This window comes from Podarcis bocagei, assembly GCF_964188305.1.
Source record: "Podarcis bocagei genome assembly, chromosome: 4".
In the NCBI taxonomy this organism is placed as follows: domain Eukaryota; kingdom Metazoa; phylum Chordata; class Lepidosauria; order Squamata; family Lacertidae; genus Podarcis; species Podarcis bocagei.
The window spans coordinates 57,288,743-57,400,925 of NC_138128.1; the positions used below are offsets into that span (position 1 = coordinate 57,288,743).

The 112,183-nt window shown below is 41.4% G+C and overlaps 2 protein-coding genes across 2 annotated transcripts; both read left to right on the forward strand.

The window, feature by feature from the left end:
* Positions 1–19,788: 19,788 nt before the first annotated feature.
* LOC308586144 (scavenger receptor cysteine-rich domain-containing protein DMBT1-like) lies at positions 19,789–44,064 on the forward strand (the record flags this gene model as incomplete). Its single annotated transcript, XM_081192421.1, has 15 exons — positions 19,789–19,795; positions 20,843–20,993; positions 21,360–21,562; positions 22,467–22,778; positions 27,643–27,793; positions 28,116–28,309; positions 29,727–30,035; positions 30,972–30,989; positions 32,880–32,912; positions 35,626–35,785; positions 36,729–36,949; positions 38,098–38,270; positions 39,113–39,501; positions 41,686–41,963; positions 43,132–44,064. The coding sequence occupies 15 exons, from the start codon at positions 19,789–19,791 to the stop codon at positions 43,287–43,289; spliced, it is 2,757 nt and encodes a 918-aa protein (XP_081048547.1). The 3' UTR covers positions 43,290–44,064.
* A 5,481-nt stretch (positions 44,065–49,545) lies between these two features.
* Positions 49,546–80,061, forward strand: LOC308586145 (scavenger receptor cysteine-rich domain-containing protein DMBT1-like; the record flags this gene model as incomplete). The annotated part of the gene is made up of 15 exons (XM_081192422.1): positions 49,546–49,678; positions 56,987–57,016; positions 57,861–58,008; positions 59,999–60,183; positions 61,273–61,308; positions 69,295–69,324; positions 72,830–72,856; positions 73,776–73,802; positions 74,186–74,342; positions 75,491–75,681; positions 77,075–77,128; positions 77,242–77,286; positions 78,872–78,913; positions 79,220–79,289; positions 79,977–80,061. The coding sequence occupies exons 1-15, from the start codon at positions 49,633–49,635 to the stop codon at positions 80,059–80,061; spliced, it is 1,173 nt and encodes a 390-aa protein (XP_081048548.1). The 5' UTR covers positions 49,546–49,632.
* Between the last annotated feature and the right edge of the window lie 32,122 nt (positions 80,062–112,183).

A 112,183-nucleotide genomic window follows, 5' to 3' on the forward strand; every position in this document is an offset into this window, starting at 1 on the left:
AGCTAGACATGGCGTCTTGAGAGCAATTGAGCATGAGTTCGTCTTTGTAGGATAGGGTGGTCTGCCACTCCAGCACCAGCCCTGTAGGGTAGTCTAGTAGCCTTGGGGAACTCATCCTTATCCTTTTTCTCTACAGCCACCACCCATTTACATATCACCTAGGGCCATGGGCACAGAATTCCAACTGCCTTACAGTGGTCTCCTGTATGTAGGGGAACAGCCAGCTGAATCCCAGGTTTCCTGCTAGGCCATTTCTGCCCCTTTCGCTCTCCTAGGCACCTTAAGAATTAGTACAATTTGGCTACAATTCAGGTAGCCAAAGCCACATGGGAGGTTAATCAGCCCTTAAATGTAAAAAGGAAGGGGAGTGGAGAAGTAGCAAGTGTGCAGCTCACAACTGAAACAAAACAACATACCATACTGACATTGCAGAACTTAGTCCCAATGGTCACCTCCCGTGCTGGAAGCTTCAGCCATCATTTGCAGGTTGAGGGTTCAAGAGGGACAAGGATGTATGACCGCAGTCCATCTTAAAGGGTTTCTTACCTATGTTGGTTCTGACTAACAGCTGGTGCTTTCCAGCCAGTCATAAGCCATGTCATATTTGGCAGGCAGAGTTTCAACATTGAGGGGCTCAGGGAGTTGGTAGACACCTCCTGGGCACAGATAACTTTTGGGAGCAGGGGGTGAGGGTTATCACTGGTAGGAATTGCCAACAGGATTTCTTGATCATCTTTCTAGAAGGGATTTTTTAAAGGAACTTTGTGTGTTTAAGGAGGGATCTGCCTTATTCTCTAAGCATAATAGAGGGCCCAGAGACCAGGCTTTGACAGATCCACGACTAACTGCTTTCATTTGTTTCCATTTGACTTAGTTATATGACTAACTTTAGCTGGAGTGAGGCACATGTTAGAATTAAGAAGAGGCCTTCTATTTCATTTTTTTAAACAAACATGGATCATACAGGAATGCCTTCAACCAAGTACAGAAGAGCAACCCATCAAACAACAGTGCTATACTCTACTTTAAGCAGACAAGGGTTGTTGCTAGGGAGCCTTTTCTGGTGTGCTGGATTATATAACGAATGTGTTTCTCAATTATTCTTGTGGAGGCATGCTTTGCCAGAACTGAAAATCTATGCTGTTTTTTCTTTTAAAGAAAAGATATGTGAATAAGTGCTGGCAGGAAACTAGTATTCTGTTCATGGATCTTTCCAATGCGATTACTTCCATGTGTTTGCCTCAAAAACTATTCATGTGGAATAAGAAGTTGACTAAACTGTAGACTAAGCAGTGTAGCCGCACACAATGATACTTACTGCCAAAATAAAAATGTATGTCTGATCAGTCTCTATGGAACTCCTGTTGATAATACAGTGGTACCTCGGGTTAAGTACTTAATTAATTCCAGAGGTCTGTTCTTAACCTGAAACTGTTCTTAACCTGAAGCACCACTTTAAGCTAATGGGGCCTCCCGCTGCCGCCGCGCCGCCGGAGCCCGATTTCTGTTCTTATCCTGAAGCAAAGTTCTTAACCTGAAGCACTATTTCTGGGTTAGCGGAGTCTGTAACCTGAAGCGTATGTAACCTGAAGCGTATGTAACCCGAGGTACCACTGTAATGACAGATATGATTCTAATTTAATATGCCTAGCTATTCCTAAACAAGTAGTAACCAGAATTGTTTGTGGAAGAAATTGGATGGGAGCAGAGTATGTGCTCCCAATTGGCTACTGAAACTTCATGAAGCCTTGCTTATGGTTAGATTACATATAACATTGCATAAGAAAAAGCTTGATCCATTTAAAAAGAATGTTTCCATTTTGAGAGTGGTTAAAAGGAAATTGTAAAATATTTAGGAACTGAGTTTTTGACTCATATTCATCTATATACCTTGGATCTTAAACGCCTTGGCTCCCAAACAAATCGGCTCCCGAATGATCGAAACCTGGAAGTGAGTGTTACGGTTTTTGAACGTTCTTTTGGAAGCCAAACATCCAACAAGGCTCCTGCAACTTCCAATTGGCTGCAGGAGCTTCCTACAGCCAGTCAGAAGCCGCTCTTTGGTTTTCGAATGTTCTGGAAGTCCAACGGAATGGATTCCGTTTGACTTCCAAGGTACGACTGTATTTCTATAGATTTTATGGAAGATTGATGCTCGTAAACTGCCCACTCTGGAAAGCTTAGTTAAGTGTGTTTTACTGCATGAGGCAAACTCCATTGAAGGAATGGTCTCCTGCAAGCAGTGCAGTGGTGATTTTCACAATGTAAAAGAAACTATATACCTGAGCATATAACAGCAGCATGCTTTTACTTCCCATTTATAGCAGGCTGATACTCATAAAGGCAAGATTTTTTTTAAAAAAAATCACAATCAGAGCAATCCACTTTATTCATCCCTTCCCTACAGCAAAATAGCAATTGCTCAAGGCAATCCTGCTCAAGGCAGCAAAAACCTCACCATAAGGAAGTTGTTGGCACACAACTTGAGCTTTATTATGTTGCACCACCCACTGCAAAACAACAGTCATCCAGCTTGCGAAATAAGTGACTTTAACACGGGCAGCATACTGCTTTAGACCACCCAGCAACTGCAAAAGCAACATTTTTGAGTGGGTGAGTTAAAATTGCCTGGTCATCAGCACAGCAGATTTTTATAATTACATCTTCAACATTCATGCTCACTAAATATATGCACAATTTATAAACATAGTTGCAGAAAGCATGGTGCCCCAAAAATTCTTTATGCTCTCAAATCCAAGCTTGAAAAGCTGAGTAAGCAAGGTGTGTGCATGTGTGTAAAAGTGCAGCGAGATGGAATCCCAAGCAGAGCAAATACCACCTCCTAAGCCCTACTGGCTTGTTCCAGCCAGGGTAGAAGGTGGGCAGCCTTGTCAGAAGACCTGGCTCCAGTTTTCTATTTTTCTTCCAGTTGCTGTCAAAACCACGATACCATGGCAATAACTAGTAACCTTTTTTTTGCCTTTTGGGGGGACAGTGTTGGGGCAAAGGGAGCTTTAGATCCCAGGATCACCTGCAGTCTGCCCTTACACGCCTCCTTTCAAGTCCTACTGCCAGTGGCACACCACTAGCCATGCCCATGAAGTTTTCTGCAGGTGTACACGAAGCTCCTTCATGTGCATAAGTGCCAACCAGCTGGCAGTGGAGTAGCACTTATGCTGCATTATAAGGCCTCTCAGTTGGCCTTTGTCTAGTTTAGGGTTGCCATCCATCCGGACATATCTGGAATATGGCAACCGTATGGCAGCCGATGTTGGAATTGGCAAAAAAACCAAAACTGGACTGTCACTTTGTGGAAAATGGCATCCCTACCTTAGCTCAAATTTGAATTTGCACATTTTACAAAATTGGATTGCTTTTTAATGAATTCAACGACATTGCCACAAATAGATAAATCTACATTATTTGCATCTTTGCAATCTGTATGTCATGAATTCTAAGCTCAGTGGAAAATGCATTGGCTTTAATCAGCTTAGGCATTTCAAAATCTAATCAAGACCAGCTTTCTGTTAACATAAACTACAGTTCTCAGGATTTTTTGGGGGTGTGGGGAGGCTGTGAGCTTTAAATATATGGTGTGCATTTTAGCTGTATTCTTACAATACAGAAAAAGTGCAGTGATTCTTCCCTGATCTTGAACTGCTCCAGTAATATTTGAACTGCTACAATCACAAGGAATGGGTAGGCCACATGGGACGCTCTTCCCTGCAGTCCAGGAACTTCCCTTCCCACATGTTTGTAGTTACCAGAATGTATTACCAGAAAGGAATGGGAACAAGCTACCGGGTCAAGGGAAGGGGCGACATCAACCATGCCGCTAGGAACTGGCTCTTGGGCAATGTGTAATAGAAAACATGTGAACCAGCTGCAGAATATTCAGATTTAATTACTTCTTCTCTTTTGCTTTTTCCTTTCCAGTGCACTGTACTTACACACCCAGAACGATGAACAAAGGAAAATGAATCTGAACCAGTGCAATGACTGCATGGTGTCATATACCACCTGATGGTAGTAAAGTTCTCTGAACCACTAGGCAAGATAATACAGAAGATTCCACCAGTTGTTCAAATTACGCTGGGTGGGATAGCTTAATCACCTGTACAATTCTGCCAAGTGATAAGGAGAAGTTCACCCAATACCACGTGAATGCCTAGATTGCTGCCAAGTGAGAAAAGGAGCAGGGAAGGGATTCCCAAGTACAAATTCAGAATATGTTGAGTTCAGAGGACTTGGTAGACCACTCTCCATACCTACCAATGTTGTTCTTTCTTTCTTTCTTTCTTTTTTTCTTTCTTTCTTTCTTTCTTTCTTTCTTTCTTTCTTTCTTTCTTTCTTTCTTTCTTTCTTTCTTTCTTGGAGCTCAAGATGGCGTACATACTTCTCCTCAACATTTTATCCTAACAACAACAGCCCTGTGAGGTAGGTTAGGCTGAGAGTGAGTGACAGGCTCGAGGTCACTCAGTTAGCTTCATGGTTGGGTTGGAATTTGATCCCTGGTCTCCCAGGTCCTGGTCCGGCCCTCTAACCACCACACCACACTGGCTGTCAAGGAAGACATTTGCCTTCCTCCACAGACACTTTCCTAGCAGATACGTTCTCAGCTTCCCTTCAGTAAATAAGGGTGAAAGATGAAATTCATAAAGTTGTGATATGTTTTAAACATAAACGTGTGTGATATGATGTGATACATTTAAACTATGCTTGTTCATGTCCTTCCTTTCCCCAAGATGGGCACAAAATAAACTGCCAAGTGGAGAAGATGCATAGTAGAGAAACACTCTAAAGGAATTTATTTCAAACTAATGGAATGAAGTTCCCAGCATCTGCCCATAAACTAAGTAAAATAAGTTTACAATTAGACCTAACTGCTGTTGCAGCTGTGGTTGATGAAGCTGTATCATTTAAGTTATAGTATAATTTTAAAAATAAACCAACAGGATTATAATGATGAGGTGCACATCTTTGCACTGAATACAATTTTGCACAGTTATTTCGTTGTATGTCCTTCAAAAACAAAAATCTTGTCTACAACGGACAGGAATCAATATTACTAGCTAAAAATATAGTTCCACAAGGGGGAGCTAAATCTTCGCATGTAAAACATTGGTATTCAACTAGGAAGCACAGGAAATTATGATTTCTCTCAGTTTCTTCTTTTTCTCTAATCTTAAATTCAGCCCTTCACATTTCCACATCAGTTTCCATGCTCTGCATTGCTACCTTGCATCTTGGTCACATAACTCCCTGTTCTAAGCTTCTGGCTCACATTGCTTCTAACTACAGTACTCACATTGCTCCCACCTTTTACTTCTCTCAGCTCTGTCTTTATCTTTGAACTAACTCAGAGCTGAGGGAGGAGCTACAACTGTTTGGCATCCCACACTGAGTCCCTTTGATGCTTTGTCCTCTTAATGGCCCATCACCTCATGCAGAAAGCTTGGACTAGCTTAATTAATTTTCAGCACTTGGTGATTCCAGTGGGTTTAAAAGTGTCTCTCACCCAGGTTAATACACACAGGTCTGGCTTAATACACATTGGCATAATACACCTGGGTCTGTCACCCAGTCTTAACACTCCAAGCATTCAATTCCAACACCTATCTGATCCAGGAATTTAGGGTGTCTAGCACCTACAAACTCATAACAATACATTTAATAACTCACAATTTGTTGCTCTTTCAGAGTACCTAAATCCAGCTGCCTGAGGAAACTGCCTTGCAAAAATCTAATGGCACAACCAGCCCTGCTGAGCCCAGACCATTATGAGGATAAGGGGAAGAGTTTCTAGGGGGAAAGTGAAGGATAGTGGGATGGTTAAGTGTTTCTTTTCTTCGTGTCCCTTCTCTGATGCAAATAAACATTTCCTGAGGGTACTTTTCAGGGGAGAAGGAGGTGTCAGGGCCTTGTTACCTGTAGCTGTAATACCACACACGATATTTCTTCCTTTTCCCAATGTAATCTGTTTTGTCTGGATTCCCTTCTCAAATGTTTCAGTGACTCCCAGACCCTTGGCTTTTATATGGAAAGTTGCACTGTGCTATAACATGAGTCTAAATGTGAAGAAGTGTTTTGCAATTCCACGGTCAGTGGTACTGGTTTAAACACCATGAGGAAATAACCTTCACCCAGGGTGATTTCCCAGTCTTATCTCTTTATCTCTCAGTGGTTTTTTCTTACAATGTGTGATCATGTATAATACATATACGTCACATTGGTTTGTTCACACAAATAGTTTCCATAGAACAGTCATTGGCATAGCAGAAACACTCTGTGTGGTAAAAATGCCAGGGATATTATAAAAATTTGGCCTATACATACATTTTGTGTGTGCCCATTGCAGGCAGGTTCCATGTGTCCTTTGCCTGGACTGGTTTGGTTAGATTTTATGTCTAGATTTGATATTTATTTAAAAGCATTTTTTAAAGGTGATTTAAAAAATAAATAAATCTCTAAGCGATGTACAAAAACACAATTTAAAAACAACAAGACCATACAATTAGAAACAGAGCTAAAATACAAAAACCACTAACATGATTATAAGAATAGGAATTGAAAAATGACAGAGCCCAATATTATGGGAAGCCGGGGCAAAAAGAGAAGGATGACATTTTACCTCAGCCTCTGAAATCTGAGAATTCTAATTTTAGTTAACAGTCAGTCTGAAGGACATAGCTAAAAGGAAGAGGCCACAGTTTATTTTGTACCATGAAAACCACAAGAAGAGGTAGCTAGACAGTGCATTCAACTTCCCAAATTCCTTAAAAACTTAAACCAAGACTGTCCAAATTTTGAGGAAAAATTTAGAATGTGCCTCCCTCCAAAAGAAAAGAAAAGAAAAGAGCATAAGGAAAAATGAAATAACAGCACCATGGAATGCTGACTGACTACTGTGGATAAAGAAAACCAGGTACAAAAGGGAACGCAACTGAGTATCTTGAAAGAAGTCATGGCTGAGCATCCCAGGTTGGGTTGAGGGGCTGCTCCAAAGTGCCACATCAAACCTTGGATTAAGGGAGCCCTACCGAATATCTGAAATCCTGAAGACCATTGCTAATCATTCTTAGTTACTTTATGCAATACATTTTGAAAACACGACAGCGCTTTAGTGGATAATTGCTAGTATCGACTTGCATATTTTTGGAAACATATTGGAAAATGTGTTACCTATAATAGAGGAAATGTTATATAAGGTTTGGCAATGGCTGTTACTGAGTAACTTTATCTTTATGAACATTTATGGGAAGTGACAGACCACCCAGAAGTCTATCTGCTTTTCCCCATACATTGGAAAGTTACTAGTTTTAGGCTTATCTAATCTGTCCTACTGTGAATCTCTTTTGAGTTTCAGAAAGGAAACATAAGAAATGTAATTGATAAGATCATAAATAATCCTTCAAATTGCCACACTCATGCGAACAAATGCCCCCCCCCCCTTCATCAAACTGTTAGGGAGGTGGTAAATTATTTATTTATATTTTATACAAATATTGATATACCACTAGGTCATTAAAAAAAATCAAAGCAGTTTACAGCAATAAAAAGGCTGTACAATAAAAGCCATAGACAAGTTTAAATCATGCAATAGTTAATCACTGTGGAAGGAGGAATTCTCAATTGCCTGCATAGGCCTGGCAGAATGGAAACGTTTTCAGCAGTCATTTAAAACCAGGCACAGGAGATGCCCACAGAATGTACATATATATATATATATATATATGCTTTCGTAGATTTTCACGGGTACAGGAATGCAGGTTTTGGTGTCTTCGGGTATCTTCCCGTGTAAGAGTTGGGGTGTCTAGGCGACGTTTCGACGAGGTCTCACTCGTCATCTTCAGGCTGGTGCTTTCGGCTTCTTGTTACTGGAACAGAGCAGGATCTCAGTGTTTGAGTTCCTATAAATACTGTGGAGGGGGTGTGGTGTATAGCCTCCAACGTTCTGGGCAGAGAGGAAGTTCCCAGGTTATTGTGCCTTTTCTTCTTTTGTTCATTAATTACTTGCGGGATATCTTGAGTGATTTCTTGAGTGATATTCTGAGTACCACTTAGGAGGGTCATTAGGTGTGGATTAGTTGCTAAAGCTTTCTGCTTTCGTAGATTTTCACGGGTACAGGAATGCAGGTTTTGGTGTCTTCGGGTATCTTCCCGTGTAAGAGTTGGGGTGTCTAGGCGACGTTTCGACGAGGTCTCACTCGTCATCTTCAGGCTGGTGCTTTCGGCTTCTTGTTACTGGAACAGAGCAGGATCTCAGTGTTTGAGTTCCTATAAATACTGTTGAGGGGGTGTGGTGTATAGCCTCCAACGTTCTGGGCAGAGAGGAAGTTAGCTTTAGCAACTAATCCACACCTAATGACCCTCCTAAGTGGTACTCAGAATATCACTCAAGAAATCACTCAAGATATCCCTCAAGTAATTAATGAACAAAAGAAGAAAAGGCACAATAACCTGGGAACTTCCTCTCTGCCCAGAACGTTGGAGGCTATACACCACACCCCCTCAACAGTATTTATAGGAACTCAAACACTGAGATCCTGCTCTGTTCCAGTAACAAGAAGCCGAAAGCACCAGCCTGAAGATGACGAGTGAGACCTCGTCGAAACGTCGCCTAGACACCCCAACTCTTACACGGGAAGATACCCGAAGACACCAAAACCTGCATATATATATATATATATATATATATATATATATATATATATGTATGTATATGTATATATATATATACATCACTGTGCTTTACAGCAATGAAAACATAAAACCATACAATAAAAACAATTAAAAAGTTGAAACTGACATCAGTGAACCATTGTCGAAGGATGTATTATTAGTTGCTTGCACAGGTCTGTCAGAAGAGAAAAGTTTTCACCAGGCATTTAAAAGTTGGCACAGAGAAGGCACCTGCCAAATTTCTGTTGGCAGAATACTCCATGGGACCAGGCCAATGACAGCAAAGGCTTGGTGTCTTATAATTGTCCAATGAGCCTCACCAACTTGGGGGATGATGAACGACGTTCCTGCAGATGAACTCAATGATCAAGCTAGGATAATAAGGATTTAAGCAATTCCTGTGGCACCCTGGACCTAAGTTCTTCAGAGCTTTGTAAATTAATAAGAACTTTGAACCTGGCTCAGTAGTAGGTGGACAGCTAGAGCAACTGTATTAACAGTGGTGCCACATGTTCTCAACCAGAAGCTCCCAATCATCTGGCCACCGCATTCTGCACCAGCTAGAACTTCCAACCAGATCAAAGTGAAGCCCTACATAGGGCATATTACAGTAATCCAGCTTCGAGGTTGCCAGTGCATGGATCACAGTGGTCAGGCTATCCTTGTCTAGCAGCACATGTAGTTGATGAACCAGAAAGGCTGGTAGAAGGCACTCCTAGCCATGGAGCACAATTGGACCTCTAGTAACAAAGATGTATCCAGGAGTACCTGACAAACTATGTACTAACTCCTTCAGGTGGAACTTGCCAATTTCCCTAACATGGGAACCATCCACCCAAAGAGTCTCCGTCTTCCCTAGATTCAAGCACGGTTTATTGGCTCTTTGTCCAGTCCACCACTGCATCCAAACTTTCACAGCTTCTTCTGATTCAGATATTATGGAGAAGTAGAGTTGTGTCTCATCAACATACTGGTGAGGTCTTGCTCCAAAACTCCTAAAGACCACTCCAAACAGCTTCGCTCCAGCTGGTTGATTGGGTTGATGCAGCAGAGCTTGGAGCAAAGGAAGGAAAGTCTAAAGAGGACCCCGCTTCGTAAAATTGTATTTATAAAATGATCAGGCTTTACTGTTCAGTGTTCAGGGCCGGCCCTACCATTAGACAGAGTGAGGCTGCCATCTGAGGCAGCAGATGCTGAGGAGCAGAGGGTCAAAGCTTTGATGCCTTGGCATGCTCTGCACCTCCTAAAGTAGCTTACTACCCTCAGGTGTGGTGGAGGTTCTGTCCCATTACCACGGTTGAAGTAGTATTTATCTGCCCATCTAGACAGTTTTTGTAAAGGAACGGGAAAAGAAGAGGCACCATCTTGTTTTTTGCCTGAGGTATCAGAACATTTTGGACCAGCCCTGTAAGTACTGAAAGGAAAAGATGGATGTGCAAAGGGTAGCTACGTGTAGGGAAACAAGAAGTTAGTGATAACAGTAATATGTGGAGTTATATTTTATACATAGTGTCACAAGCAGTATTGGAAGGAGTCAAACATTAAGCCTCCTGCAAACTGAACCTTTGCATAGTGACAATTGTACAGTAACAACCCCATATGTCATCGCGACTGCAATTCTGTATCATTGTAGCCACTGCAGAGAATTACCCAGAGATTCATGTTCATTGTACCACTTGAACTTGATCACAGCTGTGGCATTTCATCACAAGTATGGGTGCAACTATTGCCACCAATTTAGTGTTGCAAATGATTGACAAGATGAGAAGTTACGGCAGGAAGATTTTATAGGGCAGAATGAACCCCCCCCCAAAGTATATGTGATGCTAGTAACTTTTTTCTTCCCCACTGAGCTTCACAGACTTCCACAACCAAGTATGGAATGTAGAGTTGTAACCTAGTACCATTTTCCCTGGGAAAGGTAATACTTAGGACCTGACTGGTCAGCAAAATCAGAAAGTTTGGAAGACATTTTTATGTTGGTTTAGCTGATTAGGTTAGATTGTCCCCACTTTTTCTATAGTAGGTATAGAGAACCTGTGGCCTCCAGATATTGTTGAACTCCAGTTCCTTTCAGCCCTAGTCAGCATCACAAATGGTAAGGGATGATGGGAATTGTAGTCCAGCAACATCTGTAGGGCCATGTTCTCCATCTCTATTCTGTAGCATGTGGCTTGCCTTACTTTATTCAAAGGGATAAATTTCTCTACAGCCCATTAGTTTTTTGCCAAATTTTTGAGAGGTCCAGTTTTGTGTACATCTGGAAATGTTCACACACATTTGTGACTCAACAATGGGGTTGCATTCCTTCTTTCCCTGACAGCTGCCGATCAAGAAGGTTCTCATGGTCAGTGGTGTCAAAAACTACTGAAAGATGCAGGATCGTCAGTTTCCCTCTTTCTCCTAGCACAGATCATCTGTCAGAGCGGTCTTTGTGCCAAAACCAGACTAGAATACAGATTGAAATGGGTGATCGGTCTCATGCAAAAGCACCTGGAGTTGTGCAGCCACCAACTGCTCAGGTACCTTCCCTAAGAAAGATGATAGATGATAAGAAAGACCAGGTGATAATTCTTATAATCCTAGTGCCCCAAGCCCTAGCTGCAGACGATCATAGACCTGTTACACTGGAGCATATTAACTGTAACACAACTCAATGACTGAGCGGTCATAAGATTAATGGATTCATTGTGATAAAGTATTGAATATCTGTTTAATTTGTATATATCTTGAGGATTGTTTCTAGTATGTGGCTTTGTATTACCTGTTTCACTGCTTTGTATTAACCTTGCATGTATTTCATTGGTTGGGAGATTGACGGTGATGGCTAGTCTCCCTCATGGGTAGCAAGTGTCACCTACCGAAAATAAATTTAAAGTTGTGTTTGTAAAGGAAAGGAAGTGAAGGAGGCAAGAAAGGACATATCATGCACACACCGCCATACAAAAGTAACAGATGCGGAATAGCAAGCATTTCTGCACTTGCTGCTCCCTAGCAGACAATGCAGTCCTGTCACCAGGACCAATGGCTTCCTACAGAAGTTTTCTCTCACTTTCTCTCCTTGCTCTCTCCCACACATTCACACCCAAGAACAGGGACCTCCAGCCACTGTTGCAACTATCAGTCATCTGCTGCAACTCCTTCTCATCGCAAGGGTCTGGGATTGTCAAACCTGCCCAAGACTACAACTAATTTGGTTGTTCTGTGCCATTCTACTAGAGACTGGACATGGGGAGGGGGAAAGGTGTTGTTTGTAAAACTGCACAACACTGTTGACAACCTTTAGATGTATTTTAAGATTTTCTTATTTTACTGTGTTTCTTTGATAAACAGAAAACGCAGTATCTGGTTTACCTGTTCTGAATAGCACTGGCATTTTTATAAGTCATTCAAATGACACATCTTCTAGTTCCTGCAAGAATTATGTGAATAGATATATCAACTCACTAGTTTAGGCAGTTCAGGGCAGAACCTTGGAGTGCACACAGCTTGTCGGCATTTGCTGCCCCACTCTGTCTCATTGTATGTAGGCTTGGTGTCCAAAAAAGAGATCTCTGTTTCCTCTAGTTCTCTGCCAAGCTTTCAAATACTCTTACGTTTCTCTGCAAAGTTCCACTTTTAGTCTGTCAATCAAGTTCTTGCCACTGGCAACCTAAGAACTCTCTGTTCTCCTGAGCAATCAAGAACAACCTTTGACAAAGGTGCAAGCTGCTACATTTTACCCAAGCCTGATTTCCTCCTTCATTTGTGACCTTTACTTTACTTCCTCTTCATAAATTCTCACAGAGAGATTATGAGCATTTCACCCTAGATTTTTTTTTTAATGAGAACATAACATAGGAAGAGTCTGCTGGAACCAGCCAATGGCCCACCTTGTCCAGCTTCCTGTTCTTACTTTTATTATTTATTAACATATTAGTCGCTTGTCACCCAAAGGTATCCAAGGGACTTACAGTAAAGAAAAATATAAAATACATAATGCCATAAGGTAAAAAAGGGGGGATAATACATTACTATTTAATACAATACAGTAGTACCTGGGGTTAAGTACTTAATTCGTTCCGGAGGTCCATTCTTAATCTGAAACTGTTCTTAACCTGAAGCACCACTTTAGTTAATGGGGCCTCCTGCTGCCACCGTGCCGCTGGTGCACGATTTCTGTTCTCATCCTGAAGCAAAGTTCTTAACCCAAGGTACTATTTCTGGGTTAGTGGAGTCTGTAACCTGAAGCGTATGTAACCTGAAGCGTATGTAACCCAAGGTACCACTGTATAACATTTATGGAAAAACAGAAGAACATAGCAGCTGTATCAAATGGTAGCAAACAACATTAACAATACTCAAATAATAAACAAAGCCATACTTTGACCCACTAATTAGCGAATAAACAAAACCTCAACCTCCTCCTAGCCCAAAACCCATTCACATCAAAGCAACAAATTTTCCCCTTTAACCTCCCCACCCAGATGTCTGGTGTCAAGGCCAGCTGTTGCAAATCAGTGGTGGGTTGGTCCAGTGTCCTCTAGGGGTGGTCCAGCACCTTTCCTCTCCCTTTAGGGGAAACAGACATGTCCCAGCTTGGGTTGGGCCTTGCCTTGTCTAAACCCATCTTCTGGTTGCCCCATAGGTTCCTGGGTGCTTAGGTTGCCCCATACCAGGATCCAACACTGGTCAAATTCAAAGTACATTAGGTACTTCCCAGAAGACCATTCCAACAGCAATGCCTGATTGGAATGATGATCCAATTCTTACCCATTGCCTTGCTACTTCTTACCTGTTGTATAAAACTGTGGCCTAATTTCACTGAGCACTAGTGTGTATCATTCCTGCTGCACCCATGGGCCATAAATCTATGTTGAATACCCCTCCACTCATTGCTAAAAAATCATGGTAATGCTTTGCCCTTTGCACTCCTTTACTCTGGTGTGCAAATGAAGAGCTTTGCCCCACCTCAGCAAATGGTTTCCAGTCAAAGAAAATTATCCTCTTATCCATGAAGTCATTTCCTTGCCTCATATACACAAATAAGGGCTTCCATGTGTCAATGGTGTCTTCTTCTGCAGCCAACATTATCAACCAAATGCTTCACCTTTGGGTAGATAAGGAAATGTTAAAAGTATGATATGGAATGAACAAATAAAACGCGTCATAAGATTTATGGCAGAGACAGAAAAGTACATATACACAACAGTGCTGTTTACCACAACCATTTGAGTTGGGGAGCTTTTTGTACCTGGACAGAAGTCTTGACGAGATGGATTCCACAGTGATGGTTGCTTGGGTGATGCTATTCAGTACATTGGCTTTGCCAGGTGTCTCAGGTAATTGCTGGGCTTAATCCCAGAGTACATTAGATGTAGCAAGTTTGTTTACCTAAGTTCCACTTACAGATTTTGGCAACAATTTGGGAACGTAGTTGCAAAGTTACGAAGCATGATTATAGCAGAATGATTTTGTATTTGATGCCTCTTCAGTTATCCAGAAATGATCACGGTTAGAAATGAACTGATGGTCAGAGAGGCCATTGATCTGACTCCATGAATCAGTTTTTATGAAAGAGCCAGGATAGGTTTTGAACTTTAGATGAAAGTAAAGCATGAATTATTTGTATACCTTAAAAAAGAGAGAGCAAATGCCAGAACTCAACAAAATTTTCACTTGAGCTCATGGGAAACTAACTGTGTCAATATAAAAAAATTCCTTCCAGTAGCACCTTAAAGACCAACTAAGTTAGTTCTTGGTATACCAAGAACTAACTTAGTTGGTCTTTAAGGTGCTACTGGAAGGAATTTTTTTATTTTGACTATGGCAGACCAACACAGCTACCTATCTGTAACTGTGTCAATATAGCACTTCTTTAAAAATCAGTAATAAGGTACATCTTAAATTAGTCCACCGCAATATTTTAGGATTGCATTCTAAGTAATCTTTAGATACTTCACATACTGATTATTTTCATTGTTCCAAAATGTCTCTTGTATGGGCAGGTGTGGGGAACTGTGCTGGATGGGTAGGGAAGTGGGCACAGCCCCAGGCTGCTTCTCCTGAACAACCTGGCTGTACACTGTTATTGAAGGGTAGCTGCATGTGCCATGTGGCCTGTTCTGATGCCTGCATCTAGCGTGCTGCATTCAAAATTGGTGGAGGACATTGTCCCATAGCCAGCATTGAAATAAGATTGAACTGCCAGTCTAGTCAGCTACTGTGCATGGAACAGTGGAGCCAGCATCTTGATGCCTAAGGAAGGAAAATGTCTTGGTCTGATCCTGGCTCTCTTCCATCCACCCCTCCTTCGCAGATGCTCCAGATGTCCTTTTTACTGAGCAGTTATGATTTGTGCTCATGAGCTTATTGAGTAGGGCCATGCAACGGGTTACTATGTTGTTAGGAGACATACATAGCACCAACCAAGTTATCCCAGTGTGCTTGGGGGCATAGGTTAATGGTGTGGACTGGAAGACTCAGGAGTCGCCCCTCTAAGGAGATGTCACAGTTATACACATATACCTGCAATGTTGTTTTCCAATTCCTTCTACTACAGGTTACACAGTCATTCCTGATACCACACCAGAAACTACCGGTAAGAACTCACTTTGTTTTGCTTTTTCCAAGTATCATGGGATTTAAAATATTATGTGTTTCAAGTCTAGAAAACAGGTCGTATCCAATGATAATCCTGCTTAGAGTAGACCCATTGAAATAGGCCTACAGTGGTCATGTCCATTAATTGTAATGTGTTTTACTCTGAGTAGGACTAACATTGGAAACTTGACTGCCAAAATGGTGGACTTTAAGTTCTGTGAGAACACAGTAAAGAGAAAACACACACTCAGCTAGGATTTGAAAGATATTCTGCACTTAGCTTCATTGTTCTGCATTGGGACCCTTTGGGAGGAACAGCAGGGTATAAATTTAAAATAAATAAATTATTATGAAGACAGAAGCCATACAGCCAGAAGCAGCTTGAAGGACAGGGTGGATTTGCTACACGAACTTCTCTGCTGGTGGGGCACTCCTGCCAATGTGTTTTCACTGAACTGACTTCCCTACAACCTTGGACCTTCCACGGTACCTCCTAGTAAGCAGTGACCCACCTGCTGGGATGCTAGTCTAGCAGCTCCATCTCACCAGGTGAGTGGTTTCGGCATACACCTGGATATTAAAATGCTCCATTCTTTGTACAGAACCCAGTCTAGTGAAAGGAGAGGTTGATTTCGAGTGAAAAACTGTGATTGGGGAATGCTTTAAGCATGCCTTTCATCCCCCAAACCTTTTACACTCAGTTTTCATTTTTGAAAATGATGTTGATTACTAGTTCCCAGATATTTACAGGGAACTTAAAAAACCACACGTTCATATGACCCTGAAACCCAACATAAACTTTGGACTGTATCCTATATCTTCATGACTGAAGGACTGACCCCTGGGACATCCACAATGATTTTCTCCAATCAATATTGTCATGTTTGAGGAACAGTCCTAAATGTGTGATTGCCCCAGATGAAAATAACAAATAAGAAATCTCACAATTAGCTTTGTGCCACTGCAAATCGTACACTCACACAATTAGGAGAGCATTCTCTATGAGATTACATTGAATCATGCTTGGCCTATTGCTTTTCTTCATTTTGGTGCAGGATATTATCAAAGGCATGTATCCGCCCTAGAAATAGCTAAAATAGGTGTGTGGGGGGGGGGGAATAAGGGACTAGGGTGTAAGTAAGCTTTTGGCCACCATTTGACCTTTTGAGTTCTGGAAAAAAAGATTTGGATGGAGTGTTTCCTATCTCCCAGCTTCACAGAAATGTGCATAAACAAAGGAGATTCTTGATTTCATTAGATTAATTCCAGATGATTTTATAAAGTCCGTTTCACATGATTTTTTCTTCTGAATGCCCATGGTAAGAGCTGATGTCGATCACATCTGAAAACCTGTTAGTTTTCATGCCTTTTTCCTGGGAGAGGGAAACTGCCACCAATTGATGCATGCAAGTACATTCCTAAGAAATGTTCTTCATACAAAATGGACACTCTAACTTAAAGATGGAATATGTGAGCAGCCTCTGAAAGAGAAGGAAGAAACAGGAACATGTGAATTTCTCTTTAAAAAGGAGTAATATTTTGATTCCTGAAAAGTTCATCTGAAAATGATAATGGAAAACTATCTAGGGGTGACATTTCCATTTCAAACAGTAACATGAGGAACAGCCCTTAGTGCGGACAGAACAGGAGGCTAATAATATTTAATACCACCCAGAATGTCTGGGAAGAAGAAGAAGAAGAAGGAGGAGGAGGAGGAGGAGGAGGAGGAGGAGGAGGAGGAGGAGGTGTATGAAAAAGTTTCCATTGCCCTTCTTGGGTTCCATGAGCACTGTATGGTCCATGGGGTCATGAAGAGTCGGACATGACTAAACAACTAAACAACAACCCTCATAAAAGGATCTTCATAACTCTAGTTTAATAATTCAAATAAAAAATCAACCTTATTTAATTCCCTGTGGGTATTGCATAAAAGAAGATGTTTTTCTGTATAGGCTGCTAAATGCCAATATATTTGTTTTTTTCCAGCATGGGCAGATGGTGAGTCTACTGTTCATATTTTTTGCAATATGGTGTTCATGTTTGTCCTAGATTTCCAATTAGATGTATTCTGTTAGCTCAGTGGTAAGAAACATGCCTTTAGGGCAATCTTCTGGGGTTACATGCTAGTGGGGGTTTGGGCCAGAGGCAAAAGTGGGGAGACAAGCAATATAAATTTTATCTTTGTACAGTAGGCTTTTTTTTTTACACAAACTAGAGGCAAGGTATTACGACTTATATTCGCAAAAGTTCTAGTCAGATTTTTTCAATTTGTCATTTAAAATTGGTAACCAAAATGGGAACTACTCCATATCTCCTAGGGTTATATATTTTAAAACCACAGCTAATATCTATGGTAGAAAACAAAAACAAAACAAAATTAGCACAATTTTAGTAGTGTATAATTAAAATTATTTCTTTCTTTCCCAAACAAACAGTTAATTAAAATATGGCTTAAAATACAGCTTAAAATGCAGCCTCATTTTAGTAGCAGCCCATAAATCAAGACCACAAAGGAAGGAAACATAAGATATTCATCCGAGCCAGCTATCCATGCTGGTCCTACATGGGCCAGCAAAAAAGCCAAGGGAAAATTTATATACCAAATCCCATATAAGGGGTCAGAGTGAGTCTAGGCCGAAGGCCAGGTGGAACAGCTCCTTCTTTCAGGCCCTGCAGAAAGATGTCAAATCTGGCAGGGCCCTAGTCTCTTGTGACAGAGCGTTCCACCAAGTCGGGGCCAGTGCTGAAAAGGCCCTGGCCCTAGTTGAAAACCAGTCTAACCTCGTTGAGGCTCGGGACCTCCAAAGTGTTGTTATTTATGGACCTTAAGGTCCTCCACGGGGCATACCAAGAGAGGCGGTCCCATAGGTACGAAGCCAACATTGTTACTGAGTTCTGGAAAGAACCACAGTTACCTTTGATTCCACTGTTTATATAATATGCCAGTACGAAAAGTCAAGCAACTTTTGCTCTGCTATCTCTGTCACTGTCTTCTATCTAATACTTTATGTTTGTTCTGCAACTGTATCCTCTCCTGTACCACCATCCAAACAACCATTAACAGAACAAAGTAACTCAAGTTTTTCAGCGCATATTATTTATGGGCATGATAAGGTTTGGAAATCTTATCAGTACTTCTGCATTTAGTTGGCATTCCTTGTTTACAGTGTTCAAAAAGTGTCCAGCGTAGGAAGATTAAATGGACAGTTGATGTGAAAACACATTTCCTTTCCAAGATCATTGGGGCCATTACTATTTATCATGACTTTAGATTTTATTGACCTTATGTTGCCCCTCTCCCTTTTACATGGTTTGGAAACTGATAAATAAATATTTGAGAGCATAAAAGACATTGGGGAAAATCAAATCCACAATACAGGCGTAGCTTCTTTGAGAACTATGAAGGGCTCTGATCCCTTTAAAGCAGCTTTGGTTATATTTTTGCCTTGTTAATACTGAAATTATATGAAATAACTTAGTGGTTACACTGTAGCTGTACAGAACTATTTAAAAACAAACATGCCTAAAATGCTTACAGTAATACTGTTTTGAAGAAAGCTGAGTTCCGGGGTTATGAAAAATGTACACATGCACCATGGTTGGGGATATTGTACACCAGTGAGGTGTCTAGAGTCTCTTTCCATGATCCTAGTAGAGTATTAGCTAAACAGCCTTTCCTCCATCAACATCTCCCAAATGGGATAAGTAGTAGGCACTGCATAGAAAAAGGGGCCCTGTTGGGCACAAAACCCCAAATGCAGGGTCTGTTGTGGTATTTCTCCAAACTAACTCCTTCATTCCTGGTCTATGCAGCTGAGTCCACATGATGCTGAGAAGGGGAACATCATGAACTGGGCCTTTTTGAAAGTCTCATGATATGTGTTTTACATGTGTATGATAGAATACTTCATGATATACTGGTACTCTATGATGTGGAGTATGGGGCGTGTTTTAGCTTAGCTTCTTTTTTGCCCCTTTATGGCTGTTCAGTCATCATTTCCTTTCACTGTCTGCAGAGATCCCTGGAGCATATCAGCTACTAGGCTTCTGCTGGCTGCACCACAGTTATGTGTATAAAATGCTATGTATACTGCCTTTTGCTCCTTAGAAGAAAGGCAGGATATAACTGAGAGTGAGATCCTAAGTGGGGTACATATATGCGCAGAGTAGCAGACCAATCTACACTTATGAGCTCTCACATGCTGGCCAGGAGAAGAGGTTTCCGTTTTCCTTCCCCGTGTAGATATTTGATGTTCATCTCCTTGTCCAGTTCTAATAGTGATGAAATTAGTTGTGTCAGGTCCAGGCTTGTGTGAAGGCAGCCCCTGGCCTCTGAAATGAAAGAGGGGGCCTGAATTCCAATACATCCAAGACCACCTCCAGCCTACCTCTGTACTACTGCAGCTGAAAGAACCACAGGTGGCATCTCTACCTGTTCCTTTGCTGGCAGAGTTCTTCTCAACTAATGGGAAGCATCTCCACCCCATCCTAACTCTCTCCAGTCAGTGGATCAGGGGGTTGGGAATGGCCTGTGAGTAGGTAAAACAAACAAACAAAGGTACTGTGCTATATTTGTATTTATCAGGCTGTGTACTGTTGTAGGTAGAATGGCAAAGGGGACTTTTGCCATGTTGAGGGTAGGCAAAGGGGCACGTCACATTCTACTTCCTCCTATGCTTGATTGGGTGGCAGTGGTGTTGCCCTGGAGGCTAGAGAAATGTATGTTGGTGTTATACTATATTAATTGTAGTAGTACCATTATTTTGGTTGGATGGGTTGTAGAAATCTTTATTATGCTAACATTTCATTGATGTTAGTGGTTGCTGGCATCAGTGGTCCCACCAGATTGGTCTAGCAGTCCTCTCACTTTGAACAGATCTTCAGTAGGGCTTATTGTGGCAATCCTCAAATCTATAACAGAGTTGACCCACTGGTGTGGGTAGAACTTTTCATGAGTAAGCTATCTGAAGGCTGGGAGTTCATTTATATCTTTTGAAATAAATGTGATAAAAAGCAATATCTTAGTTGTTCTGGCTCAATTAGCTTATTTATTTGTAAGAGAACTTAGCTTCTGTTCCTTCAATGTGACTTTTAAAAGTCATTGAAATGTATCTAATAACTCATTCTGAGAGTAGACCCCAGTAGTTGTTGACGGGTTAGCCTTGTTCACTTGACCCCTTGTCACTATGGCTTACCAGGAGTGGTGAGATGGCAGTGGGATGGATGTGGTGCAAGCACAATGGCAGAGCTAATCCAGCACTACTGCCGTTGTGTTTGCTCTTCATCAACTTTGCCGTGGCCTCACTCCTTCCAGTAAACCACAGTGATGTGAATCAATGATTCCTGACAGGAAGTCAGGAAAGCCAGGCCACTCCACCCTGCTGACCACTATTGGTAGACCCACTGAAATCAATGGACTAAAGGTAGTTAAAACTAAATTCATTGATTTATATGACCCAGTTGTTCTGTTTTGAGTTCTATGTCTTAGTTGGACATAACCCAAACCCAGTGAGAAGCTTCTGTAACTATATGGCAGTCTGTTCAGAAATATGATTTCACTTTTTTGTTGCACTCTTAGTGGCCTCTGTTTGTGGTGGTCATCTCTATGAGCCATCTGGGAAAATCACTAGTCCAAATTATCCTGTTGTATACCCAAATAATGCGCACTGTGTTTGGGAAATCCATGCTGAAGGTTATTCCTACATAAATCTCATCTTTGAGTATCTTAAGTAAGTGGCAGTATTTTTAGGATTGTGTTGCCCTGTGTGATCTTTAAAAATGATTTTGTCTGCATGCCTGCCTTTCTGTTTGCTGTCAAATTGGCTTTGCATGTTAACAATAATCTATATGCTATTTCTGAGCTTGCCAAGTTGTGTGTGGACCCAATATTAAATCATTTACTTGTATTCTAAAGACTTGGCTCAGACCTTAAAAAAAGGCTCACTCCATAAGTGTGAATACATAACAAATAGAGTGCCAAAATTTGCTGACCTGGGTCTACAAGTCCCAATTTCGTGTGGATTTTAACATTTTGTGTTTTATAGTTACAAGCGAAATATCACCCTACTCAGTGGTTTCTAACTTTATATCCACAGACTGGAGCCACGTAATCACTGCTCTTATGATTATGTTGAAATCTATGATGGGCCAGCGTATGTAGCTCCTTTGCTAGGAAGAATTTGCATTTGGGAGCACCAATCATATATTTCTAAGTCAAATACATTGTCTGTTGTGTTTTCAAGTGACACTAGTTCTCAAAGCACTGGATTTTTGGCTATTTATTTTTCTATTCCACAAGGTAAGATCTCACCAAAGAGAACATAATTCAGGACCATGCTGCTTTACTTTAGTGCAATTTTTCAAGTCCATACCTGCAACTGAATTAAATAGGCTATGCTTGCATTGTTGTATCCCAAATTGTAATTCAGGGCCATCCTAAAAAATATTGATGTGTGCATGGGAACTCCATTATTTAATTTTCTCTCTCCCATGGTTAAACAGGGAAGAAGCAATTTAAACTACTCAATGGTTTATCTATTTGGCAGTTGACTCTTCTGCAGAGAAAGGTAGAAACAAACTTGTGGCAAGATACACAGTTCTCTCTCATGTGTTCTGTGTATATAAATTACTTGAGTCTCAGTCCAGATTTTGTACAACATTTATTAGTGGCTGCTTCTGTTTTTGTTTGTTCATTTTAGTACTTTATCTGAAGAACTCTCAATTGACCAAAAATTTAATCCCCCCCCCCATTTTGAACTTAGCCACTAATTTTCACTTGCATATGCTGTCTTCTTCCAGAGTTACCAGAGATCAAGTTTGTTACAAATGTTGTACAATATATATTGAAAATCTTGTTACTATGCTTTTTCTTGTATAGAAATAAACTGTTGTACACCCACATGTTATTGAATATATTATGTATAAAACTCTGGAAGAGACAAGTTCTCTCATGTGGCTACATATATTTATTTATAGGCACATGGTACTATACATTAAAAGCACATGTTTTGCCCCAAAGAATCCTGGGAGTTCTGTAAGGAGTAAACTACATTCTCAGGATTCTCTGAGAGAAACCACATGCTTTAAATGTAAGGTATGAACACAGCCATAGAGAGGTATCTATAGGTATGTAAACTGGCTGCTGTTTAAGAAACAGGAAACAGGCTGCTCTTTACCAAGTTGTTTCCTGTTGTCTTTCGAAGACGTGTCCTTAAGACTGGTGAATGGATCATACAGCTGTGAGGGACGCATTGAACTCTATTACAAAGGAGAATGGGGAACAGTTTGTGGTGATTACTGGGACATAGCCGATGCCCAGGTTGTGTGCTGGCAGCTTGGATGTGGAGAAGCCATTTCAGCCCCAAGAAAAGCCTATTTTGGCCAAGGCTCGGGACCTATTCTCCTTGATGATGTGAACTGTAGAGGAAATGAGTCTAACCTGTGGGACTGCCGTAGCCTAGGGTGGCATGTTCATAACTGTGGCCACAGTGAAGATGCAAGTGTCACCTGTGCAGGTATTTTCTGATCTTGTTTCTTGCATGTAGCACAAAAGCAGGATAGTTGAATCATGCATGGCATGCCTCCTCTTCCCTCCTGAAATGCAACAAGCTTAAGTCCTATTTGAATCAATTGCCTCTGTTGCTGAAGTGCAGAACTGCTTGCTTTGGAATTTATCCTGTTCATAATGCTGGTTCGAATTAATTGTACATAATTTTTCCAAATTTGGAATCCATCAGCGTGCCCCCAGCCTTTCTTTCAAGTCCATAATATCCAGCCACATAATCTTGCACTTAGAGAATATCATATGTTGCTAAAGCCCTGTACAACAGCACAGATATAGCACACATGAAATCCCAGATTCAAGCAATGGATGTGGATCCCAGTAGATACAGGAATCGCATCACATGGCCTCATATCACACAGCGCATTGGCCTAACCAATCAGAGGATGTGGAGCATGAACCTATAATTTCATTTAGGAAAGTGTTTGGCTCTCACATATGTCGACATTCATGTAATTTTGCCCAATCCCTTCATCCCACCAAGGCTTGCTATACGTCAGGAAAATTCCTGACATATCCTGGTTTGGGGGTTTAAAAATGGCGTCTGGGGGGAATTTTGCCGAATTGGAAAAATGTTTCTGTTCCCAAAAGAAGCTCAATAATTTTGGTGGTTTCCTAAAAAAAAAAAAAAAAAGTTCAACAATTTTAGGGTCTTCAACAACTTGGGGGGGGGGAGTGTGTGTCAGGAATTTTAGTTTTTGAAATATGGCAACCCTATCCCACATAACTTCTGGCTGCATGCTCATTTGTTTGTCGGCACGTTCTGGTTATTTCTGTATAAGACATTCCACTGTTCATTCCTGCACTTCCAATGCTTGATTTATTATCATACTAGCAGTAATGAGGAGAAGTAGGACAGTTGTGAGCTGTTGAGGCCACCTTATTGTCCTCTCCAGTTCTCTGATGGCAAGGCTCAAGCCATGCGGGGTGGAAAATCCCAGCTTCTCTGCCAATGTGTATGACTCTTGAAGCAGCTGAGGTGAGTAACAGAGAGGTGAGGGTTTCTGCTAACTATCACAACTGGAGTAACAGCTTTGTGTATAGCCTCCAAAGTGGTGGGAATTCTGACAGCTTTATAAAGACAGGGGCTGCCAAGCTTCCATCTTGTACAAGATCTCATAACAGACACAACTCTCCCTCTTGTTGCATCTGAAAGGTGAGCACTGTTGTAGTTCAGTCTGTCATGCCCTCTTGCAAGCTGCAGATGCATGGGGAAGGGAATTTTGGGCAACCCCACAGAGGAAGAGCTGGATTCTCACTGGCCACCGCTGGTCTAGAAGCAAGTCTTACTTGTCATCCACCTTGCAGTGGGAGTTGGCATATCTTAGCCTGTGCATTTGCTGGATTATTGCTTTGTTGTCTTTGAAGAGATAGAGGGGACAGTAATCCGTAATGGACACCCTCTGTGAAAGATCATTTCTGTGCCAAATGCTGAGTAGTTACAATTGAAAGCAAGAGACAGTTGCAAGCTTAATGCTCTTTCAATCATCGTGTCTGAACCCCCCCCCCCAATTAATGGTTCCTCTAATGTCTTTGTTGCAGTACTATAGATAATGTTGATGATAGTTAATGCAATCAGGAAGACAATACTTACCAATATACACACCTCTTATTGAGCCATGACTAGGGGGGACTAGCCAGGTTTTTTGCCTTTCAGCCTCCGGAGGGCTGTCATTGAGGCTGTGTGTGCGCGCGCACGCATGTGTGTGTGTAAATGCACATGGGGTGCGTGTGCCAAACTGGGTCTTTGATCTGGATGAAATAAAGCCTAGTTTCACTCCTGCTCCTTATGTGGAAAAGAACTGGAAACAGTTATTATATGACTTGTTTCTTGCCCAGACTGAGCTATCATTACCGGGGGGGGGGGGGGAGACCTGAGTGTTTGGTGAGTGGGAATGGAGTATCTAGGGATTAGCCACTAAGCTGGGTATGTTTTCTATTGCCTTTACATGGGTAGAGTGGTTTAGTCATGCTCGCCACATGACCCGGAAAGCTGTCTGAAAAGCGAGATGAGTGCCACAACTCCATAGTTGCCTTTGACTGGACGTTACCGTCTAGGGGTCCTTTACATTTACCTTTTTTACTCAGTTGGTGCTGTGGTCTAAACCACTGAACCTCTTGGGCTTGCCAATCAGAAGGTTGGTGGTTCGAATCCCCGCGATGAAGTGAGCTCCCGTTGCTCAGTCCCAGCTCCTCCCAACCTAGCAGTTCAAAAGCACACCAGTGCAAGTAGATAAATAGGTACCGCTGTGGCAGGAAGGTAAACAGTGCGCTCTGGTTTCTGTCATGGCGTTCCGTTGTGCCAGAAGCGGCTTAGTCATGATGGCCACATGACCCAGAAGGCTGTCTGTGGACAAACACCGGCTCCCTCGGCCTGAAAGTGGAGATGAGCACCACTACCCCAAAGTCGCCTTTGACTGGACTTAACCGTCCAGGGTTCCTTTGCCTTTTACCTACCTTTTTTTACTGTCTGCACAGTGTTCATTTTGGTGTGTCTTTGTTCAAAGTGCCCTTTCACCAGAGTGATCCAATCACCAAAATTCCCCCAGTGTGCTTTTAAATTATCCAGGCAGGCAATGTAGTCCAAACACTGTTTTCAGTAATGGTAGGGAGGAGTATGAAGCATTGCCATAGCCAGCAGCAGAAGTTATGCGACTGCAGAAGTCTGCAAAACACAACCTTTCTGACTGTTTTGCTATATTGTATATATCATTCTCCCGAACTCTATCCCCCCCCAATCTGTTTTTCTCTGATATTTGCCTTCCCCGACCAGTTTCTCTGTCCTCAACAACTCCCTCCCTCTTTCTCTCTCTGCTGAATATTATTAAATGTACATATTAGTATTAGAAAAAGATATCTTTAACTTATATGTTGTGTTTGCAAATGGATATCATAAACTTTATACTCCAGCAGAAGGTAATTTGCAGTAAGTGCAAATTATGCTCTTTCTGTCTCTTTCTAAATGTTACCTCAGTAGTTCTCAAACTTTTTTCTCTACACCACAACTTTCAGAATAAAAATTTGCTCGGGCCACACCATTTTTTTTATTAATAAGAAATACATTGGAAAACAAAAAGAAACAACTATTGCTAGGAGAACAAAGCAACTTTATAATATGATCTTCAGAAATCCAGAGAGTCTAGTCTCCTCACCAATACATAGAAACCTTTCTCTTTCCTGAGCTTTCATATTTGTTTGAGTTGAAAATCACTGTTTACAGCACTATGTCATGGAGAGCTGTCAGTGCAGTTCTCCAGCATGCTGAATGGTGATCCTGGATCACAATTAGGATGGTTGTCCGTATCACTTGATGCTCTTGCTCTCATTTTGAAAAGATACTGTATTTTTCCATGTATAAGGCACCCCCATGTATAAGGTTCCACAACAGAAAAAGTAATAGCCAGTAATTAATTTTTCATTTTCATTTAAAACATAAATAAATCTGCTACAATTCCAAATACTGTAAACCAGAGATTTATTCACCAGCTCCATCTAAAAAAGGGGTCCATATTGTTGTTTCAGAGATTCAGATGTTGCATCTATCATTCAAACATATGCAACCATGAACTCTTAAATCCGAGATGGGGAACTTTTGATATTCCAGATGTTATTGGATTGTGACTCCCAACACTCCTGGCCATTTGCATGCTGGCTGGGGCTGATGGGACCTGTAGTGCAGCAACATCTGGAGCTCTGCATGCTCTGGCTTGGAGTGCCCTCTTGAGGTTGCTAAGTCAGTTTAGCAAAAAAATATGGAAAGGCATTACAGTGGTACCTCAGTTTAAGAACAGTCCTGTTTATGAACGATTTGGTTTACGAACTCCACAAAACCAAAAATAGTGTCCCGGTTTGCGAACTTTACCAGAAGCCGAACAGTGGAAGGGCACCAGCGTTGGGAGGCCTTATTAGGGAAAGCGCTCCTCGGTTTAAGAACGGTTTCGGTTTAAGAACAGACTTCCAGAACAGATTAAGTTCATAAACCTAGGTACCACTGTATTGGGCTCTGTCAATCAGTTATGTCTTTTCTCCTCAAGCCTTTCAAAAGCCCAAGTCTCAACACAATAATTCCCCCCGCCCCTAAATCTGTTGTTTTACACATCTGAGATGCATCGGGCTATGAGTTCATTTTTTAAAAAAAAATAGGCTGATGGATGGACAAAGGTGATTTCTTAGAAATATGAACACCTTCTGATATCTCAATCAGTTCTAATATTTGTCATGTGTGTGTGTGCGCGTGCTCATATATGTCTCTGTGTGGTTCTTTTACCTTATTACAAAGTGGCTTTTAGCAGGAGGGAAGTCTTTCTGCTACTTAAAGTAGTGACTTGGGTTCTCTGAACATTCTGATTGCATTGCTTTGGACAGAACAGCATCATTCCTAGGAGAATTCTTGGGGGGAAAGATCACTGTTTCTATGGTCAGTCTGTGGAGACAGCAATCTTTTTGCCCAAATAATGTCCCTGAGAGTGCCACTACATTGTGACATCGTATCATTCTCAAGGGATGTTCTATCACAGAAAGGCCACATACGATCCCTTTAAATAATCCTGGGAACTGTAGTTTGTTAAGTTTGCTAGGAATTATAGCTCTGAGGGAGAGAAATGATAGTTCATATGATTCTTGGGGGATGCTTTAAATGTGCTTTAAAAGAGTGGTGTGTATACAGCTGCAGAGGTAACAAGGTTTCCATGCCTCTGTAAAAGAGAGAAACCGATATCCTTTACAAATGGGTTCAAGGCAGGCAGGGGCAGTTTGATTATTATGTGTGTAGCATAGATACCTTCACACATTTGATTACATTGTCTTTTATTTCACAGGAAATTATAGTTGTGGTTCTTACCTTCCATATGGATCAGGATCATTCAGTAGTCCCTTTTATCCAGCACTTTATCCGAACAATGCAAACTGTAGATGGACAATAAATACTTGGAATGGCTCACGTATAAACCTCAGAATTGCAAGTATTGAGTAAGTACGAGGAGAACTAAATAGTGCTATAAAACTGCAGCTCATTTAAATGTGGACTTTCCTGTGCTCACTTCATCATATTTGTTTACTATTATAATTGGGAAGCATGACGATGAACATATCTGTTGAGTATTCATGTGCCCTACTTTACAGAGGTTAGCCCTGTATTCAAGGAGCTGTCAGAGGAGAGTCCTCAGTCTGAAGACACTGAATTGATCTTGTATGACTCGGTGGCATACTGAATCTCTGCCATAGTTAGTTGATATACTAAGTTTATATGTTGAGCTGTATGTTCATGCGGGTTTCTTGTTTTTTTTTCCAGGGCAGAATGCCCCTTTGATTATATTGAGATCTTTGATGGATATATCTACTCACGTTCCCTAGGAAGATTTTGTAATGGTTCCCAACGAACATTTTTTTCTACATCCAATGTTCTCACAGTGGTGTTTCGCAGTGACAGTAGTGTAACAAATCGTGGTTTTATTGCTAGCTACTCTTCTGTTTATGCGGCATACGGTGAGTGACTAAGTGTGTGTGTGTGTTTGTGTGTGTGTATTAAATTGAACTCAAGTTGAATGACTGAATGGAGTAATAGTTTGTCATTGTGTACATTCATCAGGCCCCATGCATAATGTACACAAAATCCTTCCAAGAAGAGGGGATTGTGCACATTTCCTGATCAATATACATAATCCCCAACAAGACTTTGAGAATGTGCAAATCTTGGCTAAATTTTGTACATTCTCTGGTCATCTACATATCTCAATGGTAGTTTGCACTTTATTTGAGCTACATGCACATTTTTCAGTCAGTATGCATTGTCCCATTTCCCCCCTCTGTCTCTTGTTCAGAAGCATGTAATCTGCTCTCTTTGGGCTGCTTCTGACCCACTACCTAATCTTCTATGCCCACAACATACCCCCTCCCCACTGCTCAGCTAAACACCCGGCTGAAGAGGGGGCTTCAGATAAAGATGATTTATTACTACTCTTTATTAAATATATATCCCACCCTTCTTCCAAAGGAGCTCTTTCCCCCCTGAAGCCTAGCCTCCTTTTAACCAGCTGATTAGCACATGGGAAAATGCATGTAGTGAAAAATTCTACATCTTTGCTCACCCCAGAGGCGTAGCAAGGGTTGCCATTGCCCTGGGCACAGTTTTTCCCAGGGTGCATTTTGCTCCTCATACCACCCTGCCAGTCCCATGCTGCTTTGCCATTGTGGGGCTGGCAGGACATCAGGAGGATGCAACAGGCATGTGCCCTTCCAATCAGACCAATTAGGCTGATTGGAAGGGTGCATGCCTGCCCTGGTGTGTCCTCCTCACATCACCCTCCATGCTCTGCTCCCTGTTGGTGCATCCAGATACTGCTGCCTCATCCTCTCACAATTCTGATGGAAATTCTCCCCCCTCTGGTGCCACTATTAAGCTGAAGAAAAGCCTTAGTAGCAGAACTTCTACCGTTATTTAAAACCGCTACTTTCCCTCTACCTCTCCGTGTGTGTCTCTTCTTGCTTCCATACCACACCACTGCTGTTGTGCAACCCTTTGCTTTTGCTCCCCTATCCCATTCTGACATTGTGAAAACCCAGGATTGTGATACAATACTACAAATTCTCCAATGGGGGCTGAATGGTGACGGTCTTACATTTTTGTCTACTATATATTTTGGAAAGTAGTTTGTCTGTCCATTTGTCTGTTCTCTATCTGTTGGGATGTCTCTTGATTTCCCCTCTGGGTTTTCAGCATTCGGGAGCCAAAACGTTCCAAAATGGAGCCGTTTGTGAACTGAGGTTTGACTGTATTGGGGAATTTTATAAATCTCAGACTTTAGCAGGCTCTTGCTGAGACTTGAATTCTGCAGTATCTGTTACCAAAAATGACTGTGAATGCTCATGAATGGTCCACATACTTTTGGTGTCCCCATCCCAGATCTCCGACTGGTGAATGGACGTCATGCCTGCGAGGGCCGTGTCGAAATTGGTTCTTACAATGGAACATGGGGAACTGTTTGCGATGATTCGTGGAACCTGGTGGACGCAGGTGTGGTGTGTAGACAACTTGGATGTGGACAGGCTGTGTCAGCCACAATAGCGGCATATTTCGGTCAAGGCTCTGGACCCATTCTTCTGGATGATGTTTATTGTAATGGAAATGAGCGCCACCTTTGGGAATGCTCTAACAGAGGCTGGGGGTCCCACAACTGTCGTCACAATGAGGATGCTGGTGTCATCTGTTCAGGTGACTTCTGATTTTGTCATACATATTGTTTTATATTAGCATGCTTTAATCAGTTTGAGCATCTAGGTTAGGCAGTATATTCACTTTAAAAATTTTTTTGGATTCTCCAATAATTCAGTCCTCCCTAACTATAACTAATAGTAACATTGATTATTCAGGAGCAAACCAAACTGTTGATCTGCCAAGGTGGAATCAATAAAAACAATAAAGTATTGGGCTTCTACAGCAGGAAAAATAGCTACAAACTATGATCTGCAATCTCTAATGAAACACTATTCTGACTTTTGATGTAATTCTGTTCTACTATTTCCAATGAATTACTGAGTCTTTAGAAGAGAATATAACTCTCATTTACCACTTCCAAGGAACTGGAAGTATATGTCAGGAGCCCAGGGTGCTGTCTTGATAACACAGCATGCAAGTTGTAATTAGCTTGAAGTTTTATTGCAAAACAATTAGCTGAGCGTCCTAGTCGTACAATTCAGTTGACTCTTCTGGGGAATGCTTCCGGCTTCTGCAGAACCTATGACCCTTACGTTTCTGGTTTTGTTTTCTGTCCAATACCTTTCCCATTCATCTACTCCTGGGGCTCATGGGGTTAATTACCTCCTCTTCCGGTGAGGAAGTGCTCCACCTTCTGCCATCCCTAGCTGAACGGAGAATTGCATGCCACATCTCTAGCCTAATCCAAGAATTGTAGGCACGTAACTCAATTTTGTTTTTTGGTTTGTTTTTAAAAGGTGAATTCTTGTTGAGCTGTTGGCAGGCAGAGGAGAAGTAACTTGATTTAGCTCTCTTCTTTTCCTTTACCCAATGACCAATGATCAGAAAGATATTTAATAAAAATTTGTTCCAATGAATCACAAATAATTATACTGATCAAACCATTAACACATTTGGGAAACATTCTAAGGTCTCTACCTTTTTATTTTTCAGGTGGTCACCTTACAACAGGTAAATGATTCATTTAATAAAAAATTCCTTATGGCTTTTTTATAGTAGTGAATAACTGCAGCAATATTACAAGATTAAGGGAAAAGGTAGCAGTGTTGTTGATGTTTAGTTGTTTAGTCGTGTCCGACTCTTCGTGACCCCATGGACCAGAGCACGCCAGGCACTCCTGTCTTCCACTGCCTCCCACAGTTTGGTCAGACTCATGCTCGTAGCTTCGAGAACAGTGCCCAACCATCTCATCCTCTGTCATCCCCTCCTCCTTGTGCCCTCAGTTGTTCCCAACATCAGGGTCTTTTCCAGGGAGTCTTCTCTTCTCATGGGGTGGCCAAAGTATTGGAGCCTCAGCTTCACAATCTGTCCTTCCAGTGAGCACTCAGGGCTGATTTCCTGCTAGTGTATTAAAATATTTAAAAATCTTTAGTCGACTGAAGAGGTGTCCTCAATTCACCTGGCAGAAAATCAAACAAGTACAAACAAAACTTTCAGAGGAGGGCATAGGCAGAGGGGAATTGCTCTCCTTAGCTTCTGTGTCTGACCACCATGGCTACTCCTTGATGGGAAGTGGGATTTGGTGGTCAGGGGGTGGGGCTTGTTGATTTCAAAGGTGGCCCCTACCTCCCCACCCTTATCTGAGCACTGAGATCCAGCATAGGAAAGGCATTTTCCTTTCTTTTAAAATAATAATTCTGAGGCAGAGTCTGTTGTGATGTGTAGCCATTATGTATAAAAAAGCAGCTCTTTTTCCCCCCTACAAAAACTACTGTTTATTCATCATTTGAATGTATGCTGATGGAATGAATTAATTCACAATGATTGAATTCACATATGTAGTATGATACAATGAGATGATATATTGGAGGGGGAGGCAGCATAAAGCCTATATGCCATATCTAGACAGCCAAAGGAAAAGCATTTTTCTTTTGTAGACAAAATACATCTACATCTGTTAAATTAGCAGGGGTGGAAAATGCTTCTTCTTCCTTTTCTCACATGAGCTGCTAATAATAATTAATTTACAATCTCGCTCTCATTGCACATAAAGATACAGGTAGATGCCAGAAAGTGTTTGACAGTTTTGATGAATGGTGTCATGAAGTGTATCAAATTCTGCATTTCCTTTCCATTTCCTAAACAATTCATTCCATTGTCCAACCTTAGACTGAGCATTGTACTGATTTCCTTATAGCGAATTTATATTTGCCTTTCTGGAACCTAGACCCATTAGTCTCCACATTATTAATGGCATTGGCAGTGGGGGAGAAAATATTTAGACATTTCTTAATAGAACAGGTCTTTCAATGGCAATGGGTTCTAATCCTTATGAATGAGGTACTTTAGGCAGATCCTGCCACTGCTTCCAATAATGGAAAGAATGACGTTGAAGGTAAACATTCTTCCTATTTGCAAAAGCTTGAAGAGGTTTATATCTGGTCACTTTAAACAAATACAGGAGATGGAGCAATAAATTCAGGCTTCTTCTTGTGTTTTGTAAACTGCATTTCAAATTAATTTTTAAAGCTGCAAAACGTACCCGCAAGATCAAGGAGTATTAACATGAGGATCATAAATGTAACTCAGCCTTGGCTATTTTTCTGGGACTTACTTTATGTATTTATTTATAGTTATAAAAGTATTCCTGTACTATCATTTCATAAGATATCAAGGTGGTGTTCACTGTTAAAACGTATTTTTCAAAAAATAACAAAAATGCAAATAATCATTAAACTTACAGATCAATGTAAAACCAAACAGCTGCAAAGGCCTGTTGGCACAAAACAAGAGATGCTTGAAAGTCAAAACCTTGAGTCAATTGTTTAAATTGTTCTCTCTCTCTCTCTCTCTCTCTCTCTCTCTCTCTCTCTCTCTCTCCTCTTCCCTCTTGATCTTCAGAGAGACCAACTCCTCCATGGTGGCCAAGGACAAGTAAGCTCTAGATTTCTTTACTTCATTTTTTTTTTACATTGCCTTTTTATGATCACTTTTACTTCAGCTTCATTAGTGGTATCTGCATTATCACATGGTCTAACACAGGCATCAGCAAACTCGGCCCTCCAGATGTTTTGGGACTACAACACCCATGATCCCTAGCTAACAGGACCAGTGGTCAGGGATTATGGGAGTTGTAGTTCCTAAACATCTGGAGGGCCAAGTTTGCCTATGCCTGGTATAACAAAAAAGGACTTGCAGAATACTCTCATGCTGTTCACTTTCAAAATGGATATATAAAGTCATGTGGTACAGTGGCTGTTGTTTATTGCTTTGAGGAGGAGTAAAAATGAATTAACTCAGCCTCTCTTTCAGGGTTTCTTAGCTAGGCTAACATAACAGTGAACTTGAAACATAAAATGAAACATATATAGGGAGAGATTAAAATCTAGTAGCCACAAATTTTAACACCTGATACAAGGTCATGTACAAAAGATCTCCCCATTTCCTTTGCACAGAGGCGGACATTTCTGCAATAATATTCCTTTGCGCATGTGGATGTCACCAGCAACAGACAGTGGGGTGGACAAGTACTGCTCAACTTACCACCAGCTGGTTGTGTTGGTGCTGCTTACTGGGATGTTAGAGGAGAAGGAATGAGGTAGTGGCAAGGTTGATGCAAATCCAATACAGTGTTACCTCAGGTTACATACGCTTCAGGTTACATACGCTTCAGGTTACAGACCCCGCTAACCCAGAAATATTACCTCGGGTTAAGAACTTTGCTTCAGGATGAGAACAGAAATCATGCTCCAGCGGCGCGGCAGCAGCGGGAGGCCCCATTAGCTAAAGTGGTGCTTCAGGTTAAGAACAGTTTCAGGTTAAGAACGGATCTCTGGAATGAATTAAGTACTTAACCTGAGGTACCACTGTACAGTTTTCGTGCCAGTGAGTTTGCAGTGTGTTGACCTTGCCTCTCCCCTTCCACCTTCTAGTAAGCAGTAGTGATACAAAGCCTCTCCTCCTCCCAGAGGGGAGGTGTTTTGAGGGGGAACCGTTCCTGCATCGGCAGGGGGGGGCGTGTTCGGCCCCCTGCGTTATCTCCTAGCTGCCGCGCTGCCTCTCAATAGGGTTGAGCCAGCCAATAGGGTTGGCCCAGAGGTGGGCGGAGTGTGGCCATCACCTACCCCGCCCCATTTTGGGTACTTTGTTAAAGGAATCTGGTGGTCGTGGAACCTGTCCGATGCCCTACTGGTGGCTAGGGCCATGGCACGACCCCCGGTGATATCAGGCGGAGCTTTCAGTTGTATTTGCATCAACAGGCTCCTCCCACTGGTGGTTAACCTCCAAATGACTCCTGGGTGGGGTCATATTTAGGTTGTTTGATCCAGTGCCTAAGCCAATACCGCTCACATGCTGTAATCAATAAAAGTTGTGGCCTTTTTCTTTTCTTTTTTTAAAATAATATTTATTACTTTTCCAACAATTTAAACACAACAACAACAACAACAACAACAACAACAAAAGACAATACAATACAAAGACACTACATAACACTAACACATTAAACTAACAAAACAAAACAAAACAAAAACAGTTTAAAACACATCAAACAATTTCAGTATCTTATCTTTCATTCACTTATTTCAGCGACCTCCTCACACCTCCCTTTTTGTATTCCACTTCTGTTAATTGTTTCCGCAATTCCTTTCCATTTTCCTCTGTTTTCTATCCTATAATTATCTTGACACATTCTAACCTTATTTTTCCTTTAATACTCTATTAATCTATTTATGCTTAGTTCCTTATAACATTTCTACTAAAGCCATATAACTTCATTCCAACCTTTTTCTAACATTCATTAATTTTACAGTATTTCTGTAAATAGTCTTTAAACTTTTTCCAATCTTCTTCCAGTTGTGGCCTTTTTCAGCCCACTAACCTAAAATACTTGTGTCTTGGTCTCTTATTCATTACTACGCGGGTTAGGGTCCTCGACCCACAAACAAGTGGAGGTCAAGTGAGTGGCACTAAGCCATCCTGCTGTCCATTACTGGGTGTATCCCTTTCACTGGACTGAGCATCCTAGTGGCCACGTGGCCATTCAGAGAATCCGCCCTTCTCTCTTTAAGATGGCACTGCTAGATAAGTCAAAGTATAGGATGTCTAAGTCTTCATCTTCAACACTAGGACTGAATACACAATAAAATGCTCTACTGAACCTAAACTCAGGTTTGTGCTTTGTTTCTCTCCAAACAAGCCATGAGCAGCAAGTAAGTTTTGTTCCTGGCTTACTACTCATGGTTTTGAAGGAGGTGGTCGGTGGGAAACCATGAGTCCAGGTTTGGACCCAATACTAAGGTAGATCATGGCTTAGCTCCTGCCAGGGCAGTTGCATCAGAAGCAGGGGAGGAGTGAAGTGGCCATGATCTTAGGAGTGTGCACAAGTGACTGCACATTCACCAGTAAACCATAGCTAAGCTTAACTATGGATTAAAATGATGCAGTAACCAAGCAACTACTTCAGAATATTAAGCAGGGTTGAAATAAAAGTCAACCCTGATTGCAACATGTGGCTTTCTCAGTAAGGAACATTGGGTTCTGGGTGTAACAAGAAATTAATCATAGCAAGTTTATAATATTTTCTAGAATTTAACTACTTATATCCCATATATCTGCAACAAAATTTGTTCTGTGTTTTATTTCTTAGCTCCCTCAACAGATTATTCTTGTGGTGGTTTCCTCGCACATTCATCTGGGTCATTTCAAAGTCCGTTTTTTCCATCCAGCTACCCAAATAATGCCGACTGTGTATGGGAAATCCAAGTAGGAAGCAATTCTCGTGTATCACTTACTTTCCAAACACTTCAGTAAGTAAAGCTCTAACATTGCCATGTCAAGGTCTCAAAATGAAACTTATTATTATTAATAGCAGCTTTCCTAGATACATTACATATAAATTCAAAAAGAGGGTGAGATTATAGCTGGGAGGCAAACAGTAGATGTCGTTAGGACTATCCAGTGAGTCCATGACTGAACACCAAACCTTAGATTCTAGGCAAAAGAGCCCACAATGCATTTGCCATTTAAAACACATGGCTTCATCCAAAGAATTCAAGAAACTGTAGTTTACCCCACACAAAGCTACAGTTTCCAGTACCCTTAACAAACTACAGTTCCCATGATCCTTTGGGGGAAGCCATGTGCCTTATATGTGTCATTTAAATGTACCGGTATATTGTGAATGTGATTGCTAGCATTTCTAGATCCTTCTATAGTCTAGAATCTATTATCACCCAAACCTGGTTGTCAGTTTCTTTGGTTCCCTATTAGAGTACTATAAGAGCTTTTATACCAATACTGCAGCATATCGTATTTTAGAAAACTGAGGACAAGCTTATTTGATGAAAAAGAAAGGGGGGCAAAGATGTAAGGGTTGAACCCTGCTTGTGATGTAGCATGCTTACAGCCCTACCTTGTAAATCCAGGTGTGTTGTAGGAAAGCTCTTGTTACTTAGTGGTAACATAATAGCACCCAAATGTACTCAGATGCACTCTTTTCTTCCTACTTAACATATTCAAGGGCGTTGCATTCCACGTCTGAACTGTGATGTGCCATGGCTTAACAAATAAAATCCTGTTTGGTTTTCTATTTCTTTTGTCTGATATCGTTTGTCTAGTATCTGAGCAACGTAACACACCAAAATAAGGTCTGTTATGTGATAGTAGCTTAAAGGAATTGCAAGTGTAGAGACTAATTCATCATGATCAGTAAACATTGCTGTAAAAATCACATTCTTGTTTGCTTTCTAGACTACAATCATGTAATACACAGAGCTGCCCCTGTGATTATATCGAAATCTATGATGGAACGCTCCATAACTCTCCTTTGCTTGGGAAGATTTGCTCTGGCTATTACCAAACCTTTACATCAACCTTCAACATGTTGACGGTTAGATTTCATAGTGATCACAGTATCACAAACAGAGGGTTTTTTGCAAACTATTACACCATCCCAGCAAATCATAATACAAGTAAGTGCAATTTTGCAATACATTTTTCTTTTACCAGATTGTTGTCATTCAATTTAGTTTAAAAATCACAAATTTTCTTGGTATTGTCTTGGTTTTTTCTGTTGTCACTAAAAACAACAACTCCATCTTTTTACGTTTGGAATCCATAACTTGCACTTGGCTTACCTAGGCACTGCTTAAGTCAGACTCTTCTTAGCTTCAGGAGCACCAGAGGCAGATTTAGGGGAGCATGACCAGCTCACCTGCATAGGGCACCAACTTGAGAGGTTGCCACAGGAGGTGGCATAACAATGACTTAGAATGGAAGGCAAGAAGCGGTGGTGGGGGTGGGCCCACCACCAGAGTCCACACTGGAAACACTCTTCAGGCCATTGTTATATAGCTTACAATGAACAACCACACACCAAATACTTCAACCCCCAGGCTACTTTGCTTGCTTAAAAAGAAAATGTATTGATTGCATTGGGAATTAGTTCAAAGTAAATATGTTTAGGGGACAGAGTGAGAGGGGGTGAGGTTGGCACAGTGCAAATGCACTGGCAGAGCCATTCCAGTGCTCCTTGAAGTTTAGGGAAGCTTTTAATATTTAACAGACTATTGTATTTCAATATTTTGTTGGAAGCCGCCCAGAGTGGCTGGGGAAACCCAGCCAGATGGGTGGGGTATAAATAATAAATTCTTATTATTATTACTCCTGTTGGTGCATTTGCATCATGCTGACCTCGCTGCCACTTCAATACCTCCCTAACTCCCAATAGGCAGCAGTGATGAGACTGGAGGTCAGGTGATCAGCAGAGCCCTATCGTGCTATCTGCTACTGCTGAGCAATACATTCTAAAATTTTTAGTTGTAACTGTTTTAACTGTTTTGTTACAGTCATAAGAATAAAGTGGGCACTAAAATATATATCTCTCAAACGCCAAAGGCCATGGAAAAGAGGTGTGTCTTCAGGATATGATAGAAACCACATAATAAAAGTGGCAAATAGGAAAAATGTAAGGACGTATAGGTCAGGGAACGTTGTGTTACTCTGTACAGTGCAATAAAGATGGATGGCATTGCCTTCATAAAAGCATAATAATGCATTGTCTTGTTTTGTTTTGTTTTGTTTTAGTGCACTAATACCACATCCTTTCTCTCCTTGCTAGCTCTTCTTTGTGGACCAGAATATATGCAAGCTATAATAAGTAGACGTTTCCTGACCTCTGCAGGCTATTCTCCATATGGTGTCCGCTTGATTGACCCATCCTGCCCACCTATTATCACACCGTATTATGTTATTTTCAACATACGGTACAATGGCTGTCAGACCAGAAGAGACGTATGGAGACATATTTGATTTCTATATGCCTTTCTTTCTTTCTTTCTTTCTTTCTTTCTTTCTTTCTTTCTTTCTTTCTTTCTTTCTTTTTTTACTTTTTCTTGTTTAGAAAAAGCATGGCTTCAGGAGTTCAACTGGGGCAATGCTAACAAACTGAAATATGTAGCCCAATTCATGTGTATACACAGAAACGGATTTAGGGGAGCATAACAGGTTTATTTGCACTGGGCTCCAAGCCAAGAAGGCTGTGCAGAGGGTGCTGCAACAATAATTTAGAACGGAAGGGGAGAGGTGGGGGGAGCACTGACTTTTGGCTGCTGAAATTTGAAAGCCCAGAGTCCACCATTTAGATCTTTGTACAACAAATAGTCACATAAGAAAATATTTTTAGTTTGATTTTTAGCATCATGGAAAGGAGCCAGATCACAAGATCCCTTGCTGCAAATGTAGTATGAGTATGGGATGTCCGGGCACCATCAGAAACCCCAATTTGTTCTGTGTTGGGGGTTGCATGGGTCAAGGTAAGGACAGCAATACAGCATATGAGTTAGCTGTATGTTCAGAGCAGTAAGACTTAGCAGACACACTTCAAGCTCTCACTGTGGGATAAGTAAGTTGGCATTTTGAAACAACTTAATTCTGAACAACAGTTGATACAAATAATATTTGTATAGAGAATTCAGTAGCATCCCCAGTGATACCATTGGCTTAGACAACTATTCCTACATCTTGAAAAGGCAACTTGGTGGTGGGGCTGCTTTGCGCAAAGGTAGCATTAAGACTGGCTGCAGCAAATTCAGAAATGTATGTTAACCGCTGCCTCCCCCCGATGTTTCAAACAGGCAGATGCTGATACTATTATTTATTCAAACCTGATCACGGCAGCTGCTTCAGGATACATAATTAAAAGGGACAAGGATCTTCACTTCCATGTCAGCTGCAAGATGCTGAAAAACACTTGGATAGAAACAATGTATGTCGCTGATGGTGTAGAAGAGATCAATGAAACTCGGTATGGACAATACGAAGTCAACATCACATTTTATACCTCCGACTCCTTCTTATATCCAGTCTACGACTCACCTTATGAAGTTGAGCTGAATCAGGAGTTATATCTGCAAGTTACTCTTCATAACTCTGACCCCAATCTGGTGCTATTTCTGGACACATGCAAAGCATCACCCAACTACAATGATTTTACAACTTTGACTTATGATATCATCAAGAGTGGGTAAGGATGTTCACCTTATACAGTATATTGTCTGTCTGATTAACTGTGTTAATCTTTATTGCTTTTCATTTCTAAACATATATGTGGTATAAATATTAGATCTCATTAGGCATGCCATTTTAACCATGTTGTCACTCCAGCCAGAGGCTGGAAACAGCCAAATTATCATTGGGACCATTCTAAAATTGACATCCATCCTAATTCATGATCCATTCTGCTGGGAAGAAGAGCAGTTAGGAGGCAGCAGAGGCATTCCTCTATGTCAGGCACCCCCAAACTTGGCCCTCCAGATGTTTTCGGACTACAATTCCCATCATCCCTGACCACTGGTCCTGTTAGCTAGGGATGATGGGAGTTGTAGTCCCAAAACTTCTGGAGGGATGAGTTTGGGGATGCCTGCTCTATGCAGAACTGCTGAGATCCACAGGCAGGGGAGCTATCCTAATGTGCTCACCAATGGCACATGGTATTGACAGCCTGTTGTGGGTGTTTTTCCTGCCAGTGGTAAAAAGTAAGTCCTCAAAACAGGACAGACTGGTGGCAGAAGGGGTGGAGCTGCTGGATCCTAATCTGGTCCAACAAGTGGAGAGGGGTCTGATCTGGGCCTCTCTGCTACACCAGCCTGCAGCTGGCACAGCAAAAATAAAGAATAATATCGCACCTCCCACTATCTTCCACTCTGCCCAGCTTGAGTGACAGGTCTTCCAATGCAGTGGTGGTTCCACATTTAATGCATTGCAGTAATCCAACCTAGAGGTTGCCAGAACAGAGAAAACAGTAGTTAGGTTGTCCCTGTCTACATAGGAGTGCAGCTGATGGAAAGTACTCTGTGCCACTGAGGCCACCTGAGCCTCAAGCAACAGCAAAGGATCCAGGAGTACCCCCAAGTTGTGTACCCATTCCTTCTGAGGGAGTGTGATGCTATGAAGAACAGGCAACATCCCATCCACCTAGTCTAGTGAACTGACCATGAACATCACCTCCATCTTATCTGTATTGAGCTTCAGTTTGTTGGTTCTCATACAGTCCATTACCAGGGCAAGGCAACAGTCCAGCACATCCACTGTCTCACCTGCAGATGTAAAGGAGAAGAAGAGATGTGTGTCATCAGCACATCGCTAACAACCTACTCCAAACCCACTCAGCAGTTTCATGTAGATGTTAAACAGCATAGGGGATAAAATTGAACTCTGAGGAACCCTGCTCCAGAGGGCTGAAGATCACTCCCCAAGCATCACCCTCTGGAAACGTCCATTCAAGTAGGACTGGAACCACAGCAAACCAGTGCCATCGACAGCAGCTCCAAAAGGATACTAAACTAGCATACTGATACAGTTTTATAGCAAATTATTGACTAACCGAAGCTTGCATTCTTCACAAATCCTCACTCAGGTTTGATTTGACACCGTCAAGCTTCTAAAACAGCTACATTTAAATTATATTACTATAATAATTTCCTCGAGATTAAAATGAGATGCTCAGAATACTCTAAAGCGTGTGACATTTTGTGCATTAGTTCAAAATAGTACCTCTGCATGAACCAAGATGTTCCTTTTAGTATATTTTGACTCAATATATATTCAGATACTTTGGCATGTGCTGCGTATGGTTACTTTCAGGAAAGTGAAACTTAGAGCTGGTCACCTGTTTTGAAGAGCTGTTATGCAACTGACATAATAAAGGTTACAATTACAGAAGTTTTTGCTTTCCTTGGGAAAGCAAAGCCTTGCCGATTAAAAGGATGGTAAAGAACAGAAAAGTGAGTTCACCATATATATTCAGTACAACCTTAACAGATCATTTACTTACGTATTTTCATAGGGTTGCCATATTTCACATTTTAAATATTTGAGCTTCTTCTCTGCTTAAGCTTACTAATGAAGAACAAGTTTTTTTTGGGGGGGGGAAGTTACCAGTTATGGTGAATGTTTCTGTCAACATGCTTTGCGCAGTTTTAATTCAGAGTGAGAAATCACTGTCACCTACTTCAAGTTAAGCATGACAGGCATGCCCTTGAAATCAAGCTTATTGATATTCATATTATGTTCAAGTGACACTTGTATGCTTTATTTCAGAACTGTTCAAAGTGCTACTTCTATTTCTTCATTGTTCCACATTAACTATATGATGCGAATTGAATACTAATTAGTGTAAACTAATTTTATTATTTTTCTATTTGTGCAGGTGTGTTAATGATCCTACATATCAGACCTATTATTCCCCAAACAAATATGTTGTTCGGTTTTCCTTCAAAGCCTTTAGTTTCATGTATAAACATCCATCGGTTTACCTGCAGTGCAAACTGGTGGTTTGCAGAGCCTATGACTATTCTTCCCGATGTTCTCAGGGATGTCTGAATCTGCTTAGATCTAAGAGAGATACAAGCTCCTACGAGGAAAAAATGGATGTTATCATTGGGCCAATTGAACTACAGAAGAATGGCATTAAGAATAGAAATTCTGGTAATTTTGCTTCCCATAGAGTTCTTTAATGTCTTTTAAATACAAATCAATGCCATCCTAGAGTAGGGATAAGGAGGAATGTATTTTAAATGGATTTATGCACAGAATTTGGCAGTTCCAACCTGATTTGAACACTGCATTAAGCACCCACTTATATCTAAATCACTTGTTGCTGTTTTTTTAAAGTCCAATTTATATGCATAATTATATTGAAAAACTCATATATATGAATTACCGTAATATATAGTATAATGCATTCAAAAGTATCAAGTTTTATGCTGTATTATATTTCTGCAATATCAATTCATATTAGTACATACCTATTTCATGCAGTTGTACACATAGTTGTGTGCATCTCTCAATGCACTAGTTACCTTAGGAGACGACCTAGAGTGCATATGCATATAACAATGCACATAATATTGTGCATTATGCTGCTTGTTGAGATTAAGGAGATGGGAATTAGAAAATTATATATATGGATAAGCATGTCACTGAGATTTTCAGAAAATCCCACCCCTCTTTTAGATCTGTTTCAGGTTGTTGAGGTTAAGGCAGAGCAATTAGTGTTTCCTGTGGCTTTGAGAAAGGGAGAGCTATAGGGGTGCAGGGTATAAGCTGGAATCATCATTATTACCATCATCCTGGCTAGCATTGTATCAAAGCCCTAAAAAATGCTTATAATGTATTTTAGCACTCTCCTCATCTAATAGTACTTCCTCACCTAAACTTGTTACATTACATATCTTCTTAATGTGGCCTCGTCCATCAGATGCAGCATTACCATAGCTGTGCCATTTGTACCCTGTGCCCTCCAGCGTATGATCTACCCTCCACAGTGGACTCATAGGGTTCAGCTCCCAACAGTCATCCATGCTTCTTCTTTGGCAATCACACATAGCCAAGCAAGATTGTCTTCCATGAACACAGTTTTAACACTGAGTCCATAAGTGCCTGTGGAAGCCAATTCGGGATCCACATGTCCTTCCACAGTAGAGGAGAGCAATAGTGTGGTCAGGAAAGTTACTGTGCAATTTTTTATTTTTTATTAAAAAATAGTGCTATGATGGAAGTCAATGGTCCATTGTCTTCTAGGCAACTAGAATGATGCAATTCCATGACAGTTCAAGCAGATAATGCATCACATCTTTTCTTTTTAATTTTGCAGAGGCAAAACAAGAGCTGCAAGGAAATGTGGACCCTCCTCATGATTTGCATGCACCATACATTGTTGCCGCAGTTGTCTTGGCAGTCGTTGTCATGACTGTCGCAGGATTCATTTTGAAAAATAAATTGAGAAGACCAATTCCATATGAGATAATGTGAGCGCTTAAAACCTTGGGACTCAGTCCAACACCAAGTCAAGCATGCTTAAACTCATTCATTTCCATGAGTTTAGGTGCAGCTATTTGTTGGTGGGATTGTGGCCTTGATGGTTGGCAAGAAGAATCTGTACTGAATGTGCATCACTTGAAAGATGCATCCTTATGAAGGGGGTCTCAATAGCCTTGTGATTTTATCTTGATTTTCGCTTTTACCTGAAAATACAGAAGCAGGAAAATGTATTGGACACAATCCAGCCATATTAAACTATTGAAAGACCGACTGGTTGCACAGGAGGGGGCTTAAAAATTATGCTTAATTCTTCTATTGGTCTTTTTACTTTTTTACTAGATTTTACACATTGTCATGAATGTATGTAGATGGATGGATTCAGATTAGACGAGGACCTGAAGTACAACACAAAATACAAATAAAAATTAATCCTACCAAGAGTCTCATGTTCAGAACTCAAGCTATTTTTATGAAATTTCTGCCAAGTTCCTTGAAGCAATATCCAATATTAGTAGTTCAGTGCTGCATTTAGTTAAGAATACCTTTTGTAAATGACATACCACATAAAGTTTTCATTCTGTCAATTTGTATAACTGTCTAAAATGACAATATTTGTTGGTAAACAAGGGCATTTCAACAGTTTCTGGTAAAGTGGATAAACCTTCTTAGGATTGTTTTCAATTTTGCCCCTCCACTCCTTGAGGGCTCTTTCATCCAGCCAAGGATTCCATGAATAGAAGGGCAGGATGGCAATTTTCTAACACACATACACTTTCTCATCCTGCCTGGACCACCTCTCATCCTGATCCCCTGATCCTCTGGAGTTTTGTAATATTTGAGTTTATTTACAAATGTGCAGGTTAAGCATAGATGGAAGCAAAGGGAAAACACCCCAACAGATAGAAAAAGTCCACTGCTCCCACACCAGGACTCTAAGGGAGAGAAACCGATATCCCAGAATGTTGCTAGATTACAGGGGTCAAACACAGCTCTCTGTTTCTGTGCCTTCTTTGTATGTTTCAAAGCTGCAGTTGATTGTACTTTCCACACACAGACACCTAGATGGCAAGATCCTTAGTGGCGGGAGCAGCAAGATATCTCCCCCCCATCCACTCACCACCTTTCTAACCACTCAGAAAACTTTATGAGAAATGGTTGAACAATTTGTTCCATGGGAAACACACCATTAGACTTTTGTCACTCCTACCAGATCCAAGGTTCTGGTCCAGTAATACCTCAAGAGAACCCACAGGATAGTCCTTTTTCACAGAACCCTGGCATGAAACTGGCCATTCCTCTGAAAAGTTTGACAGTATATTTGTAAACTGTGGACTTGTACTTTAGATTACGAAGATCATGTACTTTATAAAGAAATGTTAGAAAAATAGTTCTGCTTACTATATGTTTACCATTTGGGAAACAGAAGACATACCTGCCACATGTCAGACCTAGCTCCTGTCAAGGGGTGACGCAAAATGGAAGGAGAAGGAAGTACCACATAACTAAGCTTGCTGATTGCTGCTAATTGCTTCCCTGGTGATCTGACTGGTTTCCCAGTGGTTCTCTACTTTGACTAGAGGTTTGTTGTTTGTAAACAGACTGAATTCCTGACACCCACCAGGTTCCAAGTTTAGGATTTGCGGTGAGCTAAAGTCTTGTACATCCTTCTTCCTCAAAGGATTACACAGCTTAAAAGATGACCAGTGAAGAACTGACAAGGGGAAATGGGGGGGGGGGGAGAATAATGAACCATTGAAGTATTACGTACTTTAGCTTAAGCCTTTGTATGAGAGATCAAGGGCAGAAGAGGGAAGTCCTAAATATGGTTTGGGAAAGATGCTTATAAGGAAAGAACTAAAAGCTGGGAGTGAAACGGGGCAGCATGAAGCTACTACGGTAGGTAGGGAATTATTTGGTTGGTTTATTTATTATCACCGTGTGGGGATGCCATCGGACATTTCAGCCATAAGGATCAAAATGTCTTAGGCTCTCCCTGGAGAAATATCATTAAAAAATAGTACTTGAGGAATAAAGACCATCAAGGGGGTACTTTACCAAATCAACCAGTAGATTAGGAAACCTGGAGTGAGTGAGTAAACAAGATATCAATCAGGGGATAAAAGCATGATTAAGACAAGTCATTGGAGATCTGCTCAAGACAACACATTACAAAAGGTCACAATAAGAAGGAAAGGTTTTCTTTCTTTCTTTCTGTTGAATTTCCAGTTAAAATATGTATGCATGGATTGCTGCAAAAGTAGTATGAAAATGGTAGAATTTTATAATGACCAATGCTAAAAAAACCAAAAAGTGGTTTTTAAAAGTTCATCTGCATCCCATGAGTAGATTTGTGTGTGTACTAGTAAACCATATACCTAAACAACATGTGACTATCTGGATAAATGCAAGGCACAATTTTGGCCCTGTAGTTCTTAACCGAGCAGGAATGTATATAATCCTACTTCTGCAAATAGATTGCCTTCATCTAACCATGAAGCCATTTTGCCTGATTAAAGGATGGCTCATTTTATGTGCAGTCCCTTGCTATATCAGCCTCCTCCTTTTTACCACTCTACAGCAAACTCCTTAAAACATACTAACAGTGATGAAAACCAAACTGAATAACCCATGAATACCAACTTGTTCGGGGTAGTTAAAATAAAAAAGGGGATTGTGAGGCGCCCCAAAAGGATTTTCCCAAACTGGGTGAATCAGCAGTAAAATGGCAAATGCAACGCAATGTGAGCAAGTGTACTTTGATGCAAATTGAAGCCAAATGTATTAATTTCACATATGCGCTCATAGGGTATGAATTAATGGTGCCTGACCAGCTACAAGCTTGATGAAGGTGTTGGTGTGAGGCAGATTCCATGCTAGGAATCATTAGGGGAAAGGATCATTAGGAATATACAATTCTATGGTACAACCACACTTGGTGTACTGTATACAGTTCTGGTTGTCTTACCTCAAAAAGAATATTGTGGAGCTGTAAAAGGTTCAGAAAATGGCAACCAAAATGATTCAAGTGGGTGGAGCAATTCCTCTATGAGGAAATAACTTTTGGTGCTTTTTAGTGTCGAGAAGAGGTGAGAAAGCAGGAATATGATAGAGGTGTGTTTAGTTCTGCGTGGTGTGAATAAATTGGATAGGAAAATATTTTTCTCTGTCTCAGTATAGTAGAGCTTGGGGGTCATCAAACTGAACTGAATGTTGGATGACAAAAAGAACTTCACACAATGCATAGTTAACACAATGCATAGTTATGTGGTACGAGCAACAGCCATTTTGCCTGGGGGCTCCATTCTTGACCCCTGCACACATTGGCAGAACATGCACAAGCCTGCTCTGCCCTGTTATGTCCTGTTCTGCCCCTGTTCTGCCCCTGCCCTGCTCCCACCATGCCACCTTTTCTGGCCACTTCCAGGTTGCAGTGATGTGTGTGTGTGTGTGTGTGTGCGTGTGTGCGTGTGTGCGTGTGCAGCTGTGCACATGTTGAACACATGTGTTGAACATGTAAAATGGTTGTTGCCTGTATTTGCTCCCACAACAGGCATTAATGGCAAACAAAATGGGAAGGCCTTAAAAGAGGATCAAACCAATTTATGGAGCATAGTTGTCAACTTTTCCCTTTTCTTGTGAGGAATCCTATTCGGAATAAGGGAATTTCCATTAAAAAAAGGGAAATGTTGACAGGTATGTTATGGAGGACAAGGCTATCAACAGCTACCAGTCATGTTGGCTGTGTTCTATTTCCACTAGGAATTCAAGGTGGTAGTGGGGGAACTGCTGCACTTAAATTCGGCTTGTGGAGTTGGCCTTTGTGAGAACACAGTGCTGGATTAGACATTCCTTTGGCCTGATCCAGCAGGCTCTTTTAAGGCTCTCCCCCCCCCCCCGGAAGGCTGCTTTTAAAACTGTCACCATTCATGTGAATCAGGAATAAAATAGTTGTTAGTTCTTTGTCTGGCCCTCCCCCTCCCTAAACACTCAATAATGGAATTTTCTTGTAAACTCCCCATGTTTAGAAATGTCATGCTTCTTTGCAGAAATTGTTGTTAATAAATATCAGGTAGTTTGGTTTGAGGTTTGCTTGAGTAGTTTCCCATCTCCTTCATGCCACCTGAATTGGCAAAGCCTTGAAATGTCCTTGACCTGCTTGCAACCCCTATTTTTCTTTACCCACCATCCGATTTTCCATTCTTGGCTCTCTCTGCTACTTTATCTTTCACAACGCCTGTTTAAATATGTACTATTGTCTTTGTAGTGCTCAGTACTTGGCTCCAGATACATTATCTTCACACCTTACTTGTTCATTCATTTTGATTATTTTTCAGCATTCACCAGTCTTGACTTTCTACTTGCTTGATCAAATACCCAGAGAATATGTGCAAAAATTCAAAGGCATGGCCTTGAAAATAATTAATGTGGCACAAACAAATTTACAAAAAAACTATTTATATATATATATAAAGTCCCCATGAATGTTCTGGCTTTAAAAAGGAGGCAATCATAGGGAGAAACATCTTCTTGTTGAATTACCCTGCTACAGAGGTTCCCAAGCCCTGGTCCACAGAATAGCAGTGTTCTGCAAACTTTCCCCATGTTATCTGTGGCATGTCTTCAGATTTGTGGTTGAAGATGGGAGGAGGCATATCTACTGCATTAAGCATTTATATTTATTTTAATAGAGTTTTAATTGCTTTTTTATTTATTGTATTGTATTATCATTCAAATTCTATTGAGCGTGATATATAATAAATAAAACAAGCTATAAAAATGCAATTAACACTCATACAGAATCTAGCACAGCACAGTTGTGATAGGAATTTTATGGTCTTAGATATATAGTAATGTTCATAACTGCACATACATAGATCAGCACAGGAAAACCAACCTGGAACCATTTTGATTCCTAAACTGACCAAATCCTTTCTCTGCAAGGTTAAAAATGGAAAAGCCTCCCCATTGTCTCTTCCTTCACAAATCTTGTCTTAATCTGTGTTTGAATAAGGTGTGAGCCTGTGACCTGGCCCAGGAAATAAGTATTTTACCACTACAAAAGAATGGCCAGGCTCCCCAGAAATCCAATCAAGCAACTTGCCAGACAGGAGATAAACTGTGACAGGAGAAAAACAACATTTAAATTTCTGTGATGTAGGTGGGATGTATCTGAGGGGTGGTCTTAGGTTACACCCCTTCTGTGATGTATGCATAATGTTTCTGGGGGTGGTCTTGATCTAGAGAATGGGAATTTCAAAATTCTTTATAAGCCCTTGCACAGCAATTTTGGGGGTCCTCTTCCTCTCCTGCGTGTGAGGGGAGTACCCTGTTGCAACAGATCAATAAAGATCAAGCTTACTAGCTGCTTTGCTTCTCAATATTCTCCGGTTGGCCTCTGTTATTCTCTCCTACCAATAGGGAACCTATGTAAGGACTCTATATGGGCTCTTGGATACCCCATAAGGGAAAAGGGCCTATTTTTATTTACAACACAGTACGCATGCTACAATAGGGAGAAAAAGAACCGCAGTAGTTTTAAAATGGTCCGGCGGGGGGGGGGGCAGGTTGGAACCACTGCCACTGCACTAGTCAGCGGCAGGAAGAAATCTGAAAAATACGTAATGAGAAAACAAATGGTTCAAGTTATTTTATTCATTTATTAGATTTGTATCTCACTCTTCCTCCTAAAGGAGCTCAGGGCAGCAAACAACCAAGTAGCAGAACAACTAAAAATAGAATTATTAAAAAACAACCCAGAACTTCTAAAAGCAATTAGCATCATTTTGAAAGCAGCCACATTCTCTCACAGCTAATAACTGATATGAATGACTTCAAGAAACAGAAGCCCAAAGCTCAAGTTCAGCACCCAGAAGGAGCTGTGTGTTTCTCTAGATCCTGGCTGCCTATGGGCACAAATATTTCTTGTGCAACACTCTCCTTAAGAGAATCTTGCCTGCTGACATTCCCCCAAATGAAGTGACAAGTAGGTGCACTTGATGGTATCTAATTCACACTCATTTCCTTCTGGAAAATAGCCCTCCTTTTTAAAAAAGGAAGAAGGAGAATGACAAGCGCTGGGCTTCATACTGAGGACTGTTTACACAACAAGTATAAAAAATTAAAGATAAGGGAAGTGGCATTGATATGCACTCGTATTGTTGGCATGGTTTAACAAACATTGTTTGGCATCGCAAAAGTCCTTCTAGAGAACTTCCTTTTCCCAGGAGCTGACGAAAAAGGGCAGATCAAATTTCAGACCCACCACACTATATATATTCAGGTGTCTTCATCCTGAAGGTTACTACTCCTAATTCTCCTGGAATCTTAGCCCAAGATGGATCAAACTGTGATCTTTTTTTGGGTGCTACTCTCAGCATCAGGTAATGTGGTGTGTGTGTGTGTGTGTGAGAGAGAGAGAGAGAGAGAGAGAGAGAGAGAGATCTTTGCTTCACCTTCTTTTCTGTCTTGCATACATAAAGTCGAACAGCAATTTCAATAAATAAATGCTTAAATCAGAATTGAGAAATAAAGGACAAAGTCTGTAGCTCAGTGGTAGGGAAGGCTCCAAGTTCCAACCCTGGTATCGCCATATAGGGTTGGGAAAGTCTCTTGACTGAAACACTGGAGAGTTTCTGCCAGTCAGTGTAGACAATACTGATGTAGATGGACCAATGAATTTAAGTCCGTATAAGGCAGCTTCATATATTCCTATGAAGAAACGAATGTTGACTGTTTTCATATATGAACTGCTTGAACCTTTTAGAGCATAGTCATAGGTATCAACTTTGCTGTAGAAAATTGACTGTCATTTGCTTTGTTGCGAACTTGGTCTTCAGATTATGGTCTGTGCATCCATCTAGAGTTAGCCATCCTTATGCACACTTCAGGGAAGTAAGTGCCATTGACTTGTTTCTCAGGAAACAGGAACAGACCGCAAATCTTGTCGGGAGCAATGGGATAAGTTTGTCAAAACCAATTTATTCTACTGGTTTCAGTGCGGTGAACTTTGGCTGGATCAGTATGTTAGTGTTCGTTAGAAAATAAATTAAAAACCATTACTCTATTCATTTCACAACCTTGCCTTTGTTTGGGGGAAATTATTGAATGATTTATTACTTTGATTACATTTGGCATTCAATTCAGTGAAGTTAGATTTCAGAGAATAGTTTTGAGATGTAGACTAGGTAGATTGTCTAGGGAACTTTTTCTATCCCTCTCCACTGGAGGCTTGAAAGAAAAACAGTTTTCAAAAAGGTCATTAAGAAGCTAAATCAACATTTTTTTTGTTAGGAATCTTCCCAAACATATTGGGTGGTATTCAACAAAGTTTTACATATAGTAAACACACTAAGATTAATGAACATGACTAAGTTAGGTCCATTAATTTTAAAGAATCTGCTCTGGGCAGAGGTGCCAGCTTCTCCAGACTATTTAGGGGTCCTGTCATGACATCCCAACATCATGCACATGATATCATGCAACGTTCTGATGTCACGCGTGTGGCACTGCATGGCATTCTGATGTTGTGCGACTTTATGATGTCACGTGCATCCCCTCAATTGTCCAGAGAAGTTGGTTCATCCTTCTCTAAAATAAGATGGGGGAGAAAGCTAAAGTGCTTTGGCCCCAGACACTGGCACCTTTGGCTCTAGGTAAACACCACCTGGAGTCCAGAACCTCTGAGCATCAAATTTGTGCTCCTACTTATACTACCTATAGAACACTCAAGCTTGAAAGGCAGTTTTTACCTCAATGTAAAAATGGATTAGATGTATTTTAGAGCGTAGCAGCTTCTTCAGCATGTGCCCAGTTGAAGTTCATGTTTTTGATGTGGTATGGGATCTCCCCCCCCCATTGCCCCTAGAAGGTCGCAGCCATAGGTGCTAACTCCCTGGGGCCCTGGATGCCTCAGCACTCACAAAATTTCCCATGAAGGGGCTGGACAACCACAAAATTTGGTGCCCAAGCACCCATGGTCCTGGGGCACCCATGGTCCTGGGGCCAAGTTGGCACTCCTGGTCCCAGCAGATGTTGCCACAGGTTTCCTGCATGCACAGATTCAGGGTCTCCCTAATCATGGGCAATAGGATGGAAGATTCACTTCTAAAAACAAGTTTAGAAGGATTGTGGAAAGTAAGCCCCTCCCACAATCGATAGAACTGATCATTAATCACATACACTATTCCCAATCCTTAGGGGGGAAGCCTCATATCTTACAGAGCCAAAATGGCATTCCAAAAATGAAAAAGGAGGCTATCAATAGGTTTAGGGGAAACCCAAGATTTGCAATTGTATGGAATTTTTTTACAGAAGAAAAGTGGACCAAGAATTCCACACAGGGAATGGTGTCCTCAGGGGCCAATAAATATTGACTGTTGGGGGCAGGTAGAGAAAACCAAGGGACAGAGGGGAGCAATTTGATTCAGTTCACATTTAAAGGTGAACCTACCTACCACACACTTTCTGAAACAATACACAAACTAAAATACAGCCATCCTCCGAGATCTTATTCTGTGGATAAGTAATGCGTACACAAATGCATAGACTAGGATAAAGGGTGCCTAAACATGCATATGTAAGTGAAAATAACTGATGAAATGCATTATATTAGGGGAAACAGCTTTGCAAAAAAATGTGTAAAGGTAAAGGTAAAGGGACCCCTGAACATTAGGTCCAGTCGTGGCCGTCTCTGGGGTTGCGGCGCTCATCCCGCTTTATTGGCTGAGGAAGCCGGTGTACAGCTTCCAGGTCATGTGGCCAGCATGACTAAGCCGCTTCTGGCGAACCAGAGCAGCGCATGGAAACGCCGTTTACCTTCCCGCCGGAGCGGTACCTATTTATCTACTTGCACTTTGACATGCTTTCGAACTGCTAGGTTGGCAGGAGCAGGGACCGAGCAATGGGAGCTCACCCCGTCGCGGGGATTCGAACTGCCAACCTTCTGATCGGCAAGTCCTAGGCTCTGAGGTTTAACCCACAGCACCACCAGTGTACCAAGGGGCAAATATGCATTCCACATGTGTATATTAGGAGAAATTTGCACTAAAATGCTGGTAAATTTTATGAGGACTATAAAAATTACAAACTGGATTGGAAATGTGAAAAACTGAAAGGACTGGAAACATGAGGAATGGGGAGAAACCAAGATGCACATATTTGACCATTCCTAGGTAGGGAGAACTGAATTAGAGTAGGGAATCTTGAACTGAGGCTACTGCACACGCCAACATTTTTGTTGTAGGTCTCACTTATTTAAAACTCATTTTTAAGTAGTTGTTCCACTCCAGCTGGTTTGGACTATAAATTCCTTGGCTCAATAATGTTTTGTATAGTGACTAGCTGTGCTGAAATATATTTTGATGCGAGTTGCAACTATTGTTTTGTAGGCTCTCCTGGGCATCAGTCTTAAACAAGAACCACTGTGTGCCAGATCCTGCCACCCACACAAAGGGGAAAAGTTCGGAAGCCAGGAGGGAAGGTGTGGCTGGGGATGGGAAGAGAAGGTTGGCAAGGGTTGGTCAGTGCCAGAAATTTCCTCTCTCTCCCTGCCAGAAACAGCGTAGGCTGTTGCGTGACCATGACGTCTGTGGTGTGTGATGGTGTACTCAAACTGGTTTAGAGAGGAGGAATTCAATGACTTGGAAATGCTTCTCCTTTCCTACACATCACTCTTTCCTGTGTTTTCTTGTGCATTACCCATGTCATCACCCCCAGCATGGGTTGCATCCAATTTGAAAAACTTCCATTTTTAAAAATGAACCAACCACAACTTACACATTTTATTAATTAACTAATTGGAAATGCATCATTTTTTAATATTAAGTGTCCAAGGTACTATGCTGTGTAACATTTTTGCTTGAATTGTATTTTACTTGAATCTGCCTTAAATAACTCTAGTTACTGAGTGTTGCTGTTACATTCAGGTCCTGTTGCAGGCTTCCCACAGTCAGAACAGGATACTGGACTAGCAGCTACATCTAGTTTCTGACTTCTGTAGTTAAAGAGGTTGTCATAACTGTATTTGCATGGAAGCAAATATCTATGTCAATGCAAAGAAATCCCCCCCATTTGCCCAAATATTTCCTATTATGGAGAATATCCATTCCATGCAGCTCAGCTATTTATAACCGAGAAGGCATCAAGGGACTCTCCACCACCTCAGTTGGTTGCATTCCATAAGCATTACTTTTGAATTCTTGAAAACCCTTGAGAGGTTTCTCTGAGCATTCAGCCATAATTCTCAAGAGCAGTCTTCTTCAACCTGGTGCCTTCCAGATGTCATTAGCCTATAACTCCCATCCCAAACAACATGAATGGGGCTGATGGGAGTAGGCTTCCAAAAACATCCAAAGAGCACCAGGCTGGTGAAGGCTTCTCCAAAGGGTTCAGTGATGGAGGCTTGAAGATCAGCCCACCACCATTCACAGTGGGAAGAGATGCTCAGAACATCATTTCCTCCTGAAGCAGAAATCTATTGGGTCTTAGCCTTTTCAAGAGCACGCTGCCCTCTCCTACCTACTCCCTGTCCTCAAGGTGAAGTATTTTTGTGTGTGTGTTGGGGAAGAGGGAAGAGGCAACAGGCTGTGAACATCAGCATGGATGTAAGAAAAATCGAGGTGGAGGAACTAGTCCACTTCAGTCCTGCTCACTGTAATTCCACAGACCTAGGTGTGCAAATAGAGCACTGAAAGCATAAGCTGTGGGTCAGTTAAAGCACAACAGTGGAAGGTCCAATTCCTTCTTCTGCACTCATTCCCCAGTTTTGAACACCCAGTCCCAGACATCAGATATAGATCTTCAGTTCTGGTAATGTCTGGGTGAAAAAAACACATATGGGACATCTCTTAATTTAATATCTATAATATCTATATTCACACACACGAGAGAGAGAGAGAGAGAGGGAGAGAGGGGGGGGAGAGAGAGAGAGAGAGAGAGAGAGAGAGAGAGAGACCACTTTATCGTGGTCCTTAGACCCAAAATACACAGTACAACAATAGTACATATTAACAGTTATTAAGGTGTAAGATCAGCCTTGCTGGCCAACAGAGGAGCTTTAGCTGGTACATACTGATTTCTTATTTTTATTGCCTTCAAGAAGTGTAACAGTATCAAACTTATCCTCAAGGAGAACCTTGACATGAAATGGGTCAGTATTTCTAGGTTGTTCCGATAGTATTGGATTGATTAGATGCTGTTGAACCTGTTTATACAAACTACAGTTTATTAAAATATGTTCCATATATTCAACATCCTGGGAACATGGGCACAGCCTATCTCGGTATGGGACACCAGCCAATATTCCCCTCAGCATTTAATCTGACTTTAGAAAACAGATGGCGATAGTTAGATACAGTCAAATTCTTAAGATAGGGAGATAACAAAAAAACCCTGTAGGTATTGGAATCCTGACACAGATGGGCCACAGGTCACATGTGAGCAAGATCGGAAATCACTAAAGGTGATATCCCATAAGCTCTGATTCACAGTTTTGAGGGCAGTATCATACCTCAGGTGGGTAAGAAAAAGGTTGAAAGACCTATCAAAGAGGCCTTACATGCCATGGTTTTTGACCAGGAGCCGATGTACTCCTCATTTATCAAATGAAGGAGTAGCCCATTCCCAAAGCCATACATGCAGATTCTTAGCCAATATTTCAAAGCACTCCACCAGTGGGTAGGGAGAGAGAGGAATTACATGCTGCCAGGCTACAAACATTGTAAAAATTAGTTTCATAGCAAGGCTCAATACACTCATTGTTCTTCCCCCTGGATATTATTTACACATTTCCCAACTATTGCAGAAATAGCCTTTCATTGCTAATCATTATTTTTCATTATACTTTCCCACAGTCATACAGAAGAAGCTTAGCTGTCTTTAATAACCTTTAAATGTATTTATATAAAACAATAAACTCCTCTATAAACCTTAACCTTTTTTAAGCTCAGCAGTAGTAGCTTAGTAAATTCACTTATTAAATATTTCTATTTTGGTGTTCTTTAGCTTGTAGGACAAGTCTCCCCTTGTCCTACCTGGAGATACTGGGAATTGAACCTGGGAACCTGCGTGGAAAGCAGATGCTCTGTCACCACGCTGTAGCTTAGCTGAGAAGGAATGGAGCTAGGGTTCTCATTGCCTTAAGGGGTGCCAGGGGTGTAGGTGTGGATCAGTCTACCTGAGATGATGATTGCATTGCTATGCCACTGGGATGCTGAGCAACAGTCATAGTCATGTTTGCACATAGTCAAGACCCATGTTTATCCAAAGCCTGTGTCCCGTGTGTTCCTCTTTGACCTCTATGAAGGATACTCCCAACGGCAGGTGCAAAAGATTTGCTGTGGTGCAATTACTGTCTTCTGCAAATTACGCCTTCTACAGAGGTTTCGCTGGGGTTCTATAGAAGCATTTTGAGATTATACTAGCACCACTTCAGAACAAAAGGATTATGAAAAGGAACTACTCTGTGTGTGGCTAAGTGGCAGTAATCCTAAATTAAATGCTATCAGATTTCCAGAAGCCAGTAAGGTTATAAAGATGATCAGAAGAATGATTCATGTTGTTTGAATTTAAGTACTAACATTCATTTCCTTAATACTAGTCAAACATTGTGAAATGCTGCTCTTAAAACAGAACTGAGTTTTGTTGAATAACGTCCCATTTCAAGAGTCTAAAAAGTAATTGTTCAAACTCCGTTCTTTGACCCCCCCCCCCCCAGTTTGCAGTTTATACAGTAACATAAAAATTTGCTCTGGCTGTGTGAGAAATCCTTTCCCAGCCCCAGTAGCGTAGCTCGGGGGGGGCAGGGAGGGTGGTCCACATTGGGTGGCAGGCTTACCCAAAGGGTGTCCCGGGTGTCGCACAGCCTGCAGAGTGCCCCAGCCACCACCTCCTGCTTGGCTGTGGATGGCCTGGAAAATCAGCATGTCCTGGAGCTCAGCTTATTTGTCCCACCCCATGGGCGGCTTGCCCTGCCCCTGCTGGCAGTGCATGCACCAACCCCGGGCACCCAAGCGGCTTGCTACACCACTGCCCAGCCCTGTCAACTAGTGGCTAACCTGTGTCTACAGCAATGTCAACCAGCAATCAAGGAAGGAGGGGGAGGGATACAAGTTGGCAATGGTTCTTCTTTACTACTGCCAGCCACAACAGTGCTGTGCTGTGGCCTAATCCTGGAATTACAATCCAGGAGTATACTAGAAAGAGCAGGTTCTCCCTCATGTATGTCACTCTGGCCCTGCCTCCAGAAGTGAGCTAGTGTTGCAGATTGACCTCCAATGTACAACTTCCAACTTGTACAGCTACTGCTCTGAGCTCAGATGAAATGGAACTTTTAGCATACAGTGCTCTTATTCATTTGGGGTTTCTTTTTGTTTGTAAGAACACAACTTGATTGCATTTAAGATTGAAGCCCTACATATGAGACCCCTAAGATTTGTAACTGCATTCCACTATAATGGTTGCAGAAATTGGATTTGCTAGAGAAGTGTCCTTGTTCTTCTTCTTCTTGCTAGCAAAAGTGGCATATTTCTATTCGTTGCGAGCATGGCATTCAATGAAGCCATTTTCTTCTTCTTGATGAAGAACATTTCCTGCTACATATTAAACCACATCAATTCAATGAACAATTTTGAAATTGTATTCTTGCAATGTTTTCTTGATTCTTTTTCCTCTCTCCCTTTTCTTTTAAATAGGAGTGAAATCTGCCACAACAGTAGCTAAAGGTAAGCAGCATCTCTTCTGCTACATAATATAATGTTGAATTCCAGTTCCCGGCATGCTGATAATATAGCATCGCTTTCTCATGCAGAAATTTGCTAGTGGGTAGCCTGCAAACCCCTTCAGATGCTGTTGGAGGAGCCTAATTGCTGGGGCTGTGCAGGCCCCTCAATGCAATCTAGGGCCCTATCTGGCACACTGGAGCAACCCAATCTGACCCAAGCTGATCTGGGTCCAACCCAGCCTGAGCCAATGTCTTGTGAATTGCCCTGTGATCTTTGGATGAAGGGCGGTATACAAATGTAAGAAATAATAATAAATAATAATAAGCTTGAAATCTTTTTTTTGGGGGGGGGGAACAGTTCTAACTCAAGTTAAATATTTGGCCAGAATGGGAGAAGGAGAAGGAGAAACTGCCTCCCTCCCCCAACAGCATATTTTATTAGGGTACTAAATCAAACACATCAGATTTCCCCCCCAAAATACCCATAGCAAAGCATTCAGAAAAACCCCTGAATTCTTTGCATTCTGGCTTCTTGTTCTTATAAGAATGCCTACTATGAGCTGAACCTATCTATAGGCCTGTGCTGCAAAGAAAAGCTGGATTCACTGGGCTCATGGCAGCTCTCTGCTTAATGGTGCAAAGATCACCTGGCTTCATGACACACAACAGATGTGATGCTGAAGATGGCTGAAGAAAACAGAAGGACCACATGGAATTCAGTCCTTGTGATTCTGTCCTCTGGGTCTTGGTGAAGCTGGAAAGTTGTTACTGGGATCTGCTTTTGGAGGGGTGGGGGGAAGCAGTGCTTTGACGCAATACTCAGCGTTTATTTTTGTATTTGTTAGGTAGCTACAGTTGTGGCAAGACTTTCACAGATCCATCGAGGTCATTTTCTCCCCCATATTACAATGGTGGTGGAGACGTCGTAGAGTGTCTCTGGACAATTGTTTCATATTATAAGATTCCTATAGTGCTAAGCCTTGATTATTTCAGGTAAGTCCTCCGTTGCTGAAAGCTAGTGTTTTGTACTGTCAGCATCTCGCTTGTACTTTGGCAATAGGTACCACTGAAGAGGAAATTATTTCGTCATGCTTCCTTTCCTCCTTAATCTTTTTCTTCACTTTCTGCTTCTCTTTTTCCACACTTACCCCTTTTCGTGTTCTCCTGGTTCTTTCATCTTTTCTTTTTCTTTATATGTTTGCTTGTTTTGAATAACTAGAGCAAAAGGATGCAGAATTGATATAATACATAAACTGATTGATTTGACTTTTTTAAAAAATACCTTGTGTAAATCATGTATAAGGGCTTTTCACCTGAGCAGCTTGTTGATGGATCAAGTTCATCTGCAAGGTGTGAGGGAGCTGACACCACCACCCTGTTGTGGGTTACAGGTGTGCCAGTTTAATTTGTTTTTCAAAAAATTTCATCATTACTGAAATCACAAAGGAATAAAAGCATGCATATCCTTAAAGCATATATGTGAAAGAAAAAGAAAGAAAGAAAGAAAGAAAGAAAGAAAGAACAAACATTTTCCAGTTTCAGAGTCCATTCCAGTTGTTCTGTTATTTGCAAAGTTAGTAAAAAATGGCTGGCAATTCCATAAGTGCCAGGGAATCTGGGTCAACTATGGCCTGCATATCTCACTTGGGCTGTTGAAGCTTCTGAGTCTTCATTCACAAATTTAATAAAACCAAAGCAAGCTGAATGCAATGTGCCAGATGTTGATTGCCTTGGGAAAGGGTGAGAAATGGAAGTCTTTAAGGTGACCATGTCCTGTGGGCTCATGCATATTATATACTAAATAAATAAATGAAGTTTCCAAAATTCCCTACAAAACGGCATAGCTGTCAAGTGTCCCTTATTTGAAGGGACAGTCCCTTATTCCAGCACCATGTCCAGCTGCTGTCCCTTATTGATGGATGTCCCTTAAATGATGTCCCTTAAATTTCAAAGGAAGCAACTCCTCTCCCTCCCTCCCTCCCTGCTGGCCAGGGAGGAGGGAGGCTCCAACTGTGTTGCTTGGCTGTGTTGCTCACCCAATAAGAAGTCTAAGAACGACTGGGGATGGAGCTTGCATGCCTTGTGTGTGGCTAGTTAATGCAAGCTGAGGAGGTTTTTGAATGCTGGACGCCATTTTGTTGCATGTGCTGCTGCAAACTTTGCAGTGCAAAGCCAGGCCAGGGAGCCATCTTAAGTTGAGGCTGCATTGGCCTTGTGGTGCATGTGATTCAGATTCTATTCAGTTGAACCTCTGGTTACAAAGTTGGTTGGACGTTAGAGCATGAGTTTGACCAGACTGCAGGAGGACAGGAAGACTGGAGTGCCTGGAACAGGTGAGGCTGCAGGTCCCTTATTTTGGCTGTTGGTCCCTTATTTTCAAGGCTGCAGGTCCCTTATTTTCAAATCTGTAAGTTGACAGCTATGCAAAACAGTGCTCATGACTTCTGTGGGAAAATCAATATTATGGCCACACTAGGAAGTCTAGCTGTCCAGAGCCAGCACTCCTGCTAGAGTTCTGCTGCATATATTTAAAGTAGGAGAGGAATGATGTGCTGGCTCCAGGTCTGGCTCCCATTGAGACATTGTGAGATGTATTCCAAAATCTTTCCTCCAGAGCCTATTTCTTACCAACCAATGAGACATTACATTAATCAAAATGCTACAATATTTAGTGCTACAAGGCCTTTATATGTCCTACTTATCTGGGAGCAGGTCTCAGGGAACTCAAGAGTACTTGCTTCCAATTAGCCATGCATAGGATTTTGCTGTTAATGTGTTATGACAAAAAATTAACTGAACTCAAGGGGTCACAAACCGCAGGTAGGAGAGGAGACAGAGTTTTTAAAGTTAAGAATGTGAGGAGAAAATGAAATCATCAAAATCATATAAATAATAAAATCATTGTCATCGTCGTCTGATACTTTTGAATGCAGGAATTTCTTTGCCTTGTACAGTATGACTAATGACACTTTTTCCTCCACAGTTTGGACTGTACTCGTGAATACATTCAAATCTATGATGGAATGGTAGATCATTCAGCACTACTTGGGCAAATATGCGATGGCCCAAGTCAGGTATTCGTTTCACGTTCAGGCCTCATGAAAGTTTTACTCCACAGAGAGTCCTATCGTGCAGGCTCTGGCTTTTTTGCCTATTACGATATAACAGGTAACCCTGGAACTCATACATTTACTTACCTTGCAGCCGAATATTTTTGCTTTTCGTATGCAGGAATAGAATTTTGTAGATCGGATTAGAATTTGACATTGTGGGCATTTGCTTCAGGATTCCAATAGAGGGGCTTTAACGCAATAAACAACAGGGTTGTGCAACAGTTCACTAGATTGGCTTGTATCTGTGCTTGTAATATTGGGAAACAATCTATGCCGCTTCAGAGCCACTCTGTCTTTCCAGTTTGACTTCTTGTTCCGAGTCTGAATTAGACCTGTTACTCCCCATTGATTATGATGGGGAATTTAAACATGGCTGAACGTTTTCCCCTTTTCCCCAGGAATGGATGACAGAGAAAACAATGCCTCTCCAGAGAGCATTAAGCCTGCCAAATTGCAGGCAGTGCAAGGCCTGGTTTTATCCCTACTACAAAACATATGCAGGTTGGATGGGGAGCTGATCTGTGGTCTTACCCTCCACACATATGTTCAGTGTCACTGTTTTGATTATCTGGAGAAGGCCTGACTCATCCACAAACTATTTCTGCTCAACCTTTTCAGTGAAATTTTGCCTTTTTTAGTCTTCTCAGATCCAGAACTATGCTACTCGTAAAAGCTGCCCAAACCCCTATTTGTTTCCATGCTTTTTCATTTTGTTTCCTCCAGTCTTCCTTCAAATGTTCATTTTTTCTTCATAGGGAAAGCAAAAGTGCTAAATTCGCAAATAATTTTTTATTAAAAAAATCAACATTTTCACTGTATATTTTGGAAAGTTGTTTGTTTCACTATCCATTTGGATACTTCTTACAATATTATAATGGTTGTTCTGGACATTAAGGGACAAGTTGGGATACAATTGGATGCCATTTGGAATCAAGATGGCTGCCACACCATGCAAATGTATACTTATTTCAACCACTCATTTTACAATTGCTCCGATACAAGTTTAAAATATAAATGTGGTTTTGATTTTGAAAGAGCAAATATTTTTAAAATCTAGGTTGAATCTTGACATCTGCGGGACATTATAGCATTAACAATTGCTAGAATGTTGACTGTTTTATAAAATGATGTTTTTTATTTATAGATCTGGCAACCTCACCAGTCCCTGAATTAACAACAGGTAATGAAATCTGCTCACCTTTTTTTTTAATGCAGGGAATATGAAGGTCCCTGGGCATAACAGTAGGCTTGGCAGAGTAATGGTCATAGGTAGTAGTCAACTAAATTTTACTGAGAGTATATCCATTTAAATTGAGAGTCCTAACTTAGTCATGTTCATTAATTTCAGTGGGTCTACTCTGACCAAAATGTAATTAAATGATACCTCATAAATGGTCTAGCATTTGATAATGTTGAGGTAATGAGGTTTTAGCATGGAAGAGAAAATAAAGACACAAACCAAAAAAGGAACTATTGGAAATTTAACATTAAGTTATTGAGAATCATGAAATCCAAACAAGGAGAGATAATCTGTTGTAGAAAATATCAGTAAGAGCAAGGGAGAGAGAATTAATTTGAGCTGGAATCAAGAAGAGAAAGAGAATTCAAAAGGTACGTATTTATTTTTTTTAGACTTAGCTTTGCAAAGCTCTATATTGATTTGTTTTGTAATGCTTTGTTCAGCTATTTCCCTAAGTTGTGGAACTAACTGAGTACAGAACTGAGATATACCATTCCCATTGTAAATCAATACAGGCTTTATTTCGTATTAGGTAAAAAGTTATTGAATATACATTATCTGAACATCACTTACCTGTCCAAACTTGGGGTGGTAAATAAGAGAGTTTGTGTACTGGTCCAGTAAACGCTTCTGCTGCGCCACCAGCAACAGCTCTCTTTGCAGAGCATTAATTAAGTCCAGTGCAGAGATTCTTGTTGCAGTACAAGCTTCAGAGTCTCAGCAGCAAAGAAATAACGACACAGGGAAGCCTGTCTTTCCAAAGACAGGTTTATTGCAGAAAGATAACAGAAACACCTCCGGAGCTTTCGGACATTTTTGCTTCACGCCCCACACACACACAGAGAGAAAACAAACACTCTTTATATACTGAGCAACTTAACAACTTAACGAGCTTGACTACTTAAAGTTACATGACATTGCTAACTTGCCAGCGTCTTAGGTTTCACACCCTAACAGTAAATGGGAGCATAGATAAAAACAGCATACTTTCTTGGCATGCATTTTAAAAACTGAAGGGGGTGAACCTTAATGGAAATGAGTAAGTGAATGAAAGAATGAAAGTTTGTTGGAAACAGATGTATTTATTCCTGCTTTGTTGTTGTAAATATTCTTTCATCATGAGGTGAAATCTAATGTTGAATCAGTGTTTTTTTTTCTAAAAAAAAATGTTTAGGGGTACTCTCATTTTCCTACTCATATTGAAATATCGCCCCTCAATGAGGCCAAACTTAAATTCACAAAATGTTTAGGGGATGTGTACCCCTGCATCCCCCCCCAGAAAAAAGCACTGTGTTTAATCATATTCAGGGTAGGTTCATTTATTTCAGTGGAACTACTCTGAATATGACTAATGTTGGATATCACCTTCTGATGAGAAGATGAGAGTAAACAGGAACAAAATTAGGACAAAACTTGAAAAATTGTGATATCCTTTTTTTAATAAAAAAATTTATTAGTTTTTCACAGTTTTATAAACACAAACAATACACAATACAAACAAACAGACACACAAACAAACATGTATAATTTCATATCCTTTTTTTCTTAAACCTTACTTCGCTGACTTCCCCATACCTCCCCTTTCTACATCCCAGTTTCCAAAATTATTTCAGCAAATCCTAGCACTTGGTTTTATCAAATTTTTCCCTTATTCTTTTCTTTTACTTAATCTTTTATAGCTGTAGTCCCCTTTTTTCCCTAAAACCTCGACATTTTAGCATTCATTAATTTTACAATGTTTCTTAAGATAAATTTTGAATTTCTTCCAATCTTCTTCCGCCGTCTCTTTCCCCTGGTCACGGATTCTGCCGGTCATTTCAGCCAGTCCCATATAGTCTATCACCTTCATCTGCCATTCTTCCAGAGTGGGTAGATCTTGAGTCTTCCAGTGCTTTGCGATGAGTACTCTTGCTGCTGTGGTGGCATACATAAAAAAAGTTCTGTCTTTCTTTGGCACCAATTGGCCGACGATGCCCAAGAGAAAGGCCTCTGGTTTCTTAGGGAAGGTACATTTAAGTACCTTTTTCATTTCATTATATGTCATTTCCCAGAAAGCCTTAATCTTCGGGCACGTCCACCAAAGGTGATAAAAGGTACCTTCAGTTTCTTTACATTTCCAACACTTATTATCAGGCAAATGATAGATTTTAGCTAGCTTGACTGGGGTCATGTACCACCTATAAATCATTTTCATAATATTTTCCTTTAAGGCATTACATGCCGTAAATTTCAAACCAGTGGTCCACAACTGTTCCCAGTCAGCAAACATAATATTATGACCAATGTCCTGTGCCCACTTAATCATAGCTGATTTAACTGTTTCATCTTGTGTATTCCATTTCAGCAACAAGTTATACATTCTAGACAAATTCTTAGCATTGGGTTCTAACAATTCTATTTCTAATTTTGATTTCTCCACCTGGAAGCCAATTTTCCTGTCTTGTTTATAGACCTCCATTATTTGATAATAATGGAGCCAATCTCGTACTTTAGTCTTCAATTTCTCATGACTCTGTAATTTCAATTTATCACCCTCTTGTTCCAAAATTTCCCAATATTTTGGCCATTTAGCCTCCATATTGAGTTTTTTCACAGCTTTAGCCTCCATTGGCGACAGCCATCTTGGAGTTTTATTTTCCAACAAATCTTTATATCTGGTCCAGACATTGTATAATGCTTTCCTAACAATGTGATTTTTAAAGGCTTTGTGCGCTTTAACCTTATCATACCATAGATATGCGTGCCATCCAAATACATTATTAAAACCTTCCAAGTCCAACATATCTGTATTCTCGAGGAGCATCCACTCTTTCAACCAGCAAAAAGCTGCTGATTCATAATAAAGTTTTAAGTCCGGCAGGGCAAATCCCCCTCTTTCCTTTGCATCCGTTAAAATCTTAAATTTTATTCTGGGTTTTTTGCCCTGCCAGACAAATTTCGAAATGTCCTTCTGCCACCTCTTGAAACAGTCCATCTTGTCAAGAATTTGCAATGCTTGAAACAGAAATAACATTCTAGGCAATACATTCATCTTAATAACTGCAATTCAGCCTAACAAGGAAAGCTTCAAATTTGACCATATTTCTAAATCCTTTTTGACTTCTGACCAACATTTCTCATAATTATCTTTAAACAGATTCATATTCTTAGCTGTCGTATTGACCCCTAGATATTTCACCTTCTTAACCACAGTCAAACCTGTTTCATTCTGGAACCTCTCCCTTTCCATGGCTGTTAAGTTTTTTTTCCAAAATTTTAGTTTTTTGTTTATTCAACTTGAATCCTGCGACTTGACCTAATTCTTGAATTAGCTCTAAAACTCTTTTCGTACTAGTGTCTGGCTCTTGTAAAGTAAGTACTAAGTCATCTGCAAAGGCCCTTAACTTATACTGTTTGGCTCCGACCTGAACCCCTTTAACCAGCTGGTCACTTCTAATCATGTTTAGCAAAACCTCCAGGACTGATATAAAAAGTAGTGGGGAAATTGGGCACCCCTGTCGTGTCCCTTTTTCTATTTTAAATTCTTCCGTTATCACATTATTTACAATTAGTTTAGCCTTTTGTTCTGAATATATTGCACCCATACCATTCTCAAATCCTTGCCCTACCCCCATCCCATGTAGATTCTTCATCATGAAACTCCAAGAAATATTGTCAAAGGCTTTCTCCGCGTCCACAAATATCAGAACTGCTTTAGTGTTTATGTTCACCTCTAATAGTTCCAAAATGTCTATAATGTTCCTCACATTGTCTGACAAATGCCTTCTTGGGAGAAAGCCTGCTTGGTCTTTATGAATCTCTTCCACCAATACTTTTTTCAGTCTTTTTGCCAAAATGTCTGCAAAAAATTTGTAATCCACATTAAGTAATGATATAGGGCGGTAGTTCTTAAGCTGAGTCTTTTCAGTCTCTGTTTTTGGTATGAGTGTAATATACGCTTCTTTCCACGATTCTGGTGCCTTTTCCCCCTCCAAAATCTCGTTGCAGACTTCCTTCAAAGGTTGTAACAACCACTCCTTCAAAGCATCAATCAATCAATTTCTTTATTCGACCGATAGTCAGAATTAAAACATTACACAATAATTATAAACTATAACATCATAGGAGATACATAAGTAAGGTAGGGCCACAGAACTAGACCTCTCACAGATAACCCACACACTCCTTCAAAGCTTTGTAGTATCTGGAAGTCAACCCATCTGGTCCTGGAGATTTGCCCAGTTGCATATTTTGAATGGCCCCTTCTATCTCTTGTTCAGTTATTTTCTGATTTAGGTCTATTTTACTTTGATGAGAGATTTTTTGTAAGCCAAATTTATTGAGAAACTCATCTATGTCTCTTTCATTCTGCGGCCCTTGTGAATATAATTTTTTGAAATAACTCTGAAAACAATTTCTAATCTCATTTGGCTTATAGATGTTCTTTCCTTCCACCTCTAGGCTTGTAACCGTATTTAGTTTTTGCCTTTTCTTCAATTGCCAAGCCAGAAGTTTACCACATTTATCCGCAGATTCAAATGTCTTTTGTCTCATTTGCTTAATCTTCCATTCTATTTCTTGGTTCATCAATTCCATATATTGTGTCTGATGTAACTTAATTTCTCTCAAAATCTCCTGGGACTTTGGCTTGGATCTCAATTTCTTTTCTCCTTCTTTTATTTTTTCCATGATCTTGCCCTTCTTCTCATTTTGGTTTCTCTTCTTTATTGAATTTTGTTGTATTAAAAAACCTCTCATAACAGCTTTACTTGCGTCCCAGATTACTCTTTTTTCCCCATCTGTTTTTAAGTTTATTTCAAAATAGTCTCTCAAAGTTTTTTGGGCCTTTTTATAGACCTCCTCGTCTCTAAATAAGGTGTCATTCATCCTCCATCTGAAAGATCCAGCTGTTGTTAACTTCATCTCCATCTTTATGGCGTTATGGTCGGAGCAGGTTTTTGGGCAGATTTCCACTTTCTTTATCTTAGGAGCCATCCCACTAGTGATCCATATTTGGTCAATTCTAGTCCATGTCATCATAGCTTCTGAAAAGAAAGTTCCCTCTCTCTCGAGAGGGTTCTTTGTTCTCCAAATATCAATCAAGTCCATGTTTTCAGTCATTTCAAAAAAAGTCTTTGGTAGTCTCCCATCTTTGGAAACTACCAGTCTTTGTGATTTGTCCATATTTGTAGATACTACTCCATTCATGTCTCCCATCATAATTAAATTATAGTCCAAATAGTCCAATAATATCTCATGCAACTTCTTGAAGAATTCTGACTTCCCTTCATTTGGTGCATAGATCCCTAGTATCATGAATTTTTCACCTTGAGCTTGAATTTCAATTGCCAAAAATCTTCCTTGTTCATCTTTAAACATCAATTTCGGAGAAAATATTTCTTTTGCATAGATAACCACTCCTCTTTTCTTAACTTTATCAGATGAAATAAATTCTTGTCCTAATCTCTTGTTGATGAGTAGTTTTCTATGCAGTCTTGTCACATGAGTTTCTTGTAAACAAATCAGGTCCAAATGTTCTTTTTTCAATAAGTGAAACACACTTCTCCTCTTGCGAGGAAGGTTCAAGCCATTACAATTCCAGCTTAGAAGTTGCAGAGCCATCTTGTTGCTATTGACTTTTACCTCCTGTCGCTCCGAGTAGTTGTTCGTCTTCTGTCGGTGATTTCAGTCCAAATGTTAGATTCAAAATGTCTGTTGCTTCCTTTGTCACTGGTGTTGATTCCACTTCCACCACTCCTTTCAGAAGGTCTTCCCCGTTATCTCGTAGAAATTGCTCTTTGTCTTGAACAGATCTTATTCTGATTTTCCTACCTTTATATTTAAAAGATAGGCCTTGGGGGAATTCCCACCTGAATAGTATTTCGTTCTTTCTCAATAGTTCAACCAGCTCTTTGTATTGGGCTCTTGCATCCAAAATGTATTTTGGTATATCTTTAAAAATCTCCACAAAAGAATCTTCAATCTCCAGTGTTCTTTGAAAATGCAGATTCAATATTTTATCTCTTTCCTCTTTTGATCTTAAAGTTATCAAGCAGTCCCTTGGCTTCTTTCTGCCTTGTCTTTTGCCCAATCTAAACGCAGACACAATCTTAATTTCTTCCTTCTCCAACTCCTGTTGCCAAAAATCCAAAAATTCCTTAGAAAGGAAGTCCACCAGGTTATCTTTCTCACTCTCAGGCACTGCTCTCAATCTTAAATTCCTCTCCTTCCTTTGCATTTCGAGCATGGACAAAGCCAGCTCGTGGTCTTCTAACTTTTTACAGACTGGTATTATCTTTTCCTGAGTGGCATCCGCAGAAACTTTGGCTTCTTCTGCAATCTTACGTATAGTAGCAGAGTCCTCTAGAATTTTATTAATAGTCTCTGTATTAGAAGTCACTCTTTTCCCTAATTCATTGACACTTTGCGTGTTCTGATCAAGCTTTGTTGAGAGCTCTGTCAATTTTTTACTGTTTTCCGCACCTTGCTTTGTCAGAGATTCCAAAGACTCATTTATTTTAACTAGAGCTTGTGTCACAGGGTCTGTTGACATTATTGTTTTTGTCTGCCCAGTTGCAGCTGGTGCCACTGGAGTGCCTGAGACCGAAACTCTTCGCTGCTGTAAAGTTTTTACCTTGTATGTTTTGCCAGATCTAGTTGTTGTCTCTTCTGGTGCACCACTCATGTCCCAGTCAAGGTCGTTCCCACGCCTGTAAATTGTTTTTAAGAGGAAAATTCCACTAGCTTAGAAGTTATAGTCCACTTTGCAACAATTTCAGCAGAGTCCTCTAGGGGGAAAAGTTTCCAAGGCTTCTGCAACAAAATGTCTTTTAGTCCAGTCCCCCTAGATCTTCCAAAAAGTCAATTGCAACAGTTCCCCAATGTATTTAAAAAATTAACAGTCCAGTAATTTAGTATCTCTCCAGAGCCCAGTAACTCAGAACAAAGTAACTTTCAAAGTAACAGTTTAACAAGCTGACAGTTCTCTTTCTGGCTTCCTTATTTTAGGCAGTCCGTTTCAGGGGATTTTGACACAGCGGAAGAAACTTTTACAAACCCCTTTTTCCTGCAGGTTCAAAGTCCACTTTCCTCCCCCTTTTGCTCCTGCCAGCAAGAGGGGTTTTTTTAAACAAATGTCCAGTTCACTTAATTCCTAGAGATCTTTCTGTGATTGCAGCTTTGAAATTTCCTTGCTGTATACTTTTGCAGTCCGGGAAAGGCAGATTTCCTTACTTTAAACCAATCCCGTTTCCGGCCAAATTTCCTTAAAATATTTGTAAGTTCCAAATTGATTTTTAAGTCCTACTCACGGGTTTTTCATTTGTAATCCAAGTTTTCAGGAAGGAATCGGCGCTCTCCGACTATGGCGACGCGGCTTCGCTTCACGGGCTGGGTGACGACTCTCAGCACTGCGCTTCACCCCCGCTGCCATTCCGGAGCCTTTAAAAAGGCTCCCTTGCGATTTCGGGGGGGCGCAATGGTGCCCGCCGAGTCTCCTTGCTTACAGGCTTCCGTGCCTGTAATTTTTAGGGGTCCCCGCTTCACCGTAGCGACAGGACCCGAACTCGTGAAGCAGACCCCCTCCGGAGCTCAGAGGAAAATCCGCCATTTGCCGATGGCGCCGACCGGAAGTCTCAAAAAATTGTGATATCCTGGTTTATTTTAGTATGTGTCGAGCCAAAACACTGGATCCCAAGGGCCACACATCCTCTGTTTCATATAAGGATATTTACAATTTTCTTCAGAACAGCAGCTAACCTTGGTCAAGAGTCCTCCTATGTTTCTCTTCAGTGTTCTAAGGTTATTAGAGTCTAAACACACTTACGTCTCTGTTGCTTGTCCATTTATGACAATATGCTGGGGTGGTAAAATACTTGTTATTCAACTGAACTTTACTCCACAAATATTGATCAAGGTTGCTTTTCTTATCAAATTCTTCTCTCACAGCTCCAGAGTTGACAACCGAACCTGTGTATAGTAAGTTTCCAATCTAAATCTTTATTGTTATACTTTGTCCAAAAAGGGTATGAATTAGAGAGAAGCAAGTCTTCAACTGAATAATCAGACATTCAGTTGCAAATCTGTTGCCTTCTCTCTGTGTTCATACAGTTAAGAATAATGAATACCAAGTGAAGAGGGACCTCTTGAAATAGAAAACATACTTGTTATGGTGTAAAAACACTGCAATCTCTGTTAACTGAAGGGCTTTACAGGCATTTGGACTTATGTCCACCGCCTTTCTCTTCAAGGGAAGACAGAGGCAGCAGGAGTGATTTGAGAATAGCACTCCCCTCAGGCTGTAGCAGGAGCAATGCAAAACAGGGCACCTCAGTCCCAATCTCTCTAGGCCAGCGATGGGATGCCTTTGGTTCTTCACTTAAAAGTCCTTGACTTATAAATAAATAAATTACTTTTCTGTTCTTCTGTATCTCTTCACTACATTTGCATGCAGAATTCAAGTATAAGATATAATTTTAACTCTTTTGTGTAACAAGTAGTTCATTTTTTAAAATGAATATAGTAGAATGTGGATATTTCAATTTGCTGACCAATGTTTATCTTTCTTTAGCAACAACTCTTCCTCCAGAGACCACCAGTGAGTACCTACCTTTTTGCATGTAATTTTGCCACAGTGAATAGCCAAGGGAATAATGTAGTTTCAGGCAGAAAATACAGCATGGAATTAAAATGCAGTACCTTCTTACATCCCTTATAATAATGGGTTATCAGGACCACCTGAGTACAATTGTGGTTGATGCTCTTTGGCGCTGAAAGAATGGAGCCAGAGCACAGTCATCTGCGCAGCTTCCTAGTTGTCCCCATTCTCCTCCTTGCTCAGCTGTACAAAGCTAACACTGAGACTAAGAAGGAGGAAACTGACCAGCAGTACCACCTCCTGGACTTGCACATAGGATGCTGGGCAGGCAGGCAGGGGGTGCGGCTGACAGCAGAATGAGCGAAGCAGACAAAGGTGGAGCTGTCGTCATCATGAACAAAACTGACTACATTCAGGAGGCTCACAGACAACTTTCCAATACCGCCTTTTACACAAAATTGGACTCAGACCCCACACAAGAATACAAGAAAGAACTGAACAAGATTGTTAAGGAGCTACCCCCACACATCCAAGAACAGATCCTCAACAACACACCAACAGAACCTCGACCAGGAACTTTCTATCTTCTACCTAAAATACACAAACCAGGAAATCCAGGACGCCCCATCATTTCAGGTATTGGCACTATTACAGTGGGTGTCTCCGGTTATATGGACTCTGTTCTGAAACCATATGCCATCAGTGCTCCCAGCTATGTACGTGACACCACAGATTTTCTGAGGAAAATACAATCTTTAAATAATCTTCGCAACAATACTATACTAGCTACTATGGATGTGGAATCTCTGTATACCAACATCCCACACAACGATGGTTTACAAGCTATAAGGAACACCATTTCAGATAAAACCACAGCGGACCTTGCCACCAAACTCTGCCAATTTGTCCTTACCCACAACAACTTCAAATTCGGTGATGACCTGTTCCTTCAGATCAGCGGCACAGCAATGGGCACCCGCATGGCCCCACAGTATGCCAACATCTTCATGGCAGATTTAGAACGTTTCCTAAACTCCTACCCACTCAAACCTCTCTTGTACCTGGGATACATTGACGATATTTTTATCATCTGGACACATGGTCAACAGACCCTGGACACCTTTCACCAGAAATTTAATGATTTTCACCCCACAATCAACCTTACAATGAATCAATCTATGCAAGAAATACATTTTGGACACTACTATAAAAATACAGGATGGGCGCATAGACACCACCTTATACCGTAAACCAACTGACCGACAAACATATCTACATGCCTCTAGCTACCATCCCAAACATACCAAACAGTCCATTGTGTATAGCCAGGCACTACATTACAGCCGCATCTGTTCCAATTCTACAGACAGAGACTCTCACCTAAGAGATCTACAGCAAACCTTTTCAGAACTAAAATACCCAGCAGATGAAGTTAGACAACAGATCAACAGAGCCAGACTTATACCCAGAGAGAACTTGCTGCAAGACAGACCCCAAAAAAGAAAATAACAGAACACCTCTAGTCATCACATACAGCTCCCAAGTTAAAACAGTACAACGCATCATCAGAGATCTACAACCTCTCCTGGACAATGACAGTTCTCTTTCTCAAGCTCTGGGAGGAAGACCTTTCATTGCCTACAGACAGCCACCCAATCTTAAACAACTCCTAACCCACAATAATACTACAACCAGACTTAACACGGACACTGGCACCAGAGCCTGCAATAAACCCAGATGCCAACTTTGCTGCCACATACACCCGGACAACACCATTACTGGCCCCAACAACATCACACATACCATCTCGGGACTATTCAATTGCTCATCGTCTAACATTGTGTATGCCATCAAATGCCAACAGTGTCCTTCAGCTCTCTATATTGGACAAACAGGCCAAACCTTACGCCAAAGAATAAACGGACATAAATCTGACATCAAGAATCACAAAACAGAGAAACCAGTAGGAGAACACTTTAATCACCCTGGACATTCTATACAAGATCTCAAAGTAGCTGTTTTACTACAAAGGAATTTCAGAAATAGACTGGAAAGAGAAGCTGCTGAATTGCAATTCATTACCAAACTTAAAACCATGGAGAGACCTGGTTTGAACAAAGACATTGGATTCTTATCCCATTATACATGACTAAGCCATTTCTCACCTTCTCACCCCTTGCCTTTTCCTGTAAGACCTATTACAGTCGTTAAGAGTCGTCAACAGGCTCATCTCAGCTATCTGCCAATCTCCCATTCCCACCACCCTTCTGAGTAATACCCCTCCCCACCTTCTCACTATATAGAAGGATCTGGCAACTTCTGTTTCAGTGTATCTGAAGAAGTGTGCATGCACACGAAAGCTCATACCAAGAACTAACTTAGTTGGTCTTTAAGGTGCTACTGGAAGGAATTTTTTTATTTTAACTGAAAGTATGGTCATCTTGCACTGGGTTGTAAAGTTAAAATTTTTGTTCCTTGCTTTCTGATCATCACCTTCTGAGAAATCCTATATTTCCAGCCCACTGAATTGGGTGTTCTCAATGTGCCTAGGTGAAATTTTAGTCCTAGATGCCCGGGGTCTGAGGGAAGATCTAAAATGCAGTGCTAATGTTGCTGTAGAGGAGATTATCTCTACAATACCTTGCGCATAATGACAACTGAGCCTGGCTCTACAAAATGTTCTGTCTGTGTTCTTCAGTGCCCTTTCAGTGTGGTGGCATCCTCTTGGAACCATTTGGATATATCCATAGCCCTTTTTAAAAAATGAACATAGTAGAATGTGGATATTTAAAAAATGTGGATATTTAAAAGTAGAATGTGGATATTTAAAAAATGAACATAGTAGAATGTGGATATTTTTGCTGACCAATGTTCATCTTTCTTTAGCAACAACTCTTCCTCCAGAAACCACTAGTGAGTACCTACGTTTTTGCATGTACCGGTAATTTTGTCACAGTGAACAGCCAAGGGAATAATGTAGTTTCGGGCAGAAAATACAGCATGGAATTAAAACGCAGTGCCTTCTTACATCCCTTATAATAATGGCATCTCAGGACCATCTGAGTACAATCGTGGTTGATGCTCTTTGGTGCTGAAAGAACGCAAAGCAGGAAGAACAACAGCAGATGGAGCCAGAGCACAGTCACCTGCACAGCTTCCTAGTTGTCCCCATTCTCCTCCTTGCTCAGCTGTACAAAGCTAACATTGAGACTAAGAAGGAGGAAACTGACCAGCAGTACCACCTCCTGGACTTGCACATAGGATGCTGGGCAGGCAGGCAGGGGGTGCGGCTGACAGCAGAATGAGGTTGGTGGGGCAGTGCCCCATTTGCTTTCACAAATCAGCCTGACCCAAAGGTAGATTAATATTTGTTTTGACACAGAGTAGAAACAGAATAGGCCTTTGAAAAATTGCATATGCAAACACACACACAACTGCAAACACACACACACACATCTTGCACTGGTATGTAAAGTTAACATTTTTGTTCCTTGCTTTCTGATCATCGCTTTCTGAGAAATCCTATATTTCCAGCCCCCTGAATTGGGTGTTCCCAATGTGCCTAGGTGAAATTTTAGTCCTAGATGCCCGGGGTCTGAGGGAAGATCTAAAATGCAGTGCTAATGTTGCTGTAGAGGAGATTATCTCTACAATACCTTGCGCATAATGACAACTGAGCCTGGCTCTACAAAATGTGTGCTGGCATCCTCTTGGAACCATTTGGATATATCCATTTTTTTAAAATGAACATAGTACAATGTATCATTTTTTAAAATGAACATAGTACAATGTGGATAGTTCAATTTGCTGCCCAATGTTCATCTTTCTTTAGCAACAACTCTTCCTCCAGAAACCACTAGTGAGTACCTACCTTTTTGCATGTACCGGTAATTTTGCCACAGTGAACAGCAAAAGGAATAATGTAGTTTCGGGCAGAAGATACAGCATGGAATTAAAACGCAGTGCCTTCTTACATCCTTTATAATAATGGCATATCAGGACCATCTGAGCCAGTGTGGTGTAGTGGTTAAGAGCGGTGGACTTGTAATCTGGTGAACCGGGTTCGCGTCCCCGCTCCTCCACATGCAGCCTAGGTGAAATTTTAATCCTAGATGTCCGGGGTCTGAGGAAAGATCTAAAATGCAGTGCTAATGTTGCTATAGAGGAGATTATCTCTACAACACCTTGCGCATAATGACAACTGAGCCTGGCTCTACAAAATGTTCCATCTGTGTTCTTCAGCGTCCTTTCAGTGTGGTGGCATCCTCTCGGAACCATATGGATATATCTATGGCCCTGATTATCCTGGATACGGCAGGCTGGTGCAGTGTGCCTGGGAAATTAAAGCTCCAATGTTTTACAATAGAATCGTTTTACAGTTTAAAACAGTTGGTTGGAAGTAAGTATTTGCATTATCGTAGTCCTTTCTGTACATTTGACTGATTAATTTCTAAATCTGTTTCTGCAACCAGTAAAATGCTCCTAAAGAACATGGAGTTTTGTGCCATCTTAAAGACCGACACATTTAAAGACAAACAGCATTTAATATTCTTTAGTCTTTAACGGCCTTTGGGCAAGACCTTTTACACAGAACCTTCATTGTTTTTGCTGCAACAGCCTTACATGGCTTCCCCTGTGGATATGGTCAAAAATGTTTGAGTCCAAGATAATTTTTGATGTCTAGAACAATCAAGTGAGGTAGCCAGAATCACCCAGGACCAGATACGGTCGTACCTTGGAAGTCGAACAGAATCCATTCCAGAAGTCCGTTTGACTTCCAAAACATTCGAAAACCAAAGTGTGGCTTCTGATTGGAATTCATGGAAGCCCCATCAGACATTTGGCTTCCAAAAATAGTTCACAAACTGGAATAGTCACTTCTGGGTTTGAGACTACCAGGAGACAAAACATTCGGGAACTAAGCTGTTCCACTTCTAAGGTATGATTGTACATAAGAAGGCAATGGGCAAGATACAATTCAGAGTTTTTCAATCCAGTCCCATATACGTATATACGTGATATAGTTCACACAAATGCCTACAATGAGCCCCAATGAATACGGGAATATTGAAAGGAGAATAGAGGGGGAGAATGGAATGCCTCTCTCACACACATCCAGGGCTTTTAATTACTGTGAAGAATATGTATTACTTAGTATTTTTGTTTTTATAATACTTATTCTGTGACATATAATATACATTGCATTACATGTACTCAACAACTTGAATCTAATTAGATAGTATTCATCACAGCTTGGTAACTTAAAGCTTTCTCCCAATGCCTGTCTACATCCCTATAACTTAGAAAACATTGCTAAAATCTGACTGTAAATGTGAGGCTGACCCCATATTTTTTCAAATACTCAGATTTATGGAGGATGATTGAGTGTATTTCCAATATTTGGTAATCAATTTTTTGCCAGTCTCTCAGCATAATCTAACATGCCATGTCTTGAGGAATTGCTAGTTGCGAGGAATAAAAATAGAGTTTTTACGTGGCTCCATTAATATGAATAATAAATAATAACTTCTAAATTTGCATCTACAGTTTGAACTGCCGCACAGACTATATTGACGTCTATGATGGTGGCCTGGGCTCATCAAGACAACTTGGAAGAATTTGCTTGGCTACCCGTCATGCATTTATATCCACTTCAAACACAATGACTGTTGTGTTGTACAGAAATTCCTTTAACGCAGGACCATCATTTACTGCTTATTACTATATTACGCCCCAAGGTAAAATGTGATTTTTAGAGTCACCTATTAATCAACAAATATATTCAATCTGCTGCTTTCATGAATGGATCCTTATGCTTCCTTAAAAATTGCATAAGAATATATAAAAAGAGTCCTGCCTAATAAGACTGAATATCCTCGTAGCCCATCATTTTGGGAAGTCCAGAAACAGGACTTCAGACCTGTTGCATTTACTGGGTCTGTTCACACGACGGTTTATTGTGGACCTGTGCTCACGCATGCATGTTTTGCACAGCATCTACATGGCACAGTCCTCGTAAAATGCAGTTCCATATTATTTTCCTAATTAATCCACATTGGGTTGTTGTGGAACTGGTAAATGGTAAATGTGATAACGCTAAATGGTAAAAAAATATGAAATGGCATGTTGATAAGGACATCAGGGCTCGTTTGGGAGGTAACTGGGATGGCACTGGATTCTTATGGTTGGGAAGGAGCTGAATTTTCCCTAGTGTGGGTAAATGTTGCTTGAGTAAAGAAGCTTCTGCACCCTGGTCTGCCACTTTTTCAGCCCTTTTGATTTCATTTGGGCAAGTACTGGGGACACTTCTGTGGCAGTGAAGTAGAGGGATTCATCACCTGATCTCTCTCTCCAACCCCTCTTTCCACCCTTGGAGAGGGAGATCCAATGACATTATTATTGTTATTATTATTATTTATTATATTTCTTTATTATTATTTATACCTCGCCCATCTGGCTGGGTTTCCCCAGCCACTCTGGGCAGTTTCCAAAAAAAGATTAAAAATACATTAAACTTCGCTAAACAGGGCTGCCTCCAGTTGTCTTCTAAACATCAGATAATTGTTTATTACCTTGACATCTGATGGGAGGGCGTTCCACAGGGTGGGCGCCACTACGAAGAAGACTCTCTGCCTGGTTCCTTGTAACTTGGCTTCTCACAATGAGGGAACCGCCAGAAGGCCCTCAGTGCTGGACCTCAGTGTCCGGGTAGAACGATGGGGGTGGAGACGCTCCTTCAAATATACTGGATCGAGGCCATTTAGGGCTTTAAAGGTCAGCACCAACATTTGAATTGTGCTCGGAAACGTACTGAGAGCCAATGTAGGTCTTTAAAGACCGGTGTTATGTGGTCTTGGCGGCCGCTCCCAGTCACCAGTCTAGCCTTACTCCCTTACTACCAGAGGGCCTTACTGCCCCAGGGGACTATAGGCTTGAAGGACAAGAGTACATATTGAATTTCTATTCCCTTCTTTTATTTGTCTTCTCATTCCCCAACAATTCACCTTTCATTCATTCATAAGTAAATACTATATGTTAAATCATCTAATGGTCAAACAAAATTCACTGCCACAAAAATGGGGTTTCAATGTAATATAGTTCTTAATAATTTTTATTCCTTTCTTTTGCAAGAAACAACCACAGAACACATCTTGCAAGAAACAACTACAGAACACATTGATCCTAGTAAGAAGAATCTGCTAGCTATTTAAAAGCATTAGTACAATATACAGTTTTGATTTCATTTTACTGCACCATTTTTCTCTTACTCTGTTACTTTTTTTCTCTTCACGAACTAGCTTCTGTCACCCCGGAAGCAACTACAGAAGCAACTACTGCTGCTGGTAAGAGTCCTCTGACTCCCATACTAAAGTACTAAATCCTAATCCTGAGTATGTACACACAAATATCATAGAACAGGTTTCTCATGCAGAGCATCTGCTAATGAGAAACCTGAAAATTAGGTGGTGTGTATATTTTAAAGAGCCTGATCTGTTGATGGCAATCACAGACTGTCTGGAGAAGCAAGCACAAATCTCTTCCAGAGATTTCCTTGACTTCTATTTCATTTGTATCCCATTGTCTATGACTCTGTTCCTCAAGTCTGGTCTTGAAACAAGCATGGTCACATCCACCTTGCTGAAACATCCTCCTTGAATATTTGCTGAAATATTCTCCTTGAATATGGGGCTAAGGTGTCATGCGAATAATTTATGTTAATGTGGTAGATGTTGGAGTCGCCTCTGCAGAGGTTATTCAGTTCCTCTTAGTACCTGACTTCTACTCATTAGATTGTGGTGACTGTTGTTGCTATGACATACTCAAAGCTTAGGAACTGAAGTCTCTGCATAAGACTCAGCTGGCATGTACAGTGGTGCCTCGCAAGACGAAATTAATTCGTTCCGCAAGTTTTTTCTTCTTGCGAGTTTTTCGTCTTGCGAAGCACGGTTTCCCATAGGAAACCACAGAACCTCTGCCAATGATAAGACTGAATCCTTCTCTCAATTGGCGGGAAGTATGAAAGATACCTAGTTGAAATTCCATTCAAAATTGGGGGAAAGAGCTCTTAGGTGTGGTTGCTAGTACATATTTGACAGTCTGAAAGTATTAGTGATACATGTTCCAAAGGTAACTGAGTCAATATTTCAAAACAAGGAAGAAACTGAACCAACTTTTGAAAAAGAGTTTGGAAAATTGAATGGAAATTGTGTGTGTGTGTGTGTGTGTGTAACTGGAAGCAATAGGTATCTTGTACTGAGCTATATTTGAAAGCATGTCCAGTGCAAGTAGATAAATAGGTACCACTCCGGCAGGAAGGTAAACGGCGTTTCCGAGCGCTGCTCTGGTTCACCAGAAGCTGCTTAATCATGCTGGCCACACGACCCGGAAGCTGTCTGCAGACAAACACCAGCTCCCTTAGCCTACAGAGTGAGATGAGCGCGCAAACCAGGAGTCGTCCACAACTGGACCTAATGGTCAGGGGTACCTTTGCCTTTTACTGAGCTGTATTAGGCATGGCATAGCAACCTGGATTTGGGTTACAGCTTTATTCCCCATTTCCTTTCTTCGAGGGACAAACTATCACCAGCTTTTTATAAATCTTCCATTTCTAGCCTGATGCAGTAGTGCTGAAGTTAGATGCTTCTTGGGTTTGGTGGTCCACTGAAAAATATCCAGTGTTAGTTATACTGAGTAGTATGCCTTCAGGCCCTTAGTACAAGAATTGCCACTTGTGCCACAGATACTTTCCCCAAATATTTTTGGGAATTTTAGCTTGTTAAGGGTGTGGAGAATTGTTAGGAGGCCCCCATTCCCCTCTCAGAGCTACAGTTGTCAGAGTTCCATGGAGAGAAGGTCTGGTTGTTCAATGTTTGGCTTAATATTAACACATTCTACCACAATCTGATTGATTCTGTTCTTTCTTACTAGTTCTATCCACAACTGGAGAACCGACCACTATAGTCACACAGTGTAAGTCTGCATGTAGAAACTTCTTTTGTGACCACACAGGGAAATAAGACACACAGATTGGGTGAACTGGGCCACATTTAATTTAACACTACAAATCTACAGAAGGGAACCAGGTCAACCTCAGAGATCTCCCTCTGCTCTGACAGAGGGAGATCTGATTATTTGTGTGGCCCACAGGGCAGTTCCCTCAAGGGGCACAGGGTTGCTGGGTTCACTGGGTAAAAATACTGATGAATATTAATAAATAATAGTGGCATGCCTATTTCTTACCAATGCATATCAATGTTCCTCTTTCTTTGTGAACAGCTTCTTCTACTCCTCCTGGTGAGTCCTACTTTTTTTATTCCAAGTCTGAATCTTTCTCAAAAGGCATGAAGTATGAAACATACATAGTGGGAAATCGATTAAGAATGGGGGGGGGGTGGAGCTCTTAGGTATACTTACTAGTACATATTTGAAAGTCTGAAAGTATTAGTGATATATGTTCCAAAGGTAACTGAGTCATTATTTCAAAACAAGGAAGAAATTGAACCGACTTTTGAAAAAGAGTTTGGAAAATTGAATGGAAATTGTCTGTCTGTGTGTGTGTGTAAGAAACTGGAAGCAATAGGTATCTTGTAACGCGGGTGGCGCTGTGGGTAAAACCTCAGCGCCTAGGCCTTGCCGATCGCATGTTCGGCCGTTTGAATCCCCGCGACGGGGTGAGCTCCCATCGTTCGGTCCCAGTTCCTGCCCACCTAGCAGTTCAAAAGCAACCCTAAGTGCAAGTAGATAAATAGGTACGGCTTTCTAGCGGGAAGGTAAACGGCGTTTCCGTGTGCTGCGCTGGTGCCGGCTCGCCAGAGCAGCTTCGTCACACTGGCCACGTGACCCGGACGTGTCTCCGGACAGCGCTGGCCCCCGGCCTCTTAAGCGAGATGGGCCTGCAACCACAGAGTCGGACACGACTGGCCCGCACGGGCAGGGGTACCTTTACCTTTACCTTTACCTTTACTGATCTGTATTAGGCATGGCATTGCAACCTGGCTTTTGGTTACAACTTTATTCCCCATTTCTTTGAAAGTTTGAAAGCATTTGTGATATATGTTCCAAAGGTAACTGAGTCATTATTTCAAAACAAAGAAGAAATTGAACAGACTTTTGAATAAAGATTGTGGAAAATTGAATGGAATGTAAGTCGAATGTAAGCATAGGTCTGCATGCTTGAAACATCTTTTGTAACCACAAAGGGAAATCAGATACACAGACTGGGCGGAATGAGCCACATTTAATTTAACACAACAGATCTGCCGAAGGGAACCAAAGTGCACAATACCATCTTCAAATAGCAAACAGGGTGAACCGACTCTGACCAGAATAAGAGGCATCATTTCACCTTAAGCCCCATAACTTAGATGGGGTTTTACAGGTTGGCCTCAAAGGTACTTCTTATTCTGTCAGTGGGTCTCACAACTCAGAAGGCAAGGCTCAGAAAAGTACCTAAGGGTGCTCACCAAACCCTAACTACCTGATAACTAATTAATTAACCTATTTAACAACAAAGTGATTTAAAACCAACCAAACAGACAAGCAACAACTCTTCTGCCAGAAACCACTAGTGGGTACCTACCTTTTTGCATGTACCGGTAATTTTGCCACAGTGAACAGCCAAGGGAATAATGTAGTTTTGGGCAGAAAATACAGCATGGAATTAAAATGCAGTAACTTCTTGCTTCCCTTATAATAATGGGATCTCAGGACCATCTGAGTACAATGGTGGTTGGTGCTCTTTGGCGCTGGAAGAATGGAGCCGGAGCACAGTCATCTGCGCAGCTTCCTAGTTGTCCCCATTCTCCTCCTTGCTCAGCTATACAAAGCTAACACTGAGACTAATAAGGAGGAAACTGACCAGCAGTACCACCTCCTGGACTTGCACATAGGATGCTGGGCAGGCAGGCAGGGGTGCGGCTGACAGCAGAATGAGGTTGGTGGGGCAGTGCCCCATTTGCTTTCACAAATCAGCCTGACACAAAAGTAGATGCATATTTGTTTTGACACAGAGTAGAAACAGAATAGGCCTTTGAAAAAGTGCATATGCAAACACACACACAACTGAAAGTATGGTCATCTTGCACTGGGTTGTAAAGTTAACATTTTTGTTCCTTGCTTTCTGATCATCGCCTTCTGAGAAATCCTATATTTCCAGCCCCCTGACTTGGGTGTTCCCAATGTGCCTAGGTGAAATTTTAGTCCTAGATGCCCGGGGTCTGAGGGAAGATCTAAAATGCAGTGCTAATGTTGCTGTAGAGGAGATTATCTCTACAATACCTTGCGCATAATGACAACTGAGCCTGGCTCTACAAAATGTTCTGTCTGTGTTCTTCAGTGCCCTTTCAGTGTGGTGGCATCCTCTTGGAACCATTTGGATATATCCATGGCCCTTTTTTTAAAATGAACATAGTACAATGTATCATTTTTTAAAAATGAACATAGTACAATGTGGATATTTCAATTTGCTGACCAATGTTCATCTTTCTTTAGCAACAACTCTTCCTCCAGAAACTACTAGTGAGTACCTACCTTTTTGCATGTACCGGTAATTTTGCCACAGTGAACGGCAAAAGGAATAATGTAGTTTTGGGCAGAAGATACAGCATGGAATTAAAACGCAGTGCCTTCTTACATCCTTTATAATAATGGCATCTCAGGACCATCTGAGCCAGTGTGGTGTAGTGGTTAAGAGCAGTGGACTTGTAATCTGGTGAACCGGGTTCGCGTCCCCACTCCTCCACATGCAGCTGCTGGGTGACCTTGGGCCAGTCACACTTCTTTGAAGTCTCTCAGCCCCACTCACCTCACAGAGTGTTTGTTGTGGGGGAGGAAGGGAAAGGAGAATGTTAGCTGCTTCGAGAGTCCTCTGGGTAGTGATAAAGCGGGATATCAAATCCAAATCCATCTGAGTACAATTGTGGTTGATGCTCTTTGGTGCTGAAAGAATGCAAAGCAGGAAGACCAACAGCATATGGAGCCAGAGCACAATCAAGTAGGCAGCTTCCTAGTTGTCCCCATTCTCCTCCATGCTCAGCTGTACAAAGCTAACACTGAGACTAAGAAGGAGGAATCTGACCAGCAGTACCACCTCCTGGACTTGCACATAGGATGCTTTTTTTTTTTTATAAAATTTTATTGGGTTTTCCACTTTTATAAAGACAATACAGACACAAAAATAACACAAGACACAAACATGTATAAATTCAGCAGATCCTCATTTCATAACCTTGTTCCCTGACTTCCCCCCACCCCCCCTCGTGCATCCCGATTCCCAAGATTATATCAGCAAGTTGGTATTTCTCCTCTTAACCATCTTATTCATTTTGTTACCTCTTTTCTAATAAAAAAAAAATTGATTTTCCTAAGTTGGACTTAAGTTCTCTTCCATCGATTTTTCATTTTATCTTGATTAAAAGTCATATTAACCAAACCTGAAAGTCTTAAGAGTTTTTAAGTATCTCCTCTTCCCTCCCTCCCATACCCGGTTTTTGTCCCTTCCCAATAAAAATCCAAAATCAAGATTCTCAGCCTGGGTTCCTCACGTCCGAGGCTTTCAGGTCTCTTTCAGTCCCTCTCCGCCGGTCTTGTTGGTAGTCCTTTATGTCAGTCGTCGAGTCTGGAAAAAGATCTTTCACCATCAAAGCATATTCTCTTCCCACAAGGAGATTTGAAAGCAACTGCTGGAGTATTTCCACAAAGCCTGTATCTTCAAAATCAAAGTCCAAACGGAGGCCCCAATCATATTTCTTTATTTTAAGTTCCTGTATTCCATATTGTCCCAGAACCTCCTCCTTCTTCTTCTGCGTCTTTCGCAGACTTGTGGTAGATATGTTCCCAGAGTCTCCTTGCTTGTGTTCCACAGATGTCAGCTTTTGGTTGTTGCTTCCCAAGGTTACTTTCTCTTTTTCTTGTTTAGTCTCTTCCTCCTCTGTAGACATTGTTTCCCATTCAGCTGTGGATTCTTTCTCATTCAGGTCCTCAATACAAACAGCAGAGTTGCCTGTTCCCAAGGTCATAGTGATAAGTTGTTTATTCATGGCTAAGCTCTGCTCTTGTAAGATTCCCACCAATTGAAACATCCTTTCGATTTCCACTAGTAACTTTCCATCCACAGCCATTGTATCCATTGTAGTTTCACAGAATTCCCCCTAGGGGGAATCTGGTTACTTATTAGTCTTTTCTCCAACAGTCCTTTAGCTTATTATTATTACTTTGTTTCCAACAATTTTAGCTCAATTATAACTCGTCTTAATCCAGAGGGATCTTAGATAGTGATTTTTCCACTTTAAACTGCCCGTTTGGCAGCTTTGACAGCTGTCAAACTCCGCAGCTCTTACACAGGCACAAAGGCAGGACGTTCCCGAGCCCGGGAGGGGGGGTTGTTTAAAACATAAAGAGGGTCTCCAAAACTCCACTCTCCAGCACAAAATTTCCTTTAGCTAAATCATGAAAGTTAGTGTCCTTTTTAACTCACCCCACCAAGGGTAGGCTCTCCAGCTTAGCTCTTATGTCGTTGCTTAGATCGTCTGCAGGGGGGGGGGTGCGGACTTCCTTTTAGCACCCCCCCCGGTCGTCTCCAATTCAGGGTAAAATTTTTAAAGTCCCAATCCGTCTTACTCACGGGTAATTCTTTCAGTCCAGATTTTCAAGGAAGAAAGTCAGCGCTCTCTGGTCATGGCTCGCGGCTTCGCTCCACCGAGGTAGCGGTCGACTCTCAGTGCCACGCCACCCCCCGTATCCTCTCCGCAGCCTTTAAAAAGGCTCTTCGTGGATCAAGGGGGGCGCTTAAGGCACCCGCCGAGTCTTCAGTCCGCAGGCTTCCGCGCCTGCGGTTTTTAAGGGTCCCCGCGTCGCCGGCGCGGCAAAGACCCGTCCTCAGTAGAGCCGATTCCCTCCACAACTCGGAGGGAATCCGCCATTTCCAGATCGCGTCAACCCGGAAGTCCTGCACATAGGATGCTGGGCAGGCAGGCAGGGGGTGCGGCTGACAGCAGAATGAGGTTGGTGGGGCACTGCCCCATTTGCTTTCACAAATCAGCCTCCACCGCAGGACCGGTGTTATGTGGTCTCAGCGGCCGCTCCCAGTCACCAGTCTAGCCTTACTCCCTTACTACCAGAGGGCCTTACTGGCCCAGGGGACTATAGGCTTGAAGGACAAGAGTACATATTGGATTTCTATTCCCTTCTTTTATTTGTCTTCTCATTCCCCAACAATTCACCTTTCATTCATTCATAAGTAAATACTATATGTTAGATCATCTAATGGTCAAACAAAATTCACTGCCACAAAAATGGGGTTTCAATGTAATATAGTTCTTAATAATTTTTATTCCTTTCTTTTGCAAGAAACAACCACAGAACACATCTTGCAAGAAACAACGACAGAACACATTTTGCAAGAAACAACCACAGAACACATTGATCCTAGTAAGAAGAATCTGCTAGCTATTTAAAAGCATTAGTACAATACAGTGGTGCCTCGCAAGACAAAAAGAATCCGTTCTGTGATTCTCTTCATCTAGCGGTTTTTTCGTCTTGCGAAGCAAGCCCATTGACGGATTAGCGGATTAGCGCTATTAGCGCTATTAGCGGCTTTTAGTGGCTTTTAGCGGCTTATTGGCTTATCGGCTTATTGGATCAGCTGATAAGCGGCTTAGCGGCTTAGAAAAAGGGGGGGAAGGGAAAAAAACCCGCAGGAACTCGCAAGACATTTTTGTCTTGCGAAGCAAGCCCATAGGAGAATCGTTTTGCGAAGCACCTCCAAAACGGAAAACTCTTTCGTCTAGCGAGTTTTCCGTCTTGCGAGGCATTCATCTTGCGGGGCACCACTGTATACAGTTTTGATTTCATTTTACTGCACCATTTTCCTCTTACTCTGTTACTTTTTTTCTCTTCACGAACTAGCTTCTGTCACCCCGGAAGCAACTACAGAAGCAACTACTGCTGCTGGTAAGAGTCCTCTGACTCCCATACTAAAGTACTAAATCCTAATCCTGAGTATGTACACACAAATATCATAGAACAGGTTTCTCATGCAGAGCATCTGCTAACGAGAAACCTGAAAATTAGGTGGTGTGTATATTTTAAAGAGCCTGATCTGTTGATGGCAATCACAGACTGTCTGGAGAAGCAAGCACAAATCTCTTCCACAGATTTCCTTGACTTCTATTTCATTTGTATCCCATTGTCTATGACTCTGTTCCTCAAGTCTGGCCTTGAAACAAGCATAGTCACATCCACCTTGCTGAAACATCCTCATTGAATATTTGCTGAAATATTCCCCTTGAATATGGCGCTAAGGTGAATTCTAATCATTAGATTGTGGTGACAATTGTTGCTATGACACACTCAAAGCTTAGGAACTGAAGTATCTGCATAAGACTCAGCTGGCATGTAAGTGTAATTAGTGGAGCAACTTTTCCAACCAGAGACCACAGAACCTCTGCCAATGACAAGACTGAATCTTTCTCTCAATAGGCAGGAAGTATGAAAGATATCTAGTAGAAATTCCATTCAGAATTGGGGGAAAGAGCTCTTAGGTGTGGTTGCTAGTACATATTTGAAAGTCTGAAAGTATTAGTAATACATCTTCCAAAGGTAACTGAACCAACTTTTGAAAAAGAGTTTGGAAAATTGAATGGAAATTGTGTGTGTGTGTGTGTGTGTGTAACTGGAAGCAATAGGTAACTCGTACTGAGCTATATTTGAAAGCATGTCCAGTGCAAGTAGATAAATAGGTACCACTCCAGCAGGAAGGTAAACGGCGTTTCCGAGCGCTGCTCTGGTTCACCAGAAGCTGCTTAATCATGCTGGCCACACGACCCGGAAGCTGTCTGCAGACAAACACCAGCTCCCTTAGCCTACAGAGTGAGATGAGCGCGCAAACCAGGAGTCGTCCACAACTGGACCTAATGGTCAGGGGTACCTTTGCCTTTTACTGAGCTGTATTAGGCATGGCATAGCAACCTGGATTTGGGTTACAGCTTTATTCCCCATTTCCTTTCTTCGAGGGACAAATTATTACCAGCTTTTTATAAATCTTCCATTTCTAGCCTGATGCAGTAGTGCTGAGGCTAGATGCTTCTTGGGTTTGGTGGTCCACTGAAAAATATCCAGTGTTAGTTACACTGAGTAGTATACCTTCAGGCCCTTACTACAAGGATTGCCTCTTGTGCCACAGATCCTTTCCCCAAAGATTCTTGGAAATTTTAGCTTGTTTAGGGTGCTGAGAACTGTTAGGAGGCCCCCATTCCCCTCTCAGAGCTACAGTTGTCAGAGTTCCATGGAGAGAAGGTCTGGTTGTTCCATGTTTGGCTTAATATTAACACATTCTACCACAATCTGATTCTGTTCTTTCTTACTAGTTCTATCCACAACTGGAGAACCGACCACTATAGTCACCCAGTGTAAGTCGGCATGTAGAAACCTCTTTTGTGACCACACAGGGAAATAAGACACACAGATTGGGTGAACTGGGCCACATTTAATTTAACACTGCAAATCTGCAGAAGGGAACCAGGTCAACCTCAGACATCTCCCTCTGCTCTGACAGAGGGAGATCTGATTATTTCTGTGGCCCACAAGGAAGTTCCCTCAAGGGGCACAGGGTTGCTGGGTTCACTGGGTAAAAATACTGATGAATATTAACAGATAATAGTGGCATGCCTATTTCTTACTAATGCATATCAATGTTTCTCTTTCTTTGTGAACAGCTTCTTCTACTCCTCCTGGTGAGTCCTACTTTTTTTATTCCAAGTCTGAATCTTTCTCAATAGGCATGAAGTATGAAACATACATAGTGGGAAATCGATTAAGAATTGGGGGGGGGGAAGCTCTTAGGTGTAGTTGCTAGTACATATTTGAAAGTCTGAAAGTATTAGTGATATATGTTCCAAAGGTAACTGAGTCATTATTTCAAAACAAGGAAGAAATTGAACCGACATTTGAAAAAGAGTTTGGAAATTTGAATGGAAATTGTGTGTGTGTGTGTGTGTGTGTGTGTGTGTGTGTGTGTGTGTGTGTAAGAAACTGGAAGCAATAGGTATCTTGTAACGCGGGTGGCGCTGTGGGTAAAACCACAGCGCCTAGGCCTGGTCGTTTTGTTCCCCATTTCTTTTCTTCTAGGAACAAACTACCATCAGCTTTTTAGAAATCTTCCATTTCTAGCCTGATGCAGTAGTGCTGAGGCTAGATGCTTCTTGGGTTTGGTGGTCCACTGAAAAATATCCAGTGTTAGTTATACTGAGTAGTATGCCTTCAGGCCCTTACTACAAGGATTGCCACTTGTGCCACAGATACTTTCCCCAAAGATTCTTGGGAATTTTAGCTTGTTAAGGGTGTGGAGAATTGTTAGGAGGCCCCCATTCCCCTCTCAGAGCTACAGTTGTCAGAGTTCCATGGAGAGAAGGTCTGGTTGTTCCATGTTTGGCTTAATATTAACACATTCTACCACAATCTGATTGATTCTGTTCTTTCTTACTAGTTCAATCCACAAAAGGAGAACTGACCACTATAGTCACAGAGTGTAAGTCTGCATGTAGAAACATCTTTTGTGACCACACAGGGAAATAAGAAACACACATTGAGTGAACTGAGCCACATTTAATTTAACACTGCAAATCTGCAGAAGGGAACCAGGTCAACCTCTGACATCTCCCTCTGCTCTCACGAAGGGAGATCTGATTATTTCTGTGGCCCACAAGGAATTTCCCTCAAGGGGCACAGGGTTGCTGGGTTCACTGGGTAAAAATACTGATGAAAATTAACAGATAATAGTGGCATGCCTATTTCTTACCAATGCTTATCAATCTTTCTATTTCTTTGTGAACAGCTTCTTCTACTCCTCCTGGTGAGTCCTACTTTTTTTATTCCAAGTCTGAATCTTTCGCAATAGGCATAAAGTATGAAACATACATAGTGGGAAATCGATTAAGAATGGGGGGGGGGGGAGCTCTTAGGTGTAGTTGCTAGTACATATTTGAAAGTCTGAAAGTATTAGTGATATATGTTCCAAAGGTAATTTGGACATTATTTCAAAACAATGAAGAAATTGAACAGACTTTTGAGTAAAGATTTTGGAAAACTGAATGGATTGTAAGTAGAATGTAAGCATAAGTCTGCATGCTTGAAACATCTTTTGTAACCACAAAGGGAAATAAGATACACAGACTGGGCGGAATGAGCCAGGTTTAATTTAACACAACAGATCTGCCGAAGGGAACCAAAGTGCACAATACTATCTTCAAATAGCAAACAGGGTGAACCGACTCTGACCAGAGTAAGAGGCATCATTTCACCTTAAGCCCCATAACTTAGATGGGGTTTTACAGGTTGGCCTCAAAGGTACTTCTTATTCTGTCAGTGGGTCTCACAACTCAGAAGGCAAGGTTCAGAAAAATACCTAAGGGTGCTCACCAAACCTTAACTACCTGATAACTAATTAATTAACCTATTTAACAACAAAGTGATTTACAACCAACCAAACAGACAAGCAACTCTCACTCATGAGATGAAGTAAAACCAAGAGGAAAGAGAAATGCATTAAAAACATCCTGCCCACAAATATATTAGTAATTTAATAGGGGCAAGGATATTGGAGGCCTCCAGCTTCAACCTAAAAGCTCTCACTTCCATACGTCACTACCGGGAAAACCATAGCTTTAACTATACGGACCTTTGTTGGCAAGGTGAAGTCTCTGCTTTTTAAGATCCTGTCTAGGTTTGCCATTGCTTTTATCCCAAGAAGCAGGCGTCTTTTAATTTTGTGACTGCTCTCACCATCTGCAGTGATCATGGAGCCCAAGAAAGTAAAATCTCTCACTGTCTCCATTTCTTCCCCTTCTATTTGCCAGGAGGTGATGGGACCAGTGGCCATGATCTTCGTTTTTTTTTTTTTTGATGTTGAGCTTCAGACCATATTTTGCACTTTCCTCTTTTACCCTCATTAAAAGGTTCTTTAATTCTTCCTCACTTTCTGCCATCAAGGTTGTGTCATCTTCATATCTGAGGTTGTTGATATTTCTTCGGGCAATCTTAATTCCGGCTAGGGATTAATCCAGCCCAGCCTTTCTCATGATGAATTCTGCATATAAGTTAAATAAGCAGGGAGACAATATACAGACTTGCCGTACTCCTTTCCCAATTTTGAACCAATCAGTTGTTCCATATCCAGTTCTAACTGTAGCTTCTTGTCCTACATAGAGATTTCTCAGGAGACAGATGAGGTGATCAGGCACTCCCATTTCTTTAAGAACTTGCCATAGTTTGCTGTGGTCGACACAGTCAAAGGCTTTTGCATAGTCAATGAAGCAGAAGTAGATGTCTTTCTGGAACTCTCTAGCTTTCTCCATAATCCAGTGCATGTTTGCAATTTGGTCTCTGGTTCCTCTGCCTCTTCTAAATCCAGCTTGCTCTTCTGGGAGTTCTCGGTCCACATACTGCTTGAGCCTGCCTTGTAGAATTTTAAGCATAACCTTGCTAGCGTGTGAAATGAGTGCAATTGTGCGGTAGTTGGAGCATTCTTTGGCACTGCCCTTCTTTGGGATTGGGATGTAGACTGATCTTCTCCAATCCTCTGGCCACTGCTGAGTTTTCCAAACTTGCTGGCATACTGAGTTTAACAGCATCATCTTTTAAAATTTTAAATAGTTCAGCTGGAATACCATCACTTCCACTGGTCTTGTTACTAGCAGTGCTTTCTAAGGCGCTTTTGACTTCACTCTCCAGGATGTCTGGCTCAAGTTCAGCAACCACACTAACAGGGGTGTATGAGCCATTCATATCTTTCTAGTATAATTCCTCTGTGTATTCTTGCCACCTCTTCTTGCTGTCTTCTGCTTCTGTTAGGTCCTTACCACTTTTGTCCTTTATTATGGTAATCTTTATATGAAATGTTCCTTTCATATCTCCAATTTTCTTGAACAGATCTCTGGTTCTTCCCATTCTGTTGTTTTCCTCTATTTCTCTGCATTGGTCATTTAAGAAGGCCTTCTTGTCTCTCCTTGCTATTTTTTGGAAATCTGCATTCAAGTTTCCGTATCTTTCACTATCTCCCTCACATTTTGCTTGCCTTCTCTCCCCCGCTATTTGTAAGGTATCGTTGGACAGCCACTTTGCTTTCTTGCATTTCCTTTTCATTGGGGTGGTTTTTGTTGCTGCCTCCTGTATAATGTTGCGAGCCTCCATCCGTAGTTCTTTAGTCACTCTGTCCACCAAATCTATTTCAGTGGACCTACTCTGAATATGACTAATGTTGGATATCACCTTCTGATGAAAAGATGAGAGTAAACAGGAACAAAATTAGGACAAAACTTGAAAAATTGTGATATCCTGGTTTATTTTAGTATGTGTAGAGCCAAAACACTGGATCCCAAGGGCTACACATCCTCTGTTTCATATAAGGATATTTACAATTTTCTTCGGAACAGCAGCTAACCTTGGTCAAGAGTCTTCCTATGTTTCTCTTCAGTGTTCTAAGGTTGTTAAAGTCTAAACACACTTAAGTCTCTGTTGCATGTCCATTTATGAAAACATGCTGGGGGTAGAATGCTTGTTAATCAACTGAACTTTACTCCACAAATATTGATCAAGGTTGCTTTTCTTATCAAATTCTTCCCTCACAGCTCCAGAGTTGACAACCAAACCCGTGTATAGTAAGTTTCCAATCTAAATCTTTATTGTTATACTTTGTCCAAAAAGGGTATGAATTAGAGAGAAGCAAGTCTTCTCCTGAATAATCAGACATTCAGTTGCAAATCAGTTGCCTTCTCTCTGTGTTTATACAGTTAAGAATAATGAATACCCAGTGAAGGAGGGCCCTCTTGAAATAGAAAACATCTCTGATCACAACTTGTTATGGTGTAAAAACACTGCAATCTCTGTTAACTGAAGGGCTTTACAGGCATTTGGACTTATGTCCACCGCCTTTCTCTTCTTCAAGGGAAGACAGAGGCAGCAGGGGTGATTTGAGAATAGCCCTCCCCTCAGGCTGTAGCAGGAGCAATGAAAAACAGGGCACCTCAGTCCCAATCTCTCTAGGCCAGCGATGGGATGCCTTTGGTTCTTCACTTAAAAGTCCTTGACTTATAAATAAATAAATTACTTTTCTGTTCTTCTGTATCTCTTCACTACATTTGCATGCAGAATTCAAGTATAAGATATAATTTTAACTCTTTTGTGTAACAACTAGTTCATTTTTTAAAATGAATATAGTAGAATGTGGATATTTCAATTTGCTGACCAATGTTTATCTTTCTTTAGCAACAACTCTTCCTCCAGAAACCACCAGTGAGTACCTACCTTTTTGCATGTATTTTTGCCACAGTGAATAGCCAAGGGAATAATGTAGTTTCGGGCAGAAAATACAGCATGGAATTAAAATGCAGTACCTTCTTACATCCCTTATAATAATGGGATCTCAGGCCCATCTGAGTACAATAGTGGTTGATGCTCTTTGGGGCTGAAAGAACGGAGCCAGAGCACAGTCATCTGCGCAGCTTCCTAGTTGTCCCCATTCTCCTCCTTGCTCAGCTGTACAAAGCTAACACTGAGACTAAGAAGGGGGAAACTGACCAGCAGTACCACCTCCTGGACTTGCACATAGGATGCTGGGCAGGCAGGGGGTGCGGCTGACAGCAGAATGAGGTTGGTGGGGCAGTGCCCCATTTGCTTTCACAAATCAGCCTGACCCAAAGGTAGATTAATATTTGTTTTGACACAAAGTAGAAACAGAATAGGCTTTAGGCCTTTGAAAAAGTGCATATGCAAACACACACACAAGTGAAAGTATGGTCATCTTGCACTGGGATGTAAAGTTAACATTTTTGTTCCTTGCTTTCTGATCATCGCCTTCTGAGAAATCCTATATTTCCAGCCCCCTGAATTGGGTGTTCCCAATGTGCCTAGGTGAAATTTTAGTCCTAGATGCCCAGGGTCTGAGGAAAGATCTAAAATGCAGTGCTAATGTTGCTGTAGAGGAGATTATCTCTACAATACCTTGCGCATAATGACAACTGAGCCTGGCTCTACAAAATGTTCTGTCTGTGTTCTTCAGTGCCCTTTCAGTGTGGTGGCATCCTCTTGGAGCCATTTGGATATATCCATAGCCCTTTTTTTTTCAAAATGAACATAGTAGAATGTGGATATTTAAATTTGCTGACCAATGTTCATCTTTCTTTAGCAACAACTCTTCCTCCAGAAACCACTAGTGAGTACCTACCTTTTTGCATGTACCAGTAATTTTGCCACAGTGAACAGCAAAAGGAATAATGTAGTTTTGGGCAGAAGATACAGAATGGAATTAAAACGCAGTGCCTTCTTACATCCTTTATAATAATGGCATCTCAGGACCATCTGAGCCAGTGTGGTGTAGTGGTTAAGAGCGGTGGACTCGTAATCTGGTGAACCGGGTTCTCGTCCCCGCTCCTCCACATGCAGCTGCTGGGTGACCTTGGGCCAGTCACACTTCCTTGAAGTCTCTCAGCCCCACTCACCTCACAGAGTGTTTGTTGTGGGGGAGGAAGGGAAAGGAGAATGTTAGCTGCTTCGAGACTCCTTCGGGTAGTGATAAAGCGGGATATCAAATCCAAATCCATCCGAGTGGTTGATGCTCTTTGGTGCTGAAAGAATGCAAAGCAGGAAGACCAACAGCATATGGAGCCAGAGCACAATCAAGTAGGCAGCTTCCTAGTTGTCCCCATTCTCCTCCTTGCTCAGCTGTACAAAGCTAACACTGAGACTAAGAAGGAGGAATCTGACCAGCAGTACCACCTCCTGGACTTGCACATAGGATGCTGGGCAGGGAGGCAGGCAGGGGGTGTGGCTGACAGCAGAATGAGGTTGGTGGGGCAGTGCCCCATATGCTTTCACAAATCAGCCTCCACCGCAGGAGCCTGTATGAGTGTTAGTGAGAAATGACCCAAAGGTAGATTAATATTTGTTTTGACACAAAGTAGAAACAGAATAGGCTTTAAGCCTTTCAAAAATTGCATATGCAAACACACACACAACTGAAAGCATGGCCATCTTGCCCTGGGATGTAAAGTTAACATTTTTGTTCCTTGCTTTCTGATCATCGCCTTCTGAGAAATCCTATATTTCCAGCCCCCTGAATTGGGTGTTCCCAATGTGCCTAGGTGAAATTTTAGTCCTAGATGCCCGGGGTTTGAGGGAATATCTAAAATGCAGTGCTAATGTTGCTGTAGAGGAGATTATCTCTACAATACCTTGCGCATAATGACAACTGAGCCTGGCTCTACAAAATGTTCCGTCTGTGTTCTTCAGCGCTCTTTCAGTGTGGTGGCATCCTGTCGGAACCATATGGATATATCTATGGCCCTGATTATCCTGGAAATGGCAAGCTGGTGCAGTGTGCCTGGGAAATTAAAGCTCCAATGTTGTACAGTAGAGTTGTTTTACAGTTTAAAACAGTTGGTTGGAAGTAAGTATTTGCATTATTGTAGTCCTTTCTGTACATTTGACTGATTAATTTCTAAATCTGTTTTTGCAACCAGTAAAATGCATCTAAACAACATGGAGTTTTGTGCCATCTTAAAGACTGACGCATTTAAAGACAAACAGCATTTAATATTCTTTAGTCTTTAACGGCCTTTGGGCAAGACCTTTTACACAGAACCTTCATTGTTTTTGCTGCAACAGCCTTACATGGCTTCCCCTGTGGATATGGTCAAAAATGTTTGAGTCCAAGATAATTTTTGATGTCTACAACAATCACTGAGGTAGCCAGAATCACCCAGGACCAAATATGGTCGTACCTTGGAAGTCGAACGGAATCCATTCCAGAAGTCCGTTTGACTTCCAAAACATTCGAAAACCAAAGCGTGGCTTCTGATTGGAATTCATGGAAGCCCCATCAGACATTTGGCTTCCAAAAATAGTTCACAAACTGGAATAGTCACTTCTGGGTTTGAGACTACCAGGAGACAAAACATTCGGGGACTAAGCTGTTCCACTTCTAAGGTATGATTGTACATAAGAAGGCAATGGGCAAGATACAATTCAGAGTTTTTCAATCCAGTCCCATATACGTATATACGTGATATAGTTCACAAAATGCCTAAAATGAGCCCCAATGAATACGGGAATATTGAATGGAGAATAGAGGGGGAGAATGGAATGCCTCTCTCACACACATCCAGGGCTTTGAATTACTGTGAAGAATATGTATTACTTAGTATTTTTGTTTTTATAATACTTATTCTGTGACATATAATATACATTGCATTACATGTACTCAACAACTTGAATCTAATTAGATAGTATTCATCACAGCTTGGTAACTTAAAGCTTTCTCCCAATGCCTGTCTACATCCATATAACTTAGAAAACATTGCTAAAATCTGACTGTAAATGTGAGGCTGACCCCATATTTTTTTCAAATACTCAGATTTATGGAGGATGATTGAGTGTATTTCCAATATTTGGTAATCAATTTTTTGCCAGTCTCTCAGCATAATCTAACATGCCATGTCTTGAGGAATTGCTAGTTGCGAAGAATAAAAATAGAGTATTTATATGGCTCCATTAATATGAATAATAAATAATAACTTCTAAATTTGCATCTACAGTTTGAACTGCCGCACAGACTATATTGACGTCTATGATGGTGGCCTGGGCTCATCAAGACAACTTGGAAGAATTTGCTTGGCTACCCGTCATGCATTTATATCCACTTCAAACACAATGACTGTTGTGTTGTACAGAAATTCCTTTAACGCAGGACCATCATTTACTGCTTATTACTATATTACTCCACAAGGTAAAATGTGATTTTTAGAGTCACCTATTAATCAACAAATATATTCAATCTGCTGCTTTCATGAATGGATCCTTATGCTTCCTTAAAAATTGCATAAGAATATATAAAAAGAGTCCTGCCTAATACGACTGAATATCCTCATAGCCCATCATTTTGGGAAGTCCAGAAACAGGACTTCAGACCTGTTGCATTTACTGGGTCTGTTCACACGACGGTTTATTGTGGACCTGTGCTCACGCATGCATGTTTTGCACAGCATCTACATGGCACAGTCCTCGTCAAAATGCAGTCCCATATTATTTTCCTAATTAATCCAGATTGGGTGGGTGTGGAACTGGTAAATGGTAAATGTGATAACGCTAAATGTGTACTAAATGGTAAAAAAATATGAAATGGCATGTTGATAAGGACATCAGGGCTGGTTTGGGAGGTGACTGGGATGGCACTGGATTCTTATGGTTGGGAAGGAGCTGAATTTTCCCTAGTGTGGGTAAATGTTGCTTGAGTAAAGAAGCTTCTGCACCCTGGTCTGCCACTTTTTCGGCCCTTTTGATTTCATTTGGGCAAGTACTGGGGACACTTCTGTGGCAGTGAAGTAGAGGGATTCATCACCTGATCTCTCTCTCCAACCCCTCTTTCCACCCTTGGAGAGGGAGATCCAATGACATTATTATTGTTATTATTATTATTTATTATATTTCTTTATTATTATTTATACCTCGCCCATCTGGCTGGGTTTCCCCAGCCACTCTGGGCAGTTTCCAAAAAAAGATTAAAAATACATTAAACTTCCCTAAACAGGGCTGCCTCCAGATGTCTTCTAAACATCAGATAGTTGTGATTTCCTTGACATTTGATGGGAGGGCGTTCCACAGGGTGGGCGCCACTACCAAGAAGACTCTCTGCCTGGTTCCTTGTAACTTGGCTTCTCACAGTGAGGGAACCGCCAGAAGGCCCTCGGTGCTGGACCTCAGTGTCCGGGTAGAACGATGGGGGTGGAGACGCTCCTTCAAATATACTGGACCGAGGCCATTTAGGGCTTTAAAGGTCAGCACCAACACTTTGAATTGTGCTCGGAAATGTACTGAGAGCCAATGTAGGTCTTTAAAGACCGGTGTTATGTGGTCTTGGCGGCCGCTCCCAGTCACCAGTCTTGCCTTACTCCCTTACTACCAGAGGGCCTTACTGGCCCAGGGGACTATAGGCTTGAAGGACAAGAGTACATATTGGATTTCTATTCCCTTCTTTTATTTGTCTTCTCATTCCCCAACAATTCACCTTTCATTCATTCATAAGTAAATACTATATGTTAAATCATCTAATGGTCAAACAAAATTCACTGCCACAAAAATGGGGTTTCAATGTAATATAGTTCTTAATAATTTTTATTCCTTTCTTTTGCAAGAAACAACTACAGAACACATTTTGCAAGAAACAACCACAGAACACATTGATCCTAGTAAGAAGAATCTGCTAGCTATTTAAAAGCATTAGTACAATATACAGTTTTGATTTCATTTTACTGCACCATTTTTCTCTTACTCTGTTACTTTGTTTCTCTTCATGAACTAGCTTCTGTCACCCCGGAAGCAACTACAGAAGCAACTACTGCTGCTGGTAAGAGTCCTCTGACTCCCATACTAAAGTACTAAATCCTAATCCTGAGTATGTACACACAAATATCATAGAACAGGTTTCTCATGCAGAGCATCTGCTAACGAGAAACCTGAAAATTAGGTGGTGTGTATATTTTAAAGAGCCTGATCTGTTGATGGCAATCACAGACTGTCTGGAGAAGCAAGCACAAATCTCTTCCAGAGATTTCCTTGACTTCTATTTCATTTGTATCCCATTGTCTATGACTCTGTTCCTCAAGTCTGGTCTTGAAACAAGCTTGGTCACATCCACCTTGCTGAAACATCCTCCTTGAATATTTGCTGAAATATTCTCCTTGAATATGGGGCTAAGGTGTCATGCGAATAATTTATGTTAATGTGGTAGATGTTGGAGTCGCCTCTGCAGAGGTTATTCAGTTCCTCTTAGTTCCCGACTTCTAATCATTAGATTGTGGTGACTGTTGTTGCTATGACACACTCAAAGCTTAGGAACTGAAGTCTCTGCATAAGACTCAGCTGGCATGTAAGTGTAATTAGTGGAGCAACTTTTCCAACCAGAGACCACAGAACCTCTGCCAATGACAAGACTGAATCTTTCTCTCAATAGGCGGGAAGTATGAAAGATACCTAGTAGAAATTCCATTCAGAATTGGGGGAAAGAGCTCTTAGGTGTGGTTGCTAGTACCTATTTGACAGTCTGAGAGTATTAGTGATACATCTTCCAAAGGTAACTGAGTCAATATTTCAAAACAAGGAAGAATCTGAACCAACTTTTGAAAAAGAGTTTGGAAAATTGAATGGAAATTGTGTGTGTGTGTGTGTGTGTGTGTGTGTGTGTAACTGGAAGCAAATACTGAGCTGTATGTCCAGTGCAAGTAGATAAATAGGTACCACTCCGGCGGGAAGGTAAACGGCGTTTCGGAGCACTGCTCTGGTTCACCAGAAGCGGCTTAATCACGCTGGCCACACGACCCGGAAGCTGTCTGCAGACAAACACCAGCTCCCGTAGCCTACAGAGTGAGATGAGTGCGCAAACCAGGAGTCGTCCACAACTGGTCCTAATGGTCAGGGGTACCTTTGCCTTTTACTGAGCTGTATTAGGCATGGCATAGCAACCTGGATTTGGGTTACAGCTTTATTCCCCATTTCCTTTCTTCGAGGGACAAATTATTACCAGCTTTTTATAAATCTTCCATTTCTAGCCTGATGCAGTAGTGCTGAGGCTAGATGCTTCTTGGGTTTGGTGGTCCACTGAAAAATATCCAGTGTTAGTTACACTGAGTAGTAAACCTTCAGGCCCTTACTACAAGGATTGCCTCTTGTGCCACAGATCCTTTCCCCCAAGATTCTTGGAAATTTTAGCTTGTTTAGGGTGCTGAGAACTGTTAGGAGGCCCCCATTCCCCTCTCAGAGCTACAGTTGTCAGAGTTCCATGGAGAGAAGGTCTGGTTGTTCCATGTTTGGCTTAATATTAACACATTCTACCACAATCTGATTGATTCTGTTCTTTCTTACTAGTTCTATCCACAACTGGAGAACCGACCACTATAGTCACACAGTGTAAGTCTGCATGTAGAAACTTCTTTTGTGACCACACAGGGAAATAAGACACACAGATTGGGTGAACTGGGCCACATTTAATTTAACACTGCAAATCTGCAGAAGGGAACCAGGTCAACCTCTGACATCTCCCTCTGCTCTCACGAAGGGAGATCTGATTATTTGTGTGGCCCACAGGGCAGTTCCCTCAAGGGGCACAGGGTTGCTGGCTTCACTGGGTAAAAATACTGATGAATATTAATAAATAATAGTGGCATGCCTATTTCTTACCAATGCATATCAATGTTTCTCTTTCTTTGTGAACAGCTTCTTCTACTCCTCCTGGTGAGTCCTACTTTTTTTATTCCAAGTCTGAATCTTTCTTAATAGGCATGAAGTATGAAACATACATAGTGGGAAATCGATTAAGAATTGGGGGGGGGGGAGCTCTTAGGTGTAGTTGCTAGTACATATTTGAAAGTCTGAAAGTATTAGTGATATATGTTCCAAAGGTAACTGAGTCATTATTTCAAAACAAGGAAGAAATTGAACCGACTTTTGAAAAAGAGTTTGGAAAATTGAATGGAAATTGTCTGTCTGTGTGTGTGTGTAAGAAACTGGAAGCAATAGGTATCTTGTAACGCGGGTGGCGCTGTGGGTAAAACCTCAGCGCCTAGGCCTTGCCGATCGCATGGTCGGCGGTTTGAATCTCCGCGACGGGGTGAGCTCCCATCGTTCGGTCCCAGTTCCTGCCCACCTAGCAGTTCGAAAGCACCCCTAAGTGCAAGTAGATAAATAGGTACGGCTTTCTAGCGGGAAGGTAAACGGCGTTTCCATGTGCTGCGCTGTTGCCGGCTCGCCAGAGCAGCTTCGTCACACTGGCCACGTGACCCGGACGTGTCTCCGGACAGCGCTGGCCCCCGGCCTCTTAAGCGAGATGGGCCTGCAACCACAGAGTCGGACACGACTGGCCCGCACGGGCAGGGGTACCTTTACCTTTACCTTTACCTTTACTGATCTGTATTAGGCATGGCATTGCAACCTGGCTTTTGGTTACAACTTTATTCCCCATTTCTTTGAAAGTTTGAAAGCATTTGTGATATATGTTCCAAAGGTAACTGAGTCATTATTTCAAAACAAAGAAGAAATTGAACAGACTTTTGAATAAAGATTGTGGAAAATTGAATGGAATGTAAGTCGAATGTAAGCATAAGTCTGCATGCTTGAAACATCTTTTGTAACCACAAAGGGAAATAAGATACACAGACTAGGCGGAATGAGCCACATTTAATTTAACACAACAGATCTGCCGAAGGGAACCAAAGTGCACAATACCATCTTCAAATAGCAAACAGGGTGAACCGACTCTGACCAGAATAAGAGGCATCATTTCACCTTAAGCCCCATAACTTAGATGGGGTTTTACAGGTTGGCCTCAAAGGTACTTCTTATTCTGTCAGTGGGTCTCACAACTCAGAAGGCAAGGCTCAGAAAAGTACCTAAGGGTGCTCACCAAACCCTAACTACCTGATAGCTAATTAATTAACCTATTTAACAACAAAGTGATTTAAAACCAACCAAACAGACAAGCAACAACTCTTCCGCCAGAAACCACTAGTGAGTACCTACCTTTTTGCATGTACCGGTAATTTTGCCACAGTGAACAGCCAAGGGAATAATGTAGTTTTGGGCAGAAAATACAGCATGGAATTAAAATGCAGTAACTTCTTACATCCCTTATAATAATGGGATCTCAGGACCATCTGAGTACAATGGTGGTTGATGCTCTTTGGCGCTGGAATAATGGAGCCGGAGCACAGTCATCTGCGCAGCTTCCTAGTTGTCCCCATTCTCCTCCTTGCTCAGCTATACAAAGCTAACACTGAGACTAATAAGGAGGAAACTGACCAGCAGTACCACCTCCTGGACTTGCACATAGGATGCTGGGCAGGCAGGCAGGGGTGCGGCTGACAGCAGAATGAGGTTGGTGGGGCAGTGCCCCATTTGCTTTCACAAATCAGCCTGACTCAAAAGTAGATGCATATTTGTTTTGACACAGAGTAGAAACAGAATAGGCCTTTGAAAAAGTGCATATGCAAACACACACACAACTGAAAGTATGGTCATCTTGCACTGGGATGTAAAGTTAACATTTTTGTTCCTTGCTTTCTGATCATCGCCTTCTGAGAAATCCTATATTTCCAGCCCCCTGAATTGGGTGTTCCCAATGTGCCTAGGTGAAATTTTAGTCCTAGATGCCCGGGGTCTGAGGGAAGATCTAAAATGCAGTGCTAATGTTGCTGTAGAGGAGATTATCTCTACAATACCTTGCGCATAATGACAACTGAGCCTGGCTCTACAAAATGTTCTGTCTGTGTTCTTCAGTGCCCTTTCAGTGTGGTGGCATCCTCTTGGAACCATTTGGATATATCCATGGCCCTTTTTTTAAAATGAACATAGTACAATGTATCATTTTTTAAAAATGAACATAGTACAATGTGGATATTTCAATTTGCTGACCAATGTTCATCTTTCTTTAGCAACAACTCTTCCTCCAGAAACTACTAGTGAGTACCTACCTTTTTGCATGTACCCGTAATTTTGCCACAGTGAACAGCAAAAGGAATAATGTAGTTTTGGGCAGAAGATACAGCATGGAATTAAAACGCAGTTCCTTCTTACATCCTTTATAATAATGGCATCTCAGGACCATCTGAGCCAGTGTGGTGTAGTGGTTAAGAGCAGTGGACTTGTAATCTGGTGAACCGGGTTCGCGTCCCCACTCCTCCACATGCAGCTGCTGGGTGACCTTGGGCCAGTCACACTTCTTTGAAGTCTCTCAGCCCCACTCACCTCACAGAGTGTTTGTTGTGGGGGAGGAAGGGAAAGGAGAATGTTAGCTGCTTCGAGACTCCTCTGGGTAGTGATAAAGCGGGATATCAAATCCAAATCCATCCGAGTACAATTGTGGTTGATGCTCTTTGGTGCTGAAAGAATGCAAAGCAGGAAGACCAACAGCATATGGAGCCAGAGCACAGTCATCTGCGCAGCTTCCTAGTTGTCCCCATTCTCCTCCTTGCTCAGCTGTACAAAGCTAACACTGAGACTAAGAAGGAGGAATCTGACCAGCAGTACCACCTCCTGGACTTGCACATAGGATGCTGGGCAGGCAGGCAGGGGGTGCGGCTGACAGCAGAATGAGGTTGGTGGGGCACTGCCCCATTTGCTTTCACAAATCAGCCTCCACCGCAGGACCGGTGTTATGTGGTCTCAGCGGCCGCTCCCAGTCACCAGTCTAGCCTTACTCCCTTACTACCAGAGGGCCTTACTGCCCCAGGGGACTATAGGCTTGAAGGACAAGAGTACATATTGGATTTCTATTCCCTTCTTTTATTTGTCTTCTCATTCCCCAACAATTCACCTTTCATTCATTCATAAGTAAATACTATATGTTAGATCATCTAATGGTCAAACAAAATTCACTGCCACAAAAATGGGGTTTCAATGTAATATAGTTCTTAATAATTTTTATTCCTTTCTTTTGCAAGAAACAACCACAGAACACATCTTGCAAGAAACAACGACAGAACACATTTTGCAAGAAACAACCACAGAACACATTGATCCTAGTAAGAAGAATCTGCTAGCTATTTAAAAGCATTAGTACAATACAGTGGTGCCTCGCAAGACAAAAAGAATCCGTTCTGTGATTCTCTTCGTCTAGCGGTTTTTTCATCTTGCGAAGCAAGCCCATTGACGGATTAGCGGATTAGCGCTATTAGCGCTATTAGCGGCTTTTAGTGGCTTTTAGCGGCTTATCGGCTTATCGGCTTATTGGATCAGCTGATAAGCGGCTTAGCGGCTTAGAAAAAGGGGGGGAGGAAAAAACACCACAGGAACTCGCAAGACATTTTTGTCTTGCGAAGCAAGCCCATAGGAGAATCGTTTTGCGAAGCACCTCCAAAACGGAAAACTCTTTCGTCTAGCGAGTTTTCCGTCTTGCGAGGCATTCATCTTGCGGGGCACCACTGTATACAGTTTTGATTTCATTTTACTGCACCATTTTCCTCTTACTCTGTTACTTTTTTTCTCTTCACGAACTAGCTTCTGTCACCCCGGAAGCAACTACAGAAGCAACTACTGCTGCTGGTAAGAGTCCTCTGACTCCCATACTAAAGTACTAAATCCTAATCCTGAGTATGTACACACAAATATCATAGAACAGGTTTCTCATGCAGAGCATCTGCTAACGAGAAACCTGAAAATTAGGTGGTGTGTATATTTTAAAGAGCCTGATCTGTTGATGGCAATCACAGACTGTCTGGAGAAGCAAGCACAAATCTCTTCCAGAGATTTCCTTGACTTCTATTTCATTTGTATCCCATTGTCTATGACTCTGTTCCTCAAGTCTGGCCTTGAAACAAGCATAGTCACATCCACCTTGCTGAAACATCCTCATTGAATATTTGCTGAAATATTCCCCTTGAATATGGCGCTAAGGTGAATTCTAATCATTAGATTGTGGTGACTATTGTTGCTATGACACACTCAAAGCTTAGGAACTGAAGTATCTGCATAAGACTCAGCTGGCATGCAAGTGTAATTAGTGGAGCAACTTTTCCAACCAGAGACCACAGAACCTCTGCCAATGACAAGACTGAATCTTTCTCTCAATAGGCAGGAAGTATGAAAGATACCTAGTAGAAATTCCATTCAGAATTGGGGGAAAGAGCTCTTAGGTGTGGTTGCTAGTACATATTTGAAAGTCTGAAAGTATTAGTGATACATCTTCCAAAGGTAACTGAGTCAATATTTCAAAACAAGGAAGAAATTGAACCAACTTTTGAAAAAGAGTTTGGAAAATTGAATGGAAATTGTGTGTGTGTGTGTGTAACTGGAAGCAATAGGTAACTCGTACTGAGCTGTATTTGAAAGCATGTCCAGTTCAAGTAGATAAATAGGTACCACTCCGGCGGGAAGGTAAACGGCGTTTCCGAGCGCTGCTCTGGTTCACCAGAAGTGGCTTAATCATGCTGGCCACATGATCCGGAAGCTGTCTGCAGACAAACACCAACTCCCGTAGCCTACAGAGTGAGATGAGCGCGCAAACCAGGAGTCGTCCACAACTGGACCTAATGGTCAGGGGTACCTTTGCCTTTTACTGAGCTGTATTAGGCATGGCATAGCAACCTGGATTTGGGTTACAGCTTTATTCCCCATTTCCTTTCTTCGAGGGACAAATTATTACCAGCTTTTTATAAATCTTCCATTTCTAGCCTGATGCAGTAGTGCTGAGGCTAGATGCTTCTTCGGTTTGGTGGTCCACTGAAAAATATCCAGTGTTAGTTACACTGAGTAGTATACCTTCAGGCCCTTACTACAAGGATTGCCTCTTGTGCCACAGATCCTTTCCCCAAAGATTCTTGGAAATTTTAGCTTGTTTAGGGTGCTGAGAACTGTTAGGAGGCCCCCATTCCCCTCTCAGAGCTACAGTTGTCAGAGTTCCATGGAGAGAAGGTCTGGTTGTTCCATGTTTGGCTTAATATTAACACATTCTACTACAATCTGATTGATTCTGTTCTTTCTTACTAGTTCAATCCACAAAAGGAGAACTATAGTCACAGAGTGTAAGCCTGCATGTAGAAACTATAGTCACAGAGTGTAAGTCTGCATGTAGAAACATCTTTTGTGACCACACAGGGAAATAAGAAACACACATTGAGTGAACTGAGCCACATTTAATTTAACACTACAAATCTACAGAAGGGAACCAAGGTCAACCTCTGACATCTCCCTCTGCTCTCACGAAGGGAGATCTGATTATTTCTGTGGCCCACAAGGAATTTCCCTCAAGGGGCACAGGGTTGCTGGGTTCACTGGGTAAAAATACTGATGAAAATTAACAGATAATAGTGGCATGCCTATTTCTTACCAATGCTTATCAATCTTTCTATTTCTTTGTGAACAGCTTCTTCTACTCCTCCTGGTGAGTCCTACTTTTTTTATTCCAAGTCTGAATCTTTCGCAATAGGCATAAAGTATGAAACATACATAGTGGGAAATCGATTAAGAATGGGGGGGGGGGAGCTCTTAGGTGTAGTTGCTAGTACATATTTGAAAGTCTGAAAGTAGTAGTGATATATGTTCCAAAGGTAATTTGGACATTATTTCAAAACAATGAAGAAATTGAACAGACTTTTGAGTAAAGATTTTGGAAAACTGAATGGATTGTAAGTAGAATGTAAGCATAAGTCTGCATGCTTGAAACATCTTTTGTAACCACAAAGGGAAATAAGATACACAGACTGGGCGGAATGAGCCAGGTTTAATTTAACACAACAGATCTGCCGAAGGGAACCAAAGTGCACAATACTATCTTCAAATAGCAAACAGGGTGAACCGACTCTGACCAGAGTAAGAGGCATCATTTCACCTTAAGCCCCATAACTTAGATGGGGTTTTACAGGTTGGCCTCAAAGGTACTTCTTATTCTGTCAGTGGGTCTCACAACTCAGAAGGCAAGGTTCAGAAAAATACCTAAGGGTGCTCACCAAACCTTAACTACCTGATAACTAATTAATTAACCTATTTAACAACAAAGTGATTTACAACCAACCAAACAGACAAGCAACTCTCACTCATGAGATGAAGTAAAACCAAGAGGAAAGAGAAATGCATTAAAAACATCCTGCCCACAAATATATTAGTAATTTAATAGGGGCAAGGATATTGGAGGCCTCCAGCTTCAACCTAAAAGCTCTCACTTCCATACATCACTACTGGGAAAACCATAGCTTTAACTATACGGACCTTTGTTGGCAAGGTGAAATCTCTGCTTTTTAAGATCCTGTCTAGGTTTGCCATTGCTTTTCTCCCAAGAAGCAGGCGTCTTTTAATTTCGTGACTGCTCTCACCATCTGCAGTGATCATGGAGCCCAAGAAAGTAAAATCTCTCACTGTCTCCATTTCTTCCCCTTCTATTTGCCAGGAGGTGATGGGACCAGTGGCCATGATCTTCGTTTTTTTTTTTTGATGTTGAGCTTCAGACCATATTTTGCACTTTCCTCTTTTACCCTCATTAAAAGGTTCTTTAATCCTTCCTCACTTTCTGCCATCAAGGTTGTGTCATCTGCATATCTGAGGTTGTTGATATTTCTTCGAGCAATCTTAATTCTGGCTAGGGATTAATCCAGCCCAGCCTTTCTCATGATGAATTCTGCATATAATTTAAATAAGCAGGGAGATAATATACAGACTTGCCGTACTCCTTTCCCAATTTTGAACCAATCAGTTGTTCCATATCCAGTTCTAACTGTAGCTTCTTGTCCTACATAGAGATTTCTCAGGAGACAGATGAGGTGATCAGGCACTCCCATTTCTTTAAGAACTTGCCATAGTTTGCTGTGGTCGACACAGTCAAAGGCTTTTGCATAGTCAATGAAGCAGAAGTAGATGTCTTTCTGGAACTCTCTAGCTTTCTCCATAATCCAGTGCATGTTTGCAATTTGGTCTCTGGTTCCTCTGCCTCTTCTAAATCCAGCTTGCTCTTCTGGGAGTTCTCGGTCCACATACTGCTTGAGCCTGCCTTGTAGAATTTTAAGCATAACCTTGCTAGCGTGTGAAATGAGTGCAATTGTGTGGTAGTTGGAGCATTCTTTGGCACTGCCCTTCTTTGGGATTGGGATGTAGACTGATCTTCTCCAATCCTCTGGCCACTGCTGAGTTTTCCAAACTTGCTGGCATACTGAGTTTAACAGCATCATCTTTTAAAATTTTAAATAGTTCAGCTGGAATACCATCACTTCCACTGGTCTTGTTACTAGCAGTGCTTTCTAAGGCGCTTTTGACTTCACTCTCCAGGATGTCTGGCTCAAGTTCAGCAACCACACTAACAGGGGTGTATGAGCCATTCATATCTTTCTAGTATAATTCCTCTGTGTATTCTTGCCACCTCTTCTTGATGTCTTCTGCTTCTGTTAGGTCCTTACCACTTTTGTCCTTTATTATGGTAATCTTTATATGAAATGTTCCTTTCATATCTCCAATTTTCTTGAACAGATCTCTGGTTCTTCCCATTCTGTTGTTTTCCTCTATTTCTCTGCATTGGTCATTTAAGAAGGCCTTCTTGTCTCTCCTTGCTATTTTTTGGATATCTGCATTCAATTTTCCGTATCTTTCACTATCTCCCTCACATTTTGCTTGCCTTCTCTCCCCCGCTATTTGTAAGGCATCCTTGGACAGCCACTTTGCTTTCTTGCATTTCCTTTTCATTGGGGTGGTTTTTGTTGCTGCCTCCTGTATAATGTTGCGAGCCTCCATCCGTAGTTCTTTAGTCACTCTGTCCACCAAATCTATTTCAGTGGACCTACTCTGAATATGACTAATGTTGGATATCACCTTCTGATGAAAAGATGAGAGTAAACAGGAACAAAATTAGGACAAAACTTGAAAAATTGTGATAGCCTTGTTTATTTTAGTATGTGTAGAGCCAAAACACTGGATCCCAAGGGCTACACATCCTCTGTTTCATATAAGGATATTTACAATTTTCTTCGGAACAGCAGCTAACCTTGGTCAAGAGTCTTCGTATGTTTCTCTTCAGTGTTCTAAGGTTGTTAAAGTCTAAACACACTTAAGTCTCTGTTGCCTGTCCATTTATGAAAACATGCTGGGGGGTAGAATGCTTGTTAATCAACTGAACTTTACTCCACAAATATTGATCAAGGTTGCTTTTCTTATCAAATTCTTCCCTCACAGCTCCAGAGTTGACAACCAAACCCGTGTATAGTAAGTTTCCAATCTAAATCTTTATTGTTATACTTTGTCCAAAAAGGGTATGAATTAGAGAGAAGCAAGTCTTCACCTGAATAATCAGACATTCAGTTGCAAATCAGTTGCCTTCTCTCTGTGTTCATACAGTTAAGAATAATGAATACCCAGTGAAGGAGGGCCCTCTTGAAATAGAAAACATCTCTGATCACAACTTGTTATGGTGTAAAAACACTGCAATCTCTGTTAACTGAAGGGCTTTACAGGCATTTGGACTTATGTCCACCGCCTTTCTCTTCTTCAAGGGAAGACAGAGGCAGCAGGGGTGATTTGAAAATAGCCCTCCCCTCAGGCTGTAGCAGGAGCTATGCAAAACAGGGCACCTCAGTCCCAATCTCTCTAGGCCAGCGATGGGATGCCTTTGGTTCTTCACTTAAAAGTCCTTGACTTATAAATAAATAAATTACTTTTCTGTTCTTCTGTATCTCTTCTCTACATTTGCATGCAGAATTCAAGTATAAGATATAATTTTAACTCTTTTGTGTAACAAGTAGTTCATTTTTTAAAATGAATATAGTAGAATGTGGATATTTCAATTTGCTGACCAATGTTTATCTTTCTTTAGCAACAACTCTTCCTCCAGAAACCACCAGTGAGTACCTACCTTTTTGCATGTATTTTTGCCACAGTGAACAGCCAAGGGAATAATGTAGTTTTGGGCAGAAAATACAGCATGGAATTAAAATGCAGTACCTTCTTACATCCCTTATAATAATGGGATCTCAGGCCCATCTGAGTACAATAGTGGTTGATGCTCTTTGGGGCTGAAAGAATGGAGCCAGAGCACAGTCATCTGCGCAGCTTCCTAGTTGTCCCCATTCTCCTCCTTGCTCAGCTATACAAAGCTAACACTGAGACTAAGAAGGAGGAAACTGACCAGCAGTACCACCTCCTGGACTTGCACATAGGATGCTGGGCAGGCAGGCAGGGGGTGCGGCTGACAGCAGAATGAGGTTGGTGGGGCAGTGCCCCATTTGCTTTCACAAATCAGCCTGACCCAAAGGTAGATTAATATTTGTTTTGACACAAAGTAGAAACAGAATAGGCTTTAAGCCTTTCAAAAATGGCATATGCAAACACACACACAACTGAAAGTATGGTCATCTTGCACTGGGATGTAAAGTTAACATTTTTGTTCCTTGCTTTCTGATCATCGCCTTCTGAGAAATCCTATATTTCCAGCCCCCTGAATTGGGTGTTCCCAATGTGCCTAGGTGAAATTGTAGTCCTAGATGCCCAGGGTCTGAGGAAAGATCTAAAATGCAGTGCTAATGTTGCTGTAGAGGAGATTATCTCTACAATACCTTGCGCATAATGACAACTGAGCCTGGCTCTACAAAATGTTCTGTCTGTGTTCTTCAGTGCCCTTTCAGTGTGGTGGCATCCTCTTGGAACCATTTGGATATATCCATAGCCCTTTTTTTCAAAATGAACATAGTAGAATGTGGATATTTCAATTTGCTGACCAATGTTCATCTTTCTTTAGCAACAACTCTTCCTCCAGAAACCACTAGTGAGTACCTACCTTTTTGCATGTACCGGTAATTTTGCCACAGTGAACAGCAAAAGGAATAATGTAGTTTTGGGCAGAAGATACAGAATGGAATTAAAACGCAGTGCCTTCTTACATCCTTTATAATAATGGCATCTCAGGACCATCTGAGCCAGTGTGGTGTAGTGGTTAAGAGTGGTGGACTCGTAATCTGGTGAACCGGGTTCGCGTCCCCGCTCCTCCACATGCAGCTGCTGGGTGACCTTGGGCCAGTCACACTTCCTTGAAGTCTCTCAGCCCCACTCACCTCACAGAGTGTTTGTTGTGGGGGAGGAAGGGAAAGGAGAATGTTAGCTGCTTCGAGACTCCTTCGGGTAGTGATAAAGTGGGATATCAAATCCAAATCCATCCGAGTGGTTGATGCTCTTTGGTGCTGAAAGAATGCAAAGCAGGAAGACCAACAGCATATGGAGCCAGAGCACAATCAAGTAGGCAGCTTCCTAGTTGTCCCCATTCTCCTCCTTGCTCAGCTGTACAAAGCTAACACTGAGACTAAGAAGGAGGGATCTGACCAGCAGTACCACCTCCTGGACTTGCACATAGGATGCTGGGCAGGCAGGCAGGGGGTGTGGCTGACAGCAGAATGAGGTTGGTGGGGCAGTGCCCCATTTGCTTTCACAAATCAGCCTTCACCGCAGGAGCCTGTATGAGTGTTAGTGAGAAATGACCCAAAGGTAGATTAATATTTGTTTTGACACAAAGTAGAAACAGAATAGGCTTTAAGCCTTTCAAAAATTGCATATGCAAACACACACACAACTGAAAGCATGGCCATCTTGCCCTGGGATGTAAAGTTAACATTTTTGTTCCTTGCTTTCTGATCATCGCCTTCTGAGAAATCCTATATTTCCAGCCCCCTGAATTGGGTGTTCCCAATGTGCCTAGGTGAAATTTTAGTCCTAGATGCCCGGGGTTTGAGGGAATATCTAAAATGCAGTGCTAATGTTGCTGTAGAGGAGATTATCTCTACAATACCTTGCGCATAATGACAACTGAGCCTGGCTCTACAAAATGTTCTGTCTGTGTTCTTCAGTGCCCTTTCAGTGTGGTGGCATCCTCTTGGAACCATTTGGATATATCCATAGCCCTTTTTTTCAAAATGAACATAGTAGAATATGGATATTTCAATTTGCTGACCAATGTTCATCTTTCTTTAGCAACAACTCTTCCTCCAGAAACCACTAGTGAGTACCTACCTTTTTGCATGTACCGGTAATTTTGCCACAGTGAACAGCAAAAGGAATAATGTAGTTTTGGGCAGAAGATACAGAATGGAATTAAAACACAGTGCCTTCTTACATCCTTTATAATAATGGCATCTCAGGACCATCTGAGCCAGTGTGGTGTAGTGGTTAAGAGCGGTGGACTTGTAATCTGGTGAACCGGGTTCGCGTCCCCGCTCCTCCACATGCAGCTGCTGGGTGACCTTGGGCCAGTCACACTTCCTTGAAGTCTCTCAGCCCCACTCACCTCACAGAGTGTTTGTTGTGGGGGAGGAAGGGAAAGGAGAATGTTAGCTGCTTCGAGACTCCTTCGGGTAGTGATAAAGCGGGATATCAAATCCAAATCCATCCGAGTGGTTGATGCTCTTTGGTGCTGAAAGAATGCAAAGCAGGAAGACCAACAGCATATGGAGCCAGAGCACAATCAAGTAGGCAGCTTCCTAGTTGTCCCCATTCTCCTCCTTGCTCAGCTGTACAAAGCTAACACTGAGACTAAGAAGGAGGAATCTGACCAGCAGTACCACCTCCTGGACTTGCACATAGGATGCTGGGCAGGGAGCCAGGGGGTGTGGCTGACAGCAGAATGAGGTTGGTGGGGCAGTGCCCCATTTGCTTTCACAAATCAGCCTTCACCGCAGGAGCCTGTATGAGTGTTAGTGAGAAATGACCCAAAGGTAGATTAATATTTGTTTTGACACAAAGTAGAAACAGAATAGGCTTTAAGCCTTTCAAAAATTGCATATGCAAACACACACACAACTGAAAGCATGGCCATCTTGCCCTGGGATGTAAAGTTAACATTTTTGTTCCTTGCTTTCTGATCATCGCCTTCTGAGAAATCCTATATTTCCAGCCCCCTGAATTGGGTGTTCCCAATGTGCCTAGGTGAAATTTTAGTCCTAGATGCCCGGGGTCTGAGGGAAGATCTAAAATGCAGTGCTAATGTTGCTGTAGAGGAGATTATCTCTACAATACCTTGCGCATAATGACAACTGAGCCTGGCTCTACAAAATGTTCTGTCTGTGTTCTTCAGTGCCCTTTCAGTGTGGTGGCATCCTCTTGGAACCATTTGGATATATCCATAGCCCTTTTTTTTCAAAATGAACATAGTAGAATGTGGATATTTCAATTTGCTGACCAATGTTCATCTTTCTTTAGCAACAACTCTTCCTCCAGAAACCACTAGTGAGTACCTACCTTTTTGCATGTACCGGTAATTTTGCCACAGTGAACAGCAAAAGGAATAATGTAGTTTTGGGCAGAAGATACAGAATGGAATTAAAACGCAGTGCCTTCTTACATCCTTTATAATAATGGCATCTCAGGACCATCTGAGCCAGTGAATTGGGTGTTCCCAATGTGCCTAGGTGAAATTTTAGTCCTAGATGCCCGGGGTTTGAGGGAATATCTAAAATGCAGTGCTAATGTTGCTGTAGAGGAGATTATCTCTACAATACCTTGCGCATAATGACAACTGAGCCTGGCTCTACAAAATGTTCTGTCTGTGTTCTTCAGCGCTCTTTCAGTGTGGTGGCATCCTCTCGGAACCATATGGATATATCTATGGCCCTGATTATCCTGGAAATGGCAAGCTGGTGCAGTGTGCCTGGGAAATTAAAGCTCCAATGTTGTACAGTAGAGTTGTTTTACAGTTTAAAACATTTGGTTGGAAGTAAGTATTTGCATTATTGTAGTCCTTTCTGTACATTTGACTGATTAATTTCTAAATCTGTTTTTGCAACCAGTAAAATGCATCTAAACAACATGGAGTTTTGTGCCATCTTAAAGACTGACGCATTTAAAGACAAACAGCATTTAATATTCTTTAGTCTTTAACGGCCTTTGGGCAAGACCTTTTACACAGAACCTTCATTGTTTTTGCTGCAACAGCCTTACATGGCTTCCCCTGTGGATATGGTCAAAAATGTTTGAGTCCAAGATAATTTTTGATGTCTACAACAATCACTGAGGTAGCCAGAATCACCCAGGACCAAATATGGTCGTACCTTGGAAGTCGAACGGAATCCATTCCAGAAGTCCGTTTGACTTCCAAAACGTTCGAAAACCAAAGCGTGGCTTCTGATTGGAATTCATGGAAGCCCCATCAGACATTTGGCTTCCAAAAATAGTTCACAAACTGGAATAGTCACTTCTGGGTTTGAGACTACCAGGAGACAAAACATTCGGGGACTAAGCTGTTCCACTTCTAAGGTATGATTGTACATAAGAAGGCAATGGGCAAGATACAATTCAGAGTTTTTCAATCCAGTCCCATATACGTATATACGTGATATAGTTCACAAAATGCCTACAATGAGCCCCAATGAATACGGGAATATTGAATGGAGAATAGAGGGGGAGAATGGAATGCCTCTCTCACACACATCCAGGGCTTTGAATTACTGTGAAGAATATGTATTACTTAGTATTTTTGTTTTTATAATACTTATTCTGTGACATATAATATACATTGCATTACATGTACTCAACAACTTGAATCTAATTAGATAGTATTCATCACAGCTTGGTAACTTAAAGCTTTCTCCCAATGCCTGTCTACATCCATATAACTTAGAAAACATTGCTAAAATCTGACTGTAAATGTGAGGCTGACCCCATATTTTTTCAAATACTCAGATTTATGGAGGATGATTGAGTGTATTTCCAATATTTGGTAATCAATTTTTTGCCAGTCTCTCAGCATAA